This window comes from Cricetulus griseus, assembly GCF_003668045.3.
Source record: "Cricetulus griseus strain 17A/GY chromosome 1 unlocalized genomic scaffold, alternate assembly CriGri-PICRH-1.0 chr1_1, whole genome shotgun sequence".
Classification (NCBI taxonomy): Eukaryota; Metazoa; Chordata; class Mammalia; order Rodentia; family Cricetidae; genus Cricetulus; species Cricetulus griseus.
In genome coordinates this window covers 37185916-37330094 of record NW_023276807.1, presented here as the reverse complement: position 1 = coordinate 37330094, position 144179 = coordinate 37185916, and positions in this window count along the sequence as shown.

The following is a 144179-nucleotide window of genomic DNA, read 5'->3' as shown; positions in this document are numbered from 1 at the left end:
GGTAACACAAATGTATACTTTAGATCTGATGTAGTATAGACAGGTTAACATGCAGTTTAAAACTGCCATTATTTTAACAGCTATCATAACATTTAGAATAAATGAGGAAAATTGTTCTCTGATTTAAATTTTTATAAACAGAATATCAGTGATACAGACCATTTCCAATCACTGTGATCAGTTTAAAACTGGGTTTAAAATTTTATTTATCAGCAAATCAATAACTGCTAAAAGTCAAACTTTTGAGGATTGCTTAAAATTAGCTAAAGAAAAATATTTCATTTTGAGTAATGTTTCAGTGATCTTTCTGTAAAAGAGATTTGGGGCTTTAAGATGTGTATGCTGTTTCTGTTTTCCCATTTAGTAAATAATCCTTGTAGAAATACCATTGACTTTTAATTTTCATAACTCTGCATCAATATTTAACAGACACAGGCAGTCATTCCTAGCATGGCTGGCTTGGCCTTGCATGAGATCAGGCAGGATAGGAAATTACTTTCATTACTGACTCTTTTCCTTATCCTTTCAAAGAGGAAGGAATTAATTCATCTGTTAGGCTACATATAAAAAAATTAGTTCTGATCTTTATATAGTTGTGTAATTTAAATTAGTACCTGATTCTCCAAAGTCCACAATTTAGGACAGAACAGAATCCACTGCAGCAGCTAATTAAACACTTACTGTAAGGTTAAGTTTTTCATTAAATCAATAGGCCCCCAGTGTCAGTTACGAAGCCCTAATTACTATGCAGTAAATTTAGATTGAATTTGAATTAAGGACTGATTTCAATCTAACTGCAGCATGTAAATATTGTAAATTACTAGAATTACAGTTCAATAAAATTGAATGGATTTCACTTTAGATAAACCATATGCAAATGAGAAGAAAAAGACCTGATGAAATTTCCCCAAACATCTTGCCAACAAGCGTTACACGTCGGATGGAAGAGGTTGTTTTGGCAATGAGCATGTCACAGCTCAATAATTCCACCACCCTTTACTTTAGCATGTTTTAATATTTGATTATCTATAGTAAAAATGAGTAAGTTTAATCTCTCCCGAGTGATCAAGTAAAATGATGGTTAATGTGACCTCTTACTGTGTTTCTTTAGTTTGATGACTGTATTATTATGTTAAAGCACAGTATGATACCAGGTTAGCAGGATATAACTAGCTGGGATAAAACACACACACACACACACACACACACACACACACACACACACACACAGGGAGAGAGAGAGAGAGAGAGAGAGAGAGAGAGAGAGAGAGAGAGAGAGAGAGAGAGAGAGGCATCCACACCAGAGCCGGGAAACACAAACAAACCACATTCTAAGGGCATTAGATCATTTTAAAGTTAAGAGAAAAAAAAAGGATGATAGCCCAAATTTGCCCACACCAATTCTGTGATTTAAAAACATAAAATTAAAAATAGGTGGGAGTATGTCACCATTATTTTGTGTGTGTGAGTATTCTAGGACGAGAATGTAGACATAAAAAACAAACAAACCTGAAATCAAGAGGTTGGGACAAGCTTTGACTGTTCAGTGCCAAATGTCTTTTGGTCAGTTTTGATAATTAAAGGCTTGCAAAGTACAACAATCACATTCTGATAAAATGTGTAACATGGGTGAGACTTGTGTGACATGTCTTTTACCTTACCTCTGCTGGCATTTAGTGACAGGAGAAGAGGTACATCAACAACAATCAGATGCCAGATTTTTTTTAAGTAACTCTAGTGGCAATACTTAGAGGATACCCAACATATTTTGCTTTTAATACTGTATATATTTGGGTGGAACTTTCAAAAACCTTACAAAGACCTGTAGGGTATTTTGAAAGAATTCCACCTTATGAAATCGAATGATTTAATCCACAAAACAACTATGCTTATTATTTTCTTTCTTTTCAATGAGGTTTGGCTGATTAGCATCATAGGGTGAACGTACTATTTGTACTCACAAATGATAAAATTGTGCTTTTGATCACATGGAATGTCACAGCAGTCTTGAATGTTAAAGCTAACAATGAAAAATACATTGCAAAACTCCGCCAACATTAACTGGCAAGAAAGAGTTTCTGGACAATACAGTCTAAAAGTACCAGAGAGATATTTGTTCAATGTCAGCCTAATAATGAAAATTGAATCCTTTGAGGGTAAAGACAAAAATTATCTTTACACAAATAAGAAATCAAGATTTATATACAAAGATAATTTCATATTTTTTGTAAGATTTTGCCTGAGAAGGTCAATAGTACAAAGAATAGTGACCAATATTTTTGGCCATAGGGATACTCCATGTTTTTCTGGGGTACAAAGTAGATATTTTGTACATTACATATTGGATCATCAAAGCCAGAACAATCTTTGCTTTTGAATGTTCTTCCTCTAATTCATTTAGATTTCAGTCACAGGATGATAATAAAAAGATTCATTACTTGTGAGGACATAAAAGGTGAAATGCTAGTAAATCATAGAGGTGGAATATATGTACTAGATCTTCAAGCAAAAACATGGTAAAGAGAAAATAACAACAAAAGATGGGAATGTCACTGATGTGAAAGGAAGCCTACTTTTGAAGGTTAAAGGGAAAGTGATTTCCGTACAGTCATCAACAAAGCAGCTATTAAAGTGAAACATTACACATATACACAGACCCATGTCTTGCATGTAGGAACTCTTGATGTCAAGCATTCACATATTTCTACATCCAAGGCACAGCTTACAGACTGGTATCTGTTACTTTTTAGACATAATTTGCTGCTCAGTTTCTCTATTGGCTTGAAAACGACCATAAATAATAATTTATTTACTGAATATGAAAACTAAGACAAACTCCTTAACATTGATGAATGAAGTGATTATAGGATAATTAATCTCTGTAAACTTGTCTACATTTATGCAGGAAAGACTGGCATTTGTTTTTAAATGGTCTCTTTATATTTTCCCTATCATTGGAAAGAATTAAGTTGAACTTCTTAAGGATTTGTTATTAGTCAATACTTTCTAGCAGCTTTGAGGTTCATGTAAGTGGGCTTGGGAAATTTTCTTTGAAGATTGACATCAGAGTAAAATAGACAATATGAAATATTGTGGCCTGGCCATATGGTTTGTAGGAATCGATTTACTAGACATTCTTGAAAGAATTCAATAGTCACTATTTATTCATAAGTCCATTCCAAAAATCTCCAGTGGATGTCTGAAATCTTAGGTAGTTCTCTATATAAATTATATTCTTGCTAATATTAACTATGATCAAACTACAATATAATAGGCATTGTAAGAGGTCAACAACAAAAAAAAGTAAAATAGAACAGTTATACTAATATACTCTAATAAAAATTTAAATGTTCTTTCTCTTTCACACACACACACACACACACACACACACACACACATTATATAAATATGTGTGAGTTTTTTGCTTGATTGTTTGCTTGTTTGTTGTGACAGTATTTATCTGAGCAGCCATGGCTGTCTTTGAACTCAATCTGTCTGCCACTTCAAACTCAGAGAGATTCACCTGCTTCTGTCTCCCTGAGTGCTAGGATTAAAGGTGTATGCCACCACCATCTGGCATCTGTGAGTTTTTTTGTTGTTGTTTTGTCTGTGTGTGCATAGTGTATTGTTTTGTTAGTTATTCTTTGGGGGTTGTTGTTTGATTGTTTTGGATGTTATTTTGTTTGGTTTGTTGGGATTGAGAACCAAGTCCTGTCAGGTGGCTCAGAGCACTAAGATTGCTGGTGCTGAGTTTGCAGGTTTTATCACCACACACCCATTTGTCTCTTTGCCTTGAAAGTCTTGAAACTAGTATTATGAGACTGAGGTCCATTGTGAGTATCAGAGCATGGACAGCAAAAGAAAGGGGGAGATACTACACATGAAGATAAATGTCAAATTAAATTGGACAAATTGTCATACATCTGCAATCCTGGATCTTGAGAGCAAAAGCAGGAATAAGTTCAAGTGGCTCCAGAGTAAATTCCTGACTGACCAGGTATACAATAGTGAGACCTTTCCCAAAGATATGTAAGTAAAGTCAAAGTAATTATGAGGATAATGAAAGCTAAATTTCATTGATGTTTTTGTTATGTGCTGGACTGAGGTTATCGATGGCTTGTTTTGGCACACAATAAGATTGCATTTAGGGTGAAGGATAAGCTTGGTGCCCATAGAGCCACTGATGCCCTGACATTCCAGCCCCATTGCAGGAGAGAACATTTAATGACAACACAGATTCTGGAATTACATGGTCTCAATCTGCCACTTTCTGCTTATGGATTTACCAAGTTAGTAAATTAAACTATGGAAGAAGTACCTTCACTTCTTCACTGTTAAACATGGAGGAACAATATGTGAGCAGATTTTAGCACATAGCAATAGCAGTTCCATTGCTCTGGACATAACTTCAAAGTGAAGATATCTGAAAGAGGAAATACCTTCCTTCATGGGTGTCTATACAAATGGAACACAAAACTTTGTCACACTATCTATTCAAAAGCAGGGCCAGGCCAGATGCACTCACACTTGGATTATTCCTGTGTTAGTTTTGAGAAAAGTACTAGGTTTATGGTGGGAAATTTGACATTTCCCTTGGAAATTTCTGTAAATGGTTGTTTTTGATATTTAAGTAAAAATTTATCAAAGTAAGTTTTAGGAAAAGAGAAGCCACTAATAGTTCCTTTCTAGGTTATCTCATAAGCCAAATTTGTAAATTTTTAAATGTTCCTAAAGTACTTCTGGTTTTACTAAGATATTTAATTTTGACTTCTTATGGAGAATTTTTAAAGCTAGATATATTGTAGCAGTTTCATGGTAAATAACTATTACCAAATAAAAAATTTCCAATTTTGAAGATTACAGACATTTATAAATGATATATATATTTACAGTATATTTTTACTTATATACCATATATAGTAAATTATGTTCTATAAAACTATAAGGTATATTTATATATATATTTTATATGTGACTCTATAGTATGTATCCTTGTAGCTATTCTTACATAAATAAAATATATTGCCATATATTTATAATTCTAAAACAAAACAAGTCTATCTTCATCTACATCAAGTTTCTGCTCAATTTATAATCTTACACTAAAATGTTTGAGGTCTCTTCATACATATGTTAATTTTGGCAGAAAGAAATTAAAAGCTTTCCATTTAAATCATGCAGCCAACTTACTAATAGATGTCTATTCTAAAATAATTCTAAAAATTTGCAAATTAACATCCAATTTAACACAGAATTTTTTGTATAATTAACATCAAACATTGATAACAGGTACCAATAAAGGGTGAAACTATTTCTCAGTTTATTTGTTGGTTACTAACTTTGTCCAACTTAGTTGGTTAAAAAAAAAAGCACATTTTACCATTTATGCAAAAAGAAACAGAATTAGAAGCCATATCCCACTCCCCTTCTTGTGTGACCTTCTAAATAAGCAACTACCTTTTGGTGGAACTCTGAGTAGATAATACATATATGCATGTCTAGTGGTGCATACCTTAAATCCTAGCAACATTTAGGAGGCTGAAGTTAGAAAAGTGTCAGAGGCCAGTGTAGGCTATGCAAGTCTGTGCTAACACAAAATAAAATACCAAGTCAACAGAAAGCATCAAAGCCAATCACCAAAAAAGCAACCCCCACAAAAGCATATCTTTATTATAAACAGCAAACAGAAACAAAGTAAACACACATATGTGACAGGTGCCTCTACAAGTTAACAGCAACTGATTTCTCTTTCCTTTAAAATAATTCTCACAAAGTCATAGCTGGGCTTGCAGGATTCTCAAAATTAGCTCTAAATTGATTTTATTTGTATAAACAAAAGTGATGTTTATAAAATTAAAATGTTATTAGTTATTGCAATTACTGAGTAGAGTTTCAAACCCACAGCGACACTGAGCTCAGATTTTACAAAGCACATCCCTAATTCATTCAGTCTCATACTCACCCTGTGAGACATTCTAATTATTCCCGTACCATAGCTGAAGGAACCAAACTTGCATCCTTAAATGTAATTTGTTGTTTATAGAATACCCAGTCATATGAATAAAAACTATACATAGAAAATACGCCAAATGATACTTCTCAACATTTACAAAGTAGGTGAAAGGATAATGTTACAAATCCTACTAATTATTTTTTTCATATGGAATTACACTTCTATTTGCTTTTGTGTCAGAATGTAATAAAGAATGTGAACTTTTATTTTTATATTAGGAGAAAGGAAGCTAGGGAAGATGGTCTGGTACTATAATGACTTTTTATTTTAAAGGGGTTTTTATTTCCTTCTGGCAAAGACCGCAGGGTTTCTCTCTAAAATCTTGTTCCTGGTATTTGGAGCCATGCTACGTGTAGGTAATTTGTTATTTGCTTTGTGATGCGTGGTGAATTGAAGCATGGGGTTCTAGCAGAGAATGCTTCCTAGGAATCTCAGCCTTTAGTGACACTTCTACCAAGGCAGATATTAGCTACTCCCCCAATTAGCATTTTCCAGGATATTCGCTTTGGTTACCTAACATGATATTTGAAAATGTCATGAGCTAGAATAGTGACACCAAATAAAAAGTTAATATTAGGAAAGGCTTATTGGAAAAATACATTTCCATTTGGCTTTGAAATTGGGTTTGAAATGAAGTATATTAACGGGATAGTATACAGCAGCAATTATTTATTTACTCACAATGCATTTGGCCATCAAATCCTGAATCTTTTCAAATTTCTTTTTCTCTCTACTGTGTGCAAAATCTAGAAAAGATAAACTTGCATAAGCTTGTGGAGGGCATTACTTATTTATATGTAAAACCTTTATTCTATTTTGTTATTTTAGATTAAATCCCGTTTCAATTCTATTCTCTCAGGGAAGCATTAACAGTTTGAGCTCAGCGTGAAAACCATCAAACACTTGAGCTGAAATTTAGATTGGGCAATTTTGCCTGGTGAAGTAGAAAAGGACATGTGGAATGGCAAGGAACAGGATGGTGTATGGAAAGGCAGATGTTTTAATAATGTGTCATCTAGTGAGAGCTTCGGATGTCTAAATTTAAATCTCTTGATATATTTAAAGAAAGTACGTTGAGGAGAAATAAGATTCTTTCACTGTGAAAAGCAAGGGAGAGTGGACTATTGACAATGGACAGAGTATTTTCATATACAAACATTAAGACACAAGGCACTCAGAGCCTGAAACTAACAAAAATGACAGGCTAGTGTGGCTCAGGGTTTTTGAGGTCTCTTATGTTGGACAATCTAGCCACTGTACCTTGTTACAGAAGGCATGCGAATATTTGCTGGACATCAAATGTGGCAAAGATAGTAAAATTACAAAGGAAATCCTGAGTCCACTTGAAAGATGACATTTTAATGAAGCACTGCACTAATGTGTGTCTTGAAATGATTACTTTTATAGCTTTTGCAAAAGGAAATAGCGAGGTTATTATAATACCGTATGATAATGTTACATTAAAATAAAACTCCAAGATTGTAGCACATTTGCATTTTATGAACTGGTTTTCACCACCAACACTATAATTGTTGCTTTTCCAAGAGAACGGCTACACATAAAGTACAAGTCTTCTCCCGGTTTGCTCATTTATAAACCCTGTCCCATTAAGGATAATTGAAATATTTGCTAGTAGCATTTAATTGATATGATTATAATTTTATGGAATATTTGGAGATAACTTCTAATGCATATCCAGGCCATTTTTCATGTATATGAGCAAGCAGAAAACATGTTTTTTTCCATCATTAATGGTTCAAAGATTCTAACCCATTTTCCTGCAAAGGCTGTTTTCAAATCCCTTAACCCACCTTCAAACATGTAACACAAAAATGGGAGACTCTTTTGCCCTTGTCAACATTCAAATAATTCAGGATTAGAAACACTCATGAGGCTCTGGACCTTTCATTAGTGACAGTGACTCACACACAGCTGCTCCAGCATTTTGCTTTTCCAATTAGTTGGATGCCATTTCTTTTTTTCCTTGTGATCTCAGGCAAATTGTCTAACCTTTGTGAGCCACAAATTTTTCAGATGGCAGCAATTTCATAAGAGGAGATTCCAAATTCTGATTAAAAATATTTTACCTGTATTAGACGATCCTCTCTACAACATTTACTCAGTTGAGAGGAGATGCCTGATCATAATGTGGGTGACTTAAAATATTTAGCCATGAGAAAAGTCATTAAAGATATGGAAAATGTATTTTCATGGATAGGTGTGCTTTCCAAATATTTCATCAAAGTATCAAAAGATGTTTGATGTAATTCGATTTTAGTTTCTCTGCAATCGTCTGCCGCAGAATGAAAGTAGGGAGCACTATCTCATGAGGTACAAGTCAGTGAGTGAACAGGAAGAGGGAAACAGAAAAACTGCAATAGGATACTGTATGCAGTGAACACGAGGACTAAAATGGATTTTGAAAGATAACTTACCACAGATCCTAATTGTCAAGGTTTTCTCATTTCTGCATCTTCCTGTTTAGGCACTTTAAATATTTTCAATTTTAATATTTTGGAAGTAGAGTCTCCCTGTCTATCTTAGTCTGACCTTGAACTATGATTCTCTTCTTTCAGCCTCTTGAATTCTGGGATTATAGGGATGAGTTTTGATGCCCAAGCTTTCTCTGCACTTCTTTTTTGAACTAACTGGCTTATAGCAAGGTTTCAAAATTTGCTAAGAGCCACAGAACTACCCAGCTGTAGAAGGGACAGTGTATCTGGTTCAGGGTAGAATGGATAAATTTTCTTTGTATTGGCTAAATGGATGAATGAATGAATGAACAAATTAATTAGATTTTACTGTCTTCTCTTGGGCAAATTACCTGACCTTTGCAAATCACAATTTTCTTCTTGGTAAAATAAGGCAAACAGTGTGGGAGCCCGGGTGGCTTCTTAAGTGGGAGTGAGTATGTGGGCGGGGAGGGAAGAGGTCAGCATGCTTCTAGAATGTGCTGCACCTGAGAAGTTGTAAAGACTACTACAGAGCTTTTGTTTTGTTTTGTTTTGTTTAAGACATGAGTACAAAGTCCCAGGTAGGGACTGTCTTTCTGCAAATGCTTCCAGAAACAAAAGGCTTCTATGTGAGGTTTTTCCTCAACTTCGCCATGTGAACAGAAGAGGTAATTTTGAAGCATCAGAAACTTTTAGTGGAGCCATCACCAGCTCACTCAAACCGTATTTATGGGCACATTTTCAAAGAAAGGGTAACAAATAGTTCTCCAGAATGGCCTGCACATTCTTTTAAGCTTAGCACATAATTCTCTTCCTCCTCTTGAATAGGATTATAATTTAAGATCATTGCATGCTCTGTAGGGAAAAAGTAACGCTGCTTCCACCCCCATTGCCCTGCAGCACACTAACCAGAGAGTTTCCAAAGATGGCTACTACATTTCCGCCAGATGTTAATGTCAGGATCAGAGCTCCTCACTGAATAGATTTATCACAAACTAAAAATATGAAATCATAATTTGATAGCATTGCTTGTCCATAACTCAGTGGAGGGAGAAGCATACAGAGATGCCCCAATCACCATCTATTAAAATCAGTCTGGGTACATGTGCTCGGGAACCTTTTGCTGCTGCAGTCTGCAACAGCTATCTCGCTTATCTAGCATTTCATTTTAATATTCCTTGTGCTATGGTTGCCTATATTATCAATCTCAAAACAACAACAACAAAAAGAACCTAAAAAGTCTTATCTTTAGCTTTCATTCCAAGGCTTCAAACAAGCTTTGAATTTGCATCTTACTCTAGGGAAGGCGCAGCTTAAGAACGGGTTTTGCCTGGCTTGCTCCATTAATTTCTGAGGAAAATGCACCTACTGCTGTGAATATGACAGTTCTCAACCTTGGTGTTTCTACAGGATGTCCCTCCCCAGGGAATTGTCCACATCATTCTGACTTCCCTTCTGTAACCGAATTGCCTGCTGGGTAATCAGTTTGTGCACTGCAAGGGAAGACCTCTGCAAAATGAACTGAGCCCAGCAAGGGTGCCAGGGCAAAGGAACAGCACAACACTGCTGGGCTTGGCCACATGTTTTAAGTGATCACCTGTGTTCAGCTTGAATTATAATCCACTGGTGTCTAATAGTAGCTTAGCTGTTACAAGCATTTGTACTTTTTGTGTGCTAGACAGGTTTAACTTAGGGAATGTTCATCATAGCTATGAGATATTTTCTCCCAATTACTTCCACAGAGTTGGGAGCCAAATTCATTTTGTAACGATTACCTGACTCAGGTAGAGCAGAATTTCTATGACTCTAGGCTGTAACCACTGACAAGGGCACAAAAAGGATTAGTTTTCAGCCCAGCTAAATCAACAGATAATGGCATTTATGACGCAGAGTGATTCTGACCTGAAGCCCCTCTCATAATGAATGTGCCTCTCATCTCAAATACACCACACAGGCAAGAAATACACTACAGACACTCCACTATGTCTAGAGAGCAAAGGGCCAGACTCAGGAACTTTTGATTTGTTTACATTCAGCCAATTACAGGACAGAAGTACTCAATAAAATTTCCAAAGAACTCTGCTCTTGTCACAGAATCTCCATGCAGAAGCACACAAGCTAATATATAGATAGATGGTGAATTTACTTGTATGACTTTGTAACGACAGGTTCTAGCAACATACAGAGTCCAAAATAGAGAAAGACAGCAAATGAAAATGAATCACTAGCAAGAAAAAGAAAATGCTACTATTCTCTGTTAGTAGAGATTATTCTAGGATGAGCCTGCACCTGTTTCTAGCTTTACCAGAAAGAGGGGGTAAAGCTTTGTGACATAGAGAGATTACACTTAAAAATAATCATTTTCTCAAATGAAGGGAGACATGAGGTAGGCATACATTTTTGTGTGTTTTCATTGTTAAATATTTTCAGATATTTGCAGGTAAACATTTGTTGATAAAGTGTTTTCCCTGAAACATTTGGAGTTCAGAGTCTCTTTAGGCTAAATATGTACATGAAGATATAGAAACAGGGTATGGAATTCCAGCCTTTGTTTAAATTAAAACAACTCAGAATTTTAAAATATTTTCTTAATGTATACATTTGTTTATGTGTTTATTAACTATTGAAAGATATTTTCACAATGGATTTTAAAATTTAGTTCATTATGTCCCTTTCCCATGGGGAGAGAAGTTTAAGTTGGGAGAGACATAGGAGCATAGGGCAAGTGACGGGTGAGGAGAAAGATAATGGATGCCTTTGAAAAGGCTGTATGGAAACCTACTGACATATATATATATATATATATATATATATATGAGTTTTATTGGAGTTACTCTACACAGGGAATAATGCTCCTCCCAGAAGCCATAGTTGTCAAATAGAAAGCCCAGTGTCAAGCATGAGACTATACTGCTTGAATTGTTCCCTAGTGTCTTGGAGACCCACCAAATTATACAAAGGATTGCTAGTGATTTTGTCTGCCCATTATAAGTTGACAGTAAATCCCTGTTACTGAAGACATAGCACACTTGACTTGAACAATGCAGGTTGTCACTGACCAGGAAGATTATTTCTTGCAGGCTTTCATAGTACCAGAAGGCACTATTTGGTTGCTAAGGGAAAGAAATCATCAATAATACTCAGCTGTTAACCTAATGAACTATAATAGTAACTGGCTTGGCAAAGTATACCCATGGGTGCAATATTGGCATCAATATTATGAGGGTAACAAACCACTTTCTGGTTGGATTTAAGGACTATTTCACAGGAGGAAATGCATGTAGATCTGGCCAGGAAGCTATGATAAGGGAACACACAGGGGTGAAACAATAACTATTATTTTGCTAAATGGAAATAGTATGAAACTGTCCTCTAAATTTGTATCTTTTAAACTGAAAATTAGCGATTCTTTCAGACCTTGTGAGAGAAATTACCTTCTCTAGTGGACATTGGTTAATGCAGAAACTCACAACTAGTAAAAGTATAGAAAAGTGTCAGTGGAATGCTCAGGAATAAATATTTATCACTTCTTATCACTCACCCTTAGCTTCAAAAACTATTGTATACGAGGATCTGGAAAGACTTTTAGGGCAGGGTTCAGGGAATGAAGCTATATGTTCTAGACATGATAAGACAAGTACACTCATGGACTCAAAACAGCTATGGTTGCTTACCCAAGGACTGTACAAGCCACTCAACATTCTAAGATAGAAAATGGGAGGCTCACAATTTCCTACCCCTAACTAAGGAACTACTGACAGTTGCTGGCTTCTGAGAAAGGGAGAATTGATTATTTGAAGGATAAGGCCCCTGATGGATCTACCACATCCATGAATATATGGTTAGTATATTATGAACTCAGTAGATTATTTTTAAGTGCATGAAGTCGGAAGATATAGGGAAGGTAAGGGTGAATATAGGAAGAGTTGGGGGAATAGGGGTGAGTATGATTAAAATACATTGTGTGAAATCCTCACATAATAGAACCATTATATTTCATATCCAATTCATTACAGTATTATATGGTAACTGTCAATTTTTTGAGTAAATGTGAATGCAAATGTATACAATCACAACTGTGGCAATTGTTAAATGTTCAGGAGGTACACAAAACTCATCAGTCAGTAGGCATGCCAGTTTATGCAAAGGATCTATCCCAAGAAGATTCAGATCTTTCTTCAAGAAGAATATCTTGTGACTAAGAGATAGCTCAAGTGGGTGAAGTCTCTTGAACCCAAACCTGAGAAGACTTGAGTCCCTGGGACCAACATTGTTAAAAAAAAAAAAAGAAATGACTCCTGAAAGTTGTCCTCTGATATTGACATATTAAACACTGGCAATTATGCTTCTGCACATAAAGCACATGTGTGTGTATATAAACACACCAAATAAAAAACAAGATAAAACACACAAAAATATTTAAAATAAAGGAGAACAACATTCTCATATTTCATATTGAAGCATGACAAAGGTAAACATTTTGTTTAATTTTTTTTATTTCCCATCCTTGTCTTCATTTATAACTTAGATTTTTTAACATCAATTTTTGCATGAATCTTGATATTTAAGTTTATGTCATTAAAATATTGTTTGTCCTGTCTCATTGTTATTCTCTCTAGCTGTTAGAAACACCTTTACCAAAGGAACCTATAGAATAAAGAGTTCATTGAGGGATTACAGTTTCAGAGGGTGAGTTCATGGGTTTATAGTCATCATGGTGGAAAGCATGGCCACAGGCAGGCAGGCATGACACTGCAGCAGTAGCTGAGAGCCTGTGTCTTGAGACATCTACCATGAGACAGAGACAGAGAGAGAAAACTAGGATGATAGTAGGTTTTTAAAAGTTCAAGTTCACCTCTAGTGACACATTTTCTTCTATAAGATCATATTGATCCAGACCACTGAACATGGATGTCAATTAGGAGGACTCTGCACTCTAGGGGGCCCCTGGTAGTGGATTAGTATTTTTCCCTGGTGTAAAAAGGGACTTTGAGATCCCATCCTATGAGAAGGGATGCACTCTTGGCCTGGACACATGGGGGAGGGCCTAGGCCCGGCCCAGAATGATGTGGTAGACTTTGGGGAGCCCCCATGGAGGACCCTACCCTGCCTGGGGAGTGGAGGGTGGATGGGGTGGGGGACAGGTGGGGGTTTGGGGGAGGGGAGGGAGAGGGAGAATGGATTGACATGTGAAGCAAGCTTGTTCCAAATTTGAACTAATAAAAATAAATAAATAAATAAGATAAAAAAGAATGCAAAGTAAACAGGCAATAATTTGACTGAAAGGGAATGGAAAATTGGCAGAGGTCAACTGCAACAACAGCATGGCACAATATATACCATCTTTTAGGACGTCTTTGCTAGCATCTTTGGTAGACAATTTGACTCAAATGACTTAAAAAAAATAAAGTTGGAAAATGACTCCTGCAATTTCAAAACTCAGAAAGTACTATGAATGTCAGCAAGCAAACAAACAAAAATCCTGTGGTCCAAAAATTCAAAAAATGTGTTTGTCCCTCTACTTGTGTATCTAGAGGATTCCTCCTTCCTCTCCTTAAGATTTAGAGGTCACCTCTTCTATGCTCAGAAAGATGCCTTATAAGCATTTGGTCTAGCCTCTCCCCAAGAGGATCTTAATATTGCAGCAGAGAGCTGTTTGGGATTCTGTGTTCATCTTCTCTATTCTGGGTTGAACAGATCTATGATGAATTAATTAGAATCCTCCTTTGTTTCATGGCAGACCATATGTTCCCCTTTGGTGCTTAATTTCTCAGCCAGTTGCCTATCTTGTTACAAGAGCCCTCTCACCTTTACAGCCTCATACTAGTTTTAAGCCCTTTTTCTTTTCTCTCTTTGCTCTCTCAAGTTCTTGTTAAAAATCCTTTAATAAACCCATGGTTAAGTAGATAAGTAAACTTACTCTCATGTCTATCAAGTTTGTGATAGGTACCTATAGAGAAAGCCATGGACCTTGTCAAAGCTCAGAGCATGATTTTCCAAACTATGGCCCATTGGAAGTGGAGAAGACAAGAGTAAGAAACCGTGTTCTGACCTCCCTCTTTCTACTGGGAATTCCCTCATAAACAAGTATAAAGTTTCTTGCTCCTTTGCCCTTTGAATGTGAAATGTCCCCCAAATGCTCATATTGTAATATGTGATCCACAATTTGCAGCATTGTTTTGGGACATTAAAGATACTTTAGGGATGGAGCCTAGCTAAGGAAGTGAGTCGTGGGGAGTCTTTGAGGTATGATAGCCCAACCTTGCCTGTACCCTTTCTGCTTCCTGACCACAGATGCAGTGGGGCCAGCTAGCTTCTTTGTGTTCTTTCTGCCATACCTTCCTTGCCATGGTGGACTCTATCCTTTCTTGAACAGTGATCCTTCCCATCCTTCCTTAAGTTGTTTTATTTGGGTATATTGTCACAGATACAAGAAAAGAAACAAGGTAAACGCCCAAGGGTGCCAGAAGGTCAGTCTCTCCTATATCCCCTTTAGTTTGCTGCTATTCTCCAATCACTCTTTTTTTAAAAAAATAATTTATTTAATTTTATTCTATGAGCATTGATGTGAAGGTATCAGATCCCCTGGAACTGGAGTTACAGACAGTTGTGAGCTGCCATGTGGGTCCTGGGATTTGAACCCAGGTCCTCTGGAAGAGCAGTCAGTGCTCTTAACCCCTGAGACATCTCTCCACCCCCTCTCCACTCTTGTACGTGGATGTCAATGAAAGAACAGCTTCCCTTGAGTCTTAGGTCCTTCATTTCTGAAAGCTCCCATGCTGAGTGAACTATAGTTCAATAGCTCTCTCATACTCTGATCTTATCAATCTGTTATCACAGAGTATCAGTCATGACTCTTTTGATGTGTGAGAAGACATGTATTATTTCTCCTCCCTAAAGTCTTATATTTCACACATATTAGGCTGATCTGGCATCTTCATCTGGAAACACCTCAACACAGGGTGATGGCAGAGGACTTGGAACAGGACTAGGATTCAAAATTTAAAAACAGGTTTCCACAAACACTATTTCAACTTTTTTCATCTTGACCTCAAATACCACAACTGTGTGGAAATACTTAGCCAACCCAGTTTCCTTTTCTATAGCTCAAGTGAAGAGAAGATGGCTCTGAAATGAATTTTAGAAGCTGCGACAAAATAACGCTTCTCATGTAGTACTGTAAAAAAGTTGTGGAAGACGTAGAAATACATTAATATCAAAAGTATTAGATGTGGGATATCAGTTTCCCATTGAATTATCCATACCACATCTACCAATTTCTTTACATGTAAGCATCCCATGTTACATGGAGTACCATGCTCAAAAGAAGAGGGTTAAAACTATGATTTTTTTTGAGGTAGTATTTTTATCAGTTATCATAAGATGTGATACTTACAGTATTCTAAAGCTGAAGTGATGAATGCTAATGAGATAATTTTTCATGTGTGTTAATGAATGGACACCAGAAAAATCAGTACAATGCCTCTGTTTAGTTTTCTGTAGTGAGGAATAGTGAAATCTTTCTAATTTCTTTTAAAAATGAATATGAATCTAAGCAAATAATGCCATATCTGAAGAAATCAATGAGGTCAAAGGTATGATAGTTGTAAAAAAATAAAATTAGTTTCACTTTAACAAAGAGAGAAAGTTGCCAGCATTTGGCAAAATCTTTTACCTTCCAATCAACTATGTGGCCACACAGTTAGACCTATGGGTGTGCTGGTGTAGAGTGGTATTTCCTAAATCAATATTTGCAGATACAGAAAAACACAAAGATAATGATTTCAGTAAATTACATCACTGCAACTTGTTAATTATGGCCTATTTTCAAATATTAAATGTTAAAAACCTTAAATCTAAGAAAGTGACAGGTTAAAGAATTGTTCTTAACCTCCAAATGGAAATAATGATGTCAACACTCTTTAATAGATTCTCATGACTATAGTCCTACTCACAGTCACACACACACAGAGACACACACACACACACACACACACACACAGACACACACACACAGACACACACACACACACACACACACACACACAGACACACACACACACACACACACGGGGGAAGAGAGAGAGAGAAAGAGAGACAGACAGAGAGAGAGAGAGAGAGGCTGTGGGAAGCACACACAAATCAAAATGCTGTAGTGCATTAGGACAAATGTGTTCCTGTCTAAAAGAACAGCCATATAATGTCCATTTCAGTGCTTTAGCTTTTCCACAGTGATCAAAAGTAATATTTTATAGATCACTAAAACAATTTATCATGTGTCAAGTACATGGGATATCCTATATACATATAAAAACACATATATCATCATAGCAAAACTATAAAGAACTCTTTGGAGGAATAAAGATGAAATGTGCTTTCTAATGAAATGAAGTTTCTCTTAGAATCCACCTCAAAGTAAGTAACATATTTTATATATTCTGTCTCTGTGTAAGATCATTTCCTGACTGTTTGAAAACTCAATGTGAACTAAGTTATCTTTAGAGTGAATAAGACATGCTTGTCTACCACTGCACAGAAGGGTGACCATAATAACAATAATATACAGTATTATGTCAACAGCTAAAGGAAAGAATTTTGAATGTTTACAATTACACATCCTGTTAGTGTGGTGCACACCTGTATCCCTAGCACTTAGACACAAGCTGAGGGATCAGGAATTCAAGGCCATTCTTGGCTACAGGACAGTTATAAGGCCAGCCTGGACTATATGAAACCTTATCTCCAATGAAAAATTAAACAACATGGGCAAGTATGTGGTAAATATGCAAGGAGGTAGATATATTTGCCCTGATTTGAATATTACACCAACCATCCACCTTGTGAAATAGTACATTGTGTTCCATAAGCATGTTTATAAGTTTTATGTGAAGCTTAAAGATAAAGTTAAATTAAAAATTAAAGAAAAAGAAAACAGATTTGATGTAAATTGTTTAAAACACCTAACAGAATTCCTTTAAAATAATGCTCCAGAGGTTTCCTAATAGAAGGTACCTGGCACTTTTCTCAGCTGGTAAATCTTTCACTATGAGTTGGCAAAGGGAAGACAGTAACATATTGGGCTAAAAATTTTCATCACCCATGTGACATCTCCAGAGATAACCATACTTAACAGATTGATCAGCGTTCTGTGTACTTAATAAGATTTAATAAAATAATATGTAGGATGTAAGATTTTTGTACTATATATGTTTGCAAAATGACTCTGAGGTTATAATTAAGTCGTATTTTAAGCATAAAAGAGTGCAGGTTTTAGGCATAACATTTAATGAAGCAGACTTTTATTAGCTAACTTGTTATGGGATGAAAATAATACAGTTGAAAGGAAAAATGAAGCATAATGTTATTTAAAGCCAACAGGAAAGGAAGCAGACAAATTAGCTTTTTACTTAATTATTCTCAACAATTTTCTGGAATTGCTATTTGGTTATATTCGCACAAAACTGCAGTCATTTAGAAATGGCTTCCATTATTTTTCTGTCAGCTTGCTCTTCTGGCCATGAACCATGGCTTCCTACCCTGAACTATAATGCTATGGAAAACTGTGCACGGGTCCAATTTCTAACATCAAAAATATGTGAGTGTATCTCAAATCAAAATTTTAAATTGACTGGTTATAAATAAGCTTTATTTCTGTCCAAATAGAAATATTATAAGATAGTTAAGCCAAAATTAAAACATTGTTTTCTAGATGCCATAATAACTTATAAAAGTCAAAATATCTCAAGTCAAATTATATATAAATATATGCCAGAAGAAGGAAAATAATGGCTCTGGTTATGAGGCTTAGTGTGGTTTGTTGCTGTTCAAATACAAATTAGATTACATTGTACTAGGATGTCAGCCAGAATATCATTGCACCCCAAGTCCAAAGTGTTGAGAAAACCAATAAAAAATGTTTGCATGATAGTGGAGAATAGGAAAGACATGTAAAGAAAAATTTTAAATCCTTTGTGTGTAACACAGGCTAACCATTACTAGGTTCTATAAAGATAATGTCTCAATGGCTCTGAGTAGCTTGAAAACCATCTTGACATCCCTGCCGATGTGTTAGTTTTATAAATTAAGTGTCACTGGGAAGCAAAAGCAATTTTTACATAGGAAAGTCAACTAGGTTCATCAGAAACAAAAGGTTGGTGAAACTTAGTGACATTTTCAGAAGCCATGTTTGCAAGGAAAGCTGAGGATCCCCTAGGCAAGCATGTTAGATCAGCGAAGGCAAAGGCAAATGCTGGCAAAAAAGAAAACCCTATAAAAATCTGAAATTTAGATTGGAATGCTAAAGAGGATAGACTTCCATATCAGAGAACTGGCAGAAGCCAGGAGTGAGAAACAGACCCTAGGTTCGTTTTTGTGCTGTAGAGCGCGGGCCCATAGAGAACTCCAGTGCTAGCGGCATCCCCCCAAAACACTGGCGGCCAAGTTCACTAGGTAACAGAAGCTGCAATAGCACAGTATAGTTAGTGGCCAAACAGATGACATCAGCAGTGCTTTGCTTCCGTTGCCTGCCATTCCTATCCAGGGATGACTGGTACCTAAATGGCAAGTACCTCAAGTTTGTCCTTTATTATTTGAAAGGAAAATATAGAAAATCTAGGCAACTTTGTAACAAACAGACCAGATACGAGGAAGATGGTGAAGGCAAATCAATCAATCAATCAATCAATCAATCAATCAATAAATAAATAGCCCAGGGATAACACACTACTTTGTTATTCAGGTGCATTTCTAATCTTGTAAACTTTTATGATGGTATAACTGCATAACAAAACAAATGATGGACCATTGTAATCTGCAAAAAAAAAAATCTAAATTATGTAATGGAGAATTAATGTGGTTTCCTGAACATAATGATAAAAGTTCTGAAAATAAAATATTGTTGCTTGAAAACAGGGACATTACCAACTTAAGTTTCTAAAAATAATTTGTACTTGTACACAAACAGTCTCAAAATATAAATAAATGCAAATGTGTCCCCAGATGCTCTTTACTACTCTGTTCCCTTGGATCACCCACTTGCCATTCTCTGGTGATGGCCACATCTGTCCTCATTTCATTATCTCTCACTCATCTCCATATAATTTTTCAGTAAGAAAATATCTCTAAATTTGTCATTTTCCTGTCTTCAAAAATTGTTTTTCATCTGTTATTAAATTTTAATTTTCTACAACAGGAGCATTAATTAGATGAATAGATAACTATTATGTGTTTGCCCTCTAAGAAGCCTCTACCTTCAATGAGCTGGCAATAGAAGACTGGAGCAGTAAGATTTCACGCCATTCTCACATACAATAAAACATGGTAGGAACTTTTATGTGAGATTGATGGCAGGAAGATTGCAGAATGTTATACACAGTAGAATTGATCAATGACATTAACTACAGAAAAAAAGACCATCTAATGCTTTCTCTAAAATTAAAATAGCACCAATGAAAAATTTTGAGAAAGTTACTAGGAATGAGTTACTCTATGAATTAAGTTACATCACAATAATATAATAAAATGGAACCATTGTACTAATGTTAGATAATTTTAAATTTCACTGATATACATATGAGACTATTTTACTCTAACTCATAAGTGTGTAAAGGGCAGTATTTCACATTTTAAGCAACTACTTTCCCAAATATCAATATGAAAATATGTAATAGCATGCTCCTTCTCAATTACGAAGTCAGAAGGCATAGCAATGTATAAATGACATAATTGTAGAGGGTTTGTTTGTCTAATATAGAACAACCCGAGTGATTTAAAATACTCTAAATAGTCATTACCATCTAACTGTGAAATGTTCTTCCCTCTAGCTCCCTAAGAATTTCTTGTATTATAATAATGAATTCTAAAGGAATAAATTACATATACACAATCAATCACTGAAAAGTGTAGGTGGCCCTCACAGCATGACATGATCACACTGTCACACAGTGCTTCTTGTTGACATTAAGTTCCATGCAACTCAGTAGTCTTATACATGAACTTGGCCCTCCCACATGTTTAAGGGGATGTCAAGGATTTCAAGTAATTGCTTGGAACAAACTCTGCATGTAGGCTGCAGCTGATACACCATCTGAGGGTAAAATGTAACATTTACTGAGGAGTTTTAAATGAGGGAACATGTAATTAATTACCCAAGCAAATACAAGAAGCACAGTGTTACTGCAGGCCTAAGTCCACCTGTTTGTGGCTTCTCCCCGCCATCTCTGTCCTGTGTATTGACAAGTTGCAATATGTACAAGAGGTCACTTCCTCCGTTGACAGTCCTTCTCTGTATGTTCCAGATTGTCTACATGCTTTCCTTCCATATATGGATCCAACTGGGCTTCGAAATATTTTTTAAAAATTGTCTACCAAAACAAACTTTTAAAAGTAGGAATTCTATCTGCTCCAGAATTTGTGTTTTGAAAAAAAGAAAAATCTGGTTCCTTTATAAATATTCCTACATTTCCATACATTTTAATAATAAATTCTTTATTTTTCATTTTTATTAGAAACAAGCTTTTTTTTTTTTTTTACATTTCAATCCCAGTTCCCTCTCCCTCTCTTCCTCCCCTACCCCCACCCCCCATCCCAACCCTTTTCTGCTCCCCAGGGAGGGCGATGCCTTCCATGGGGGATCTCCAAAGTCTGTCATACCATTTGGAACCAGGGCCTAGACCCTCCCCCGTGTGTCTAGGCTGAGAGAGTATCCCTCTATGTGGAGTGGACTCCCAAAGTCCATTCATATACTAGGGATAAATACTGACCCACTACCAGAGGCCCCATAGATTGCCCAGACCTGCAAACTGATATCCTCGCTAACGGTCTGGAACAGTCCTATGCTGGTTTCCCAGCTATCAGTCTGGGGTCCATGAGCAACCCCTTGTTCAGGTCAGCTGTCCCTGTGGGTTTTCCAGTCTTGTTCTAATCCCTTTGCTCATCACTCCTCCCTCTCTGCAAGTGCATTCCAGAGTTCAGCTCAGTGTTTAGCTGTAGGTGTCTGCCTCTGTTTCCATCAGCTACTGGATGAAGGCTCCAGTTTAGCGTATAAGGTATTCATTTATCTCATTATCTGAGAAGGGCATTTAAGGTAGCCTCTCCACTATTGTTTCGATTGTTAGTTGGTGTCATCCTTGTACAACTCTGATAACCTAGATGCCCCTCAACTGAAGAATGGATGGATAATAAATACTTTTATAAATTTTAATAATTTTAAATTTGATAATTTCTTCAGATTTACCATTATCAGACATTATGTTTATAGCATACTACATTTTTAGAGCAAATAAATGAAAGAAAACTAATGAAAAGATCATTTCTAAGTAGAATCAGTTTATTAGGTACAAAATTCTTGGATGACCACTGTCTTGGGAAAATTTTGCCTAATATACATAAATAATGAATTTATTTATATTTAAATAGAAAGTGATAGATTGTAATGATGCCAACTTTTTCTGTGTACTTTTTGTCTGATAAAATTATACTAAATATATTTAAAAAGAAGGCTGTATGAACATTTATTTTTCAGCTGGGCTCTCTTATAAAAAATTAATTCAAAATGGATCATGGTCTTGAATTTGTGAGTTAAACATATAAAACTTCTTTTTCCAAGATAGGATTTTCCTGTGTAGTCCTGGATGACCTGGGACTTGCTCTGTAGAACAGACTGGCTTCAAACTCAGAAATTCTTCTGCCTCTGAGACCTGAATAATGGGATTAAAGGTGTGTACCACCACTTTCCAGTTGTATAAAACACTCAACATAGAAAAAAATAAGTTGATTGGATTTGGATTAGAAAAAAAATCTGTATTTAATTTCTGGTACTTGAAATTCAACCTGGAACCATGTACACTCTATGCCACCAGTGCATCATGAATCACAGCCCAGCTTGACTTTGTGTTAGAAACAGTTTGTTAGACATGACACCAGAGATGTCAGCAAAAATATAAAGGGACTAAAATTTAAAAACATTTTTAAAATATGCATCCAAGGATATCACTAAGAAAATGAAAAAGATAGCTAGCCAAATGAAGAGCAGAATTCATAAATCATGTATCCAACATACAATCACACCCAGAATATATAAAGGACTTCCTCAGGTCAACAATAAAATACAAATGGCCCAATAAAAATCTTGATCAACTTTTTGAGTAGGTATCTTTCAATAGGAGATACATAGAGGGCCAGTAACGATTTGCAGACATGTTAAATAAATAAAAAGCGATATTAGATATTTGTCACTGTTTAAAGATGTTAAGTAATGATTTGCCCTGTAACCTAGAGATTATATGCTATACATAAATCTAAGAGAAATAAGAACACATCCATATAAAACCTTTTACAAAACTTAAGAATAGTTTGTTTTACTATCATTACTCACTATATCTAAAAAGTCAGAAGCAATATACATATTTGTTTAAATATATATATTTATATATATATTCATACATACATATATATGGTCATAGAGTGGACAATGAAAAGCAAAGGAGTACTGTTACTTTCAACACCATTGATGAATCAATGTCCTTGTTTTAAGTTAAAGGTGCCAGGTACAGTTGTTTTATTTGTATGACAGAAATGTCATGGTTCTACTGTACAAACTCTATGAAATAGCAAATCCATAGACACATGAAGTTGTCTAGAGGAATAGGGGGCTGAAGAGTCAAGAGTTTTTTGGGGGAAAATACAAATGTATTAAAATTAGAAAGTTATAGTAATTGCAGCCCTTCTTGAGCTCACCAAAGGGCATTATAATGTAGGCACAATTTAAAAATTTATGGTATCTTTGCTGTGGTAGTGCACGCCTTTAATCCCAGCATTTGAGAGGCAGAAGCAGAGGCAGAAGCAGATGGATCTCTGTGAGTTCAAAGGCAGCCTGGTCTACAGAGTGAGTTGCAGAATATTCAGGACTGTTACACACAGAAACCCTGTTTCTGTTTACCAAAACAAAACAAAACAAAACAAAAATTATTGTATATGAATCATAACACAATAAAGCTGCTATATTAAAAATGGTTCTGGCAATTATAATTATCAAGATGTCTGTAGATCTACAATGATGACACCAACTAACAGTCTAAGCAACAGAGGACAGGCTACCTTAAATGGCCTCCCCTGATAAGGAGATTGATGACTGACTTATATGCCATCCTATAGCCTTCACCAGCAGCTGGTGGAAGTAGGAGCAGACACCCACAGCTAAACACTGAACTGAACTGGAATCCAGTTGCAGAGAAGGAGGAGTGATGAGCAAAGGGGTCCATACCAGGCTGTTGAAACCAACAGAAACAGCTGACCTAAACAAGGGGGAACTCTTGGTTCCCAGATTGATAGCTGGGGAACCAGCCTGAGACTGTTCTAGACCCCATGAACATGGGTGTCAGTGAGGAGACCTTGCAAATCTATGGGGACTTTTGTAGATTAGTATAGGAGTAGACTTTGGGAGCCCATTCCACATAGAAGGATACTCCCTGAGCCTAGACATAAGGGGGAGGGCCTAGGCTCTATCCCAAAGGACATGACAGACTCTGAAGACCCCTTATGGAAGGCCTCACCCTCCCTGGGGAGCAAAAAGGGTAGGTGTTAGTTGGGGGGGGGCAGAGGGAACTGGGATTGACATGTAAAATAATCTTGTTTCTAATTTAAATAAAAATGGAGAGAGAAAAAAATAATTTTCTTCTGTTGTTTTCCTAGTTTACTCATCCAAATACTTATTGGACGTTTATTCTTATAGAAAGGTCTAAAAGAAGAACAGCATACATATTTTTTCTTTTTACTCAAAGAGAGATAAAGCAGCTAATTAGGAGGAGGCAGCTGGCAACGTTGTTGATCAGCCTAGCAGACAAGGAATGATACAGCAGAAAATGAAATACTTGTAGAATAGGATACACAGAGGTTTTGATAAAATAAGTGGAAATGTACTGAATGAAAAGCAAAGTCTCGGTGATTAATCCAAAGAAGCCATAGAAGGGATGTATGTGACACAGGTTGATGGGCTATAGTACTTTTAAACATAGGGTCATGAAAATTGAGATTTTAGGTAGAAACGCACGTAAAGTAATATTCCGAAGCAGAGAACAGTGAGCTCTTCAAACTTGTGCATCCCCTCAGCTATGCTGGCCCTATGGCTCTTACAGAGAAGAGTTTACAGCAGAGAAGGCAGGTCATGCTGCTGCAATCTAGGAAATTAGCAAGAGATATATAGGCCTAATATGTAAACAAGGCAGAATAATTCCAGCTGTTCGCTGCAGAGCCGGGCTTGATAGTGTCAGTAAAATATAGGTGATGTGCTAGTATGCAGGCCATAGAGATGAATAAATATCAGTTCCTACCCTCATGGGTAGCGTTATATGGTGAGGGAGAAAAGTAAATCAACACATGGCATGTGATGTAAAATAAATGTCATAACTGACAGAATCAGTGTGAATAGAGATACACGCAAGGGGAACATGTCTCAGCAGAGAAAAGGAGGGGAGCAATAGTTGTTTCTAAGCAGAAATGGCATATAAATTATGTCTCAAAAGCACAGACAAAAACAACAAAGAAACAAAATATCTACTTCTGGGAATAATTTTCTAACATGGAACAAAAATGCTACCATGACTTTAAAACAGACAAATAAAAGAAAAGAAAAGAAACAGTAAACTGGGAGTAATATTGAAAACAAATTATCAGGTTTTGGATGAGAAACAAGAATAAGGAAGTGAGCCCTAAGATTGACCAGGTTTTCCTAACTCCAAGCGTTAGTTATCACAATACAGAGAGAAACAGAAAGGCCAGCTACCTTCACAACAACTGTGGTCAAAGTGTCCCAGGTAGTTGTCACACACACTACAGATAGAGAAGACTCCAGGTGCCTGCCCATGGGCCTGAACTTTGGTCTTTAATTTGTATGTCCAAGGAAAGAAATTACCCAAATCTGGTGAAAGAGTGGATGTAAATCCTCAGTATTAACACTGACAAGTCCCAAAAATGTCTCAAGTCTGTAAAGAGTACATGGTACTAACAGCTAGATTAGAAGGACCCTATAATACAAGAAGGAACTTTTGGATTTCTTAAGTGAAGTTGAATAACAAAATGTTACCTTTAGTGACCCAAAGTGATTTAAAGATGAATATAACAACCCATAAGAATGCAATTAAAAACAGGAAGATTTACATACTAATAAATGAAAGCTACTATGAGATAATATATGATATTAACAAAATTATAAAGCCAATAGTTTCACACATTATTCAATGAATATAGTATATACAATTTTCCATGTCCTAAGCAACAACTGGATACACCTAAGGAAATTAGGAATGAATGTTCTTAGCAGAGCAGTGGTAGCACAAGCCTTTAATCCCAGCACTCTGGAGGCAGAGGCAGGCCGATATCTGTGAGTTCAAGGCCAGCCTGGTCTACAGAGGAAGTTCCAGGGCAGCCAGGGCTACACAGAGAAACCTTTTCGAAAATCAAAAAATGAAACAAAACAAAAATCATCCCAGATAATGAAGTTTAAAAAAATTAAAAAACTATTTAATCAGGTTTTAAAACTTTCTCACTTAAGATTGAGGATAGAGCTCAGTGGTCCAGTACTTGACTGACATGTGTGAGCTTTAGGTTGAGGTTGAGTTTTCTTAGTACAGGAAAGTAAAAAAATAAATTTTTCATCCTATTTACACAAAGTTTGAGGGAAACCTAGGGTACCTGAGACCCTGTATGAAAACAAAAATCAAAGCAAAACAGTTCTACTTTAAAAGAAACTATTCAGGTAGCTGCTCCACTACCTAGTTGGGGCCATCTTTGTGGATCTCTGTACAATTTCTTAGTGCCAGATTTCTCCTTAAATCTATAATGACTCCCTCTATTGATGTGTCTCTTTTCTTGCTCTCCTCTATTCATCTCCTGACTTGATCTTCCTGATCCCTCATGCTCTCCTCCCTACTCCTCCTCTCCCCTCCTCTTTTTCCTATGTCCCTCTCACTTCCCCCATGTTCCCAATTTGTTCAGGAGCTCTTGTCCCTTTCCCATTCTCCAGGTTACCATTTATGTCTTTCCTTCTTCCCTAATTTCTCTGGAGGTGTGGATTGTAGGCTGGTAATCCTCTGCTCCATGTCTAATATCCTATCCGTATATGAGTGAGTACATACCCTATTTGTCTTTCTGTGACTGGGTTACCTCACTTAGTATGATTTCTTCTAGTTCCATCCATTTACCTTCGAATTTCAAGATTTCATTGTTTTTTTTCCCTCTGAGTAGTACTCCATTGTATAAATGTACCACATTTTCTTTATCCATTCTTCAGTTGAGGGGCATCTAGGTTGCTTCCAGGTTCTGGCTATTCCAAACAATGCTGCTTTGAACATAGATGAACAGATGTCCTTGTTGAATGAATGTGCATCTTTTGGGTATATGATTAAGAGCAGAATTGCTGGATCTTGAGGTAGACTGATTATGATTTTCTTCAGAGACCTCCATACTGATTTCCAAAGTGGCTGTACAAGTTTGCACTCCCACCAACAATGGAAGAACATTTCCCATCCTCCACATCCTCTCCAGTATAAGCTATCATTGGTGATTTTGATTTTAGCCATTCTGACAGGAGTAAGATGGTATCTCAGAGTTGCATTTGCATTTCCCTGATGACTAAGGATGTCAAGCAATTTCTTAAGTGTCTTTCAGCCATTTTAGATTCCTCTATTGAGAATTCTCTCTTTAGTTCTATACCCCACTTCTTGAGTTCTTTGTATATTTTGGAAATCAGCTCTCTGTTAGATGTGGGGTGAAGACTTTTCCCATTCTGTGGACTGCCGTTTTGTCTTGCTGACTGTGTCCTTTACCTTAGAGAAGCTTCTCAGTTTCAGGAGGTCACATTTATTAATTGTTCATCTCAGTGCCTATGCTACTGGTATTATGTTCAGGAAGAGGTTTCATGTGCCAATTCATTCAAGATACCTCCCACTTTCTCTTCTAAGAGGTTCATTGTGACTGGATTTATGTTGAGGTCTTTGACTCATTTGGTCTTAAGTTTTGTTCATGGTGACAGATATGGATCTATCTGCAATTTTCTACATGTCTGCATCCAGTTATGTCAGCATCATTTGTTGAAGATGCTTTCTTTTTCCCATTGTATAGTTTTAGCTTCTTAAATGCCCTTCCCCTATAATGAGAATGAAGATTACCTTAAATCCTATCCTATACCCTTCATCTAGAAGCTGATGGAAGCCGAAGCAGAGATCCACAGTTAAGCACTGAGCCAAACTCCTGGAATCCAGTTGTCAAGAGGGAGGACTGACAAAGGGTTCAAGATCATGCTGGGAAAAACCACAGAAACAGCTGACCTGAGCAAGTGGGAACTGTGGACCTCAGTCTGATGGCTGGAGAACCAACATAGGAGCAAGCCAGGCCCCCTGAATGTGGGTGTCAGCTAGGAGGACTGGGCAGTCTATGGGGTCTCTGGTAGGGAACCAGGAAGTATCCCTAGTGCAAGAATGAACTTCTTAGTCTAGATACACAGGGGAGGGTCTAAGCCCTGCCCCAAATGACTTGACAGATTTTCATGATCCTGTATGTTAGGGCCTACCCTCCCTGGGGAGTGGATGGGGGATAGGATAGGGGTGGGGGGCATGGTAGGATGGGAGGGAGAGGAACTGAGATTGATATGTAAAATAAGATTTTTTTCTTATTTAAATAAAATTTATTAAATAAAGAAAAGAATAAATACAAAATAAATGTTAAACAAAGAAAATTCAGAAATTAAAAAGGAACATTATTCAGTAGGAAAAATAATTTGCAGGATTAACATCTGACAAAAGAATGGAGAAGAAATCCAGTTAGAAGCACATTCTTACAACAAAGACATCTGTTCAACAACATTCATAGTAGCATTATCTGTAATGGCCAGAAACTGGAAGCAGCCTAGATGCCCCTCAACAAATAATGGATGGAGAAAATGTGGTTCATTTACACAATGGAGTACTACTCAGCAGAAAAAAGCAATGGAATCTTGAAATTTGCAGGAAAATGGATGCAACTCAAAGAAACCATTGTGAGTGAGGTAACCCAATCACAAAAAGACAAACATGATATGTACTCACTCATATGTGGATTTTAGACATAGAGTAAGGGATTACCATCCTACAATCCACACTGCCAGAGAAACTAGTGAACAAGTAAGACCCCAAAAGAAACAAACTTTGCCCTCTGGAGAAGGGGAAAGGGTCACCATCCACTGAGCAAATTGAGAACATGGGAAGAGGGGGCAGGAAGCTACAAGAGTGAGAAGGGAAGAAAAGGATGATGCATAGGTCATGAGGAAGCAGAAAGGCTGAGTCAGGTGTAGATTAGAAGAACGGACATATGATAGGTAGGATTTTATTTGGGGAGGGGTGGTAGAGGAGGGAGGGAGAAGGGAACTGGGATTGTCATGTAATTCATACTTGTTTGTAATTCAATTATATAAAAAATAAAAAACTAAAAAAAAAGAAACTACAGAAGTATATTTTACAAAATGGAAAATATTGTAATGGAATTTTGTGAACAACAACAACAAAACATATCCCAATAGCCAAAACATGTAAGCCATTATCTAAATTGACTATCTGATTCTGTAAGCCCTGAGGTAGCTAAAACTAGAAATACTGGCAATCACAAGGCATTGAGAAAAGGGGACACAAGTGAGTTCCATATAAGAGCATGCAAATAAAAACATCTGGGAATTTTTGGAAGTAATTTGGTAATTTCATAGAAGTAAACATACACTTAGTATGTGAATTTCAGGAGAAAATGTAAGACAGAGAAACTCTACTTTTCAGGTATTTGCCCAAGATGAACGAAATCTATGTATACATAATACCTGTACAGCATGTGTACTCAAAAACAAACAAAGAAACAAACACTGAATCACAACTAAGAAGTCTGGTCTTTGATTAATACATCACATTATAGCATATTGTCATTTAATGAAATATTTTTCAAGGATACAAAAGCCATAAAAGCACACATGCACAAAAAAGAAAGAAAACTCCCCTGAAGCTACAATTGTATCTCAGCAACCCATTAGCTGAATTGCAATGATGGGGACGTAGTTACAGTATGGGTACCACAGGTGATTGTAAGGTGTCCAAGTATTGCTAGGCCAGAGAAAGAATATTGGCAGTCTGTAGGTCAATGCCGAGTGTCACCATGTGTTTTTTCTTTTGATTGCAAAGAACTTTTTTATGTGTGTATTTAATTATTTTAGTATATTTGTCTGTGTTTTGGGGTACCTGGTTCCAACTGTGCAGGTAGAGGCCAGAAGAGAACATCTGTGTCCTTTTGTATCACTCTCTGAATTTCCTTTTGAAGCATGGTCTCTCCCTCAACCTGGTTGTTTGTATTTCTTCTAGGCTGGAAGCCTGAAAGCCTCAATGATCCTTCTTTCTCCCCTCCCCTGTGAGGACACCTGGCTTGTTATATGGATACTGTCACCCATACTCTGGACTTCATGCATGTCAAGAGTAATCACTTCTGACACCAAGTCAGCTCTCTAAACCCTATGCATGTGTTAGTTTGTTTGTTGTTTTCACAAAGAGTATTTCTTTCTTACTTCAATTAGCTTTTTTTTTTTTTTACATTGACTTACATAGCATGTGTCTTGGGTTGTGGAAAAGGGCACGCATGTTGCAGTGTGCATATGGAGATCTAAGGAAAACTTGCTGGAGTCAGTTCTCTCCTTCACCCTGGTGGATACTAGGGACAGAACCCAAGTTGTCAGCCTTGAGCCATCTCACTAACCCACAGATTAAAATTCTTCCAGGCAACACAGGTGGTTTTCCCACATAGTTATAGTAATAAATTGTGTCTTTCATGATAACATTATAATAATGTGCTATTTGGGTAGATATTGGGTAAAATGTACAAATTATGACCTAAAGGGCTAGATGTCAGAAAACAAAATTGATTATTGAAATGAAAAATCTCATTTTCAGAACATTTTATCTTTGTACCTCTGATTGAGCAGTAATGTTTTATCTTGTAAAACAATTTAAGATATGTTATTTCAGATTCTTTGTGGAATAGTGAATAGAATATGTTGCTTTGACTTCAACCTAGCATTATATACAAAGATAAAGATGTTCAAGATTAGAAAGCTATTATTCTTTTTATACACCAATGGTTTGCTTTTCAGTAAGATTTATTTTAAGTTACTTTACAACATGAACTTCACCATTTCTTTCATGTTTTCTTTAATACATAGATATGTAGAGCTCAAGATACAATGACTAGGTATATTTATTCTCAAATGTTATGCAGTCATTACAGGAGCACTAAATGAAATTATTTCTAAGCTTCCATTGCACACAAGTTAATACTGAAATTCACACTTGAATCTTTCATTTATTATGTGAATCAATAGTGGCATTTATACCTTTGCAGGAACCAATAGCACTCTAATTGAACCTAATATCTACACAAGAGAAATTATGCCTAGTACTAGAAATCTAGCCTACTGCCCAGGGCTAGTGAAATCACAGACATTTGAGAAGCTATGAATGCTACTTTACTAAATGGACATAATCCCTCATTATATCATATATATTTGTCCTTATACCTACAGATATTTACAGTCCTCACTCTCCTCAAGGAAACCTCTCTTTTTAACAGATTCCTTGGACAGAGACAATTATAGAATACCACAACCAACCAAAATGCAAAGTTGTGGAGCTCATTACCAATAGATACATCTAAGATGCAACCCTTGCATCTAAGACTCAAAAAAACATTTCAGAAGAGGGGACAGAACAATTGGAAGAGCCAGAAGATCAGGGAGTTTTCTGTGAGACTGTATGTCCTAGGAATGTCCGAGCTACCGTCATGATGTCACTATGCCAGGAGTGCTTAAACATGAGTTGAACAGGAACAACCCAATAGACATACTAACTTAGGTATGGAAAACTTTTGCATCTTCAATTGTAGACAAAGAACTATAGTCAACTAAAGAATGCTGACAGCATGTTCTAGTCTTCTCTAGGAAGAACACACCAGTTGGCTATCCAATATCAAATGGACAGCTCTGATAACACATATACAAGGAACATAATACAGACTGAGAAGAATGTACTTAGTATTTAGGAGTATATGTGTAAATACATATAACAAAGTTGTATGTAACAACAATTAATGAAAAAAGAGACATGATTTTGAAAGACCACAAGGGAGGAATGAAATATAAGATGAAAATGATGTAATTATATTCACAAAAAAGAAATAATTTTAAAAGAGGGTATTGGCTTGTCTTGTTATGATATCTGTGAAGGGTATTAAGAGGGTAACATCTTAAATCTAAGGTATGTTTCCTTCCTTCAAAACCTTGCATTGGATTGTTTTGTTTATAACTGAACATTTTTGAACAACTGACTTCTTTATTTTCAATATAACTCTGTGTCACATATAGAATATCTGCCATACCATCCAGTAGAAAGAAATGCAATGAAAATAGTGTGAGGAGCCCTGGTAAGCCATTTTTTGATGAATTTTGTCCTTAAAGATTACCCTGTTTATGGTTCAAAATGTATTGATTAGTAATAACTGATTCTGTAATGCCCATTCACTTGAACTTCCTCTGAAGTGACAGGGTTTTATCAAGAGCCTCAAACAAGAATTGACTACAAAGAAGGACATAGTATAAAGGAGTTGGCCAAAACTTCTAAAGTAAATAATAATTTTAAACTCATAGGAAACATATTGATGTCTGTGTTTGCACATGTTCCTTTGATTGTATCATTCATAAGATGCTTAACAAAGGGATTATTATGTGACTGACTTAAAAGTCCTGTCAAGCCCTTTGCCATTTACCTTTCTGTGTACTGTTGAATATTGAGAAATTAAATATGAGCAGAAAGCATTTTGAAACACTACTTGCCCTATTTGAAAGCCTGAGCTCCTTTTCTTTTGTAAAATATGAACTCTAAATAAACTATCTCTATGGTGTTAAAATCGCTCTCTCTGGTTTTGGTTTGTTCCATCACCATTCAAGCTGTTAGCAATTCCAATACCTTTAGGATTCCTGTATGGATGTCATCTCTTAGATATGAATTTGTTACTCTACTAAATATACAAACCAAAAGATAAAGTGTCCCCACAAAGAACTGACCTATGGGTAGTCATATGCTTCTCAAATTGCCTGCCACTGTTTGGAGAATTCATAAAGAAATTTCTAACTGATTCCAAGAATATACTGTCATGATGTTGCAATATGATACTGCAATCCTAAAATCCATGATGTTATTCAAATATTCAAAATATTTTAGACAGAAAAATAAACAATATGCTTTAAAAATTTTAAATTCTATTCCAAGACCTTAGAAGCAGATACCCACAGCTAAAAACTGAACTGAACTGGAATCCAGTTGTAGAGAAGGAGGAGTGATGAGCAAAGGGGTCAAGACCATGCTGGTGAAAACCACAGAAACAGCTGGCCTGAACAAGGGGGAGCTTTTGGCCCCCAGACAGATCACTTGGAAACCAGCATGGAACTGATACAGACCCCATGAATGTGGGTGTCAGTGAGGAGACCTCAGAAATATATGGGGCCACTTGTAGTAGATCAGAACTTATCCCTAGTGTAGGAATGGACTTTGGGAGCCCATTTCACATAGAGGGATACTCCCTCAGCCTAGACACAAGGGGGAGGGCCTATGCCCTATACCAAAAGATAGGACAGACACTGAAGACCCCCCCCCCATGGAAGGCCTCACCCTCCCTGGGGAGCAGAAATGGTATTGGATAGGTAGAGTGTTAGTTGCGGGCAGGGGAGGAAGTAAGGGAGAGGGAATGGGTATCGACATGTAAAACAATCTTATTTCTAATTTAAATTAAAAAATAAAAACTGTATTAATTACCTACAATCACAAATAAAATTGAATATTTAATCTCAATACAAGCATGACTTGCCTATCCCACTTCTCAGTTCATATTGAATCCAAGTTTTCCATGGATAGAAACATGCTGTGGAATCTTAGACTCCTGCCTCCTGGTATGTCAGTCTAAGATCCCTCCAACATGACGAAGTTTGCATTAGCAGCCTGAATTTCCCCAGAATTCATAAATCACTTGTTCATTCTTTGCTTTTAAACTCTTAACTACTTCATCTCCATTATGTCAACATCAGAACAAATGGTTTAAGAACTCCCGGGGAACAGGTTAATGGTTCAGGCCTCTCTAGACGATCCAAAAATGGATTGAAATTTCATATGTCAGCGATCAAACTCTGTGCTTTGCCATTTCACAGAATCCAGCCTCAGTTCTGTTATTTGATACTTAGCTGCAGATCTGAAAATTCAAAATCTACTTCATTCAATATTTTTCCCCATAATATAAAATCTCAGAACAATAGTAAACGAGTCACTATCATAGGAGATATGCCTTGTGTAGCATCCAGATGCCTTTTCCATATAGAGCTAGCTTCAGAAAAAAAATCACTGGCTTTCCCCTTTGCCTAAAGTTAACACTGTTATTATTGCTGGATATGCCCACATTCTAAAATATCTTTTATTATTTAGTTTTATTTTAAGAAAACTATGTATGTATGTATGTATGTATGTATGTATGTATGTATGTATGCATGTTGTTTGTATCTATAAATTAAGCTCATTAGTTTCAGACTTTTGAGATTTTTGTGAAGTTTTAAAAACTTTAATGAATACATTTTTCAAGAATTCCACTGTCTTTTATCTCTTATTGCTTCCTCAAATTAGATTAGCACTGATGATATCCACATGATATACAAGTAACTAGATATTACTTAATTTAAGTATAATTTTAAATGCTGAAATTTTGCTCACAAAGATCCCATTAGCAATAGCAACTTAAAAGTGATTCATTTATGTAATAAACCAATTATTAAACTTCAAAATGCTAGGCCTTTTACATTGATGTAAAATTTTCCAGATATGTCTTTCTATATGGTCTCCTCCTTTTCATGACAACCCATCTATCACAGACTGTATTACTAATGGAACCCTGGCTACATCATTTACTATCTAAGGCCGCACTGTACTTAGATGGGAAGTCAGATTTCTTACATTGGGTCATCAGGACCTCTTGTGCCTTTCTCTTCCCTCTTGCACTGGTAAATCCTGATCATTCTCTTCTCTACTCATTCTGTATGCTTCAGTCACCACACTGTGTGGCTTTTACTTCCCCAATCATGCCAGCTAGTTCTCTATTCAGGAAATTGCCCATAAACTTTCGCTTTCTAAATTCAAATGATGCTTTCACTGAATCTTAAACTTTATATTATCATTTCCTCTTCACCTATATGATATTGAGAACTTTTTCTGTTACATGTAAGCTTTGGGGAAATTTGTAATTTACTTCTTCTAACACTCAGAGGAACTTGCAATGATAGCACAGTGTCGGTGAAAACTTCAGGACTCCTAACACCTACCAACAAGATTTCTGGCACATAAATATTTGTTAAGGAGAAGAGTGTTGCTTACATTAAACTTCTTTAAATAAAGGCTAAAATTACGTTTCTTATACATTCCCTTTTTGTCATTATTCACATTAATTACAGCTTGCAACTAAAAGTTATTACATTGATGGATTCAAAGTGGTATTTTTCTTCCTTCCCAGCGATACCATATATTATAGCAATGTTTGCCATAGAACTGTGCTTCTAAACTTCAAAATGACTATATAAGTAAGAAGTAAACATTGATGTTTTCTCCACTTTCTAATAAGGGATGTCAAAACATGAAATGAAGTTTAAATGATAATAGAAGAATACGAGAAGCTGTGTCCTCTGAACAAGCTCCATCTCATTCTGAACTGGATATTCAAAATCTGAGATCAACAAAGTAATGTACTTCACCTGCCCTTTTTCACATAGTAAAATACTCATATCTAGTAGAAAATAAAAATCATTAGTGAAAGAATACATTCTATAAATTTTCTATATGTTATGTGTTTTGTGTTTTAACATCTTTCTATCTCTAGAAGGAAAATTGTTGTGTGCCTCCAAGTGTTATTAAGTCTCTGAAAAATTAACATGACTGCAATGCATGTTTCTCAGGTAACTAATGAAAGGATGCTGTCATAAATACTAAGACCCCTTGTATTGATTCACGAGGACCTTAATATAAAGCAAGCACACATCTGATTAGAAATGATCACACACCTGAGCATAAACAGGCAGATGGCAAAGGGTTCTGTGGAAGTTTATGACATGAAAGGGTTAAGCTTTGTCTGTATTAAGAAGTCTTATATGTGATTAACTTATTGATGTGTTCTCTAAGCAAACCTTATAATTTAAAGGCATCATTTCCCTTATTTCTAATTTGATGACTCATTTTAAAATGAAGAATGAAGCATTCCATTTTTTTTAATCTAATACACTGACTGTAAATGCACACATTGCTTGACTCACAAAACAATTCCCACCTCATTTTCCTTAAACACTGTAAAACTTGATTTCAGCAGTGGAAAAATTGTGAAGGCTTTATTTTCCTGATCAAAGGCCTAAAAAGATGGCCTAACAGGTAGGAGTATATATTTCCCTTTTAGAGACTTGGGTTTGACTCTCAGAACCAGGTTGAGTAGCTAACAATTGGGTAATTATCAATTGACTTCGATTCCAATCCCACATGTCCAGAGGATCTTACATCCTCCTTTGGCTTCTGTGAGCACCCACACTCATGTGTACATTTCCCTCCATACAAACACATACACATAATTAAAATCAATAAAATAAATCTTTATGAAAGGACATGTGAAATGAACCTCTATATGGTTTTCGTAACTTCGAACATTTCCTTTCTGACACCTGCTTTTCCTCTAACAATTTTATTACACATTTCTTTGCCCTTCCTTTTTGAAATGATTATTCTTCCTGCAGTAATTGTTTCTAAAACTCAAATCAGTTCTACATTTATTAATTTGGCTCAACCCACCAGCAATATTGAATGTGACATATACCATATTTCTTAAAGACAGTAGTGAACCTGAACTCCACGCTTCTGCCAAAGCACTCCTGTTCATGATTTCATGATGGTATTTTTAGTTTCTAGTAATTTGGAAAAAGGTGATAGGTGACGAGTCTGAAATAAAGTGGAACAATATGGTATCTACCTTCATCTATATATAACACCTAGAAAATGTATAGAAAAGTGCATTTCCATTCCAATAACACCTGTGACATTTAGACATTCTATAGAATTTCTACTTTCAGCCATTGCCTCTATCATATGCAGGAACTAGCTTTCTCTAAATATAGTCAGAGACCTGAAATTAGTCAGAAACAGAGAGAGTATATGGTGCAGTAAATCATAAGTTTGTGTGCATTTATATCCTTTATAATTCTTGGTTATAAATGGGTTAATGAAATCAGTGTCATATATGGAAAAACTTAGAAACATCAAATTAAGAAACTCAATGGCAACTTGAACTGTAAGAAACTTTACAATATAGTCATGATTTTTGCGTTCAACAATATTCCACCAATAAAAGTTATATTTGCAAAATTTACATATCATATGTTCTGGGATACACTTCCTTTTATGTAGTTGGAGACAAAGTGCTCATTAGCACAGCATATATCCTTGATTTACATTTAACTCTCTTGCTAGCAAACGGCAGATTTTCATTCACACAGTTCTCCACACACATCTTCTAGATTTTGCTCCTGGCAACATTTTGCCTTTCCTTTTTAGGAAGCAAAGATATTTTACATTTTATACCTTTTTTAATATAAATTACTAGTAAATAAGTTCAGGGTCTCAAAGCCCTTGAAAACTGGAACCTTGATAATAGCTACATTTAAATAATTTAAAAATAAACATAATTTTCTTAAAATGTACAGAATGATCCTTCTTTCTCCTTCTCTCTCTCTTTCATTCTGTATTTTTAGTTGTAACATTATACACATGCTCAAAACAAGATAAAGTGAGGTATCAATTTATTTCTGTGAGGAGAGTGGTTGCAGGCAAAGTATAGAACAACTGAAAAGAGAAGAGGTAATATGTTGACAGTTGCTGTTGAAACAAATGACATGATTGACTGGAAAATCCAATAAAGAGTTCACCCAGAAGACAAGGCTATCAAAGCACCTGCCCACACACAGACACTCACCTCTTCTCTGGAGATCACTGCAGAGCTCCAGGGTGGACTGGCTGCCAGCAAACTCAGTGAGCTATGCCTCAGTCTGCTGGCCTGCCACAGGTGGAGTTTCGTGGCCACGTGTTTGCTTAGCCTAGGGTGTTCTTTTTAGGCAGCTGATTTTCACCTGGAGAGAGAAAAGCATGTTTTACATAGGAGCCAGTACTTCAATGTCTTGCTCAAGAATAATGTACAAATAAAAATTAAAGGGTTATGGTAATTCTTATGTTTCTGCATCATAATTTTCAGAGTGTTAAAGTTTTTTTCCTGAAATATAACCGTGCATTTGTAGTTTTATACATTTTTCACTGTATATGAAGATAACACATTGAAAACATATGCTTGGTGGTAGTTAAGTAGCAAAACCATTAAGGCTCTGTTTCTCATCTTGTTGGCAGTGGAATAAATCTTGTTAGGATATCCAAGTTGTAGTGTTGAAGTCTAATGGAAAGATGTATTGGTAAGCATCTAGCCTGCTCACTTTATAATAGTACATTAACAGTTCAGGAAAAAATGAAGAGAAATGAAGCATAGCACAAAGGATTTGCCTCTTAAAATGATTATCACTCTATAAGAGTAAGTGATGGTCACACTCCACCTCACCAAAGAAGTCTCTTCTTCTCTTGTATTCCATTCATGGATACCCCCATTGGTATAATAGTTGAGGCTACCGCTGCCCTCTTACTTCCTCCAACACAAGGGAGACAATTGAGGTTTCTGATTGTCTGATGAGTGTCCTTAAAACATGAGTCATTCTAGGACTATTCCTTTTTTTCTGAGCGCTGGCCTCAGAAACTATTCATTCCTTGTTGTTTACCTTATTGCAGAGGTATATTCAGAGACAAGTATTATTTTTAATATGTGATAAAGGTGGATAAGGGTAGAACACAGTTGTTGGTGTGCATTCAGATCAGGGGAGAATTGGAGATGGTCAATGTCTGATTTCACAGTCATTGAAATCTCCCATCTCTTATCTTCCATCTGTGTATGTGCAGGTGTATGCATACTCACACATATACACATATGTGTATAGGTGCTCTTGTCCATGAGGGAATGTGGATTGATCAGATATTAACCTTAAGAACACCTTTGCAATTGCTTCTCTGCTTTATTATTATTATTTTTTGATATTGGGGCTGTCATTGAACCTTGAGCTTGCCCTTTTGGTTAAAATGGTGGCCAGCATGATGCCAGGATCTGTCTTTCTTCACAGCTTTACTTGCACTGGTTCAGAGATGCATGCCACAAACTATGCAGAATTTTATATGGGTTCTGGGTATCCTAACTCAAGTCCTCAAGCTTGACCAATAAGCACTTTTCTCATTGAAAACCTTGTATTTTGCATATCCCCTTTAGATATTAGTGGAGGGTTTATATACATATGGATATATATTGTTAGCCAGCTCCTAATAATGTATTGTGTGTTTTGATGCATGCACACAACAAAGGGTCATCAATTTTAGTTACTTATTGTATACATCACTTTAAATACACACAATTGCCTTGCTATTAAAACATTCAAAGTCTTTTCTTCTAGGTATTTTGAATATACAATATATCTCTGGCTACAATCACTCTACTTTGACACAGAATTCAGAATTTACCACTGTTATCTGTAACTTCTTATCTGTTTTCCAACTTCTTTCTATCTTCTTTCTTTGCCTTTCATCCTTTTATGACTCTGGTTTCCAGTCAATCATGAAAAAGAAAACCCAAATTTTCCTGAAACTTATGAGAGACAATGCACCTCCTCAGTGTGGCCTTCCTTTCCCTTTAAATAATGGAAGTTAATACTCTTTAATAAGCAAACACAAAAGTGTAACTAGATCTAGGCCAAATGAGAGGTCTCAGTGAGCACAGTGATTTCCATGCAAGTGAGAGAAACAAAGTTCAATGACCAGAACCCATGTAAAAGGCCAGACATGGTGGCAAATTCTTTTAATCCTAGTTGAGGGTAAATTGAGATAGGTAATCCTTGTGGCTTAGTGACTAGCCAGTTGATCCAAATTGGCAAGCCTTGGACCCAGAGATAGAGACCCTATCTGAGAAAAATACAAAAACAAAAAAAAACTTGTTGGAAGGTATCTTAAGAAATATGATACCCAGTGTCCTTTGTCTTTTACAATCACATACAAGTATACAAGTTTGCACATACCCATATATACTTGTAACTGCTCACATGCACAAAAATGTTCCGACACATACACAACTCAACAAATATTCTAATTACATCAATAAAACAATAACTTAGTTGCTTCAAATTCATACAGGGTTTTAACATATACAATATATATATGTGTGTGTGAGAGAGAGAGAGAGACAGAGAGAGAGAGACAGAGACAGAGACAGAGACAGAGAGACAGAGACAGACACACACACACACACACACACAGAGAGAGAGAGAGAGAGAGAGAGAGAGAGAGAGAGAGAGAAAGAGAGAGAAGAGAGAGAGAGACTTTAACTAGTTTAGAGAAGGAATTCCACTTTGCTGTATATTTTTCTAATATATGAACATGTACATAGACAAAAAACATCTCGCTGTTCTTTACTTCCAAAGTGTAAATTGTTAGGCAGATCATTGCTCTCAGACTCAGTGTGGCAATGAAATATTTGGGCTTTCATGTCATTTTCTTTTTCAGAGTTTGGGTACATTGCCAGCCTGTAATGAAGATTATAGCTAAATAAATGACTCAATAGTCAACCTCCTAGTAATGGTTGTATTTAGCTTTTAGGGTAATCGTAACATCACTGTGGTATTAGTAATCTCATCAACTTTTTGGTTAGGGATGGATAAATAACTAGCTTTTAGTATGTAAATTACCAACAAAAACGTTTTGCAGAAAATGGGTCAGGTTAGAGATGTAAATGAGGCCTAAAATGTCTCATTAGGTTTTGAATTGCCTTTTTTTTTCCCCAAGCATTATAAATCTTGTGAGCTTTTGGGGTAATTTTCTTGCTTGAATAAGTTAGTAAGGTCTTTTCCAATAATAAATGAACAAAAATACCTCTAAAACTAATTCTGCTTGAAAAGACAGAACAAATTGAATGTTGAAGTATCATTTATTAGAAAGTTACCCAATATTTCTGTTTCCTTGTATTTTTAGATAATAAGGTGCCCAAGGCATGTACAAAGATGCACAGATTTCACCTCCATCCCAGTGCTCAAATAGGAAGAGAAATCTCTATCAAGGAGTCCTGTCTAAAGTCAGTTGTTCATTTGAAGTGTGCTTATCAGACATGGGTACGGCTCATCAAGGATAGAGTAGGAATCTTATCTTTAGTGAAGAGATGGATCATCTTTGATTGTGGAGAATGTCTCTATGGTTGTTTTCTACGAGGGCCCATCTACACTGCTCATTACTAAAATGCAAGTCCAGAGCAAACACCAAGTACAATTGTGGATTCCCTAACAGGACAGGTCAGTGTTCACTGTGAAGTGATAACCATGGATGTAGAAACCAGGCTAGTCTGCTTTAGGTCTATGAGACACTGATGAAACAGTGCCACATCACAGAGTGAGACAGTCAGGAGGTCGTTTAACACATCTTCCCTTAACCACATTAGTTTCTACTCTACAGACTACTAATTTACAGCAGCCTAAATTAGCCTTTTGTGACAAAACATGAGGTGTTAGTTGGGTATGTGCTCATCCATCACAGCATTGCCAATGTTTAGAAGAGTTTACCAAATCAAACTCATGACAGGGGGCTGAATTTATTACCTGAAAAGCTGCAAATGTGAAATAGTAAATATTTGATTACAGCAACTACCTGTATTTGATGAGCTTAAAAATATCCAAAATGGAAATCAATAGACCTGCTATCATCATTTGGTTTGTTTCTGTGTAGGGGCCAATTGAGGATAAAAAGTCCATGATCATGAAATTGCACTAGGAGAATTTTCATTTGTATTATCAAATAAGGTCAGTACTGCTTACCTGGACTCTCAAGAAAACTAGCTCTGATATGCTCATAGCAGTGATTGTCTACTTCTCCATACATCTACTTTTGTATTTCCCCAAAGTAAGCCATACAATGTATCATTGCAAAAGAGGTGTGGTGGTTTGAATAAGAATGACCCCCACAGACTCATATATTTGAATGTTTAGTCATTAGGGAGTAGTACAATTTGAGAGGGATTAAGAGGTATGATCTTATTGGAGTAGGTATGGCCTGGTCAAAGGAAGTATGTCAGTGGGGGTTGGCTTTGAGGTTTCCAAAAGCCAGAACCAGTCCCAATCTTTTTCCTGATGCCTGCAGATCTGGAAACAGAACTCTCAGACACTTCTCTAGCACCATGTCTGCCTACATGCCACCATGCTCCCCATCACAAAAACTAACCCTCTGAAGCTGGAAGGAAGCCACCATCTAAATGCTTTCCGTTATAATAGTTGCCATGATCATGGTGTCCTTTCACCGCAATAAAACATCAACTGAGAAAAGTTCTTTGTTTTTTTTTAAGCAATCCAAATTTATATGTCTTTATATATCACATGGTTTTTTATAGATGAGATTTTACTATTTTATTATTTCATACAGGAAGAAAATATAGGAGACAACACTATTCACAAAGTCATTTGTATTGCCTACTAAGGTTTTATAGATAATAAGAGGGATTCCCATGTGTTTTAAGAAAGGATAAGACAGGATATGACAGAAGACCCCAGGGATGTCCAGAGTCATCTTAGGTTAAAACGAGAGAGCTAATCAGGTGGTCTTAGCTGTGTCAGGGCACCCACTTTGATGGAAGACATTTACTTCCATAGATAGAACAAATAATTTGAGAGTGAAGTATGCATCCTGACATGTATTTATATGATCTATATGCCATCATAGAACTTTTTATTCTCCTCTCTACTAAAATCATATTGTTGGCCTCCTTAAATCTCAGCAAATTTACTTCTCACTCCTGAGACCTCAGAGTACTTTTTACAACTTTTATACTAGTTCCATGTTTCAGATGATCTGGAAAACTCTCTCACTATCTTTATCAGCATCTTCATTCAAAGTCCAAATGTCTAGGCATCAAGGGAGCAAGCAGTATAGCCCCTGGTTATCTTCCTCATATTCACTGACTTCCCTCTCTTTCATAAATGCAAAAGAGACCAGTAATTATTTGTGCAAGAGACCAGTAATTATTTGTGCAATTCACTACAATTCCAGGCATCCATTTTATCCTTCAAACATTTACTCAGTGTCATTGATTATTAACCCCATTCTGTAAATAAAAATAATAAGACAGAGAATATAGATTCATTAATCAAGATTATGTCCTATATGGTGGTATTAGAATGAATTTTGGTGAAACGATTCCAAAATCAGTGCTTTTGTTATACAGGATATGCCCAGAGACTCTGCAAAAACACATGTTCTTTTAACTCCGTCTGGCTTCTAACATATGTTTTCCACACACACTGGGAATCCATACTTGCCATTGGTTATTAGTCACTGAGCTTCGCACTGAGACCCTGAATTATATCTGACTTTCTCCTCAATATATATAGCATCAAAAGGTAGATCAAAAGATCCATGCTAAAATCTCAATGCATACTCAAAAGCAGCCTGTTATCAATGGGGGATAGATACATAGGAATGACTTTACCTGTCTTCTTCACTTTCGGTCTTCAAATTGAACCCCAGTCCATTCCTAACGTTCATGTTATAGCTTGGATGTGAAATGGCCCCTATATGGTACTGTGTCTGAACACTTGGTTTCAGCTGTTAGTGATACTTTGTGAAGCATAGACTGGGATAGGCTGGCCTTGAGTGTGAGCCTGCTTCTGGTCCTATCTCTGCCTCCTGGTGAACCAAAAATGAACCTGTTGTCTCCCTTGCCTACCACCACCACACTTTTTTACTATAATGGGCTGAAATCATGTGCCAACAGAAGTGTCCTCTAACTTGCTTCCTTTCATTGTATAGTCACAGTGACATGAAAGTGACCAGTATAATTAGGAAATAAGATTTATCTTTTCTGTCATTCATTTATCTTTTAGGCACATAGGTGGCACAGTCATATAGTCACTCAGATCCTATCTGCTCATGGATTGGAAGAACTATATCCATCATGCTGCCTGAGCAGCCATGTGGTCAGATTTTATGATCTGACTCATTTTCTGCTCTGTAATTACAACTACTGTCATTCATAAAACTAAATATCTACATTTAAGAGAAGACAGTAAAATGCCCACCTCCTGGCATGTCTTCATTGCCAGGATTGTATCTGAAATTTTATTTTTAAAACATGTACTCATTTACATGAGTGCATGTGTATGCTGCTCAGCATATATATGTGCTCATGGGCATTCAGGAGCCTGCAGAGGTCAGAACAAGATTCCTTGGAGCTGGAGTTACAGGCAGCTATTAGGTATTGTGCGGGTACAGGGAATTGAACACAGGCTCTCTGTTTGAAAATTAAGTATTCTTAACTGCACCATTTCTCTAGTCCAGCAACCCCAGAATTATTTTGGTAGTATTCCTGTGCACATTTCTCATCATTTATCATTGTGGCTCATGGCAGGGTGATGGAGGACATCAGCAATAGACCTGACATAATGTCCATGGTTGTTCCATTTTCAGAACGACCCAGTTTTATTTCTCAGTAGAAACATCTATGAGAATGTATTTCTAAGTTATTTTCAAGGGACCTTTTAATTTTCCTTAAAAATACTAATGCTTTAGCTATATTATTAGTTTAATTGCACCCAGACTTTCCCTTTCCAAGGATTTAAAATCCAATCTCATGCCAAGTGGCACCTTACTGTGATAGGTTTGCCTTATGGTTCTCATCTCTTAGATTCCAGAACTGGGGAATAAATGGTCAGGATAATTCCTAGGAGCTAAATCAATCAGTTAAAGCAGTACTAGAATGTCTTAGACAGGACAACAGGCACTTTGAATTTGCTCCATTTAAGTTTATGACATGGGTTAAATGATTTAATTTCTCCCAATGTCAGGTCCTTTAGCTAAAAAAAATAGGCTGTTAGACTTGTTATCCCTAAGGTGTCTGCTAATTTGAATGTCCCACTGTAGGGGATTACTATTACCACAAGGGACTGGAGATTGTTAATTGCTGCAGACATGTCCACAGACAAATTTGGTTGCTTGGGACTGAGAATGTTTGTGGCTGTCATTTTTGTTGTTGTTTGGTTGGTTTTCTATAGTGGTATTTAAAAGGTTATTTCACTGAATGTATGCCTTCCACATCAGGATAACTACATTTGCTACCCAAATAAAGAGAAAAAAAAAAAAAACAGAGCAAAAATAAAGCCATGTACGAAATAAATACAGTGTAGGTCTGACAGTGTGGTAATAGGCCTTAGGCAAAGAAATATCCCCAATTTGCATGGCAGCACAATTTGGGTGAGAGAACAAACTGAATCATATACATGTCCTGGTACCACAAAATAGTTTCCTTTGCCTTGATCTTTTTAGTGGAAGAAGTTAAAGGTAATCATTTGCCAGGCAGTAGTAGCACACATCTTTAATTACTGCACTTGAGAGGAAGAGACAGGCAGATCTCTATGAGTTTAAGGCCAACATGGTCTACAAAGTGAGTTCCAGAACAGGCTCCAAAGCAATAGTGAAACCCTGTCTCACAAAACCAAAAACGTAATCATTTTATAAGCTATTTAGTGTGATATACATATGTGTTTGCAAATGCTACAATGAGTTATTAAGTTTACCTTTTATATTTTGGGGTTATAAATTAATTTTAAAATTTAGTTTTAGTGCAAAAAAATCCTCGAGTCCTAAAATAGTTTAAATTTCATGTAAAAAAAGTAATTGCTAAGCTTTTTGGTTATTACCTTTCATATGACATTATACGTATTTATGTTCAATTGCTTTACAATTTAAAACATATTTTGATATTTATGACTCTATTTTTCAAACAATTTTGAATGCCATAGATTGGGCTACAATGTATCATAAATTATCCATATAAATTTTTATTATTATATTTTTATTTATACAATATATTCTTTTCCTAACAGTATGTTACCTGGTATAAGTTAAATTTGGAAAATCATAGAGTCAGCAGAGATGTATTCACAATGATCTTCTGGTCCTGATGATGGTTTTCTGATGATTCTGATTTTTTTAAAATAGATATATTCTTTTTTACAGGTTGCTAAGAACACCCAGATTATAGATACACTTTTATACTATCCAAGATTATAGATATACTTGTACACTATCTCAACATGGATCAGATTATGAAGCTCTGTTGGGTGGGAATGAGTGAGTGAACACACACACACACACACACACACACACACACACACACAGAGAGAGAGAGAGAGAGAGAGAGAGAGAGAGAGAGAGAGATTGAAATCGAGTCCTTGGAAGCATTGTGAAGTTATAATGAATAAAAGAAAAGAAATGAGTATGCCTTTAACAAGCAAAGAACTGAGGATTCACCACGTGGATTAGGCTGGAAAAGCCCAAACAGACTAAACTCCAAACTACCTTTTCACTAGTAGCAAAGTTTTCGCTAAAGAGCTTACCAAAAATTTAGTCCCTTTACCTAAATCTCTGATCATAGAATGTAATAGGAAGTTCCACCCTCCCTGGGGAGAAGAAAGGGTATGGGGTAGGTAGGGTATTAGTTGGGTGGGAGGGGCAGGGGAGGAGTGGAGGGAGACAGAACTGGGATTGACATGTAAAACAATCTTGTTTCTAATTTAAATAAAAAATGGAGAAAAAAGAATGTAATAGGAATCTGAGGGCAGGACAAGAGGGAGGGAGGGGGGAGGAAGGGAGAGGAGGGAGGGAGGAGGGAGAGGGAGGAGGGAGGGAGGGAGGGAGGTAGGGAGGGAGGGAGGTGCCTTCTTTCTGGACATGAATTTACCAAAACAGATAGAATTCATGTCCTGGCAACAGGATTGGCTTTTGCCACAATGAATTACATGTGAATATATACCAAGTCTATCAAATCTAACACACATATTACTAGATTTTAAATATTGCCTATGACTGATGCAATCCATAACTGTAGTCTTCATTCATTTGGTCAAGAATATTTTCCAAAACTTTTTGGGGAATGTTTATCCCATTATCTGGTCAAGTTTCAAAGAGGCATCAGGTTTCACCAAATACCTTTTCATAAAATGTGTATTGATTCTTCTGCTAAACAAATACATAGACAAGCAACATTTTCTCTTCTAATTTATCTATTGCCGAGATGTAATCCATGTCTTCAAAATGCCTCTATTTACTCCTTCACCAAATATTTTTATTGCATTGTTTTCAGTTATCAAAACTAATGTCTAAGCTACAAAGAGGAAAAATACTACAAATAATATTTCAAATTATTTCTCATTGAGGATGTGTTGTGAAGTGAGAGAAGTGATTATATATACATCAAATCTTCTAAAAATTAAAAATAAAACGTGCAAATGCCTCCAGGCACTAGATAGTGGTTGTTAGCCCATAGTATATTTTCTACTTCAATATACTATATTAAAATAATAAACTCTTCCTTGAAAAAGCTCATCCTATTTTATACTTATTTTTATTATTTGTAACTTAGTTTCTGACCTTTTCTCTGCCTGATTTTATAAGTTGCAAATACTTTAGATTGAGTTTATTTCCTCTACCGCGGACAGCCAGCAAGTCCCATCTGAGTTTGCATCATCTCGAGGCTGTGAAGGCACTCACTCATAACACCTGTGCTCCGTGGAATTCCGTGCTGGGTAAGGCACTTTGTGAAAGAGCCAACACCAAAGAGGGCCTCATGTTGCTCAGACCATCACTGGATTTGTGCCTTGTGGAAGCTGAAAGCACTGGTATAACAGGAAGGAGAGACCTGCTTGGGACACTAATTCCCATCCAATATGGTAACTGGCAGCACTGAACTTGTCACTAGCTTAGGTGGCAGTTTGCTTAGTTGACACAATGCTAGCAAGGAGGGGGAAGGCTTGCTGGGAGAAAGGGAGCTGATGGCTACTCTCTAAGGGCAGAGGAGAAAGAGAAAGTAAGGGAACGGAAAATAAATAATACAACACAGTTCTGATGTAAATTTGCCAAAGATGTCAGCAGGGAATGCAAACAGAGCACAGAAGACCTTTGTTTCCAACCCTTATGTTTTGACATTTCAGATTCCTCTACAACTTCAAACCATCAGAGGCAACAGAGTGCGACAAAACTTTCTGAAAAGGCGCTTTTGATTTTCCCTTTAATGCATTGCAAGGAAGGCGATTTTAAAACATTAATTGTTATAATACAAAGAAACAGCATAATAATAAAGTTCTTTGTTCTACTATTATAAAAATATTAAGGATAATGTTTACTTTTTTCAAATTGGACAACTGTCCTTATAATTAAAACTTAACTTGTTTGTACTATTACTGCATCAACAATAAGAGGGCTGTAAAATTGAAAACACCTATAGCTGTGAGTTTGACACTGTTTGAAGGGGTCCAGCATCCTGCACTGGGGTGAAGTAGTTCATATTACACACTTGGATAAGTGTAACTTCTTAGAATTCCAAGGAGCGCATTCTTAAGACATGAAAACAAGTTTAAAGGATAATGCTAAGTGGCATGAGATATATACTGCACAATCAAGGATCTAGGAATAAAGAAACAAAATTCAGGAAACAACATGCTAAAAGCCTGTTTCCTCTTTGGTTGTAACAGAATTATGGAGGAGGGGGAATAGGAGGAAAGAAAGAATGAAAGAAAAAAACGGAAGGAAATTAAATTTCTATTTGCACAGGCTATACCGTGCCGTACAATTTGCAATTAAAAATAAATTAGGCACAAAATCTGCAACAGATTGTTTTTAAACTTTCATTAAACCTCTTGAGTTATGCTGCTAGATGCAATGTGCTAACAGAAATGCTAGGGTTGAAATGAGTTTCTGGCATATGAAATAAAACTATGTCTTCAATCTAAAAAATTTAATTTACAGCTTAGCTGATTGGATGTAGCATTTGAACACCACTTTGGAGGTTGAAGAACAGCAAGCACCATAATCCGCTGAGTATCTTGATCACCACCACACAAGCATGTAACGTACTTTGTGTTCAAGGGGAACCTTTATCCAGGATGCAAAGCTGGTGCCGAATTATAATCACATTCAAAAAGATTGCAAGCCTGTGGGTATTAAGCTTTTCACTACCAAGCTTAGCCCGGATTTAAGCAACCTACTCTGGGACCATACAGCTGATCTGATAAGAGTACTCTGAGACCTTGAAGTTTATTTTTATTACAAGTTTTGCATTCGAGGTCTCAAACATTAGACCTTTTTAGTGCTAATCAAAAGTGGTTTGTGCAAGCTCCAGCAACGACACTTATAAGCAGATGGAATTCATGAGAGTGAGTGTGAAAGAGAGAGGGGAGAGGGGGGAGGGAGGGAGGGGAGGGAGGGAGGGAGGAGGGAGAGAGAGAGGAGAGAGAGAGAGAGAGAGAGAGAGAGAGAGAGAGAGAGAGAGAGAGAGAGAGAGAGAGAGAGGAGAGGAGACTGCACAGACACAACGGTTTGCTGCCTGAATGAAAGGAAATCTTAACGGTCCAAAAACAACTTCTGATGTCTTAGATGTTGTTCCAGATTTCTTTGGTGTTTTTGTCTGAAAAAAATTTGTCAGATATTTCCCCTACTTGATTTAAATAACTTATTTAAATGACAGGTGCCATCTGTATCAGAAAGCACTCAACTCTTCTGCTGAACTTTTTCTGTTCTGATGACGGAGTTATTTCTGAGCAGATGCTGCTCACATGCAGTCTCTAATATGTGATAAAAGAGTAGGATATAAAGAGAGAGCTCAGGATTCAGTTTCATATAAGCTTTCATAGAATGATTATTAAACATTTCTGGAAGAAATCTGGTTGAAGAATAACATTAAATAATTATACCTAGGAGGTTCATGCAAAACTCTTGAGTCTAACATCTTGTGTTCTTTTTTAAATCTTTAATATCTACTGGGTATTTGGGAAGTTATTTATCTTATACTTGGGTCATTATGAAAGGAAAGTTAAGGGTTTATGATAATTTCATAAAAAATCTATATTTTTACTCATATTTGCCACTTTTTTATTTTTCTCTATTTCCCCTCATCAGTAAAATTCAAATTACAACTTTTTCATAATGGCCCAATAAAAAAAACAGTTCTTTTCTTTCAGCTAAAATAAAGTAATATAGATGTTTTCCAGTCAAAGTTTTTATGAATAAAGACTAAGAAATAAATATAATATCCTATTCTGAATCATTAGTATTAAGTGTGCTATGTTTAAGTGTTTTTTAAACCATTTGTTTCTATCAATGTACACATGTGCCATCCTCATTGTTTCTGTGTTTTGTATCTTCATTTGCTTAGAGAGAAGACTGGATATAATATAGTTAGAATCTGGAAGAGGGGTGGTTATGCCTTCACTGGATCACTGGTAAAATGTATCTGAATGGCAAGCAAGTTGAATGGAGTATGCAAGAGACTTGGGATTATTGTGGCAGTTCTTCAGGCTTGAGCTGGACAACCATATTGTATAGCCAACCCAGTGAAGGTACAGCTGGGGAAATAGTCTGTTAGCTGTATATGTAACACAAGTTGGGAAGGGTCAGGGTTTAAATGAATGATTTAGAATCACAGAGTGACTAGAAGACTTTCAGAATATTGGATAAATATCCCTTGACAGATTCAAAATCTGCATAAATAGAGGTAGATGCACGTCTGTGATTCTTGTGGCAATGTCTTCAATATCCAAGTTATAGCATCATATAGGTCCCCAGAAAGGAAAGTTGAAAGGATAAAGACAATGCAAGGAGGTACACATATACAACGGTGTTTAATTTAGCATTAAATATGTAACAAACCAGTTTCTGATGGATTTAAGTCCTGCTTCACAAGGTGAAACCCATACCAGGTACTGTTATATGGCCAAAAACCTATTCCTAGACAGGATATGGGTGCTATAAGAGAACCTACCACTATTATTTTGCTAAATGGGCATAGTATTAAATGGATTTTTAGTGGCTTATCATTATGCCCATAGAACAGTGTCTCTCTCAACTCTCAACTGAGAACCTTCTATTTGCATTCTGCAACCCATAACTGGCCATGGTCCAGGAAATAAGAGATTTCAGAGGGCTGATGGAACACACACACACACACACACATCCTCAGGGGTCAATACAGAGGATGGAGTGGAATGATTGAAGGGATAGAGGATGGGGGATGACTACAAGCAAACAGTGTCTTCTGGTCATGGTAGAGCACCATATACAAACTCACCGTGGTTGTGAGACTGTACACAATCCTGTTTAAGACCACATAAGACCAAAACCCAGCATGAAGAGGGGAGTTGAGCACACAATCTCATCCCTAACCAGTGAGATATTAGGTACTGCTGGATTTTGTGCCAGATAATCAGTTTTCTCTATGAGTGAAGCCCTGGTAAGTTGACCCTACTTCAGTGGAAGGCCACATATCCAAGAATATTTGGGTATCACAAATTAATCGTCAAAGATTTAAAAAATGACACAGAGTTGGCTGTGTTCAGGTCAGCTGTTAGATATGGGAAGAGTTGTGGGTAGCTATAACCAAAGGACATCACAGAAAACTCAAAAAATTAATTGTAACATATTATATTTGTAGATAAAATTATGCTATAATTATATGTAGTAGATATAAAATATGTAGTATGTATTGCATGATTTAAAAAGAAAAATGAAATTCTATTTTTTGTAAGAAACTAGGTAGAACTCTAAATTACCATAGTAAACTGAGCTAGATTCACAAAGAGAAACATGACATGTCTTTCTTTCATATGTAATCTAGATTAAGAACAAACAACCTGCTTGAACTAGGCCCCTGAACGTGGGTGGCAGTTGGGGGACTTGGGCAGTCTATGGGGCAATTCGTAGTGGAACCAGCATTTATCCCTCCCTACTTCATGAACTGGCTTTTGGCGCCCATTCCTTAGGGAGGAATACTTTCTCAGCCTAGATACATGGGGGACGGCCTAGGTCCTGCCCCAAATGATGTGACAGACTTTGATGATTCCCCATGGGATGCCTCACTATCCCTGGGGAGTGGATGAGGATAGTATGGGGGGTTGGTGGCAGGGGGAGAACCAGAGGGAGAGGGACCTGGGATTGGTGTATAAAATAAGATTGTTTATAAAATGAATAAATAAATAAATAAATAAATAATATTAATAATAAAGAAAAAACAAAACAGTATGAAAGCAAAATTGGGGATACCTGGGAAAAAGGAGGGCATAATCAGGATGGGGAACAAAAAGAGATAGAAAGAGATAGCAAATTGTGCTAAGCCTGATGAATGCAAGGTACACATGTGTGATGCTGCAGTGAAGCCTATTATTTTGTACAACATAAACTAATTCAAATAAGCCCACACAGTGGAAAACACACACACACACACACACACACACACACACACACACACACACACACACACACACACACCAGAGCCAAAATAAAACAACTACAAGTCTGTCTATAAGCAGCATACTTCTAGTCCTAATATCCAGCCGTCTTTGAGGCATTATCAAGTCAAGGCTCACAGGGATCTCATTGCAAAGAGGAAGAGATAATCTTCAAGGGCCTGTGATTGCACAAAAGCTTATTCCTCGGGGATGTGTGCAGCTTTAAAAAGGATGAGCCTGGTGGCTTAAAGCATTCTGTAATAAATTCAAGAAAGATTAAAGACATGTGGAAGCTGATGGAGAGTATACAAGATGTCCAGCAGCTTGGCTATGGTATGGCTGAATAAAGCAATGTGGCACAGTTGTCATCAGCTTGCTTTGAGTTCTCAATGTTTGATCTCTCTAAAATAAATGACACCATTTATTATGCCATGATCTTTAATCTCTGATCTCTCATTCTCTGGAACGGGGCCCTCTTCTAGTCTTCTTCTATCTTTCAGACTATTGTTTTTTAATGTCCTTTTCTGTCCTGTCAACATTGTCTTTATTTCAGGATTTTGTTTAAGTTCTTTCCCTTTCTTAACCAAAGCCCTTTCTGGCATCTTTTGATTTTCCCAGTGGTTTCCACTTCATGTGTTGCTGGTAATTTTTATCTGTGGCACTAGTGATGTTCAAAGACCCGGAGCTGCATTTGCATTGCCTACTAGGCAGAGCAAACCTGGATCTTTTATGGAAACTATAGCTAAGTTTTCATAAACTGGGTTTGTTTTCTTTCTTTGTGTTCCCTCAACACTCATCCTTTCCTACCCTCTCTCCTTCTCCTACAGATCTCATTTGACCCACAAGACAATTCTTTCTAAAATGTGGAGGCCTTGCCATTTTTAATGCTTTGATCTTTACTATGAACTGGCAATGTCATAAGAGCCTACAAATTCAACATAAAAAGAACAAAATGGTTCTGAGGTCTGCCATCATCTTTCTTGTGCCCTCATTGCTCTTATAGTTTTACTCATCTCTTTCTATCAGTCATCCTCAATAACTGTTATCTGAATCCAAAAGAACAGTGCCAATCCAAATGTTGTCTCCAAGATGTCAACACCCGTAGGGCACTTGTTAGAAAGAGAAACTCTCAAGCCACACCAGACCTATGGGATAACAAACTCTGAGTATAGGGCCTGCTGCTTCATGGTTTTTAAACAAATACTTTCATTGCTTTTGATAAGTATTAAAAATAAGAATCTTAATGGTCTGGTTGATCTGTACTCTATTGGCTAACCCTCTTTGTAAGAAACTCAGTTATTTCATTTCCCATATGCATAGATCACTGCTAACTCTCACTAGGTGTTGCCTTTAGCAGAGCTTTTGGGGTAGTCAATAGTACAGCTTACAATTTTCTATATTTCTTCAGGGCAGTGCTAAGTTTTCTCTTCTCTGACTCATCTGAATGGGGTAGTTGGCATGCCCATGTATTCTGAATTTGGTATACAGAAAGTGAAACTTAAAAGAGGTGTTAGACAAATATCTTTAAATAATCAGGACACAGCTTTTGATATTTTTTCTACATACCATAGTATGTACTAGCATTGGCATTCTGACACTGAGACTCATTGTCTTGGACTTCCCAGAGGCAAAAATGAGGAACGGAGCTCGGAACTGACTGGGATAGTCATGTCATGGTAGTTTCAAGTCATTGAAGACTAAGGACTAATTGTTACTGCAGCACAGTTTTGTCAAACCTATCTGAACATTTGACTTTACTTTGTCACTTTGGGCTCTTCTGCAATAATTATTCTTTTCTTCCTCATATGACATATGCCATTTATAATACTCTGCCCAATAAATCTGCCTAGCATTTTCAAGAACCGTGGCTTTGCAGATGTTTGTCTCTTCATGGAAGGCTTAATCCAAAACCCCTTTCCCAGAAAGTTCCAACCATTTGTTTAATTCAACTCAAATGCTCAGTTTTCTATTTTATCTACTCTTGATTTCTCAGGACAAAGTCAATGGCCACATCTTATCTTCTCCCACAGTGACCTCCACATGCCTCTGGGAGCTCTCAAGCACAGCTTACTATTATTTCCTTACCTGGTCATTCCCTCTGCTCACCAAACAGCAACTTTCTCAGGACTGGGACCACAGTCTGCATTGGTACTTCTTGAGGGGAACTATTTTTGCTGGTTTTCTTAACCATTTTCCAAGAAGCAAAGTAATCAAATCATTGCTCACTATAGTCTCATGTACTACTTTATATTAAAACCTTTTCTCATTATTTTCAATGTTTGTTTGGTTGTTTCACCCAAAGTCATGTGAGGTTAAGGTCTCCAGGAAACCATCTGCAACAATCCTTATATCTTTAGTTTAGCTGGCAACAATGCCTTGGTGTAATTAACCCCTTGAATATTAAAACTACAAATTTAGGTAGCAGTTGTGACAGCTTTATGAGAGAACTCAACATGCACAAATTACTGTTTTTATCTCTTTCACCTGAAGGCATTATCTATGTGAGCACTGCCTCATTTATCTGTCAACTTTCTGCCCAGTCCACAGCTCGTGAGGACTTCCTTCCGTTTGTCCACTCCAGCTTTTCTTATGTCAGTGTCTTAGGCATTCAGTTCCATTAGCAGATGTTTCATCATGAATTTGCTCTTTCTGGATCAAAGGTTCTCATATTTATATGCCTGATACCTCCTGCAAATTGATTGATTCATTGTTGTTGATAATAATATTTTTCTGAGGCATTCAGTGTCAAGGGAATGTTTGTCTTTTTGACTTCTCATAGCCAATCCACAACAAAAAAAAGAAAAAAATCCCAAACCCCAAGACAAATTCGTGTAGCATAAAGTAGACCTAAGTAAGTTGTAGTTCCCTCCCCCAACCCCGTGCCCCCAGAGGAAAGGTTCTATGGTCAAGCACAGTCTAAAACTTTTCAAAGGAAGTCCACAGGTGAACAACTTACATTATTTAAATAGACTGCTGTCCAGAGTAACACTAGATTGCATCTCAATCCATTCAGCGCTACCCTAAACTTGAATGACTCCTTCTCAAACATACATGTGCTATGTTTGTGACTGACTTTTGGTTCCTTAGTGTCTTCATTTTGTCATCAAATGTTGTGTTATCAGAATATTGGTGTTTAGATCGCCCTATCGTATTTAACAATGGCACCAGAATACAAAAACAATGATATTGATAATGCAGGTATGCAGAGAGGAACTCGAAAGGACACCTCTAAGTGACAGTTCATGCCTGAATGAGAAAAAGATACTCATGCCATCCGCTGAGGTTTCTAAGAACTATGGGGAAAAAAATGAAGATTTGTGAAATTGCGGAGAAAAAATGAAATGTCTGTGCTTCTTTTCCTCTCATATCTCAAACTGCAAAGTCAATGACCATCATGCATGACAAGTGTTTAGTTCTGATGGAAAGACATTAAAAGTGGATCTGTGTATTTGTATGCAGAACCAATAGTGTGAGAAGTGTCTATCTGTGGTTTTAAGCAATCCCTGAGGTTTCTGGAACTGTATTTATTCTTTATGGACACATCACATGTATACTTATGTTGCATACCTACATATGCATAAAAAAGAAAGTAGGTGCAGGAAGATTTTAGCAGCAACAACCCATAGAAAATAAAACAATTACAAAATGACTCCAAAAATTTTTCTGTGAATGTGTTCCTTCTTGTTCTCAAAATACATACAGTACTTTCATCATTTTTACTTGAAAAACATGATATTTTTTTTGGCATACTCCTTGGCCAGAATCACTCCTCCTTTGCTTGGAGACAACTATTAGAGACAGGAGACTTTCTTGGACCAAAGCACCATTATCATCAGTCTGATTAAGTTGGCCCTAAGTATTTCTAACAGGCAGATAGTATGTACAAAATGGATATAGTCAACAAGGGCTGAGTCACATCCTGGGAAAGGCATGTGATAGTGTGACATTTATCACAGTGTGGAGTTCACAATTGGTGAATTGTTGATATAGAGATGGTTTTCATTGAATTGGATGCTGCATTTCACTGCAGAAAACTGAAAACATAAAAAGCCAAAAAACATACATCCAGGGGTATTCATATCCAACAATGAAAAATTGCTTTCCCATTGCAGCAATGTCTTAAACACCCTTGTTCTTAGGATTAGTGTATAATTATATCACACACACACACACACACACACACACACACACACACACACACACACACACACACAATAGGATATAAAGGAGAGGTCATTGTGCCCACAGCAATCCAGGTCCACTCAAGCCTAGGTCCAAGTACACCAGGAAAGGTCAGCTTGTATCTGTATTTGCAGTCTGTCTTAGCCTCTCCCATACATTCTACTTGTTGGTGCATGGTCCAAGGATGGAGTCCTGTGAGGAGAATTCTGAGTGCTTGTGAGAAAACTCCAAGTAAACAAGACAAGAGTATTGTGACCTCAGTGTCTATGAAATTGTTCTTGAAATGTGTTTTCCAGTGCCCCCCACCCCCCGCAGATAGGAATGAGTTTCCTTCAGATTCTGTTGTTTTTCAATTGAATGCTTAAACTGTCCTTTATATGCCTCTGTCAGAAACAAACAAACAAACATGCTTTTGTCACTTGAAGCTTGTCCTTGTGATTGTATGCAGCTTCAACTCATGAGAACTTTACCTGGGCGACTTTTCTTTACCCTCTGAATAAAGTTGCTAATTGCATGAGACTTTAGGCCACCTCATTTATTGGCGCCATTCTCCCAGGTCCAACTGCGTCTAGAGTGTAGACATCAGCCTAGAAACCTAGCAAGTGCTTTTAATTTAAATGTTTTAGATTAGTGTACAAAGTGAGAGATTTTGGTGTGGCGTTTTCATTCGTGTGTGTCATTTTGCTTCAGGGTATTTGTTTTTTTTTGGTCTCCCTCATTGTCTCCATAAAGAGAATGTTTATATCCAGAATTGGTTGTCTGTTTATGAAAAGAGAAAGAAGGGGCATAGAGATGAGCTCTTGGGAGGGATCTGGGTGGAAAAGGGGGAGGAGCAAAGCATAATCAGAATATATAGTAGAAAAACATTTTTTCAATTAAAAGCTTAATAATCCTGTTGCAGTATCCAGTGAGGGGCAAGGCTAGCAATTCCAGGGCCAGAGAAGGGTGGGGTTGGCTCAGCACAGCATGGTTCCATTGTGATGACTCCAGGCCACCAACATGACATTATCACAGACCCCAGATGCAGCAAGACCTAGGACCCAGACACGGAAAGAGGCAGATGACTGGGCCTAGAAGAAGTCTCCATGGCCCTGGTGACAGCCCAGGCTATCCAGATCAGTATGCCCCCTGTAAGCAGCATGGCCCTCAGGTGGCTTACCAGACTCTGGGATTCTGCATAGCCCTAGGTGGTAACAGTAGCAAAAGATATAAACTCAGACCTTGGAGGCTATAGGGCTGCAGCAGGAGAGCTGACTCTGGCCAGTTGGGGAGAGCTGCCCCTCCATGCCCAACCTCACCACAGGCATGCACCTCAACTGAGTCACACTCTAGAGCTGACCTGATGGTCAGGGACTGACTCAGGTGAGCTGACCCTAAGGGCATGTGAGTAGGAGAGCTGACTCCATCCCCTCTTGTCAGGCATGTGTTAGTGTGGCTTGAGAGAAAGATGCCCTCTCCTCTCACCACCTGTGGCAAGCTAGAGAGCTGGCACCAGAGTCTTGAGACTGAGAAAACTAGGCTTGCCCCACACCAGCTACAGCACAAAGGAAAGGGAACCCTGGACCCTGCCTGGGCAGCACATAAGAGTTGACCCTGATGTCCAGGGTGCAGGTAAGCCAGTCCTGAGAGGTTGAGAGTAGGAGAGCTGGCCTCCTCTCCTTCATATATCCCCTACAGCAATAGGGAGACAGGGTCCTGTATCTTGCCTGGGCAAAACAGTAGAGCTGGCCCTGGTGATGTGAGTATGGGTGACCCTGATCTGAGAACCTAAGAACAGAACTGGCCCGCTCCTTTCTGCAACCTGATTTGGGCAAGCTAGCCAAGGAAAAGTTTAGAGACCTGAGGAAAAGCTTACAATGAGGGAAAGCTGGCAGACTGACTAATCCAACTACAACCCAGGCCCAAAACCAGGACTATGAGCTGGCCCACCCCAACAACCACATCATTTATGAACTGTTGGAACATGTGAAGGGGGTGAACCTACAGATGAGAAATAGCAGGATCTATATGACACAGGGTGCAACAGGATAGCCAAGAGAAGCCCCAGTGAGAATCTATTATCAATGGGGAAGCAGAAGTCAGAGGCCTTGAGTCAAATCAATGACTTGTGGCAATAAACACTTGTAAGTAAAGATGGATACACTAAAGGGTAAATTATATGATACAACAGGCCACACTACAGCTTTCATCACAACATGAGTCTCTCTCTCTCTCTCTCTCTCTCTCTCTCTCTCTCTCTCTCTCTCTATCTATCTATCTATCTCTTGCACTCTTTTTCTCTCCCTCCTTCCGTTCTTCCCTCCCTCCTTCCCTCTCTCCCTCTCTCCTTCCCTCCCTCCCTCCTTCCCTCTGTTTCTCTTTGGTTTAATTTTTGGTTTTTCTCCCAAATTTTGTTTTGTTTTGTTGGGTGGTTGCATGGGCCGAGAGTGGATTCGAGGTAAAGGGGAGATAAGTGGGATCTGAAAGCATGATATGAAATCCACAAAGAAGCAATAAAAGTGAAAAAAATAATAATCCCACTTCACCAGTGAGTATTAAAGTTGGAAAAAACAAAAAGCAAACAAACTTAAAAGTTCCACACAAGTCAGATTCCAATGAGCAGCAAGTTTTTGCTTTCTAAAGAGACAAGCAAGTTTCAAAGGAGAAACACAGAAGAAAGAAGTTTTATGGGACAAGGCTAGCTACTGCTCCTTGAGCAGCTTAGCTTAGAGAGAATGTGGAAGGACAGCATGAGTGGGGTTCTCATCTGTGTGAGCCATGGATCTTGCTGATTGTTTGCCTAATTTAATTCAAAAATTTTGTCAACTTTTTCATTTGGGTTTCTGTTTTATATTTCATGTGTTGCTTTCGATTTTCTGTGGTATAACTATCAAATAAAACTTACACATATTAAAGTATTCTGATCTCACACAAATGTGTATTTTGTTAAAAGATTATTACCATCAAGTCAGTTGAGACTTCTCAGTCCCACTTACCTTGTGTATGTGTGCGTCTCTGTGTGTATGTGTGGTATGTGTGTATTGTGTGTGTGTGTGTGTGTGTGTGTGTGTGTGGTGTGTGTGTGTGTGTGTGTGTGTGTCCTTTCATCACTGACTTACTTCTTATCCAGCTACCAAAACAGAGAAATTGTGACTATTAAGGCTAGGGTTTAGAAACAGTCATGGTGAAGATGGAGACATCAGGGCCCTGGACAGTATATATAACAACCAGAAGCCAACACTGAAGGTCAAGATCATTCCCACATACTCCGCAAAGAGCGGTTCTGGGAAGAATTAGCCAGAATCAAGTGAGAAGAGCCAATGCAGAGCTGGAATTGATGAAGAAATGTCAGAAAAAGAAGTGACAACAATGGTTCAGGAACTCAGAACAAATTCTGGGCAAGAGACAGGGACCAGCTGCATCAGACAGATTTCCATGGCAGTCACAAGACTTTTATAGATTCATTATGGGAAATCACAAACAAAGTGGTATCTTCCCAAGGATGCGGAGAGGATAATCAGTCATTGCTGCATGACAGAATCATTTGGGAATGTTTGTAAAATATGAAATCTCCCTTCTACATCAGAAAATCTAAGCCATGACCTTGATGTGTAAGCAAGGAGATTGTTGTCCTTTGTATGAATATCTTAAAAATATTTCTACTTAGTTCTATTTTTCTTTAATTTGGGAAAGATCTTCAATGGAGAAATAGCTTATTGGAGGTTCCTCGCCACAGAAATACTGTAGGAAGTAAGGGAGCTTCAACAGATGCTGGTCGATAATACCCTTTATTATCTTGGATGTCAGAAACATACATTGCAGAATCTCTGCAGGAATTGCAGCACTATCTGCATGGTGGACATTTATCACTATGTGGCTGGAAATCATGCCCTTTCCCTATCCACATTATATATGAAAAACCAACACATTGCCTGGCTCATAACTGCAGTAACTCAGGAAATAATTTGCAAATAAAGGAAAAAGAATAGATTTCTGACAGGGACTGACATTTGTACCCAAATTGATTTTTAGCTGAAATCTTCTGTGAATTGGTATGGCACAGGTCTAACCTCGTTCAATTTTCTGAAATAATTTAAGTCAGTCAGGGAAGATCTGAAAGAGCATAAAATCACAGAGTTTTAAGCTCAACTGATATTGCTTGCTAGTTTCTAATCAGGCAACACTTGATGACACATTCAACATTCTGACCACTATTTCTGGTTTGCAAATTTAAATCACAACATCAGCTTGTCATAATGTTTAGGAGGAATAGAGATAAATAAAGTCTTTAGAGTCTTTAGAGCAGTAATTGATGACCTCAAACTATCATGATTACTGATAATAATAACAACTATTAAATAGCTATATAATAATAGTTACTACCAATCATGGTGTTTCACCCATCTGTTTTATGCATGTTCCAAATTTATCAGGCAAAATGTTGGAAGAGATCAATGCTAACAGTAAATTTAAGACATTAATAATTGAAAGAATAGGTGTTCATCACTAGGAATAGTACACCCCCCCTTTCATCCTCTTTATAATGTACTTAAAAATACACATACACAAAGTGAAGGCAGTTTTCAAGTTGGGATGCAAACATCTTCCCCTCTGCACACAGTCTGGAGGCAAATATTTGAAATAAGGTACAGTCAGCTATATGTATTATGCAAAGACCTTAGGAAGGGACTATAGAATAGCCATTTCTTGGGTATTCTTAGAAAACATGACACAGTTCTGTTTGAAAAATTACAGTTAGGCAGTTTATAAACGTGTGGGTGTGCTTAAAATTTTGAATCACTGCAAGTGTCATAAGACCAAGAATAAGAAGTTAAACAAAAGCCTTAAAAAATATTATGAAGGGAGCTTATCCTCTCATAAACATTAACTACCAAAGCAATGTTTATGCTTAAAGTTTGCAAAGAGAAATTTAAGAATACAATCGCTGAGCAAAGACTGGATGTTACAGACACTAAAGTATTTACAGGTATCTCAGATGTTACTTAAATTCGTCCATCAATGGAAAATAATCTCTGACCTAATTTGTGATTCAAATCTTCACACATGAAGAATCTGCTTTTCAGTGTAGCATTCCACAAAACAGCAGGATAGTAACTTCAGAAGCCAAGCTAGCCACTGGCTTACCAGGTCTTACCCCACACATCAGTAAAGGAATGTGTGATTAGTGATACTACTCACATATAGGAAAAGCTCAGGTCTCCTGAACAGTAACTGCCCAGCTGATATGAGGATGAAAATAGGAAATTAGGATCTCTGCCATCATCCTAAAAAACTCCAAAACTTCGTTGTGAAGTTTGTCTTTTGCTTGGTATATATTTATGAAGATCAACCAGTATTAGAGAAATATCAACACAGAGATGTCTGTGCAGATGAAGTAAAATATATCAGACCAATTGAAACACAGACTGTTTGGTGAAATTAATATGAAAATTCCTGTCCATTTCAGCTAATGCAATTGTTTCAAGGCTGGTACAATAATAAAAATGGTAAAAAGAAGTGCTCTCAGAAGCCAGGCTAGACTATTTCCTTGGATAATCACCAGTTAACTGCCCACAATACCATTTTTTTCATGATAGGAAGTTAGACAAAAACAAATACTAGTTAGTATATTGTAAAATACAGTATTTTTGCACATTAGATATTACAAGGCATCAAAATTACTTTATTTTCACAGATAAAAATATGTTAAAAGTTCATAAGAATTATAGATGAAAAGTACACAGGGTTCTATGAAATACTAATATATTAACATAAAAACATATGTATATATACAAGAAAGCAATATAGTACTTTAATAATTAGAGAAATACCTATGAATACACAATGCATTTCAGCAAAAGTATTTATGGACACTCTTCCCTTTTTTCCTCTGATACATACCTACAAGAATAATTATGAATAAAGACGATTTAAGATAAAATCTAAACTCCAGATTCTAGAACTTTCTGGTAGTGTGAGCTTGGGAATGATATCAAACCTGGCTGAATCTCATGTCCTCAACCTCAACTGTAACATGACAATCAAGTTCTGCAGACATGAGGATGCCGTTCAAGTGATTTAATACACTGTTTGTGAAATGCTTTGCATAGATCATGGCCTAGAAGGAATGTACTTTCCATACTAACTGGTATTATTCACCCTATAAAATAGCTGGTGGAAGTAGAAGCAGGCACCTACAGCTAAGCACTGAGCCATACTCCTGGAATCCAGTTGTTGAGAGGGAGGGAGGATAAGCAAAGCTGTCAAGACCATGCTGGAGAAATCTACAGAAACAGATGACCTGATCTAGTGAGAGCACACAGACCCCAGGCATAAAGATGGGGAACCAGCATTGGACCAACCAAGCCCTCTGAATATGGTGCCAGTTAGGAGGCCAAGACAGTCAATGGAACCTCTAACAGTGGAACCAGTATTTATCCCTAGTGAACAAATGGACTTTGGGAGTCCACTCCCTATGGAGAGATACTATTACAGTCCAGATACAGCAAGGAGGGCCTAGGCCCTACCCCAAATGATGTGACAGGCTTTGATGATTCCCCTGTGGAAGGCCCCACTATCCTTGGGGAGTGGGAGGGAGGTGAGTTGGGTGGGTTGGTGGGGGGCAGGGGAGGATGAGAGGGAGAGGGAGCAGGGAGATTGATATGATTGGTTCTAAATAAAAAAATCTGACTACAATTAGAAATTGCTAAATCTGTTAGAAATAAAATAAAAGAACATCAACAGTGAAGGAATAATACTTTGTGGGCATGGTGCTGAAAGGGGGCATGATGGGTTACCTGAGAGTTAAATCCAAGGAAGTCAGGGAACAAGAAATCATGGTCAATAGGGATAACACCCAGAATGCATCTGGAGCCTGTTACTTTAAGCATCTAATTAGACAGACAGAGCAGACATCAAGTATCACAGAACAAGAAACAGCCAAACAAAACTGGGAGACAAAGAAGTTGAGCTGTAAGAGTAAATTCTGAGTTCCTGTTGGGCAGGGCACATTCCTTCCTGTTAAAGAACCTCAAAACTCTTTAATAATCTCAATTCTGCTGTGTAGCAACTGTTTAAACAATTCATCTCAGGGTTAGTGCATTATCCAAAATTCCCAAACCAAGCATTCTTTGCAAGTACAGAGTGGAGATTGCATACTCCATATCCCCACTCTATTACCACTGACTCCATTCTTTTCCAGCAGGATGCTAGTTTTCATCCAGATATTCATTTTGATTTCTTCATCTCTGCTTAGTGAGTTGGGATGCCTCCCAGAACTGTTCCACAAAGTGAAATGCTTCAGTTACAAGAAGACCTAAAAGTGATGAGCTAGAATAAATCAAATGAACAATCTTAAAACCTAGACTACGAATGCTCTGACACCTCCGTAACCAAAAGCAGCTCCCTGTGAAGTTTTAACATCAAAGATTGAGTTTAGAGTGGTCAGATATTTATGAAATGGTTTCCCCTAGGGAGTTTGCTTTCATAGATGTTGAGCAGACAGAGACTGCACAGCTAGGGCACATACAAAAAAACAGAGCACATGATTTCAAGGTTGTGAAGTTAATGTGCTCCTTAACCTCCAAGCAATGATATGTAGAGTGGCTGAGTGTTTTCATGGAACTTTAGTTAAAACCAATAAAATATTTGTATTGATGTGGAGTAGTCAACTCTCAAATATATAGAGTCATTTTACAAGCATTCTTTCATGTGTTTCTGTTTAGACAGGGGGGAAAAAACATAAAACAAAACTTAGCAAAATATTACAAACTTCAGATTTTACAACTTCATAAAACAATGAACAAAGTGCCCAAGCCTGAAGTTTACTATATTGGCATAAATAGGCAAGACACAAATGAATTCTGTAACTGTTCATTCAAATTGGTTTTATCAGGCTATAGTGAAACCAACCACAAGTAAGAGAGCAAGTTGCATTTTCTCAGCTAATGACTTTCTCACTTAATGCCACACTAGGGCTGAGTACTATCTTTTTTTTAATTAGTTGTCTTTGGTTGATTATAATGTCATGCATTCCTTAATGCATTTGATACACATAGCAGAAGCCTACTGTGGATTAAAGATGAGTCAAGAAAAATGACACCAAGGTGAGAAACATATTTCAATCATTAGATTTTGTACTGAATGGAGATGAAGAGAGATGTGCAAAGCAGTAGTTAAAATTGACTCAGAGGGCATTAGATGAGACTTGTGAATGAATGCCATCTTCTGCAATATGGAGGAGGATGATGGGACCAAAAAAATGCAATGGCAGAAATGATGTCTCAAAGAAAAGATTGAGAGTTGAGTCTAGCTGGTTATGTGTAAGCAATCCTGGCTTTAAACTAAGAACTAAGGACCAGAATTTACATCTGAAGATGATGTATTCTTTGTCTTTTTTATAAGTAAATCCACACAGAAGGGATAATTGGTAACCAAATTAGGAGACCTAGGAAGAGTGACTACTGCATCATCACTATTGAGCAAGGTTAGAAGTGGCCAAACTTATATCAAAAAGTCACATAAATCACTCCCAGATATTGATTATTCCAGGTGCTCTTGAATTGGTAACAGTAGGTAAGGAGTAGTTAAGACTGTTTAGATCTTCCTACAACTGGAAAACAACCTCTCATGTCTCCCTAATTCAGAACCTTGGGTTTAATCTCGAGAGATTATAAAACAGAAGGCTCTAGATGGAGAAACTAGGATGATTAAGGGGAAAAATCACATAAAATTTGATACATAAAATTTGCTGAATTGAAATTCTTGTCTTTTAAATTCACCTAACAAAATGGTAGCAGCATTTATCTGACCTCCATTTGTATTCATGGAAGCTAAATTTTCTTTAATTTTAGTAACTGAAGAGCTAATATCTGAAATCAAACATGCAGAGAAGAGCAATATGGTTAAAAATGTTTGGGACTGGACTAGAGAAAAGAATGGAGAAGCGTGTTATTAAGGAATGGACTCTGTGGATAAGGGTGTTTGCTGCCAAACCTGATGACCTGAGTTAAATAGCCTGAAACAAATACAGGGTAAGAACTGCTCCTTCGAGTTGTCCTCCAACCCAAACACAAGCAAATGTGCACACACACACAGACAGACAGACAGAAAGATAGATAGATAGATAGATAGATAGATAGATAGATAGATAGATAGATAGATAGATGTACACACAGTCATTTAAAAGAAGTGGTAAGAATCATAGAATCTACTGCAAAAGTTAAAAACAGCTATCTCTGGAAAGTGGGAAAATGGAAGTGTCAAGAGGTGATACTTTTAAGGGATGACCTTTGTAAAAGTATTTTCTTATTTATATGCATATATAGAATGCACTGAAAGATGTAATCAAATGCTAAAATCCAGGGGGACATATAGTTCTTGTACAATCATAATTTTTGAGTGAATATTTTTTCAAAAAGTTATTTTTGAGGAAGAGCATGAACAGAAAAATGGAGAAAATGAGTAAGGTTGATCAAGAAGAAGCTATAAGGCAAATCTCAAGCCTGGAAAAGTTGCCAGATAATTCCAGACATGATGCCTTGATAATATCCATATGTTATGATCAAGTCACACCTACAGCAATAATCCACGAAAGAGATGGGGCAGATGGAAGGACCTGATTCAACCTCCCAAGGTATAACAACAAGTATTAGCTAGTATTAAATAACCCTGGTTAATTTTTCAAAGTTAGATAATGGGTCTTTGATGCCATCATGTAGTGATGTGTTCATGAATAAAGTGTCATGATGTGTTGGGGCCCAAAAATATCGATTATGGTATTTTGGGTTACAAACCTCAGCTCCATCCCAGGAGCTTGAATCTCCCATTGTCTTTCAGATGCGAGCAGATTACCTCCAGATATCTGGCCTTGGTGGGGAATGGTTCCTAGTTTGTTTAACAATTGTCCTAAGCCCCTGGGGGGATGCACACCCGTAGAAACTAGTAAGCAACTAGTGAGACGTGCCTGATAGAATGTCAGGGGGCTTGTTTACATGCGTTCCGAGACTACCTCTAGGATTAAAGGAAATATTTTATATCAGCTTTGTTTGTTTGTTCGTTTTTCGAGACAGGGTTTCTCTGTGTAGCTTTGGAGGCTATCCTGGCACTAGCTCTGGAGACCAGGCTGGCCTTGAACTCACAGAGCTCTGCCTGCCTCTGCCTCCTGAGTGCTGGGATTAAAGGCGTGTGCCACCAACGCCCGGCCTTATATCAGCTTTATATATCATAATAGATGTCTTTTGCTATCACCTTTACTGTTGGTAAGCTATTTATGAGAATGATTGAATAATCCGTGGTTTTGAGTCTCTTGCATGGACTGAGAGCCCTTCTGAGATGACAAGATGTCTCTGTCTCATCCTTAAAGCTTCAGGATAGCTAGGAGTTTCCTGATCCACACGCTCCCACTTAGGGATGGACCTGGAGCTATTCGGCTGGCTCCAAATGCTGCCCCAAATAGATGGCCTAGAATAGTCATCTAGAATAGATGGCCTCTGAAGCATGGGACTGATACAGGCTGAACCCCGGCAATGATGTTTCTAATTTATACTTCATGTATCAGGAAAAGAAACAATAGATATTAAACCTGAGTTATCATGTATGTGATATTCATTGTCCTCACCTCTATTTGTCTCTACAATATGGAGTTACCATGAAGATGTTTTTTGTTGTTTTAATAAAACAGAAAACTAATAGAGAACTAACAGAGATGCCTGTTCTGAAAATAAGAAATATTTCTTACATGTTTTCATTTTTGATACTAAAAAAAATCACAGAATTGTAGGGTTTGTCAACTATGATGACACATAGACCATTTCAAATGTTGAGAAGTCAAGGAACACAGAACTGATTGAGTCTGCCACCTCTAATGCCCAGTGTGTGACTGACTCTCTCTCTCTCTCTCTCTCTCTCTCTCTCTCTCTCTCTCTCTGTGTGTGTGTGTGTGTGTGTGTGAGTGTGTGTGTGTGCACATGTCTTTTCTCTGCCTTATACATTTTTCCTTGAATATGGTGTTTATGCTTCATCAATCTCTGCCATCCTTCAATTCTCAGCATACATCCATTTGATTTTAAACCATTAAAGCTTTGCTCATAGAATGATTTTATCTTCTTTCCAAATCAGTTTCCATTGAAAGAATCTGGTTTCTATCATTACAAAGAAACAATTGAGGTCAAATAATGTTTAAAAAATGCAATGTCATTGCCAAAATTCCTTTCCAGTTTGTAACTGAAAATAGAATAGTGAGCAGCAGCTCCAAAAGTAGTAAAAAAAAAAAATGTGATTCATGTTCTCATTTTCTGTTAAATTCTTGTGCATGTTGTTGCCATTTCTATCTATTCTTTAAATAAACCATTTAAGTCTAACAATATTTGGTTGCCAACTCCAACAAAGATGCTTCCTTTAAAAAGCCTGATTTTTTAGGAGGAAGGTCAACATTCTCATCAATTAATCCTCATTTTTCATAATAAAAAATGTGGGCCAGCTGCTGAATCAGATACTTGGACACACACTGCTGCCTAGTTTGTAAAATCAGCTGTAGCACATTTGTGCATGGAAAGGGAGCTGATTTTGCAAGATGTTGAGCTATGTAAGCCACATATGGCTCAGTGTGTTTCCCTCTGTATTGTTGCTTTCAACCCAGAAAACATGTTGGGCGTTTGTCCCCACCCTCCTGGAGTAACTTTTTCTTTATGCAGATCATAGACCTAAACTTACAGGGATCTTTTGTTCCCATTCAATAAAAGGGGGACGGGAATTGGTAATACTCCATATATATTATAACTCAGGAAACTTTTGTTAGGTACAGTATCTTTGTCCTGGGGTTACTACTCCAGTTTTACAGCACAGTATGTCTTTGGTGATAAGCAAGATGCTTTTCTTCTATACCTTGTCCAAAGGAACATGGAAAGACTTGCTGTTTGTATTCCTTAGATAGTGTCCTTATTTTAAATGATAGAACTACTTTTGTTTTTAACTTTCCTATATTATGCTGCATCTTAAGGAGGAAAGACTACAACACTAATCTTACTTGTTAAACATAAAATAAGTGCATGTCATTTATAAATGGAATTTCTGATTTTAAAATTTTTCCTGTTTGCTTTACTAAATTATTATTTACATTTGGATTTTTCCATCAACCTTTTCACTTATCTACACTTAAGATTGAGAAATTTTCAATATATCACTAAATAAGGGCTTAGCTGCCTAGAAAAACAGAGGTGATGAAGTTTTTGCACATTTTGGCATCACACAGTAGTACAATTTTATATTGATGCATACAACCAAATGAAAAACAGAGTATATGTTATAGAACAAAGAATGGTACATTCAAGGGATAGAGTGGTAAAATTGACATAAATACAATATGCAAGCATAAGTATTTGATAAAAGCAAAAGGCAAACTTGTAAGAAAAAGACCAGCAGTGTTCAGAACAAAAGTTTAAAGCTGGTTACAGCATGACACAGTAATACCAAGACATGTCAGTGATTTCCATGAGTATTACAACAATGAAAAAGATTTGTTTTTAAATCTACTTCTTAGCTATTATAAATAATGAATAGGGGCATTAATTGAATCAATAGTTAATTCTTTAAATTATTATTAGCTTATAGAAATAATATTTAACAATTAAGTCACAAGAAACCATGAAAACACTCAGGCTAAGCCAGGATGAATTGTATTAAACCTTTCGCAGTATTTCATATACTCTTATTTACATAGCCCTTCATGCCATGTGCCTCAAAGGACTTGAGAAAGCAACTGAAATATCAGATCTATTGTTAGTCCTGGGCTTTCATATGGACTTTTCTGAGAAAGCAGAGATGGCTATTTTTATGTGTATATGTATATGTGCAGATAAAAATGTATATTATTACATTTTTATTGTGATTTGCATTCTGTATGAGTTTAGGAAACATTCTCAAAGAGATTTTTCTATATTTGGCAACTTACACTTATGAGAGAGTCATCTAAGGAGGCTCAAATGCTCTGTTAAGAAAAGCACATTCATAATTCTAAGACAAAAAGCACAGATTCCAGTAGAGAATAGGATGTAGCCTGGGAGGAAGGTGCTCAGATGATTATTTTGAGTATAAAGCAAGGGCATATAAGTGGGTTGTATAAGATGTTTTCCAAAATTATGACTGGAGGATAAACTTACACCTAAGACTCTTTTGACAAGTACAAGGAAATTCAGATATATCATTGTTATTAGGAAATAACTGTGATGATGTTCATTCTCAGAAGTTTTCTTTCTTCTTTCCCTTTATCTTTTCCCCATCCCTTTTCTACTTTATTTCTTTTCTTCACCTCTCCTTTCTTTCCCTTCCTTTTTCTTCCTTCCTTCCTTCCTTGCTTCCTTCCTTCCTTCCTTGCTTCCTTCCTTCCTTCCTTCCTTCCTTCCTTCCTTCCTTCCTTCCTTCCTCGCTCTCCCTCCCTCTCTCTTCTTCCTTCAACCCTTCCTTCTCCTTTCTTTCTCTTTCTCTCTCTTTTCTTTTCTCTCTCTCTCTCTCTTACTTTCTCTCATTCTCTCTTGCCTATAGGCAGTTTAGCTCATTTGTCATTAAAGCACAGAATGCCATTGTAGCCTCAAAATGAATTACTGTATTCAACATACTTTCACAGAGATAAAGAGGAGATATTACATTTTCATGGTGACAACAAGTTACTGTGAGTGGAAGATGATCACTGATGACTTCTATCCTTCAGTCCGTTTCCCTAAGCACTGAAATAACTTAAAGGAGTATTGAGGAGCAGAATGGAATGACAAAGTATTTCAAGGGTTCAGCAGTGACTAAAGAATTGTTCATCCAAGAGATGATGAAGTAGACACAGTGGTTGGAGGTTTTAGCTCTTGAGTCAAACTTCTCCAGTATATAAACTATCCCTTAAATAGTAATGGCACATGCCATTCTCTCCCTCTGGTTACTGTCATTTTTAATATACTTTGATGGATAGTTTAGTTTGTAGATTTTTGATTGTCAGAAGTATCATAGAGGTTCTTAAAGCATTATGCTTCAGCAATTCCAATTAGATATTAAGGAACTTGTAAGAAATTGACATGAACTTGAATGAAATTGACATGAAGTTTAAGTAAATGAGTATATGGATAGGCATTCTTTCACAGTAATAGTAAACTTTAGTAATTAAGATGCAGTTCCACTGTGGAGCATTTCTGCATATTGTTTATCAGCTTACTACTTTGTGGTACATTTCAGCTTTTATATAAGCCTTTTCATCAGCATCTTATTGCAAGGTAAATATACCATAATATGCTAACATTATGAACTAAAGCTCTAAAATGCTCATTTTCCATTATTATAGAGTACTAATGAAGTATCTCAAATTTTTGTACAGACTCTGAACATAGGTTACTATTAGAGATGAATAGTTTATGACTTAAAGAGTGATAGGAGCTTTCCAGAATCAGGATTTGGTAATACCTTAGAAATTAACATGGAAGGTGACAAAATATTACATATCCTATAAGCAAAACAATGTCCCTATCTTGCAAAAGGGTAACTCTGCAATTCCATTGTTTTCTGGAACAATTATATCCTTTAATCACTGTCTATGAAACGGGGATTTCCCCTTTCTTTTTTTCTGCTTCAAATTCCTACAGTTTGTTGCTTATTATGCATTTCCATTTGTTCCTTTTATGATTCTTTCATGTTTCAAAATGGACTGAAAAACCCCTTTGTCTGTTTGTGTTCCTGTGTCTTGAAGTAAAACAAAGGGGATGGTCAGGCCTGAATACCATGTCTCCAGGCTCTGGTTCTTTTGTTTCAGTATATCTTGTTTAAAATTACAGCAGAAGGACAATTGAAGAGCATATTTCTGCTATTAGTCAAAGTGTAACTTATTATAACAGTAATTCCTTATGATTATATATGCTGAATTTTGACCCCTTTAGGCATTTTCACAGATGTGTGAGTTCTACCCCCCCACCCAGATGTATTTTTATTTCTAAAAAAATGTAAATGTGATCATTAGCTCACCATATAAAATAATCCAAACAAGAAATAAATTCTGAATGTAACTCACACCACAACTGCCCTGCTGTTTTCCAGACTGTTTAGAACCCACTAGGGTCTCCTTTCTTTCTTTGATTCCATGTAATGAAAAAAGACAAGAGATTAGAATTCTTATGGGATGACAGAAATTTTGTTCTTTATTGGGAGAAGGCATGCATTTTTTAAGCATCTAAAGCTGACGTGTTAGAAGGCTAAAAATGTGGGCACCAGATCACTCCAAATAAAGCTACCGCTCTAAAGCCCAGAGACTGCTTTGCAATATTGGGACTACCATAGCATTTTTAACTAGAGACCAAAGGTGAAGGACTTTTGTTCTCCCGTCTCTTAGCTAATTCTGAGGAGGCTTATTCAAAGGAGAAATGTGTGTTTTATAGTGCTTTGTGCAGATTTAAGCATATGGTCAGTGTGTGTGTGTGTGTGTGTGTGTGTGTGTGTGTGTGTGTGTGTGTGTGTGTGTGGCATTCCCACGCTTCTTTTATAGATAAATATGTAGGGCTGACTGAAGACAGGTGCAAGCAGTGTGCTAGCATCTGGCCCTGTACTCTGTCTCCAATCAGACATTTCTTTGAGTACAGAAAATAAAGGAACACAAGTCTGATGATGCTCAAAAGATCCCACTAACCCCCAGGAAAGAATAAGGATGGTTTAGAAATGCTCCTGGACATTTTGGTTAAGGATGTGAGTTCAAGGAGTTTCCCATGTTGCCCCCTCCTGCCTTAGCTATTCTCTTTATCTACTGAAGCGAAGGTCCATGGCTTTCCATTTCCTGTGATATACACAATATATTTCATTTGCCTTATTCCTGAGGCAACTTCCATCTTAACCTAAAATAGCATTAGCTGCTCTGTTCATGGGGAGCTCACAGAACCACAGGGCATTCTTTTCAGTGTCTATTTAAATGTTAGTACTAATGACACTGCAATCCTTCTGAGTTTTCAATGAAAGGTAAAGTATTTCAAGCATGCCAATGAACTGTCACATTCTAATTGAACTATTATGTTAGTTTGTACACTGCCTCTTTGGGTTTTGTACAACAAGATTTATGAGTAATGTAAAAGATTACAGGAGGTAATTTCAGTACAGAAAAAATTCAATAGTAACATGGTACCAAATAGATTTTTTAGATTAATGTTTACAGGAAGATAGGGGGAAATCGGGAGTTTTTTTTTTTTTTTTTTTTTTGGATTTGTTTTCCAAAAATCATAGGTAGTCATCAGATCTACTTCAAACTTTGATGGCACATCAAATTGATCAGTTGCTGATAAAACAATTGATTCGCAATAAAAGATGAATAAAGGAATTGAAGGCTGCTTTTCTGTTTCCTGATGTCACTTGTTAGGATAGATATCAGGCAGCTTTGTGGGTTTGAAGGAAATCCTGGGAAAGCAGATGATGACAGAAAGACACATAGACTCAGGAGAGCCAAACATGTGATTTGTGGCAGAAAAATAAGCAATGGCATTGTATCATTGATGAACTGATACCAAGCAACTCTCTTGAAGGGCATTTCCAACAGGAATGAGGAGGATCATGAAATTGACTGGTACACATCAACAGCATTCGGCCAAGTTTCAAGACTCTTAACTGGCCATGGATTCTCCTGGACCACATTGAGCACAAAATCATGGTGGTTGAGTAGACAATTCATAAGTGTCTTTTGCCTCTAAGAAAGCCAGAGTTTATGAGTTCACAAGTCAGTATTTTAGTGCTCTAGCCTAGCAAAAGAAATGTACTGAGATACAATAAAAGGGAGAGGATGCCACTTGTTTTAAAACTATTTTTTAAGAGAACTACATCATATAAAGCATTTCCAAATTTTCTAAGAAAATTTCTAAAACAATTCTTAACTATGGTTGCTTTGGTGAAGCATTGTGTGTGTGTGTGTGTGTGTGTGTGTGTGTGTGAGTGTGTGTGTGTGTGTGTGTGTGTGTGTGTGTGTGTGTGTGTGAGTGTGTATGTGTGTGTGTGTGTGTGTGTGCTTGTGTACACATGGAGGTCAGAGCTCCTCATCAAGTGTCTTTTGTCAATTTTATTTTGTCCAGATGAAAAGGTTATTCTTTTTAACACTGAGTTATTTGTTTAAATATTATCCATAATGTGGTGAGGGACACATGAATTTATGGAAATTGCAAGGTAAACTACAAGTTAAATACAACAACAAATTCAGGTTATAATTTCTAGTATACTATTTTTGTCTTAGGAAACTAGGAAAAAATAATTAAGTCCATGAAATAATTTTATAGAATATAAAGTTATCTATAATTTGGGTTCAAGCTTGAGTTGTTCATTGATAGTGTAACACCCAAAACAGATCATTAGGTCATCAAGCTTTCGTTTATAAACACAATGATGCTATGTGCCTTAATGATTTCAAAGGGATAAAGTCTTTCTAAGATAATCTTTTCAATATAGAATGATGCATGATATTTTTGAAACTCGTAAAAAGAAAAGAAAAAGAATGCCCAAGGGCAGGAACTGGAGTCAGTTTTCATATAGGCACACTATTTCATGACCATCAGGTGGGAACTGTGCAGGTTTAATGCTTTATAATTCTCCCAGCTGAAGTTTTAGAACTTCAAAGTGCTGTAGAACATTTCAAATTTCTCTCCTGCCCATGAGAAAACCCCTCTCATTGAAAGTTGCTTTCAACTGGAATCCTACATTTGGTATTACACAACAGTGACATATCTTTATGGAGATTAAAATTACACACTAAGAATGTAAAGTTGCCCAAGCAAAACCATTTCTACTATTAAAATTTCTCCACCAGGTACTATGAAGAGATACGACTTTTCTTGTCCATAAATAATGCTTATGATAATAAATTTTAAAACCATTTATAAATTGCCCATTTGCCTAAGAAATACCTGTTAGCCACCTGCAATTTACCAAGAGGATTTACTTAAGCAAAATTATGTTTCCTTTAACTTCTAAACAATAAATCTACCACTGATTGCAAAGACAGGTTATCAGTTGATGTTATAAGGAAAATGGCATGAAGATCAATATGTAATTCCTAGGAAAAGGGCACATACTATACTTTTGATTTGAAAACGACCAATAGTGAGTCAAGAATATAAAACTTGCCTCTGTCAAAATAATTTGTTTGCTGTAAAACTAGGAATCATCTTCAGTTATCTAATACTTCAAGAAACTGTGCCTTAGCCCCTCTCAATTCTGTGTGAAGCTAGCCCCCTTTGGCAACTGAAAGAGCTCTTTGAACCATAGAACAGATGTAATGAAAATTGGTTCCATTAAATGCAGCTGGCAAATTACAAACTGAGAAATTAATGCACCATACCAGGACTCTAGGGGCTAAAATGAATCAAGGTGTGGTTGCCAGCTGCTCATGTTTCCTCACCGCCTCCCCCAATAAAAACATGACTGCTTATAGATTTGTTTAATCGAATGTAAATTATTAGTAAAGGCAATACAAATTATTAGATCAGGTTTTGTTTAATAGAATGTAAATCACTGTGACAGACAATACAATTAAGAGGATTAATCCGGGAAAACAATAATTGTATTGTGTTCACGTAACAAAATTTACAGGGGAGTGAAATTGGAGTCATGATTCTTACATATGCTTTGGTGTTTGGGAAAATGCTCCTTGTCCTATAACACACTAGTCCACATTCCCACAAGAGCAGAAGTTGATTCCATAGGATGCAGGGAGAGTTTATTCCAGATCTTTGTGCTGCTAATGGCTCTAGCTGAACCTTATGAAAGTCCATTTAGCATCTGTTTGGGAAGCTCTCTTCAGTGAATCTCTGTGTCCTCTTGAATCATTAACTAAATATTACTTCAAAGAACTATACTTGCGAGTGCCCTCTCTCCGACGCCAAAGGTTTGGGTTTGTTAGTTTTCTATAGATTTGCAAATGGCTCTGAAAAACATTATAAAATCACTGTGCTTCAACTTTACTTATTAGACTGGGCTTTTATTAAATATTAAAAGGAAATGTTTTTCCAAAGGAAAAATAAGTTATTCATTTATAACACATTATTATAGTATTTAATTAAGTATAGGAAACAGACTGTCAGCAAAATAGTCAAAGGAGATTGAACTACTGGTAGTTTTATTCTTAGCCACCTTAGTAAATATGAGGCTATTTTTGCATACACAAACTGATACATAATTATGTTAAAAGCTTTAAAATATTTTAGTGGATGTTAATTGAAGATGGATAGGTGGAGAGGTTTGGGGGTGGTTAATAACCACCATTATCATTTGTTGTCTCACTAAGTAACTTTGGATTTTCTAGAATATAGAGAACAAGGCTTATGGGATCACATGGGTACAAGTTTAAATGATTTTTCACTTATCTTTGCCCCAAATGGTTGTCAATATGCATACTTCAGCAATACATACTAAGGCATCCTTTTCCTACAAGTGATATGAAGGAGGGATTGGGGAAAATAGCAGGAATCTTAAGTGGGAGGGGGCAGAGAGATCAAAGCAGAAGGAGAGGGATTGTGTGTGTGTGTGTGTGTGTGTGTGTGTGTGTGTGTGTGTGTGTGTGTGTGTGTGTACAACAAATACTAAGAATGTTTGATGTAGCCATAAGGAACCATACTATTTTTGTTTTCCTAAAATTACATATAATGCATAAAGGTCTTTGTGCATACATTTAGAACTATAACTGGACTGATAATGCTTCTCCTTAAAGCCACAGACTGCCAAGCAGACATGAAAAGCCCCTTTTTGAGTTGTTAGGGCACTACAAAATACTCCCTCCAAAATGCAGGTTATTGCCATTGCCTTTGGTTGCTGCCCAGATGTTGAAGGAAGTTCCTATTCCAGAAGACACCATGAACCTCAGACATAGGAGTCAGAGAATCCAAGATGGAGCTGAACTGAAAGCCTTGTCCATGAGAACTAGCCTTCATAGTACTGGAAGATGCTATGCAAGCTGCCAAGGGAGAGTAGCAAATAATAGTCCTAAACTAACTATGGTTCCTATGAGCCATGACAATGACCAGCATGGTATTATATCCCTAATGGAACAATAGTGACACTCATATCTTGGCAATAACTAACAGCTGTCTAATTTGCCTCAGCAAGAGGCAAATCATGCCTGGTACTGGAAACTTAATCAACTACCCATGGCTAAAGAGATGAATCTTAAAGAATCTACTACTCCCACTTTAGTAAACCAGCATAATTCCTTACTGGATTAGAAATAATTAGATGAATGTAGCTCTCACCCTTCAATGAAGAAATGTCTCTTTGAAATATACTACTAACTCTGGTTAAAATGCACAGGACAGATGAGCATAGTGTATCTAACCCTAGTAGATGCAGCTACAACACAACTCCTGTACCTAAGGCTTGGAAAACACAGAAGAAAGGAAGCAGAGCAAGTATAACTGATGTTAGACAAGTTCCCTAAAACTGACAGGGAAACTTTACCCATGGTTCCCAAAAAATATAGCCACCTAAACAAAGGCAACACCAATCACATGCTAACATGGAAGAGGAGACTCTCATGGGTATAATATCTAAAAGAAGAAGAACTACAGGTAACTAGGCACTGATGAGAGTGGAAGAATTAAATCTTTTCTAGGGATGAGCCCTCTAATTGAAGGTTGTATTTATGCATTCATGGATACACACACACACACACACACACACACACACACACACACACACACATCTATATTTCTATCTATCCATATATCTATATCTTATCACCTATCTATCTCTCTTTCATCTATCTGTGTACTCACACTCATACATTTAAGACCAGAGGCCATGAAAATTTGAGAGTAAATGAGGGGGAAAACAGAAATGCTTTGAAGGAGAAAAGGGAAGAGGGGAAATGGCTTCATTGCATTTAAATTTAAAAAATAAAATATAAGGAATTCTTTTTCTTCATTCACTCATAATAAAACCTATTTAATAAATGTCTAAATCACAAAAGTATGTGTAGTAACATTTATTAAATAAATAGATTGCAGTAATAAATGATGATCTAATTGAAGTGGAATGGATTTGCATTTCACACATACATATGTACAAATACATGAGATTTTTATTGCCAAAAGTCCCACTCCAAGTCTCTTAAACAGCTGCTAGACATAGAGCAAATGGCCACCTTCAGGTCATATATAAGAAGGAATTCAATATAGTAAAATTAAAAGGCATACACATTCTAGGCAAATGCAATACACTATGGATATTCTAACATACTGCAATGTGTAGGTTGGGGTGGCCTATTTACTTTTCTGTCCAATAAAGCTCTGTTCTAATTAGAGCACTGCATCATATAGAATTACATTATTTCCAGATAAAGGACTTTTGTGCAAAGTGCACAGATATTGCAATATGCAAGCTGCATGCTTTATCGCTACTATAAGCATGCAAAGGTGATGATTCTCTGTTGTTTTATGAAAGTATTACTCCCACATACAAGGCCATACATACTAAATACATGCAATTGCCCTCATCCTCATTGTGCTTCCCATCACCCATTTCCCACCATTAGAAATTTCTCTCTGGAATCAAGATGAAATTGTATTTGATGTAAGGAGAAATGATTTCCATAATTCAAGAAAAGGTCATGTCTGTAAATGAATGAAAACAATTTGATTATATATCGGTAGAATAAGTAAGGTGTTTGCATATCTAAGCATGGTTCCTTCCTTGGAGGTACCCATTTGAGACTACTTTAAGTAGAGATTCTGATGTGTCTGGTAATTAATTGAAATGAATGAAAAAATCTGCCTTATATCCAGACTAAATTTGCTTCAACAGCTGCTGAGGCTCAGGCTCTGAATGTCAGCCAATTAGTGGCAAAGTTTTACATGGCTGCTGCCCTAACCAGGCATCCTGTCTGACAGCTCCATTTGTGGCATCAACCAGAGAGATAAGTGTTTCTTTAATTTTAATTTTTGTATTTCACACAGAGGTAAAAGCACGAAATAGAAGATCTGGAGACTTATCATGAGATTGCTCACCTCAACACTCCCATACATACATCCCATTGTGCTGAAAATAGGAAAATGTAGTTGAGTTTCCATGGTTTACATAATCTTTGCAGAAACATACATTGGCATTATTATTACAGTGGACACAGTATAGAGGATTCCTCACCTTAATATATCAGACTAAGAAATAAGTAAGAGGTTATGACCTAATTTGGTTACCAATTATCCCTTCTGTGTGGATTACTTATAAAAAAGTAATGCACGCCTTTAATCCCAGCACTCGGGAGGCAGAGGCAGGTGGATCTCTGTGAGTTCTAGACCAGCCTGGTCTACAAGAGCTAGTTCCAGGACAGCCTCCAAAGCCACAGAGAAACCCTGTCTCGAAAAACCGAAAAAAAAAATAAGTAAGAGGTTATGAAAAAAAAGGCTTGGCACATTTTTGTGACATACTCTTCAGATCTTAAAATGTCCCTAAAACCGAAGGACTCACTCCCTTTGGATTATATACAACTCTAAATTAAACACAAAGATTTATCAAGTATAATACTTTATAGTATGTTGACTTTCATTTCTCAAAATTGGGCAGTAAAGGCCTGCCCTATTATCTCTTCTGTGCAAACTAGTTATTAATTTTTATTTTAAACTACTGCCTGAGCATGGAAAATTACACCATGGGGTTATCCCAGATTTAAAAATATCTATAAGCCAGTTTGTATCATTGGACATGGGCAGACAGAAAAATGGTGACTTACCCCATCCTGTTGGACAGGAATGTGTTAATTCCACATTCCAAAAGTACATGGCACTAAAATAATAGTCAACAGACACTAAATCCCTCCACAATGCACCATACTTATATCTAATGTGCAGAGCAGCCCATTTGTGAATAGTCACCCTGTGTGCAAAATGAGAGGTGAGATTCAGCCGAATGGAGAAAGAAAATATGATTCAGAACACAATGAAGTTAATTGGAAATAAAATACATAACATTTATTGGACTCTAAAACAGTGAATTCCAAAATAATTAAGTTAATAAAAGAGACTCACTCTTTCCTGAACTAAATTAAATGGCTCTAAAATTAATTTCATTGGTTTTTTAATTCACTGTTAACTTAATATAATGAGCTTTTAAAATTAACTTCCTTGTTTTTGAACCCACAGCAGCAGAAGTCCAAGAGCTGACTTAAAAAAAAAAAATCTGGGCTTAAACTTTTTTGCAAGTTTTAAGTAACAGCCATTTCATATGCATATAAAGAGGATACTCTTAAAATCCAAAGGATTTTACTCAGGTGAAATTCAGAGTAAAATTTTGAAGGACTCATTTACCTGCATCTGCAATGAAAAAATGAGACATGTTTTTTCTTCCTCTGAGAATGGAAAGCAGATGAAACAAACAGTATTTTTTAGTTCAAATAATTATCTGAGATAAACATATAGAAGACATCACTGAATGTCCCCCTCTCTAATAAATGACATTTGGAAGATAACTTCAAATAAAGGTGATGAAATGATCTAGACACTATATTCTTCAAATATTAATTCATTTGGTTATCTAAATTATAAAGATGCTTCTATATTTTTGATAGTGTGTTACAATTTCTCACACATTATGATGTGCACATCAAAATAAATTCAAAGGAAATTACACCTTGCTTCTATTTAATTGGTGCATTTAAATAACATAGTTATGAAAAATTTTTATCTCTTAATTAAATTTAAATGTTTTTTCTTTGTTTAAATGTGTAAATTATTATACATAAGTACTTCTCTTATGTACAGCTTTTCCCTCATTCAGTATTGCTTTTCATTTGCTTTGCCATGGTCTGTCAGCCCATCCTCATGTGTCCCTCTGAGTTATTCTCTTTGAAACTTTAGCACATGCAGGTCTTCTCAGCAACAATCATAACCTTATCACCTTATCACCCAAAGGTTTGATTTCAAAGCAAAGGACATTCTTCCTGGTAGCATTTTCTGGACTTACCTACCAGCCCTTGTTAGATGACATGCTAAAACACTTGGTGACTTTGACCATTGTTGGGCTCGGGGCTTTCATCATGGTGGATAATGGGCATCGGTTGTTCACACTTGAACTTTCAGAGCCTCACCCAGCATTTCAGTCAACACACATTCATTATGTGGTGGATCCTTAACTAATTTTTAGTTATTTTAACGTTAATACTCGTTAATATGTTTGGGTAACCTCTCTTTGGTTGTTTCAAGATATGTTTTACTTAATTTATAATTTGTCTTATTTCTTCTGAGCCCACACATTCATTCCCTTAAAAGTTGGAGAAAGAAGCCTTCTAAGATATATAGTCTATTTCCTCTCTGACTTCTGAACATATATCTATTCAAATGTCATGCATAAGCAGCAATAATCAATTAATAACCTGAATATAAACAGATAGTTTCCCAATATTGGTATTTATTCTTGTTTTATATCAGTTACTATTAATATTATTATTTTCCCAGACATTTTTTGCTATCTAGGTTAGGCCTTCGTAATTAAATCTTAATAATAATTACTATATTAATTTTGTTTTATATCTGTATTTTAATTATGTGCAGATAGAAACTGCTTGGCCATAACTTTAGAATATAGACACATAATCCAAGAAGCAGAATTATAAAATCTTAGTAGGTCTGAGTAAAGAAATGGCCTAGCTAAGTTTGATACATTTAAAACAAACATACAAACGAATTCTTATGGTTATGGAAAGTGAGTAAATTAAACATCAAGTGACAGCCCTCCTGAGTTTTGAGTTACAGATAATTTCTGACTCACAGTGAAGTCTATAAGACACTGATGATGAACACATGGTACTATAGCAATTAATCATTTTCACTGGAAAAATCCCATCTCTTGCCCTTTCCATATTTCTCTCTTGCTCTCTGTAATTGTAGATGAGATATTATTGCACATTATTTTAGAAATAGGTACTTTAATAAGAATCAGGACTTTAATACATTCCACTTAAAAAATTCCTGTTTGCTACTGGAAGCTATTATTAGGTGAAAGATGTGGAATGGTTAGATGCTGAGGGCTCCTAGCTAAGGCTAAGAGCTCCAAGGAAGACTATATTAGCAACCCTGAGGGTTGATAGAGTTAACTGTAATATGGAGTCCTTGAGAAGCATCATCCAGATTGCCAAGAAGTCCTACTGCCCACACTGTAGATACTGTGTCTCTGGTATCATTAGGCCATTACAAGGAACTATAGAAGTAGGGTTAATGTTCAGGTAGCTCAAGTGAATGGAATGGATGGCTTCTGGTCTAGTGGTGTGTATGTCCTTCTATGTAAACTGGAGACATGATGATGAGAATAATGTAAGCTGTTGTGGGAACTCTTTCAGCCAATAGTCTTTGAGGTGGTATCAGAAGTGGGGTACAAACCCACAACTCCATGGGAGGCCACTCAAGAGGAGAGACAGCTCACCTCCCAGTTGGCATATAATACCCAAGACTCCGCCCAGAAGGGGCCGGTACCTCAGAGATTATTGGCTGAAAGAGTTCCCACAACAATAAATCCCCAAAAGTTTCTTCCTAAACTGCCTAGGAGGTGCCTAGTAAGTTGCCAAATCATGCTTATATTTAGTACATTTTTGTTGTTTAACTTTAATTATTGTTGTGTTATCTCCTTGATATTCTTTTTCCCCCTCTAAATAAATCTAACATAACCTTTCCAGGTACATTTATGCATTGAACATATTAGTATGCTCGGTTTTTCTTTGAAATGAGTATAGTGTATGAAAATTCCCTTACTGTGATATTAGAATGTGATTCAGCAAGAAAGTTACAAAGAAAAAATACAGACATTTGGAGCATTGTTTACCCTCACTTATGTTTTCCAGCTTTCTCATTGTTTTACAGTGACTCAAGTCTCATATGGGTATATTTAATCTTCATTTTACACTTTTTAAACTTCTGGCTTGAAGTTCTCCATCTTCAAAATGATTTGGAATTCTCTTTAACATTTAAGACAAGGCCCTGTATGCCAGACTTAAATCTCTCTTTTTCACTCACATTTACCTTTCCTTAGCAAAGGTCCCAATGACCTATAGAAGAGGACATACTTTCTTTCTTTGTAAATAACAGGCAAAAAACATCCCAAATAAAGTCCTGATATGCCTTTTAAAGCAGCGGTTAGCCTGGGAAACAAATGATGTTAAGGGCACACTAGCTTATTAGCAACTTCATATCTTGTGTGTTTTTCAGGTTATTCATCATCTTGTGCATAGTGATTTTCAGATGCAGACCTCAAAACTCAGACATCTCCCATTAATATTACACTAAAATGGTATTTGCTACAGCAAAGATTAAGGCAGAGCACATTGATAGCCAACTCTAATAATATGCACCTGCAAGATATTAGATCAGCTAATTAATATTGGTTTCAAGGTCAGATACATCATTGGTCATTGGAGAGGTAATTAAAAAGCCAATCTAACCTTCGTAAATTCAATATAAATTTACAGTTGGAAATATAAGACTTAACTCTGGAGAAGGAAGCGCATTTCTCCCATTTTTTTCATGAGTCATTTTAAATCTTTAATGCCTGAAAAATTAATTACATTCATTATAATAATAGGCCCTTCATTTCTTTAGTAAAAGTTTGCATTGGCTGTCAACAAGGAAACAATCATTAGAGGCATAATTCAGATTTTGTAGCCCCTAGACTCTCACAATAAGACACTACATTTACTATGTTAAATTACCGGGTTTGGGCAAAATAAGATTCGCACATAAAGCAATAGAAAAATTTAGTGTGGTAAAATTAATTATGCTAATTTCTTCCTTGGGGTTTTCTAAATTATTGTAACAATTTTTATGTAAAGTTTTGAAGCACCTCATCACTGTACTCTGCATGCTACCAAAAGAGAAAGGTAAACACCAACACAGTCACAAAACTTTTATATCTACAGTGGTGTCCTGACTGCAAGATAGGATAGGGCAATGTTGGTACAAAGCTTGTAGAAGTAACCAACCAATATCAGATTGGCTTAAAGCCCACTGCATGAGATAGAATCCTATGTGGCATTTCCTGGGTGACCAAGAACCTGAGAGTAAATATCCCAGGGACCAAATATTGTTCTAAAAAAGGAGTGGAAGGAGGAGGAGGCAATAAAATGACTCCTAATGACATTCTGCTATAATTTTAGAGCAGTGCCTTGTTCAATCAGCATCAGAGAAGCTTCCTCTAGCAGCTAATGAGAACAACCATAGAGACCGGCAGGCAGCTACCATGCAGAGAGTGGGAGACCTAGGAACAGTCAGCCCTAAATGGAATTTCTCCATCATATCCTTTGTATCCGAACTCAGGGCACCCTTTAGAAGAGGAGAAAAGAGTTAAGAGCCAGATGGCATGGTGAACACCAAGAAAACAGTCCCCTCTAAATCAACATGAACAAATTTCATATATAAACTCACAGAAACTGAGCAGGATGCTTTAGTAGGAATCCTGAGTGTACAAATGAGTAATTGGGTCGGTGATTTTTGTGCCTCCTCTTGGGTGATTTTTCCATCTGTTTGTTTATTTTATCCAATTCCAATGTGTTAGTTCATGCTTTATCTCATTATATTATACTTTATTTCATCATTTTCCCTTAGAAGCCTGCTTGTTTTCTAATGAGAGGCAGAAGTGAGGTGGATCCAGGTTGGGAACAGAAATTGGGGGATTAGAATGGGTGGAAAACATAAATGAGGAAAACATCAAATTTTCAGTCAAAGAAAAAAAATAAAGTTAAATCCCAAGATTTGCAATTTACCATTTACAGAGCAAATTTCTGGATTTGGTTCCTGGAAGTGACACATGCATTCTAAAAGACACAAAGCTGGCACCATATGTAGATTTCTCTCTACCTAAAGTTTTAATTTCACTCACTAGAATTTTTCGGTTAGTTTTCATACTTAATTTTTGTTTTTGTTTTATATTTCTGTAGACATTTAATGAAGGGATTTTCTAATATATCAGTAGAAGGAATTTATATAAAGAAATGTCAAATGCTGGATGTCCCTCATCTCCTCCGTGCATTATCAGCAAGATGATAATGCCCAGAGAGGGCAATAAGAAGTTTACAAGAGGAGGTTAAAAATTCATATGTTATGATTGCTTCCATTCCAACAAATACCATATTTCTTTGAAACTACAAGAAATGGCAAAAAGGTCCAGGTGTCCTGATCATAGTAAATAAGTAAAGGGAGATGAAGATAGGGTGGTGACCACATGAGGGCACAAAATGTAGTCATGAATTACATAGGACTTATAGGGAGTTTGTGAGTACAATAGAGGAAAATCAGTGTATATATTTATTTAATGTCCTAAGAATAAGTCTAAAATGGTTTTCCATTATTGTAGATCAAAGAGAAAAGATTGATATTAATAGGTAGACATGTTTTGAATTTCCTTCCCATAGATCCACGTTCAGTAGAAGACTTACATGGGTCATTCAAGAACAATTGATTGAGTTAAGGTATAGACTCAGGACGTACTTACCATAGTGTAGAGCTTCATTAAAATTAAATAATAGGTAACAGTGTTAAAAATTTAATACCAGCAATAAATACCTAGAACTTAAATTTTCATTATCTTTAATAATAATTTGTTTAAATCTACTGAGGAGAAAAGCAAGTAAAATTTTGCTCTCTCAGACATGAAATGATCTCTAATTTGAATCCAAGTATATTATCTGATGTACTAGATTGTCATTTATTATCATACCTAAAAGGTAGCTTAATACATACAGTGAAACTTACAGGGCTATCAAACCTATGGTAAGCAGGCAAAGGCATCCGAAGATAGCTCTGAATGTATCCACAGCATTTCTAGATGACAAAGTCATATAACAATATCAAGATGCTGGAGACTCCTATACCTATTGCATTTGTTAACATAATAGTGTCACATGATTTAAAAGTAGTAGTCCCAAAATGTCATATATTATTGTGGCTTTTCTTTTTTCAAAAAATATTAAGTAGATATATTACACATCTTTACAGTTAATAATCTAATGTTAACTCTATAAAATGGGTTCCTTTTCAAAGCTTTCATGAAAAAACTTGAGAAGTTCTGCCAAGACTAGCCGAGGTTCAGTTTTTATATAAACAAGTCTTTTCTGAAACTATATATTCAAAGGTGTACTATCATTGAATCAGAGTATAGTTGGAAAGAAAATCTTGACAAAAATGACAGAAAGTAACTTTAGCCTACTGCCACTGTCATCCATGTACCCAGAAGACTAAAGCTGTTTACTAGCTTAGTCTAATGGATGGAATCACTAACTATCCTCATGTGCCCAATGTGAAAGGGAAATCAGTCACTCAGAACTTTCTGGTCTTCAGGGACTGTGGGTCACATCAAATAGTGACAACCACAGAAATTTATTATGTTGGTCAGTTTGCTGTGTAGTAAGATTTTGCTAGAATTCCCTCACACATTTGGAGCTAAACACAGGGCTAGCAATGACTAAAAGTCATGGAATTCAAACATATCCTTACAGTTACCATTCAGTCAATAGCCACAGAATAAGGTAGAGAAAGGTACAATGTCAGGCTTTTCCTTTTTAGCAAATCATAGACAAGTTTTGAAAATACTAATATTTCTCTACTAGGTTTTTTAAATTCTATTCTGGGACCATTCATGTATTTAATGTAAAACAGGGTTATTTATTTTTCCCTAATGAAATATTCTTTTGAGTCTCCTAGTAGCTCTTCCTCTACCTTTTTATCAAAATAGAATGTTTCTTGGAGTATTTGTTCCATGACTTCTTTCTCACCACCCTTGCTGATTTTCTTCCTTGCCTTAGTCAAACTTAAATGCTCTTTCACCCTTCTCTGAGGAGCAGTTTCAAAGCTCTGTCTTTCTGATCTGAAGTCTTTCTTGAGATTCATATGAAACAGAGGTATCCCTTTAGGTCCACAATAAAATAACATTGTATCCTCTTTCTGATTTCTTTACTACATCTATAATTGCAATGGACAGACCATAATTTAGGGTCATTCTATTGTGGCATTGAATTTTCTCACAAAGGAACTTGAGTGGAGAAAGAATCCTCACACTGAAGGAATTCACTACCAAAAAAGGAAAGCAAGTCATGGTTTTATGATCCCATTCAAGAGAAAGAAGGCTGGGTTGTGTGTCTCTTTAAAGGCAGTGAAGTACACCCCTGGGGCAACTTATTTATTAATGTGATAGAAGAGAAGGTTTTGTTGAAGATGCAAGGAGTTGGATGTTGAGCAGAAGCGGTGTTCCCTGAAGTTAACAGGAGGGACAACACTACCCTCAGACTGCTTTTCAACAGCTCCACATTATTTACCCTAATTCTTTCCCCCCTCTATAAAGCATCCTGTTTCTCCTTGAATGTTCATTCTCTCCAAAAACAATTACAAGTTTAATGAAAGGTTAAGTGCATATACAACTTTATTTTTCTTAAACTATAAGATTCAAAAGTAATATGGACCCTGATAGAATCAACATCTATTATCTACTGGCACAACTACTCCAATTTCTAGTTTAGAAAGAGGAGGAGGAGGAAGAGGAGGAGGAGGAGCTGCGGAGGAGATGGTGGTGATGGAAGAGAATGAAAAGGAAAGCAAGAAGAAAGGAGAAAGGGGGAGGGAGGGAGGACCGTGGCACCTGTGTCAGCAAAATGGCAAGTCCATGTCCACTTGAAAGGTGCATTTAAAAAGTTGACTTGGCCAATGTTTAAATGGAATGCCTAAAAGCTCATGGTTTGCTGTTATGCCTGATCTGTTCTAGTCGGGCTTCCTTGCAGGTGTCAAAGTATAGTGAGTTGTGGATGAAAACCAGACAATACTTCTCAATGGAAGGCAGAAAACATCCTGCTTCTTGCTCTCACTATTCCTGTCTGCTTTGCATGGCTCTAAGGAGATGCAAACTATCCCATGGCAAAAATCAGAGGTGGAGGTCGGGGATAGAGGAGCAATATACATGAGAATCAATATTTGTAAAGGAAACAGGCCATCCTTTTCATACTCTGAGTAATAAAATCTCCCAGTTCACCTCGAGCCTCTAGGCAAATACAGTATCACTCAAGTGTGGTTTTTAGATCTCTCTAAACTCTTTGCTTGACTTGCATATATGTATGAGATCAAGTTCCTCAGCATCATCTATTTTTACAGGGATCTGATTTCATATCTGAGATCTAGGGAGCAGGGAAATATGAGAGTGAAGGGGAACAGGAGCCATTGTGTTTCACCAAAGAAAAGGAGATGCTACCATTTAGAAATGGGAAAGTGTCCAGGGGGTGGGTGTGAAGGAGTAAAGTGCACACAAATTAGGCAGAGCCTACATTGAGTCTAATAAGACTGTATCGCTGTAGAATGAAATTCATTTATAGGCTTCTCGTTCTCAGCATTCCGACATTTACAAGTAAACTATATAATAGATTACAAGTTCGCTGAATCAGAAGAATCCCAGCTTTTGGTATGATTAAGTTTTAATTGCATTTCTCCTTCGGGATCGCTAGGAGCTAATAAGCTCATGAAAATAGGTCTTTAAATAGTGGCAGCAGTAAAAAGTCTCTCTGTGCACTGTATTTTGATACGCTTGGTTGCCTAAGGCGTTCTACTCTCTGTAGTCTCAAGTGTTCTGTTTTCATATCAATGAAATATCTAAATAATACTCAAAAAATCCTGAATCCTGAAGTGAGATGATATTAGACACATGACTTCTGAGAAGCTTTGCTTTGGCTAATCAGCCTAATGTTTATAGTAACTTGATTGGATTTTTACATGTGACAAAAACAGTTTTATGAGATTAAATAGCCCAAGGGCACAGGTTTGATTGTTTTAGTAAGTATTCCAGACTTAATATCTGTATACCTTGCTTCTTTAAATGTAATAAAATATAAAACATAAATTGCACCTTGGTCTATGACAAACCTTTCTTTTCTGGAAGTACATTAAGTGGATATTTTCAGTCCATAAGTGTATAATCTATACAAGTGGCAAACTTAACTATTTGTAAATCAGGTAGGTAGATAATAAACCTGGTGTATGTTATTTCCTGATAGCAATTTCCATTCAATGCACATGTACAAGATGTATTCACATAATTTGTGAAATTGCTAATAATTTAAGAAGTACATTTTAAAAAAATCACTGCAAGGAAGGTTATTGTTAGTACATCAGTTCCCTAAAAAGTGTGCTGCTTCTGGGAAATATCCCAATTATTTTTTTCAGACAGACTGATACAGACTGAGCTTCACAACCTTCTGGCAGCTGCTTCTGTGACAAAGGACACTGGAGCAGCTCTCCTATTGTCACACCCACATCAGCCTTTGCAGAAACAATCTTAGTGAGGATACTTCTTCGCCTGTAGAGAAAACTAGGTTCCTTAGCTTGGTGCAAAAGAATGTCTGGTTTTTGCCTGGTTTCTTCCTTCTTCTCTTTTCCAGCTGCCTTTTTGTATCTGTGATTACTGAGTACCATATCACAAAAGCGTGTTGCATTTTCTTTTCTTCAGGCTTTTGCATAGGTATTTGTCTGGGAAAGAAATGGAAAAGAAATTCTCTCCAAATTTTCTTACTAAGTGCAGGTGATATATCTTCCAGAGGCTATGTCTGTAAAATTGATCTTTGTCTACTTATAATGCATATAACATAATATAATGTGGATGGATAAAGCATTTAGGTATATTAAAGATAAATGTTACAGGGACAATCGTCTACTTATAATTTTATTTACTGTTACATTTTTGAGATTATAATATAATTATATTATTTTCCTCTTCCATTTTCAAACTTCAAACCATTTTATGTACTCCTCTTTGTTCTCCTCTATCTACATGGTCTTTTATATTGATTAATTATTGTTATGTGCATATGTATATCCACATATTCACCTAAATATAACCTGTATAGTCTCCCTGTTACTTTTATGCATGTGTTTTAGGGCTGACCATTTGGTACTGGGTAACCAATTAGTATACCCTTCCCTGGGAAAGACTTTTTCCTGCTCTCAGCATTCCTTAATTTCTTATTGTTCCTATTTAGGTGTTATGAGAGTATCTCTGATACTGCTAGGAGTTACAGTCTCTTAGTAAACTCCATGATTCCCTGGATCTTAAACTCTTTCTGCTCCTCTTCTGTAATGTTCCCTGAGCCTTAAGTGTGGGAGTGTTTTATAGACGTATTCTTAGGGACTGGGCTGAATGCACAACTCTGTCTTTTGATTGGGTATCATATTTTGTAATGGACTCCCTCTGTTTAAAAGAGAAGTTTCCTTGATGAGGAATGAGGACTTTTCTTATTTGTGGGCATAAAGACATATATCTGTCCTTATGTTATGGGATATTTGTATACTGTGTAAATATGTTTTGCTGTGATTAGTATAATAAAAAGCTTAATGGTCATAGGTAGGCAGGGGAGATAGGTGGGACTTCCTGGCAGAGAGAGGAAGAGAATTCCATCAAGATGCAGAAGAAGTTAGATACACAGAATGAGATAGAGGTAAAATGTAGATTAAAAATATGGGTTAAGTTATAATAGCTAGAAGGATATCCCTAAGCTATAGGCTGAGGTTTCATAATAATACATCTCCATGTCATTATTTGTGAGCTGGTGGCCAATGAAAAAGCTTGCTGCAGATATCTACAGTGTAGTTAGTGATTTTGCTTGTTTAGTAAAGTGGTGTTTGTCGGTTCTCCAAGATCATACTTAAGGTGTGCTTGTATTGTTTTGTTCTGTCATGACATTATTATGGTAGGAAAGTGATATATCTTAAGTAGAAAACATACTAAAAATTTTGCAATTTATTCTTTTCCTTAGCTCACTAGATATAATATAATGCAATAGTCTTTCAAGATATGGTAGACAATTGTCACCAGCCACAGCTCCCAGTCAGCCACAGCATTGATAACTAAAACAATGAATATACCACAGTAGACTGTGTTGCTGACTTGTGAGTATGACAGTTTCTCTGTGTTAAATGCATTGGCATTTTAATCTTAGTACAAGGTCATCAAGTTAAAATCCCCATACAAATTGAGGAGGATTTGTATACAAAATATCATTTAATTCTATGTATCTGCCTTGTTATCCTGTAAATAGTAGCATATCAGTATCTACTAGACGAATTCAATGATGAAACTTGAAGAATTCTAGAGATTTTGAAAGCCTTATTAAATATCAGTGCTAATAAAACATAAGTCAGTCAATATGTACATAGGAGAGGAAATTTAGTTTGGGGATGACTATATTTATGGCTGAAAATTACTAGGGATGACACTTTGATTCTTCACAGAACCTGGAGTTTAGAATTCTGTCACTTCTTTCCATTATATAACAAATGTAACTTTGCTTTATCTTCCTTTCATGGTGCCCTTTAACAGTTTATTGGCCCATGGCTAAAACACAGTGGAAGAGATGTCCTTATGATATGTTTGACCTGACATAAAGTATGTGTCAATAGAATCCTTGCTAAAAGTAGTTCTCTCAGGATTCCCTCCCAATTTCAAGAAGCCAAGAGGTCCAGATGAGTACCTCTACCCTGAGCCTTTAGAGGTTAGTTAGCTCATCATTACTGTGTTTCCAGCCCTACTCATTTTTAGGTTCCAACTGTCACTTCATTGATCATATCCCTTTGGCCACAAAATCAATACCACTGAGTGCCAAGAGAAAACATTGGGTATAAAAATATAATACCGACACCCTGACAACAACTCAACAAAGTATTTCAGAGCACCATAATCAAGAATTTCCTTGAGGTTATTTTGGTTAACATGGGTAATTTAAAGTGAAAAGATGGCTTGAGAGAGATTACTTATGGTTTTACAGGCTTACCAACCCCTCTCTGCTTAGGATCTCTAATTTCCCACATGCTCTCTGCTTCCCCTGGTGACTGACTATGGTTTAATAACATACGTTGCCTGGAGGGCTATGAAAGAGGGGGGAACATGTCAACTCCAAAATTCAATTGAAGGAACTGGAAAGGGGAACACTTCATTTCACAATACTGAAGATAATTTCAGATAAAATACTAATATTTTTGAGAATGAAAAACAACTCTGGAGATCACTAAAGGGTTGAGTGTTTGAAGAATGTGCTAGTAAGAAACTTTTCTATATGTTATAACAAAAACATGTATACATCAACCTACCTTACTAAGTAACTCACAAATATTCATGCTAATGAGTTACCTTTATATTAACAACAACGATGATGACAACCAGATATACAAAGCTTGTTGAATCACCAAGCACATTGTAATAGATTCCCTCTTGCTAATCAAAGTCCAGCTTATAACTCTATTCCAAAGCACTGGTGTTACCAGACAGTAATAAAATCAAATGAGCTGTCAGCTATGTCTGTAAAGAGAAGGGAGTCCAGCTGATTTTTCAGCTTTCTATTAAGAAATTAGATTTTCTTTGAATAAAACTCAAAATGATTGCTTTGAAATTCCTTATAGATTGGTTCCCAAATAGTTGGCACTGGATGCCAAGACATAGAGGGAACTGATCCTAAGAAATGTGAAAAGAGGATGACAGATTTTCATAAAAAAGAATAATGGAAATGTGCACCCTTGGCAGTAACCCTAAAGAGAATTCACATTCCAATGTAATTACAAACTGAAGATTCATGATTTTTGAGTAACTCATCAATTTTAACAAATCCACCCCATAATCATAGAAACGCTTGCACACTTACAAGTACACAATAAGCACATAGACAAATCTCAAATCTTAAATTGTAGCGGTGGGGGAAGTGCACATTGGTCTTAATAAACTATCTGAGTGAAATACCAGCAACCTGCAATGTTAGCTACCCAGAATGCACTGTAGGTGATGTCAATGATGCGCATCTGGGGAGATACATTTTCCCAGCTATGAAGAGCCAATTCAGACCTTTTGCTTTGCTCAGATCTCCTTTAGTCATAGCAGGGGGTGCCAATTGTGCCAAACGGTGCTGAATTAATTGGGGTTGTTTGGCTCTGTCTCCAGTTACTTGCCAACACACATATAATGGGGAAAAATAAGAACAAGAACAACTGAACAATAAAATCACACTGATACATTTTTATTTTATACTATATATGTATCTACTTTCAATTCTTCCTGGGCTTTCATCAACTGGTCACTCTGAAACTCAGAAGTTTTGAAATAGCACAGAAAATTTCTTGTTTATTATGATTAATCATTACTTTCTCGACTAATATCATTTTGGATATATTTTATTGAATGGCTGCTTCTGCTTCATTGCATTTAATAAAACATTCATTTTCATGTGCAAAGAAATGAATTGTAATATGACATTAATGTCGCTATTGGGGATTCTTTAAAAATAATTCATATGTATTATAAAAATTAGCCATATTTGTCCACAGAAATATTCTAAACAATCTTGCTATTGAAAAATACAGATGTTATACTTTTTGATAAATTTCCTAAAAATAGATTTGCTAGGCTCAAAGAAACTCCATTTAGCTTGATTACTATTATTGTTTAAGTTCTCCTGTTGGGACCTGGTATTGTAGGCCTCTGTTCTGATTCATTTAGGAGGTCAAGGCAGGGGAGGTTCACCATTTGAAAGCCTGCCTGGACTACTGAGTGAGTTCAAGGACAGTCTAGACAATTTATTAAGATATCTAATAAGATAAGGGCTAATAGTGTCGCTATGGAGAACCTGTTTATAACTCACAAGGCTTTATGTGTTTTCTATAGAAGCACACATTCAAGTGTGTGTGCTTGTGCACACACGTGTCCCCCCCACACACACACTCACAGTTCAGGAATGATGGTACATGTCAATATAAAAATACTTACTCAGGGATTTGACAGAAGTCAGATTGTTATTATGCAACTTGATTATAATTTCTTGCCAACATAAAATTCTGTTTCTAGCCAATATTCTTGCTATTTCCTACCATATTTATCTTACTAAGTTATGCCTTTATGACATTTCTTTAAGTGTGAACAGCCTTCCTCAAGCCCATCTTTTTTATGAGGCTTCCTTCCTGTGTGGCTCAGACTGTATTCCTCTCTTTCAAAGTCTCACTATGCCTAGTGAGTCAGCTGTAGCTGCGGCATCTGGCTACATCTGTGTTCTGATCTTTCTTACGCATTCCATGTCTGCTCCTTTTGTCTGCTCAAACATATGGTAAGGAATGTGAAAACATAAGTGAGATTTACAATTATTTTGTATCATTTTGAGAATGCTATGAAATAAATGGTAGATGCTATGTCACAATGAAATAGGCATACCCCAAGAGAGTAAATCATCTTTCCATCAAATAATACTAGTTTTAAATAATATGAATCTGTCAATATGACATTGAGAGGGTTCTCACATCAGGTTCACAACTACAAATATAGATTATAATTTTGTATAGTTTTTACAATTTCTCAAGATGATAGGAGAATCATACTTGCTCATGGTAATTATTATAGAAAGCATCTTTTTTCATTAAGTATAATGAATCTAATATAATTTTAAACCTGAACTGCAAACTAGATAATTTTCTGAATTGTCCCAGAAAATATGGAAAATATGTGAAATGGCATATTTACTGCACACTTTTGGTCATTGTTCAGGAATGAAGGACCGGAGAGATGGCTCAGTGCTTAAGAGCAGTGTCTGCTCTTCCTGAGTACCTGGTGTCAGTACTCAGAACCCACATTGTGGCTTGCAACTGTCTGTTCCTATGATTCCAGATCTGTCACCCTGCTCTGGCTACCAATTGTGCTAGGCAGGAACATGTTGTGGAGATATACACGTAGGGAAAATATGCATGTAAAACAACGGAATAACTTTAAAAAATCTATTCTTACTGTCTAGTATTTTTCTTCTATCTAAGCAAATATGCCATTAGTTTACTTTTCTAATTCTGTGTTCATTATCCATTTCTAATTTAAGGGTGATGAATGTGGCTATAGTCTTGCATGCATCTTTGTTTCTGTATATTAATTATCATTATAGCTTGCTCAGGTTCAAACATGAAATTAAGACCTCTCCAAGAAATATAAGCAAAGACATGGGCACCTTAGCAATAAATCAATCAGACAAGTTATACAATTGTTTGTGGCATAATCCTTAGATCCAGGAAAGATATACAACAGCAAATTTCAAATACCAGAAATGTGAACTAGGGAGGAAGATGTGTTGGGATTCCAGGAGAGATTAGAGTGTCATTGCTGATCAGGATACTTGGTATTCATGTACAAATCTTCAGAGAATAAAAAATATTTTTAAATCTGATGAATTGACTTAAATAAAACAAAATGAAAGATTACTAGTGGAAAGATGGCCTCATCTCAATCCCTCATATTTTTCCTTAAAAAATCAGCAATAGTCAAGACATCCTTCTATAACTTCAGGACTTATCTTGGTTTTTGTCTGTTTTGTTTGTGCTGTTTTCATCATCTTCTTCTTCATTCTTATTTTCTCCCTTCTTTTCCCCTCCTTTCTCCCTTCTCCTCCCATCTTACATCTTTCTTTCCTTCTTCCTCTTCCTCCTCTTTTCTTCTACCTCTATTACTAATCCTTTGATATTTTCATGCAACCTGTTTTAATTATATTTACCCCCATCCTCCAACTCTTTGTGAACTTATACCCCATATCCCACCCTCCCAACTTTGGGTCATTTTGTTTTAATCCTTCAAGATCAGTTTGTACTTCACAGGTATTTCTGGATAGTGTTTTTCCACTGGATAGCAGTCCACCTGCCAGGACTGTTAGCTTAGAGAAAACTGTCTTTTTCTCTTAGGCAGCTGGAATGAAGGTGTATACTATGAGAGCTGATTGTTCTAAATTCTAGGACACTAAATTTGGCACTTAAAATAACTGACCAAAAAGCAAGTTGGGAATTGCTCAACAAACATTGTCTTTTTAGCTAACAAGTTGTCATTGGGGATGAGAGATTTTCCATTGGTGTGAAGTGTTACATATCTCTCTCTCCCTTAATGGCCCCTTAGTTAGGTAGGGTTAATAAATTAACATAATTTAGAATGGTGTGTGATGTCTGTTCTTTATGTTACACTCTAAACAAGTTTGATTGCTCACAAGCAACATTCATATGTGAGAAGTTTGGGATAGTATATTTTTACTTTGTTGAATGTGAACCAACTTTTAATTCTATAACTACATCTCTTCTAGATTGTTCTTTATGATGACTCTTTCTGAATGAGTTTATGAGGTGGTCAAGTTCACATGCAACAAAGTAAGTAGAAGTTCAGGGAGCTTAAATTGAAGCCAAAGACTTGAAGATGCTTTAGATTTATAGCAGAATGCATAAATCAACTCACAATATCTGGCATTTATTTTAAAATTGAGCATTTTATTTAAAATATTTCTATTATTGTAGAAAAGGAAAATAAATGTCTGCATAAACTCATTGTATAGACTACCATATTTCACTTAGATTCCAATAATTATATTTCTCTCTCTAATATCTATTGTATGTGTATAAACATTATTTCTGTTCAGCCATGCCATTGTAATATTAAAGAAAGCATTTGAGACAGATAAGCTATACAGAAAATTTCAATAATATTGTAGTGACTATCTCGAATTCATTGTAATTATGCTACCTGAATTGTGTCTGCAGCTGTCTATATAAACTAATGTTTGGGGCATAATGAATACTAATGCTTTCTGGGGGTAATTGTTCTATTTTAATCTGAGTTCAGTAGTTAGGTTTATTAGTATTATGTGGTACAGTGCTTTTGGTGAGGCAATCAAGTTTTCTTCAAAGTGAGCTACTTTAGATTACAGTGTTTATTGACTATCCGAATTGTAATTATAAAAATATCATTGAATTTTCAGGTTCCTGTGGTTAAAATATTCACTTACTGCAGGGTTGAGCCTCTCCTACAAAAAAGCTTAGAGCTAGTGACCCTCATTTAGCAAAGTTGGACTCAGAGACTATGCATTCTTCCCCGCAGCTTCTGCAATTATCAAGGCAAAACATTCTATTAGGCTCTTTAATCAATGTTTGTTTTCTACTTCCAGAAGCAGCCTCTCAGGATAGCATATTTAGCACCTGTAAGACTAATTTTAGGCTGCATTTGACCCTTATGGTTTCCAAGCATTTTTATGGGAAGGACAATATGAATTTTCTGGCTCTGCCTGGGTGTACTTGACCCCAAGAGCTTAGCTCAGAGAGCCCTGGAAAGAAGAGAGAGATGAAGCGACTTAAAGAATATCCCAGTGCCCCTCCCAACAATGCTGAGCTGATCCCTGCGCTACAGGGATTGCTTGAGTAAGTGGAAAGCCTTGAGGCTCTTGGACATGACTCTGGCTGCTGTCACTCTCATCTTTCTCTCTCTGTATTTGGTATCTTTCTTTGAACTTTTACAGTCATGAGAATTGCAATTAATGATGGTGAAAAAAATAGCAATTCCAAGTCAAGCTTCAGTAGTTTCAAATCCATTTATTTAGTTGTAAAATTTTTCAACTAGTTTCAAATCACTGACTCAATTAAAGTTAAATGGTTATTCTTTTTGGTTGTTGTTTTGTTTCTTGATTTTCTTTCTTGGCTGGGGGTTGATTCACTGGATTGAATTTATTTGTGTTAATAAGAAAGTCTAATCATTGGTTCCCCCTTTTCACACTCGACAAAAGAGGAGATAGAAAACAATTGGGTAGTGTAAGTTGGTCCTTTAAAGCAAATGTTCAGGGATGGAGAGGTGGCTTGTCAGTTAACAGCACATGTTGCTCTTGCAGAGGACCCAATTTTGATTCCCAGTATCCAGATGATTGGTTCACAGTGATCAGTAATTCCATTACTGGAGGATCTGATGCCCTCTTCTGACCTCCATAAGCACCAGGCACATGCATGTTCACACACACATACATGCAGACAAAACACTCACACACAAAATAAAGGAAATTAATGTTTAAAGGAACAAAGTAAACACTATCTGACCCATTAAAGAGTTCAGTGTGCAGACTTGTAAAGTGCCCAGAGCTTAACTGAATCTATACGTAGAGGAAAAACAGGAAACTAAAATCACTTCAGATATTTCAGAATACCCCTGACCCATGGTCCTTATAATATATTCTAGAAAGTCCTTATTATTGTTTATTTTTATGTGTATTTGTGTGTCAAGTGTGTGTGTGCATGTGAGTGTATATTTCAAAGTGAGTGTATGTGTATATGTGGTATATGTGTGTGTGGTGTGTGTGATGTATGTATATGGTGTGTGTGGTGTATATCGTGTGATGTGTATTGTGTGGTGGTGGTGGTTGTGTGTGTGTGTGTGTGTGTGTGTGTGTGTGTGTGTGTGTGTGTGTTTGTGTATGGTGTGTGTGTGTGATTTGTGTGTGATGTGTGGAATGAATGTGTATGTGTGTGTGGTGTATGTGTGTGTGTGAGATCTTTGTGTGTGTATGACATGTATGTGTGGTATGTATGTTGTGTGTGGGGTGTGTGTTTCTGTGTATGTGGTGTGTGTGTATGTGTGTGGTGTGTATGTATATGGGGGAGTGTGGGGGTGTGTGATTTGTGTTCATGTACATGCTTGTGAGTTGGTAGATCTTAAATTGAAATTAGGTGTCTTCCTCAATCATTCTTCAGTTTCCTTTTGAGGCTATTTCTGTCCCTGAGCCTAGAACACACTGGTTATGACTAGTCTAGTGAGCCACCTTGGCTTAAAGTTCTCCTTTCTCCACTTCTGAGACCTCTCACATATGCCCAGCTTTGATGTAGTTTCTGGGGATTCAGGCCCCAGTGCTTTCATGTTCATAGTGAGTATTTTATCTACTGAGCTACCTCCTCATATGATTTTATTATAGAACTTTTAACAAACAAAACACCAAAAATAATATGCACTTACTAGTGACATATAGTAGGAGAAAACAAGAGAATAAAATAGTAACACAGCTGAAGTTATCAGTAAACCCCCTTATAAAGGTATCTTAAAAATCAGGAGACCCGGGCTGGAGAGATGGCTCAGCCGTTAAAGGCTAGGCTCACAACCAAAAATCAGGAGACCCTTAAGGTAGATTACCTTAATGAAAATAATTATTTTTACTTTGTGTGTTGAAGTTTGTGCTGCATGTGTTCAGATGCCCAGAGAAGGTATTGGATTCCACAGAACTGGAGTTCAAGGTATTTATGAGCAATTCCAATAACTGGTAGGAACTGAACTCAGGTCTTCTAGAAGACTGGCAAGTGCCCTTAACAGGTGAGCCATTTCTCACCTGTTAATAATTAGTAGGATTAGTAGACTCAGTTTGGTCAGCTTGCCAGATTTCCCTCATTGTCACTACCCAGGTAAGCTCTGTAGCACTTTCTTGGCTAGCTCACATAGTGTAGCTTGCAGCAAGGATCAGGGCCAGTTCTCCTGCACTCAGGTCCTCAGATCAAGGTCACTGACACTCAAAACACCAGGTCCAGCTCAGCTGTTTTGTCCTGTGGAGGGGCAGGGCACTCTTTCCCAATTGCTGTAGGGGACATACTTCATATCCTATACTTAACTCTACATTGAATTTCAAAGTTCTATGTTATCAACAGAACATTATCTTCAAACAACGTGAGAAAGCCAACCACACAAAAGAGTGGAGGACAGTTCAGATGTAAGTGATGGGCGATCCCTGAATATTCAACTTGCCTCAGTCCCTCTGCTCCTCTCCTCTTTTGGGTTGTCTCTAGGAGTTCTCACAAAGTAACTTGAAAACTTACCTTAATTATGGATTCAATGTAGGTGTTCAGAATCTGAGAATGTTTGAGTAAAATGTGGTACATATACACATTGTAAATTCCTCAGTCATAAATGAGAAAGAAGGTATGTTGTTTGCAGGAAAACGAACTCAACCAGACATAATCATATTAAAATAATTAAGCCAACTGCAGAAAGAAAAACAGATACCATAAATTTTCTCTCATTTGTGGTTCCTGTATTTTAAAATGCATGCATAAAATTCCACTCAGGCATATACACAAAAGAAGCACATTCATACAACAAGGACATCTGTTCAATGATGTTAATAGCAGCACTATTTGTAATAGCCAGAAACTGGAAACAGCCTAGATGCACCTCAAATGAAGAATGAAGAATGGATAGAGAAAATGTGGTACATTTACACAATGGAGTACTACTCAGCAGGAAAAAAATGGAATCTTGAAATTTGCAGGAAAATGGATGGAACTAGAAGAAACCATTCTGAGAGAGGTAACCCAATCACAAAAAGACAAACATGGTATGTACTCACTCATACGTGGATTTTAGACATAGAGTAAAGGATTACCACACTGCCAGAGAAGCTAGTAAACAAGGAGGACCCTAAGAAAGACATACATGGTCTACTGGAGAAGGGGAAAGGGTCAAGATGTCCTGAGCAAATTGGGAGCTCAGCAAGAGGGGGGAGGGAGCTAGGAGAATGAGAAGGGGAGAAGAGGAGGGATGCAGAGGACATGAGGGAGAAGAAAGTTTGAGTCAGGGGAAGAATAGAAGATAACAAGAATGGAGATACCATAATGGAGGGAGACATTCTAGGTTTACAGAGAAATCAGGCACTAGGGAAACATCTGGAGATCTACAAGGATGACACCAGCTAACAATGTAAGCAACAGAGGAGAGGCTACCTTAAATGCCCTCCCCTGATAATGAGTAGATGACTGACTTATATGCCACCCAATAACCCTCATTATTGTAGAAGTAGAAGCAGACACCCACAACTAATCACTGAACTGATCTGGAATCCAGTTGCAGAGAAGGATGAGTGAAGAGCAAAGGGGTCCAGACCAAGCTGGTGAAACCCACAGAAACAGCTGACCTGAACAATGGGGAACTCTTGGTCCCCAGACTGATAGCTGGGATACCAGCATGGGACAGATCCAGAGCCCAGGAACTTTGGTTTCAGTGAGGAAACCTCAGGAATCTACGGGACCTCCTGTAGCAGTAGTTCAGTACTTATCCCTAGCATAGGTGTGGACTTTGGGAACACATTCCAAATTAGGGATACTCCCTGAGCCAAGACACATAGGGGATGGGATGCAGAGGTGGTGAGGAGAATGGGAGGATGGGAGGGAAAGGGAACTGGAATTGGTATGTAAAATAAGATTGATTTTAATTTTAATAAAAATTAATAAAAGATGGCTTATTGTTAAACTAATGTTGAGAATATTCTAAGTTACTGGTTTAATTTATCACTAGGAACCAACATGTGATGTTCCCCCATTGCCATTACATGCAATCTCATCTAAAATAGTGACTTGAGATGGTGTATCCATGAACTCAGACCCAGTGGTGCTGTTAGAGTCTTCTGAGTGTACTTCTAGCAAAGGCCTCAGAGTGTGTGATAGAAATTCAATGAAGGTGATGCTGAGCATGCAATGAGCCTCTGCCATTTGTCCCTGTTCTTGGCCCCAATTAATAGGCTAAGGCCAGAGATGAGCATAGCACAAATTGAAAATAATGGCACCTTTTGTACCCAAGGAGTAGAGGTATAGTAATTGTAATGTGCAGGATGGTAATGGTGACTGGGAAGGAAGAAGCATGAGTCAGATTGAGACTATTACAGCTTTAGGACAATTACAGCTCAACACCTAAGAAGACTCTAATGAAGATGAGGCCCAAGTGACATTTGTGGAGTTTACAATAAATAATTCCACAGCAGTGTTTTCAGGTTAGTCTGAAACTCCTATACATCTAGTAAGGTAACACTCATTAACACTTCAGGAGCAAGGGTGTAAACATTCAATCAAACAAGAGAAATTGCAATTATCATCTAAATTGTAAACTCACTGTAAATAAAAGATAAGTCATTTTTTATATTACAGTTGGGTTCGACAGATGAAGTAGTTACCTCTTAGATACACTCACTGACAAATCAGAATGGAAACACATGACTGTCAGTCATTTGGCACCATGTTCAGGAAACATGTATCCAAAGTCTATGGGGTAGGCATTAATATTAGTCAGATAATTCTAGCTTTGTAAAAAACAAGTATAGAAAAGATGAGCAGAAATAAATGACAAATAGAAAGCTACACTATTCAGTGGTAATATACCTCTTAGGTAAATGTTTGGTCATAATTAAAATAGAAGAGGTGGAGATAGAAATGTCTCTAAAGATGATGAATCTGTCAGTGTGCCAGTATTTTCACCAAAATGGTGTGACTGGCTACCATAAGGACATTAGACCATCAGAGCTATAGACTGACCTCACCTGAATTATAAATTCCCCAAAAATGTGGAACAAGTTTGTAGCACACACACCTGCCTTGCATGGTTTTCTTTGTCATTGCTATGATAAAAACCCCAGCAAAGCAACTTAAGGGAGAAAGGATTTATTGTGGCTCCCAGTTCAAGGGTACATACAGCCCATCACAATGTTTAAATCAAGGCTTTCCAAAATCTCAGCTCTCTTCCAGTGTACACAGAAGATCCTAGCCAGGTAGTGGCACCACCCACATGGGTGGGGTTCTTACCTACATTCAGGCAATCAGTATAATGTCTCACAACTGTGCCTACTAACTCATCTCCCAGGTGATTCTGGATCCTGTAAAGCTGACAATTGATTCTAATCCTATGCCTCTCTAGTGATTTGGATTCTTTATCTGAAAAGCATCACTGGAAACATTTCCTACTTGGATTTTATCTTGTTTTTATGTTATAATATGTCCATAAACCTTACCACATACTGAATAAAATTTGGATTTTGAAAGATTTCAGTTTTTGGAAATTTGTATTAGATCTGCTCAAAGTATATTACATTTTTATATCGAGTAATAGAAGCGTTATGTTGAGTGTGGGAGTGTATGCCTAAAATGCTAGCAATAGGCAGGCTGGGGCATCAGAAGACAAGTTTGAGACGATCCTAGACAACATGGCAAGGCCTCATCTCAGGAAAGAGAGGGTGAGGGCCAGGAGGGAGTGATAGACAAATAATTACTAAATGGAAAGAATGGACTAATTCTATGAAAATATGAAATGGTACATACTTTAGAAGAAAGAGAAAAGACATAGATCACTGGAGCTGAGGCCATCTAGTGTAAATTTTAAAGTAAATTTTAAGTCTCGACTGATAGGGGAGTGGTTATTCACAACTAATGAGAAAAGACCTGGACATTTTCTCGGGCTGCCTCTACTCTGTAAATTCATTGTTCAGTATCCCTGTAAACATTAGGAAGTAAATTTAAAAAAAAAAAAAAAGCCCAGCTGCTCTTCATTTCTGAATGGTCAATTTTAGCAGTTGAGTTACATTGTGCACATCTGTGAACTGGTGTGGGCAAGAAAAACACTTTGTATGAAAGCATGAATGCTTTCTATTAGGTTCAAAGAAATCATTGAGTTTGGGGAAGGGGTGAATCATTTGACCAGACATCAAACTGTGCAGAAAAATCCTTCCTGTCAATAATTAAAGCAAAAGATTTCAAAATTCAGAAAAGCAACTGAAAAATTTAACATTACATGAGTTGCACATTATCTTGTGCACACACACACACACACACACACACACACATATATATATATATATATTATATATATTATATATGTATATATACACACACATATATATATAGTATAATTTTAATAGCTTTAATAAATATCTGGTCTTAGAGATCTATTATACAGAACCATTTCTTTTGTTAATTTTGTGCAAATTCAGCGTTAACACCATTAAAACTCTAAATGAGCACTTCTGGTGTGCAAATGCCTGCTAAGATTAATACAGAAAACCCTGATATCTCTCAACTGTCTCATTAACATGATAACAGGCCCAAAGGAGTTCCAAGTCCCTTAACACAGAAAAGACATATATTCCCCCATTTTTTTGTTCATTCCACCATAAAAATGGAAATTAAACCACATAAAAAATCCTCCAAAAATATCAAGGGTCCAATCCAGATGCATAAAATACTTTTTTTAAATATTAAACTACACAAGCCTTGTTGTAATGCTACTCAGAAACTGATGTTTTACACAGAAAAACCAAGAGGCCTCTACAATTAGTTTCTATTTTATCCCAAAGCCTACACATATTTCTGCCTACTGAAGAAATCAAGAAGTACAGAATCGTCTGCTATATTAAGCTATCTGTTTTCTGAGAGACTAAGTAAGCACCACGTGCAGGTGAGAGATGGACTTTCAAGAAACTAACTGCGCATTTGCTTCCAAAGGTTTTCCTTAAAGCCAAGCATTATATTATTGCATAGAATCCTCTTGTAGTCTAATAAGGAAGAAAATAAAGACAAATTATCCTTTTGGTTATGGGAGCCATGCTTTACGATGTCACTGCATGGTGACAACTTCTTGTCCTCCTGTCACTGCCTGTCCTTTAGACCATACTGCAGAAAAGCAATTTTCTGCCTCAAATGCACTCTATTTTTTTAAAGTTTGTCTCTGGGCAATTTTCAGGTCTACTGGAGCTATGCGACTGTATACAGATGAGAAGGACCCAAAATAGGGCAATTTATTTGATTCCTTCTCTTCAAAACATTTAGCTGAAATTGCATATCCAACAGAGAGAACCCCCCCAAAATATTCAGCAGTGACCCCCCAATGACATACATCTTGTGGTAATTTTGCATTAAACATAGTTTCTAAATAAAGTGGATAACCTAGAGTTGCTTTGTGTTTAATTTAAACCTTTGACTTTTACATTCCTCTTAGGATATTAAAAAGCTGGTTTGTTGTTGTTGTTTTGTTTTGTTTTGCTTTGCTTTTTACTCCTGAAAAAGGACACAAACCCTTAGAACTAGGTAGTCAAATACAGCATGTGGAATTTTCAGATGAAGATATCACTTAATTTTAATAGCTCTCCTCATTTGAATTTAGTTGTCTTGGTAGATGGGAAAAAGGGCAGCTGGATTCACTCACTCCTTCACCCATGGTTCAGCTGCTGATAGTTTCAGACTTATCAAAGCCTGGTGTGAGCAGAGTCAAAGGCATGCTTACGTTACCTCTGCCCTAACACCATACAGAACACTCCTCAATAATCTTCTACTCCAATCAGAAAACAAGTTTATTTACAATTGTGTCCCAATAGAGGAATAATTTAAAAGTTGTCAGATTTTTGACAAACCTGTTGACATACTTTTAAAAAGCATATGCCCTTGCTTAAAGTCATTAACCCTATTCATATTGAATTATCTTCCTTGGTTCTTGATGAGCTGTGATTATCCCTAGCCGTTCTTGCTGTTATGAAACATAAAGTTGCTGTATAGCACACTTTATGAAGCAGGCAATATTAAAAATGTTCTTGCTGATAAGCTAACAAACTCTGTCCAGAATTTAAGACTTACAGTTAGATCAATGTCATGATTATAAACATAAATTGTAGACAAGTAACTTCCTTGGATTTTCATTCACTTTCTGTATAACGATATTCTTTTGTATCTCTCTGTATAGGTCAGTTACAGTTCTCTCTTTCTTGCTTTCTAATTTCTCTGTCATTCTGTCACTCTGTCATGGAAATATTGAGGATCCTAGAGTTATTTATGTTCTCTGACTCTAGTGGTAAGTAGAAAAATAAAAATATATATGTATTCAACAATTATATGCTTGGAAAGAAGTTAACAAACAAAAACAACCTTATAATTTAGATGTTGTTTGGGGATCTGTGATTTTTTAAAAATATATATATTGTAACTAAAAGCTTTGTTAAATTTTCAAAAACATCCTGACTTTAGCTGATGGGCAGATTCTTGATTCTCTTTTCTTATCACATGTGGGATCCTAGCCTACATTTTGTGTGCTGTCCCCAATCCTCATAAGCTTTTCAACTTTGTCTGGTCCAGCCTGAGCCTTTGTCACTGGGGAGAAAGTGACCTTCTGTGAGGTTTCTGATGACCTCATTACAGCTAAGCCCAAGGGCCAGTCTGTTTTTGAAGCCCAGTCTTGCCGCATTTGTCAAAATCAACCCTATCCTTCTTCTCTTTGCTCTCTGATCTCAGTCCTTCACTGCCTCTGAACTGAGTCCTGTTTCCTTCCTGGTGTTGCAAATTTTACTCAGTCACTCAAAGCATCTCAAGGAAAGTGCCTACAAAATACTCTCCTTCTCACCCTCTCTCCACCCAGCTATCTTTCTCTCCATCCTTCCCTTCCCACCCCATCTTCTTACTTACACCAAGGAGCTTAATTAAACACTTAAATTGTAACCAGAATATCTTCATGTTCTCCAGTATATAACACCCTGGGGTAACAGTGGTCACATCTTCACTCTGACAGGATTGACAGATTGACCTATTCCTATCATCCTTTCTAACTTTTTTTTTTTTTTTTTTTTTTTTTTTTACATTAGGCACCCTAGTGAAACATCTGTACCCATACTTCCCATAACCACACTATGTGGTTCCTGGGGATTGAACTCAGGTCATTAGACTTGGTATCAAGTATCTTTTCTCACTGAGCCTATTCATGGCCCCACACCTTCCTTTCAATGGATACTTTTCTCTGTGTAAGCCTTTGCTTCCACCTCTACCAACAGCTAAATGTGATGTTTTCCTTCAATCAGTGCTTGATGAAGAACAATCTGGGTGATTCACCCTATGGCAGCAGAGTGTTTCTATCAGTGGCATGAAAAACTACTTCTCTACAAAATCAAATTTTATGTGTGTGAGTGCGTGTGTGTGTGTGTGTGTGTGTGTGTGTGTGTGTGTGTATCCTGCAATTTACATTCAATTTCTCTGTTTTCTATTGTCTTTACATAATTTTGTAGTTTTTACATCAATTTATGTCACTGGTTTCTTAAAACCCAATTAAATGGACCACAACATAAAATTCAAAGAAACTTTATATACAATTGCCTTTAGACCTGAAGACTCACAAATGAAAGGATCATGAGAATCCACTTGGCTAATGGTTTAGACTTCATCTATGGCTTTGCACAGAAGTAGTGGATTACATAAAAACAAGTCAACTTTACAAAAATGCTTCAACTGAGCCTCACCCATCCTTCACTTTATTTCTGACTATCCATCAAAAATCAGTGAACCTGGGATAAATCAGTAGAACCATCAAGAAGAACTGCAGCTCACACATAGATCACAACTTCAGTAATTAAGAGTTGTTTGACTAATCAATAGAGATTCACAATGTTTGGCCTCAAGCAATGTAGAAAAAGAGGGCAGGGTGACCCATTTCATTCTCAGTGGGTTAAAAAAAAAATCAAGAGACAATGCAAGAAGTTACAGGGGCGATACTCTTGACTTCTGACTTTGCTTCACACTATCTAATTATGCAAGTTGCCCCACCCCATTGTGGATCTTCTAAATGATGGAAAACATTTCACACAGTGGCTGGAGCCATCAGTCAGGCCTCAGTGGTCATTGCGCACTGACAGGGGAAGGCCCCACTGCATGAGGCTGTGGGATTCGTTTGAGTTTCTCTAAAGTAATGCTGTGGTAGTGTCAATCAGACATTATCAGGAGGAAAGGGAAAGAAGCCACTGATGCATAAATTTGCCTAGCCTGAAATCCTTTCTTTTCAGGAAAAAATAGTTGAGTTCTGTGGCTCATTTGCATTGGCAGTTTACTTTTGCACAATACATTTCATTTTAGCATATGTATGCACAGGGAAATATTGAGAAGGAGGTGAGTGAAACCAAAACTGCTCCTAACTGTGCAAGGCATGGAATGTAATCACCTTTACCTTCACAGAAAGCTAAGAATTGACAATTTTTCTGTCAGCGTGCATGTCTGAGGTATACGCGTACTTCAAATGATTTTTCTGTAAGCACCGTTAAACAGATATTCAAACAGTTTGGTGCTGCCTAAGAAAGCAGAAACCGCCCATCAGGTACTTTCTGGTTCACTTTCAAAATGCTGAGATGTTTTGCTACTCAAAGTATTTGTCTAATACAGTTTGTTCAAGAAGTGTTTGTAAAGTGTCAAAGCAAACAGATGGTTTTGGTCAAATGCTTCTAGAAGCCATCTGATTACTGTCCTGAATGGACTAACTAACCTTCTCCACTTACAATTGAACAGAATGTCGAGATTCTGTTCCCCGTGCCGCTATGGCTTTCTTACTTATTTTCAAGGGTTTTCTTCTCCCAGTAGCATAGGTTGTGTCTTCCTCAGGCTCATCTATTGCCTCCAACCCTTCCTTTTCCCTTTCCTGTTATTAAAATCAAAGCCAGTTTTAATTCTGCTATGGGTATTTCTATTTCTGAGTCATTATTCATATTCTTTTCAAACTCCAGGACATAGAATCATGTTTTCTATCATAGTCATCCTAGGGTTCAGGGTTCTCTAGTCATCTGGGGTGGCAATTTTAATTAAAGGAATATGGACATAGAACTACGCTGGCCTTAGGACTCAACTCCTTCATTTTCCATGTTATCTTCTCTGCCATCCTCTCCAGGCTCTTTATCAAAAAGGGTACACATGGAATGTGGCTTAGACTCACAGCCATATGCTTTGACAATGGTCTAACTTGCTCTGTTGCACCCTGCTCATTAGCAACTTTGGTCACTACTCCCTGAACTACAGAGTTGGGATAACATGGCAGAAAAACATTTGGTTAGTGGGGCCCTTTCTTCCTGTAATGCCCTCCTCTCTTCCATCCTAATATCCAACCTCTCCACATTACTCAGAGTTAAGCTGGAACCATAAATTCGAGGTGAAATAATTTCCTGTGGCACACAGCCTTTGGCCGTGTTTCTTCAGGAGGCACCAATACGTGCCCTAGTTATTATTCCACCAGCACTCCATAGGTTACACATTGTACTATGCTATTAGGACCAGCTGTTTAATTTGGAAACTCAGTCAAGATGAAAATAAAGGAACTCTGATTCAAAGTTTGTTAGCATATCAGGATGGTAACAGCTGAGCATTAAACCAACCATGGGCCTTTCTTCACGCACATGCCGCTGAGACTGCTCCAGGAGCAAACATACCTGTCTAGTGCCAACTCATTTGCTTTACTAAGTCATTATTAGATATCTCAAATACATAACTTATAGTAGTTGTAGGTTCTCACTCTGAGGAAAACATCAGACATTTATTTTACCACTGTAATACCAACTACTACATGACAACTATGTAATAACCTAGTTATTAAATAATTGTATCATGCTTTGGACATTAGTAATTATGACAAATCAAATTTGGGAATGTTTCCTGTCTGGCAGAAAAATTTTATAACAGGAAGTTCTACCATCTCCTTAAGAAAATGACAATTTAGCAAGCTATATACCTAGCACATGGTCAGGAAGCAGCAGTTACATTATTTTAATTTAAAAGGCATGCATGTCATCACTTTATAGAACTTGCTTTACTTTGATTGTTCTATTTTTGTGAGTCTCCATCATAACACAATGTGCCTTTCAAGGGGAATCATGTTGTATTTCTCACTGCACTACTACTGCTCAAACTACACACACTCACTGAACCAGGGCATCAGCTTCTGGAGAGACAAAGAAAATACAAAGAGAAGAGAGGGAAGGGATACCAAGAGAAACAGTTTCCGTGAACTATTGTTGGTTTTACTCTTTACTACTCTTTTTTTTTTTTTGCGCTGGGGGGTGCTACCAAGATCCAAAATAAGCACACAGAGTGGGGGGCATAGTCTTATTTATGAAAGCATGACATTAGCTTGGTTTATTTCTAGCCAGCTTATTCTTTGCTGTTTTTTTTTGTAAATTTTATTTAAATTAGAAACAATCTTATTTTACGAATCAATCCCAGTTCCCTCTCCCTCCCTTCCTCCCATACCCCCCACTGACCCCCCCATCCATCCCCCAACTATTCCCCAGGGAGGGTGGGGACTTCCATGAGGGATCATCAAAGTCTGTCAAATCATTTGGGGCAGGGCCTAGGTCTGCCACTATGTATCTAGACCGAGAGAATATCTCTCCATGGGGAATGGGCTCCCGAAGCATACACTAGGGATACATGCTGGTTCCACTGCCAGAGGGCCCTATAGACTGTTCAGGCCTCATAAATGATACCCAAGTTCAGGGGTCCTTGTTTGGTCCTATGCTAGACCCCCAGACTGGGGTCCTTGAGCTCCCATTTACTCAGGTCAGCTGTTTCTGTGGGTTTTCTTAAATAATCCCTTCTACCTTTTGAGTCTGGAGTTTTTCCCTTTTCATATATTTGTAATGTTACTTTCACTCTTACCCCGTGGCTGACTAAGTGCCTGGCTCCTGGCATCCTCCTCTCCTTCTTCACATGCATTTTTCCTCATCTCCTTGTCTTCTTGCTCCTCCTTCTATTTAGTCTCTGTGCCATCCAGTCCCAATCTCCTCTCTCCTGCCTTGCTATTGGTCATTCGGCTCTTTATTAGATCATCATGTGTTTTAGACAAGCCAAGTAACACAGCTTCACAAACAAATGCAGCACAAAAGAATGCAACACATCTTTGCATCATTAAACAAATGTTCTACAGCAGAAACAAGTGTAACACACCTTACAATAATTTCCCATAATGGACAAGCATCTTCAGAAGCTTCCAAAGCTACAGGGGACCCAGAGTTTCATCCTTCCCTTGCCATGTATCCTAACTTGAATTCTTGAACAGGAGAGGTTGGATGCAGACAGAGGCTGCTTTCCAAAGCATAGCAGATATTCTTACTAGATGCTGTTCAATGCATGACACAATATGCCATCACTCTTAGAACTAATAAAAAATAATAAATGGCAAGACTTTTCTCCAGAGAGATGGACTGTTCATCTTCATTCAGCCTTTCAAAGTGCTTCACTCTCAGGGTGACAATGCTAAGTATGGCCTATAAATCCATCTCTGGCTTGCCTCGCGACAGTTATAGTATACTGTAGATTTCGTTGCCCTGAGCAGTATTCTAGACTAACCCTTACTAAAACTGTTACTGTAGATATTTTAGCTCCTCCAACGAAAATGTCAACTTTGAAGTTATTTTCCTGCCAAATTCAAATGGCATTAATCTTCCTTCCATAGGTATTTGAGGCTTGGGCTTCCCCTAGTTGAAATCATTTCTCATGATACTAAAATAAAAAAATCAAACTATATAACTTCGATGTATCAGTAGCAGTTGGAAACAGACTAAAAATAGCCTTAAACATCACTTTTAAGTGAGAAAATGGCAGCTGAGGAAGGAAAACCTAGGGAGAGAGATGTTTTCTTTCACAACTGCAATGGTACAGGAATGTCTAAGGATTCATGTGATTCCTGAAAAAGTTTAATTGTCTCACACTTTCTTCAGATGTTGCTAAATTATCAGCTGATTTTATTTTGCAAGTGCTTTGTGAAAAGTTCTTTTTAGTATAATGACTTTAAAAATGTTTCATTGTAAGGAAATTTGCATAAAACTCATTTTAGGTTTCCTTCCACAATCAGACATAGGGACCCATCTGGGCATTGTCTGGATGACAGAAGCACAAAATCCTTCTGATTTGAAAGGCGGAAGTTGAGTTGATTTTTCCCCTCTATTTTAGTTCCAAGATGACCACATACTTATCAAGCTTTATAATGACATTTTCTTTTTACACTTTCAGGTATTCTAAAAGTTACCTTTTTCCTTGAAAAAGCGCTTGTGTAATTATTTATCAAAAATGAGATAGAGTAAAATTTCTGTTCAGAATGCCATGAGAAATTGGAGGTAATCATGAACATTAAAATGCAAGCTGCCCTTCTCAGGACACCAGACAATGAAATGCTAGATAAAGAGAGCATTCTGAAAGCACCAGCAGATTGCTTTTATTTTCACAATAGGTGTAGAAACAAAACAACCATTTTCATGTGCACTCGGGGGAAACTGACTAGAAAGTCTATGCAGCACTCCAAAAGTCAGAACAGTAGAGTTCAGTATACAGTAATTCACTCCACACTTGCCTAAGCTCAAATAATTTAAAACATGAGAGGAGAAGTGAAATTCAAATGAAATACCTAAAATGAAACATAACAAGATATAAATTACTAGGCAATTCATCCAAATAGCTGTTCACAACATAATAGAAAATGTCCAAGTAAATTAATGAATTGGTTAATTAAGAAGAGACAATGACACATTAGAGTTTTGTGTTTGTAAACAGGATGGACAAGATATTGTAATCCCAATTCTTCAATAACTATATTTAACAGAGTCCATTCTGGTAAACATTTCTTTTTTGCCTTAACACTCCTCTTTATCTCCTGGAAATACTGACATAGACAAATCCATATATCCAGTTCCAGAAGTAAATTCTGGCTAGGTTTGTCTTTCTCTGTACTGAGGAAAATAGCTATAGTTATCTCTAGATATACAGGCAACATGTAAGTTACTTTAGTTTCTACCAATATCCTGGGTGAGTGCATGAAGTTTCTTGCTAATGAATACACAAGTATGTGTTTGATAAATACATTGACTGTCAAGACGATGCATAGTTATCATAACCCTTAATGGAGATCAGTGTTGGTTTGAGGCTTCAGCTGAAGCTTAAAGACTCTGCAACACAGGCCTTTATGGAAGGATATTAACAGCCATAATAAGCTCTGGTACCCAGGCATGGGACTGGAGGAATCCCTTTGCAAGGCTATGTTTTAATCGTTATCTCACTTTTTCACAAGAGGGATTTGAAGCTAAATATCCTGGAAAGGACAAATTCACTAGGCACACCATAGTTTGCTGACTTCAAAGAGGAATGACATTGTTATAAATAAAGTTTAGGGCTGGGTGTTGGTGGCACATGCTGTCAGGAGCCAGCCCTGATCAGATATAAAAGTCTCCTTTACAAGAGGCCTGGCGACCTCCAAGCTAAACCACCAATTTAGTCAAGCACCCCACCCCTTAGGTTAGTGTTCAAGTTAACCACAGGAAAGTTCAGACACCTGCTCATGCCTGAGGGCATTTAACACCCATTCCTCCCCCCTCCCTTACTTCCTCTTACTTTATTTCCTCCTTTCTCTTTAAAAACCCCTTGTTTATAATCAATAAAATTAGACCTTGACAAGGACACTGCTTTGTCTTTCTCGCCCATTTATTTTCAGGCTTAGTCCCCCTCGGACCCAGGAATTACCAGAAACCCTCAAGCTGGGGAAACATGTCTTTATTCCCAGCATTCGGGAGGCAGAGGTAGGCGGATCTCTGTGAGTTCGAGGCCAGTCTGGTCTCCAGAGCTAGTGCCAAGATAGTCTCCAAAGCTACATAGAGAAACCCTATCTCGAAAAACCAATAAATAAATAAATAAATAAATAAATAAATAAATAAAGTTTAGTATCTGTTTCCACAGTGTTTGGTGGAAATTTTTACAGAATATTTTATCTACTTGAAGTCCGATTTTTAATAATGGACCCAAGAAAACTTGAAGACCCTCAAACAAGATTAAATTTATCCTCACATTCATTTTCAGATCTTAAAAGTAGTCAAATTGATGAGGTGTTCAATATATTAAAAGTTATACTTATAGGTTAATTGTGGAATATAGTTTGCAGTTAAATGTAAAGTTCTCTTCTTGTCCATGTATACATACATATTCATTTTTTATCATATTTTCCTTGCTGTATTTTTTGACCAAGAAAAATGAAGCTTCCATCTTCTGAGTGTTCTGCTATAAATCAATATTTCCTTTTATGGTGGTGAATTTTGCAAACCCACATATTTCCATATTGGTCAGATCCATGGTTCATTCAATCTATTTGAAGAATTATCTCCCTGTTATGTGAAGCCCTACTCTTGACATGGCATTACCTAACATTCTTTTCCTCTTGGACCTACGCCACATTTCTCTTCTGTTTGTTTTAGGTACAAAGAGAGTAGAAAGGGTGGGAAAGAAAAATCATAGCACTAGAAAGGAACAACAGAGAAAAGGAAAGGAAGAAATCAAGTTTTTGAGGGAAGAATAGGAACAATGAGAAAATAGTATGAAATACAAAATAATTGAGGATTGATGTTAACATGGGGAAAATTTGCTGTAATCAATTACACTCTGTTATTATTATAACAATGTCTCTTGCTACCACTTTCTAAATGGACTTTTAAAGGTACAAAAACAAAGGCAAATAACTTCTTGTCTAAAGAACATTATGTAATGAAGAGCATTAAAATTGTGTTTGCAAGATTTCTGTAAAACGTTTTGTGTCTAGCGCTAATGAATATATGTTTATGTGTACATGAGATATGTATAGATGTATATATTTATTTGTGAATGTGTGTATGTGCATGTATGCATATATGTATATATATACATATGTATATATGTTGAAAATATCACTAAGGTGACAGTAAAAGGCTGGGTCTTAGGCCAATGGCTACATCTGGACAGCACAGCTCCCTGGCCTTGTGAGAGAGATCAAAGGGGCAGTATCCTAGGCTGTTCTTCTCTGTACATATATCTATCTACTATCTCAGGACACAGCCTTCATTACTGCTAAAGGACACAGAACTCACCTTCAGCTAAAGCTGTGTATGCCTTGATCTTAAACATGTTGTCTCACAACTTTGATAAATAGTTCCATATATATATATATATATATATATATTATATATATATCACTGTGAATCTACCCATTTAGAAAACTTTGTACAGTAGAAAAACTGCAGTCCATGACTATATATATATAATATATATATATATATATATGTGTGTGTGTGTGTGTGTGTGTGTGTGTGTGTGTGTGTGCGCGCGCGCTTTTGTTTTCATCCTAGTTTACTGTCAATTATTAGTATTTATCTTAGAAGCATACAGTCTTTGCAATCTCACTGTATTTCAGGGCTTCCTAAATTTTTCCACTTCCTACACCCCTCTGCCCAATAAATCCTTACATGACTTGGAGTATGTAGAATTAGAAAACTGGTAATCAAATTAAGACCTTTCTAATGTTTGCTAGGCATACAATTTTATCATTTAGTGGTGATGAGAGAAAATTTTCACACTAATGGAAAAGATGTAACAATTTTTACATAAAATATTAAATATGAGCAGATTATTTAATAGTGAAGATAGATAGTGAAGAACACAGAGCACCTTCAATGGTCCAGGATATATATAGGCAGCCTACCTCTGCCTCCTGAGTGCTGGGATTAAAGTTTTCAATTTTGATTATATATATGCATATAATCAAAATTGAAAACATTGCTTCATAATACATGTACTACAAAACGACAGAAATATTTTGGAGCCACTTCAAAATTGCTGGACACTCTGTCACAATCCTAAGTAAAAATTTAATGATTCTTTTAAAAAATGAAACTCAAGTCAGCAACTCAAACAGCAATTTTTAATTTTTTCAAGACAGGGTTTCTCTGTGTATATTTGGCTGTCCTGGAACTTTCTCTGTAGACTAGGCTGGCATTCAGCTCTCAGAGATCAGCCTACCTCTGCCTCCTGAGTGCTGGGATTAAAGTCTTGTGCCACCACTACCTGGCCTCAAACACCAAATTTTTAAGATCAAATACTCTAACATAATATTACCCAAATAGGTGACAATTTAATCCACACTGGGGAAGGAGGTTAGGAATATATTAAATCTAAATAAAGCACTGTTGGTCTCTGAGTTGCTTGTCAGCCAATAATCACAGGTGCATTCTGTTTTCTAGTCCTGCCTTCAATCCTGGCCTAGCCCCACTGGCATCAACATCTAGTTGTGAAAACACGAAAAACTCCTACTCCTGGGGTTTCCCACTGTACTGTAGGTCTGTATATAAGGCTGCTCCCTCCTTGCAATAAACACACACACATTCTCTTAGCACAAATGACCAGATGTCTTGTCTTTCATTTAAATCTCCAGGCTTTTGCCTGATACATTACACTTTCTCATGGCACAGGCAACACAAACCACTGTGAATCTACCCATTTAGAAAAATTTGTACAGTAGAAAAACTGCAGTCCATGACATACAATGGTCTTGAATTAGAGCGAGGTGTGGCAGCCTGCATTGCGAGTGCATGATGTGATGGCCAGGGCACTGTAGAGTGTGAATGTGCCTGTTCAGAAGGAAGGCTGCAGCAAGGTCTGCGGTGTGACACACTTAAGTGCTGCCACACACTTCTCAGGTCCATTACATATTTGGCTTTGAATTGATTTGGGTCTGTTCATTTTCCAGAACATTTTACATTTGTCAATTTCTTTCTACTTCCATTTTCAGTTATGTCACCACTATGTGGTGACAAAATACATAGATTAAAAAACTGCGTTATATTATAAGCACTGTGTTTCTTCATCTCTGAGGTTTGGTGTATCCTCATTAGAAATTAAAGGTGATATTTTTTTGGTGAGGTTATGTTCCAAAGGAAATGGTAAACCTGATTAAGATACTACATCTCTCTCTCTTCTTCCCTCCCTCTCTGTCTCTCCCTGCCAATCTCTCCCTCCCTCCCCTCTCCCCTCTCTCCTTTCTCTTTTGAAGCAGGCCTCTTGTTGCCCAGGCTTGTGTGGGACTCTCTATGTAGCCACTTCTTGAGTGCTCTGTTGCAGTACTGGGGATTGAACTCATGGCTTCACTCATGTCAGAAAAGCACTTGGCCAACTGAACTACATGCCAAATTCCAAGTTCTTTAGCTTTCTATTCAACTTAGCCTTCACTGTCTCTTTAAAATACTTAATGGTATCTTTTCTGGAAACTGTTTTCTGCTCCAATCACTAGATGATATATATATATATATATATATTATATATATATAATATATATATATATATTATGTTGGCATTCTGAACAGTGCTGTGATTCAATGCAAGGAAAGTCTCATTTTAATACTAGTATCCACCAGAGCTTTGTCCTGTTACAGATTGATTGATTGGTTGGTTGGTTTTTTTTGTTTGTTTGTTTTGTTTTGTTTTGTTTTTGGCTTTGTTGGTTTCTTCCTAGCTTTTCCAGAGACATCCTTGGTTATCCCCTTTTCTGTTGTCAATTGGATAAAAATCAATGTGTATTTTTACTTCTAATTTTACATTTTTATTCTCCACTTACTGCTAAACTTTTTAAGTGAAAACATATTAGGTTCCTCATTATCTGGAGAGATGTAACAGCCTCTGAAGTCCAAGAAGAGATAATCATGATTTTTGGCTTCTGCTAACTTTTCTAATAGCCCATCCGAGATTTCATTATACCACCAACTCCCCCAAAGAACAGTAGTTTTGGTCCTCAGATTCACAGTTATTAAACATGATTGATTAAGCATAATTAAAGTATAAGATATGGCCAATAATACATTTCATCCATTTGGTCCATTTGCTAATAAATTCAGAGCAGTATTAAAATGAAGTTTGATGGGCTGGAGAGATGGCTCAGAGGTTAAGAGCACTGGCTGCTCTTCCAGAGGTCCTGAGTTCAATTCCCAGCAACCACATGGTGGCTCCCAACCGTCTGTATAGTACCTGATGCCCTTTTCTGTCGTTGAGGCAGGCTTCAGACAGAAGAGTGTATACATAATAAATACAATTTAAAAAATGAATTTGGAGAACTCCATTTTTAGCGAAAGTGTGTTGAGGATACACAAGCCACAGTGACGCTTTTTCAGGGCTTTGTTTCTCTGTCCCTCCTTGGCCACTGTAGTATTTCCACAATTCCTTAAGAAACCAAAGCTAACACCTTATCATCCATTTGTTCCCTCGCTGTCACCTGTAAGCTCCCCTCATGATGTACTTCCTGAAATGAGGGAGAAGAAACTGCAGAGATAAATACATAATCCTCTTCAGCAAATGCAGGCAGAGAACCTAGGAAATCCTGCCCTGGCATGTGGGTCCCATCATCATACAAGTCATTGTTAACTGTAGTTTAAGATAGTCAATAACGCAGAAAGAAATAATACTAGGCAAATGGACAATGGACAAGAGTGGTGTTTCACATCATTGTAATGGGTTTTCAAATATCCTTCCAAAAATTTTCTTCAAAATGTTAATTTTCAAAAACCTAAGTAAATGTAACTTTTTCCCCCTTTGATATAATAGGTATGGATACTACACAAATCTTCACAATGTTAGCATTCTTCAATCTTCTTCATTATTTTATTTTATTGCCATACAGTCTATATTTTCTTAAACTTTTCACTGGATCTAATATATCTTAACATCACACATTAATCTTATTCATATATTTATTCAGGAAGCTTACTATATATCCAATTATCACAAAAGTGTGTACAAATGTGATAATGTGTCAAATTAATTTAAGTGAAAATCTGTCTTTTCATTTAAAAAAAAAGCCATGCTGATTTTAGTTTTCAAGTATTTACTTTATCTCATTACTAAGAAAATAAGGTTATCCTTCCAATGTAGTCACATGAGTTTTCTTCCTTCGCTAATAAGAAAAGAAAATCTTGGTATATACATTATCTAACAAAATATAATTGTTACCAAAAAATGTAGTGAAGGGGCTGGAGAGATTGTTCAGTGTTTGAGTATATTGCTTTTATAGAATACCTGAGTTTGGTTCCTAGAGCCCACGTTGGGTATCTTACAACTGGCTATAACTTCAGTGTCACAGAAACCAACACTGTGTTCTAGACTCTGTGAGCACTTATGCTGAGGAGCATATACACTTAAAGAGCCATGGACATAGTTAAATCTAGAGATATACACATAGTTATACACAGAGAGAGATAACAAGGCCAGGACTTTATTATAACTTTTAAAATTATTTGTTTCATATATGAGTTCAGTCTATTCACTTATCAGTCATGTTAAAAACTTACTTGCCATCTTGTTACTGGACAAAATTCAAAATAGAAATGAGCAAATCAGATTCACTGACATCTAAATGACCATATAAATATCTAAGTCTACATTTTGAAAGGGAAACAAAGATCATTACACAAAGGCAAAAATTTACTCTTCCTATCTCATTTTGAATCTCCCAGTGAACATAGCAGACCATAGTAATGCAAGGAATTATAATGAATTAAGTACCGACGGGCTTTCAATATACCCATTGATATCACCCATAATTCCACAATATATTTGGGTATCTTCTTAATCACCTAACATTTTCACTGAGTTTTCAAGAGATTTGTTAAACATGCAAACATTGTTCACATCAGAGTTCTTTGGTTATCACACCGAATGATAGGTAGCAAGTAAAAAATGAAGGCAGAATAAATCAGGGGTGATATGTGACTTTAAGTTCCTTTTTACATAGAACTTAGTCATTTTAGAAGTAACCATAAATTACATTGATTTTACATTTTGGAGAAGCATTTTAATAACTCTCCTACTACAAAAGTAGTTTGAAAGAGGAAAAAGAAACTGATATCAGTCAAAGGATAAGGACCTATATGGTGTCCCCATGGTTCTGCAGGTAACGATGGTATGCTTGGTCAAGACAACATGACTGAACTGAAGGAAGGCCCCTACATCTTGGTCAGGTCTAAATACTATCCTTGATGTATTCCAAATATTTTCAGAAAAAAAAATGCATTCTTTCCAGAAATTTGAAGATAAATAATGCATCTTACTATGTGCAGTTTGGGACTATATGGTGTTATATTATCCTTGATTTCTCCCATCTCCATATGTGAAAAATGATCATGAACCAAGTATCAAGTTTGAAATCCTGGGCACAACGCTGCATTTGCAAGGTGGCTATAGCTAGTTTTGCAGTCTGTGGAAATCCAATTAATATTAATGAATGAATATTTGCTGATGCTCTTCTATGGATATTTTGTTAGTGAAGTGGTTACTTGGCATGGGATATTTTTTCTCCAACTTTTGATATTTAAATAAAGTCTACAACCTGGTTTATGTTTGCCATGTGAAATGTGCTAAGAATGTCCTAATGTGATGAGGTACTGAATTTTTCTAAGATTCCTTTGCATATATAGTTTTCTTTCACTGATTCCATTATACAAAATACTAATACAACAACTTGAAATTGTATGCAGTGCACAGTCCTGGCTTTCCCATATCTTAACAAAATGTATGTATGAAGTAAACTTTCTCTTTTATGGCAACTGCTTAGCATGAGATGATTCACCAATATTTGCAAGGCAAGGTTGCTTTTAATGCCATGGAAGAGTGAAGGGAACAATGAAGGGGAACATGTATCTTCACTGATTCTGCCATACAGAGAGCAACACTGATGATACAAGAGGGATAAGTTGTCACAGCCCCTTATTCCCAGTTCTGACCTATAAGCAGTGAAAGAGCAGAAACATTTTTCTCCTGTGATACATACAAAACACAATACAAAATATTAAAATATGTATATCCTTCAAGAGAGCAGCATGATTGTTAACATTTGCTTTGAAAACAGCTTTCTGAAGCAGACGTACAATAGGCAGATTCAAAAGGAGCTTTAGATCCTGTACATAACTTCTGTAAAATTAATTAATCACTTTGAGGATTTAACAGGAGGAAATAGCCATAAACATCTTATATTCTCAGCTGGTGGTAGAAAGTCCAAGGAAATGACAATTTTGTTCCAAAATTGAAAGAGAAGGAAAGAAACAGACTGAGAATAAAGATATATATGTTTGAGCCAAGCAGAAAGAACCTTTTATAGCTACATGCGGCCTACAGAGAAGGAGAAGGGGGGAAAGGTGAAAGATTAATGAGGAGAATATTTTTTTTGCATTTTCTATCATCTATGTGAATTATTACCTAGATGCTTGATATGTCCTAAAAGAAAAACTGTGATGAATAAATAAACAGCCCTTGAAATCTTCAATAGGGTGTTTTACCTTGCAGGGAATATTATCATTGGCTTTTGATACAATTTCTGCTGCAGGGAAAGACTTTCAAAGCTCAGAATGCTGAAGCATCGCCAGCCTCTCAAAGACCCCCTGCCAAGCGCGTCAAACTAAGAAATCTCTCTGAACTTGTCGAATTAAAAGTCATCTCCCTTTCTCGGCAACCCCTGCATGAGCTGGGAAGCTCTGTCCTCATTTTTTAGGCCCCTCCATGATAAACAAATGGAGCCTAGAGCGTCTTTACTCTTTACAGCCATTCAATTAAAATTCTTTTTAAAAACGTAATTGAAGGCAATGAATTTCAAAAGGAACTTCTAGTTAATACTGAGAGGAAACAGTTGGAGTGGGCCACATCCAATTGTGTCGTAGAGGTGAAAACAAACCAGCTTGTTAAGAGCCAGAGAAGTGTCCCCTTTTTTGTTTTTGTTTTTATTATTTTGATTGTACATCAAGAGGTTGTTCTAAACTTAAACATCTCAGCAGGGCTCATGGTTTCTGGGATGTCATAAGACTTAATTACCCACACTGCAAAGAGAAGTACACTATTAAAATATGAACAAAGCCATGCGAGATCCCTGCTTGGTGCAAATCATTATTTATCTACCCCGCACGCAAATTAAAGAAGTCTAATTTGTGTTTGCATTTTTACGCAGCATACTTCACATTTTATATCCGCCCCCACCACTGTTGTACGTTCAGGGTACCGATGACTTCCTACCAGGTCCTCACATTTTGATGATCCCCTTGGTACCAAACTGTTGAGGCTATAAACAAATAAGGAATTAAGAGATTCAAAGTCTCTTTGTTAATTAGGATAACAAAAATAAAAGTAAAGAAGAAGTCGATTTAAATGCTTTTTGAAAAAAAAACCTAGCAAACAAATGAAATGGGGTTGAATTATCAGTTCCATGCATCAAAGATGAAAAGATGGGTTTTAAATATGTTGATCTTATTACAGTTAGTCTTTGAGAACAACATTATAGATGCCCTGCTCAATATCTTCATAGAGATGTATATTAACATTATTAATTGCTCTCTAGTGTCTAAAATGCTATATTTGGTGATAGATATGAAAAAAAGATGTTGGCTTCTTATTTGTCATTACACACTGAATCATTGGTAAAAGTGTGTATATCCATGAGTGGTTTTTGAAGGGTGCTTTGTTCATGGCATGCTTTCTGCTTTCCACACAGGTTACTGGTGATTATCAGCCATCCACTAATAATCCAACCCTGGATCTTCTGTAATCAGGAACAGAAATATGACATTGATGTGACTGAACATATGGGATGAACAATTTTACTCAGTTATTTTGAGTGCAAAATTATGATTTTAGTAGAATGTATTCAAACACAGAAATTGAGACAGGTTTGGGGTGTTAAAAGGGAAGCAAAAGGAAAGAAAAAAGAACAAGTCTCCAGAAACCACTTGAAACTTTCAGGAAGCATATAAGGATGACCATAAGAGCATTTCTGCTGTGTTTTGTTTTTCCTTTAGTTTCTATTTGCTTAAGAAGGAAACATGATAGCAAGAGCTTAAGGAAAAACTATTTAAGAAATACAAACAATGCATTTGGAGAGATAGCAATGCAGGTAAGAGAACTTTCTGTGCGAGCTTGAGAATTTGTGTTCAAATCTCCAGACTTCCCTTAGAAGATGGCCCAGAATCACCAGAGGACAAACATAGGAGGCTCTTTGTTGCTTACTGCCTTCCAGTTTAGTATCAGGCTTAGTGAGATGCTTAGTCTTGAGGAAATAAGGCACCAGTGATAGTGTAGGATATCCTATGTCCTCCTCTGGTTTCTGTGTATGAGCAGGGGAGCTCTCTCTCTCTCTCTCTCTGTCCCAATGTGTACACACACACACACACACACACACACACACACACACACACACACACCGGAGGGGGGGGAAAGAATGAGAAATTTGCATTCATTTGGAGTGCTATTTAGCAAAGAGAAGATAAAGGATGGAGATGAGAAGGTCTAACAGGATTCTCTTTAAGCTTTTGGTTGTACTACAAATGAACCCAGATCTTCATGTACACCACTGCCGATACTGGCTATTGTTTTCTAAAAGGAATTTAAAATAGGAAGAAGAGAGCTTCAAGGATGATGGGGATATGGATTAAGGAACACAAAACTTCGAAAACAGAAAAGCATCTTTTGGTTGATAACTTAAACTTAATATGAAAATGACAGTCCATTGAGCCAAGGAACAAACAAACAAAACAAAACACGTTGTTAGCACCTCAGTAATGACTCATGTATAATAAAAATAAATTTAACCATACTGAAAAATACTTGTATCTTGAAATTTAAAGTCAATTTCTGGATTATGCCACAGAAACTATTAGACATGTACAAGGAAATTTCTTAACATACAGATAAAGATGATAGATAGATATAAAGATAGACAGAAAGATATAGATGCCATTCAAGGTCACTGCCATTAGTGATTTGAATATGCTATTAGTGCTACATAAATTATTTAAAAATTCTCTAAATAAACTTTCTATTACTGCATCTCAGTTTACTCGTATTTTTAAATTTATGCCTGCAGAGCATTTTGTTTATCTGTAAGTATGTGCACCGCTTGTTTGCCTGATGCTCACAAAGGTCAGAAGAGGGAGTGAGATACCCTGGAATTGGAGCCACATATTGTTATGAACTGCCATAAGGACACTGGGAACTGCAGCCAGGGCTTCGGCAAGAGCAGGAAATGCTCTTAATGGCGAAATAGCTCCCTCCAGTTCTCCATCGTAGGTTTTTTTTTTTTTTTTTTTTTTTTTTTTTTTTTTTTTTTTTTTGGTTCTATGTTATGGAAGTACACATTGAGAGCATTCTATTTTTATTCCATTTGAAGAATCAAAACATATCCCAAAACAAAATGAATCTGCTTTTCTCCTTGAGAAAATTAAGCAGAAACTATGCGTGTAGATATCTGTTTCTAAGAGGACCACATCTTTCCAGAAATCCTTGCCCGATACATCAGACATTTAACCTGCCTCAGAAGGCTCGCTAGCAGCTCTTCCACAGACATGTGCGGTCTTCAATCAGAACAAAGCAGAATCTAATTTTCTGATATTACAGAAAATGTAAGTTCAGCCCTCTAGGTTAAATTGTGTGAAAATCCTTTCTTTGAAAAGCGGATTTGGGGAGAAGTAAGCGGAATTGAGACCGACCTGCCCTTCTGATCTATGGCTGCAGAACCCAGTGGACCTTACATAGTGGTTTCACTTTATATTTTACCTTATGTGGTGCTTTCTCCAGTCCTCCACCCCCAAAAAGTACACTACTTTACTTATGTCTTCATCTAAAAGTGTTAAAAATATGCTGCTCTGAAATTCAGATGCCCTTCTTTTTTTCAGGGTTGAGAACTGAACACAGGGGTGAACAGAATTTTCAGTCCGGGCAAGTGGAGAGAGAGGGTTAGCAACCCCACACCCATACAGAAAAGGGAAACCCCAGTCAGGAAGTAGGACAAATGCATCCCAAACCCTATGATGAGTGCCCTCCTCTCACCAAAGGCCAGCTTAAGTCCCCACCACTGTCCTCAGCCCCTAAGTCTTCTCTGCAATGAAAGACAACTTTAACAGTCCATGAAGCCTATCTAGGAGCAATACGGTGTGGAGCACCTGCAGCAAGCATCTCTGTAAGCATGAGCTAGCTGGGACCCTATGACTTTTGACAGGAACTATGCTGTACCACTTAGTGCCTCTCCCTTCACTCTCCTCTTTGTAGCTCTCTCTTCTACAGTTTGATGCAACCAGTGATAACAAAGGACCAGAATGTGACCTCCGACGGAAGGTTACAGGTGGTTGTCATCAAACCTGAGCATGGGCTGGCCAGGCCATCTCCTGTTGTCATGATATGGGTCACAAATCCCCCATTCCAGTTGTTCTGGCCCCCTCAGTAAAGCAGAGATCATGAACAGTGCTAGCATGGGCCCAGTATGAACCTCTTCCTTTAACCTTGAATATGAAGCATCAGGTGTGCCAAAGAGCTCACTAGTGGAGATTCCATAGTGACCATAGCCAGGACCCCTCAGGCCCCAGATGTCCTGGCCCATGCTCTATTCTCTTGAATCAAGAACTCTAATCCTGAAATCATCTCCACATCCTGTCCCCCTCTCAATGTCTGCGCAAGGAACGAGTTTATGGAGAGCAAGTGGCTATATAGCACCCTCACTACCTATAGGGAGGAAGAATTAGTGATGGCAGTCATTACTACAACCTTTATAGCCAATTTTTCACTAAAGTTTCATAATTATGTACTTATTCATGTAGAGGAGACTTGGTATAAATATGTATTTTGGGGGATTGGTAATTGTTTAAACAAGGCAGATATGTGGCTATGTGGGAAGCAATCTTCTAAAGGTTGGATTGAGATGTACAATGATTGTTGGCCTTTCATTTAAGAAGTAAACAAACACACAAACAACAACTATATGAGACACCCCTATCATTCAAGAGATCTGCTAAGCATCAGAGGATATGAAGGCACTTTCTTTTCTTCCAAATCTCAAACATATAGCTTTCATCTAATTGGACCTCCTAGTTCCCTATTTGGATTTTGTTTGTGAAGGTGCATGGTGGACATTTATCATTAATTTGGGGTACCTGGACTTTCTGCTATTTTTAAAGATAATTTCAGATTTATAGCTTGCAGCAAAAGAGACCCATAAAGAACTAAAAACCTGGTACAACCAGCTTAAGCAGGGAGCTGCATCCCAGTCGCCTGTGCTTGCAGGGGCTCTAGCTGCAAGGAGTATCTCTAACATCATCCACCTGCTACAGTCTCAGTGTTTACTATCTTGCTACACTGGGTGACTTGCAGCCAGTGCCTGACCACACTGGATCACAAACTGCTGCTGGGTGTTTCCAGGGGCACTGCCTGCTGCTGAGGAGGCATCTCAGAGCATTCTGTCACAAGTGCTTTTCTTACCCAGTTCTGTCCATTCTTCCTTTCCTTCCAGAGTTGTCTGACTGACACGTGGCCTCCTCCTTCTTTCTTTCTCCTTTGCTTACCCTTTACAGGTGTTTTCTTCAATAGATTGTTTAAAGTCTTTAATTCCACTTTTTCCTCTGTCTCTTGGAAGATCCCAACTGGCAATGGCACTCCTCAATTTTATGATAGATGACCTGGGAATCATGCCCTATACCCCACCAAAGAGGCTCAGTGCATTTCATTAAGGAGGGCTTCTTAAAGATGCTTCCCACTCAGGCAGAAGTAATGTCTAGCACCACACACCTTCTGTGATAAGGTACTATGGACTGCCAAAATCAATAAATCTTTTCAAATGCAAATAGTTGGTTACTTTCTTAGCAAAACACACAGAGCCAACATTAAATGCCAAGTAGGCTGTGGAAAGTTTTCCTGACTAAAATAGACATCATTTATTAATTTTTTTTCAGAATTCACTGAGGATAAGTGAAAATGATACCTTTGTAGTAAATCAGGGAATAGCATGTCACAACTTATCAAAATTGGGTCTGTCCTTCATGTTGAATGCTGAATGTGTCTGTTACCATGATAACTTTTTTAGAACCTATTGAATTCCTTATTTGAAGTAAATAAAAGCCACAGTTATAAATTCACAGTTTTGACCACATTGATTTATTCATTTACTTCTTTTTTTTCTTTAAAGATTTAATTATATGGGGATATGTATGTCTATTTGGAGTCTAAGCATAGGAGGATGGTGGGTTTCCTGAAGCTGGGATTAGAGACTATTATGAGCTACCAGATAGAGGTGTCAGGAACCCAAATCAGCCCCTCTGTAGATGCATGAAGTGGTCATGTCTGCTGAACCATGTCTCTCCAGGCCCAGCATTGGTCTTTAAAAAGAAAGAATTAAGGGGCATAATCATAATACATACAGATACATAGTAACCCATAAGAGTGCACTAGATCATTGGACCATATCTGTTCAGGAGCCTAAAAAGATACTAGATTTTGAAATGATGAAAGAACATTAATATTTGTGAAATTTACTATGGGATGTGTGTGCGTGCGTGTGTGTGTGTGTGTGTGTGTGTGTGTGTGTGTGTGTGTGTGTGTGTGCGCGCGCGCGTGTGTGTGCTCGTGTGCTCACGTGCACGCACACATGCACATTTGTGTAAGAAGCCTGAAGTCTATATTTGGTGTCCTCCTCCATTACTCAAGACCAAAACTTTTGAAACATGATATCTAACTGACCTGGTGAATACACATTGACCTGCTGTTTAGTGAACTCCAGGGATCAGTCTCTCTGTCTCTCAAGCACTGCGATTAGAGATCCTCACTGTCATGCCTGCTTTGAATGTGGGTGCTAGGAACCTGAATTCACATCCTTGTAGTTGTGTAGCAGGTTTTTAAGATATATTTCACTGTCTATCCATTTATGACAGTGTGAGAACCTTGAAAGCAATCTGCAGGAACTATAGTTACAAATAACAGTTTTCAAAGTGACCATTTAAATGGGATGTGAGACAGGGCTCTATGTCACATGGTCGTTAGTATTCTATAGGAAGCATGTGTTTGTTCAGTGTTGATCACTTTCCAATATTATATAATTTAGATTTCAGTGTCTATATTTGCCCTTCTGCCTCCCTTTTCCTCTCGATGACATTAGCTTATACATCCCTTAATGTAGATTTGTATGTTTCCATTTGAAGTCTGAATATGATGAAGTTCAAATAATGATTTTCACATCATATCTGACATCTTTAGAAATTATTAGTGGTTAATCCAAATTTTTCTTCTGGCACTGACCCAAATTTCATCCAATTGACTTGGTGTGTATACTACAAATGCACAGAATGTAGATATAAAACCATGCTTTGCATTTAATTTCAAAATTCTGATTGTCATCACACATAAGGCAGGAGAAGTGTACAAATGCACTTATTAAAACCATACTGCAGAGATAATACACATGGACTTGGATATATGAAAAGAATTGAATTCTATGGCCACTCTCTGAATGAACTTAGAGGCATTTACATAACTTGCTTGGATTCTCTTTATATGTGACACAGAGTAATCATATCTTCTTCATGGCTCATTGAAAGATTAATTGAAATAAGTTATGTAAATATGTAAATTACATATCACAGACTGGTGTAGTGACATTTCTCCTTAATCCAGGTTCTAAGTTAGTGTTCAAAATCAATGACTACAACCTCCAATTTAAAAAAAATAATGTTCACTTTAAAATCTTGTTCTTACTGAAGTGAAAAGATTGATCTGCTCTAGAAAAAAGTCATAGAGACTGGTGCTAATGTTCTTCTACTAGAGGGCGAATAGCCCAACTATAATTTTTGATTCAAATTCAGCTTACATCTTTTTTAAAATAAAGATTTATTAAAACACCTCCACATTCATTTGTTAACATGTCTATGGCTGTTTCTACAATGCCACACAGTAGATAAGTGATTACATTATAGAAGAGTAATTATTGTAGTTAAAATATTTGCTGTCAAAATGTTTTCTGACATCTCTAAGAATGTTAGTCCTACATGCAACAGAAAAGACAAGCTGGGATGGGCACTGAGCCTTTCTCTGCTCTATAGCCAACAGAATTTTGGTATATATTTTCTACTAGCAACTGAGATTCAAAGTGGCATCGATATCAGACAAAATGAGGTAAGATAAACAGTGATGCGATATGAACTAAGACACTTACATACAATGACAGAAAGGTGCTATGTCCAAAAAAGGCATATCCACAGGAAATCCAAGGTAAACAGGTCCAATGAGAAGAAACTCTTAGCAAGTTACTAGTTGGAGAACTCTGAAGATGTTACCACATCTTGGTGTTCATGGCTACCTTTGTTATGACAGGTTGTGTTCTAGTTTGGGGCTCTGGAGTAGCCTTGAGGATGCTATAGTATACTTTCATATTTGCTTACTCAGTTCTGTCTCCTAAACCACATTCCCATGTTAGGTTCATAGATACTGCCAAGTCTCATGTTAACACTGAAACTATGAATGAAACTTATTTAGAAATAAGGTTATGCTGGTTTGAGTTTGTTGGTAAGAGATAGTTCTGATTAAGGGTAGGTTTATTATTTTTTTCAAGACAGGGTTTCTTTGTGTAGTCCTGGTCATCCTGAAACTAGCTCTGTAGACCAGGCTAGCTGAAAACTCACAGAGATCCACCTGCCTCTGCCTCCTAAATGCTGAGATTAAAAGCAGACACCACCAATGCCCAGAAAGGGTAGGTTCTAAAGTCAGTAACTGCTGTAAGTAATGAAAAGAGACTTGGACTCAGACCTCAAGGAGAACATCATGTAGTAGTAGTGGTGTGAAAGATGCATCTTCAGGCAGGAGATGCTGACAAGCTCTTAAAGTTAGAAATGATAAGGAGCTGCCCATAGGAGTCAGAGGAAACATGGTTTCAACTTCATCATCATAATCTACAGAATTACAAAACAATTCATTTCCTTGCTTAATGCCATGGAGTTTATGCATTTGTGTTTAAGCATCCTTCTTGGTCTTTGTGTGAAATACTTAGGAAGGATAGGCGTGGTGGTACACACCTGTAACCCCAGACATTTGTGAGGTAAAGGCAGGGAATCACAAATTCCAGGCCATCCTGGGCTACAGAGTAATATCCTGATGCCAACACACTAAAAAGTAATAAAGAGGAAATGGAAGAATGAAGGGGAAGGGCAATGGAAGGAAATAAATATCTAAAATATTATCCTTTCTTTTCTTTTCATTTTTTTGAGACAGGGTTTCTCTGTAGCTTTGGAGCCTGTCCTGGAACTCACTCTGTAGAGCAGGCTGGCCTTGAACTCACAGAGACCCACCTGCCTCTACCTCTTGAGTGGTGGGATTAAACACATGTGTCACCAACAGCCAGCTATGTTTTCAAGTTACATACTAAACAATGCAAGCTTAGTTTTTAATTAAATTATTATTTATTTTATATACCAACCATAGTTTCCTCTCCCTCTCCTCCTGTTCCCTCCACCTACCTCTGTCCACTCCTCAAAACAGCTAAGGCCTCCCATAGGAGTCAACAATTATAGCATATCAAGTTGAGGCAGGATCAAATTCTCCCCATTGCATCAAGGTTGAGTGAAGCATCCCAACATAGGGAATAGGTTCCAAAAATCCAGCTCATGCACCAGGTACAGGTCCTGGTCCCACTGTTAGGTGTCCTACAAACAGACTAAGCTACACAACTGTTACCCACAAGCAGAAGTCCCGTGCTCTCTCCGTAGCTGTCTGACTGTCCTTGCACTTCCAGGTGCTCTGCTGAGCTGTCTCTTGGTTTTCCAGTTTCTTTGTTTTTTTTTTTTTTAAAGAGTCTAGGATACCAAAAAAACAATTTATAGCAATATGAATAGCACCCATGCTAACTATGTTGAATCTCATGGGTACTATTCTCCTGCTATCTATATGTGTAGAGGTAAAGGGTTTGACCTCAAAGTCCTCACCTTGCTAACTACTTCAAGAATCTAACTTATGCCATAGGGAAATAATAGAGCCCATCTAAAGCACTTATTGGAGTAGATTAATAAGAGGAAATCATTAGATGCCATTGCTTCTTGTCATTGCATACTATTTTGTGTAAGTGTGATCAATAGTATTGAATGATTTTACTCGTGTTGTGATACATGCTATGCCAATTTCATGCAATTAGCAATGCAATAAGCATCTTCATGTATTTCTAAGGTCTGCATCTACCAAAGAAGGGTCAGCAACAACAGAATCCTTACATGACATGCTCTAAATAAGATCACTTAAAAAAATCAAAAATCAATGAAAGCATTGAAACTCAACAAAACACAGCAGCCCTGCTTTCACTTTCCCTCTATTACTTGTTCAGTCAAGGCTAATACACTTTTAATACAATATGAATACTTTATAAACATGCTTTATTTTATCAATTCTAATCACATTTGAAAGAGTCTGACCTGATTAAAAATTGCTGCTCTGTTATTATAAACGCAAATATATATTATCTTCCGGGTTGCAATCATCTTCCAGAAAGTTTGCCACTACAATTAAATCAAATCACTATTTGACATAACAGCTCTATTAACCATTTCACTTCAGTTGAATCATTTTTGACAACCTTTTTTGCCCTTGTATTCATGTTAAGCTCTTGAAGTGTTGAGCTAAATAAAAATAAAAATAATGAATAGAGAAGCCCCAAGCCTGTGAGCTCTACTCTCCAAAGGTAGAGATAAGAGAGGCAGAATGAATGGATGACCAAAACCTCAGGTCTCCATGGAAGTCTGAGCAAGCTAGTAGTTCAGTGATCATTTTAACAGAACTGAATAAACTTCCTGGAATCCTTTGTCATCCATCACTGAGAAAGGCAAGCTTTCTCTCTTATTTTTTTTTTTGCCTCTCTGTATTCATACTGTACTTTCAAAGGCTAGAGAGCACCTCAACCAGCCAGCCAGTAAATGCCTATGTTTTCAAAAAGATCAGAAAATTGTTCTACATCAAGTTTTCTGTTTTGATGTGTTGATCAGGAGCATATATGAAAACAGAAATGACTTCCTTGCTGAGCCCAGTAGTACACCCCCCTTCAGCCTTTAGAAAACATTTCATGCTCACCTACTATTAGCATTGCATCTGGGCCAGGGCAGATGTAAGTGGCCACCAAGGAGGATCTTGCTTAGAACAGTTAAGGGCAGCTCTCAGTGCAGTTGAGGCTAGGGAAGTACAGTGAGCTATGCGCCTCTTGTCCTGACCTATTGAGCTGTTCAGACTTGTTAAAACCATTTGAATCCCGATACCCACAATTATGGACATGTAAGTCTACTGCTTCTAATCCAGTGAGAGGACATAATTCAATCACCACATATCTTGTTCTTTTGTGATTAGATACTTTCTCTTTATTAAGTCATAATCTGCACTTGCCACTGATTCAAGACCCATATAAATTAATACTTTAATGAATAGGAATGTGTTTAGGATGCCTAGAGAGTTCGGAAAAACTTAAACTTGAATTGGCACTACTTGGTTGCATACTACTAGGTATAGACCCCTATAAATCATTTAATTCCTCCTGTATCTTAGATTGTCTAAACATGAGAGGTCTAGGTCACACAGTTTCAAATGATTACCATGCAAATATACTGTTTTGTGAATCTATGATCATATTTTGTGTAGAATACATCAAATCATTTATTGAAGACTTTTCTGAATTTCTACTGATCCGATATCATATGTAGGTTATCCTTAAGGGGCAAAGATTACTAAAGCAAAAATTAACAGGATGGGCTAATATAGCGAACAACCTAGGACTGTATTTGAATAAGTTATAGCCCCTGTGTAAATCAAGTGAAATGCTGAAGACTAGTTAAACGGATCTCCACAGAGTTAGAAAAAAAATGAGATAGACTCAAATGAGCAAAAATAAAAAAATTAAGAAAATACATTTCATTAATTAGAGAAAAAGATAAATTAAGAAGAGAGATGAAAGAATAATAGGAAGACATATTTAAGCAAAAAAGGAACATATTTTGGTTAAACCAGTGAATAATGGAAGTTACTCCAAATAATAAATACACGTTCATTCCTTAAAAATAAATTCAAGTGCAATGTTCATGTACTAGAAGTAAATAGATGATCTACTTTATTTTTAAGGTAAATTGAAGTAGATGAAAATCAAATAAGGGGAAATGTTATTTTTGTGTTGTAATCACTAAACTACCCCTAGAAAGATCTTAGTCTACATTTTTTCCCCAATAGCTTAAAAATTAAGTCAAAAGGCTTTGAGCAGTATGAATGGAAAGGGAATAGACAAACGATATAGTGCCCCTATCTGGCAGGGGCATAAGGGGATTCCTCAATTAACAGGAGGAGGGGGTGAAGATTGCTACCAGGGTCCCCTAGCAGGGTCTGGAAGATCCCTCCTGGTGAGGCAAGTATTTGCAGAAGTCTTAGAGAGGCACGGGGTATCAGCCAGCAATGGTATACAGCCTTTGGTTCACCCCCTGGAGGAGAAGGATGGGGAAGTGGAGGCACCTGGTCCTAGACCAGGGGGTGGACAGGGATTTGGACAGCTCTATAAAATGTCCTAAAGTATGAAGCAGACATTTTATTCCTGTGTCTCCAGGCCACAAGGAGCAGCAGGGAGGGTTTTGCAGGGAAGATATACTGATCGGTGGGAGAGGTATTGGAGGGAGGAAGGCATGGGTATAAGAAAGATATATTTTATACATGTATGAAAATTTCAAAAAGTTCTTTTAAGAAACAGAACTGTCTTCCCTCTGTGTGGCAGGGCAGATGTCACTGCTCTCTATTCCAAAAGAGACCCTCCCTTCTCTTCTGGTTCCTAGCTGCTTCAGGCACCGCCTCTTGGCTTGTAACTCAAACTCCAGTTCTTTTTTCATTAAGCCTACTTCTCTCCCTTAATCATAATTCATGGGGTGAACAAAATCACACATCACACATGACCCTATTCTTCAGCCCATTTAATGCAAAGGCCTGGTAACACTGAACAAACCACAGACTTGGACTCCCAGGATCACAGTAAATTCATGTTTTTTTTTTTAACTTTCCAGAACATGAATATAAATTATGTTAAAATCAGAAGAAAAATAACCCAATTGTTTAATAATGAGTTGTGATTATTACTGGAAACAAGGTGTGAAGAGTGGGTGGTTTTTCTGTTGTTCCATTATTTGTTTAGACATTATTGCTTTCCTTCAGGGAATCCTAAAATCTTTGAGTACAATCTGTAGTTCTACACTGAAGTGTGTTCCAAGAATTGACCTCAGGTCATCCAACTTGACATCATGAGCCTTTACCCTCTGAGACCTCTTGAAGACCACTAAGGACTGTTTTTAAACATGTTTGAAAACCATTTAGGAGTCTTGAGGTGGGAGAGGAGCACAAAAGACACAAGGTAGGGGAACTGAGAGTCATGCTTCCTGTCAAAACAGGAAAGAATGGAAGTCACGGGACAAAATGGTGCCACCCTTATTCCCCTGGAAAAAGTATAGGGCAGATAGATCTACCAAACATGTGCCTGGGGAATCAGGGAACATTTCACTTCCCTCAGAAGACAGGAAACCTTCTCTGCACCCTCTCATTCTCTCTCTCTCTCTCTCTCTCTCTCTCTCTCTCTCTCTCTCTCTCTCTCTCTCTCTCTCTCTCTGTGTCTGTGTGTGTGTGTAGGAGGGAAGACACTATAAGGCTGTAGAAATACCAGAGGACCAGAGGACCTGGGAAAGAAGTTACAATGAGCATGGAATTCAACCTAATACCAACAGGATGCTTATTACAGGACAGATGGTTGCATTGGAGCACCAGTGCAATCATCTGGCCATTTTCTTAAAACCAATATTGATCGGTCATTTGAAACTTAAATCTCAATTTCAGACCACATATCTGTTACAGGAGATTTGTTTATACTGTTTGAAGATGCCATGTGTGATTGGTTTAAGAAAAAGCTAAACAGACAAGTGCAAGGCAAGAGACAATAGGTAGGATTTCCAGGGAGAGACAAGGGAACTGGGGATTAATCAAGGTATGAGATTTAAGTTTCAAATGAGCAATCAATATTGGAAATTTAACCATTAGTAAATCTGATGTATAAAATTCTAAGCCTGGAATGTGCTATCAAATTGGGGGCTACAGAGAAGAAGGAGAAAGGCTGTACCTGCAGGTCTGAAATCCAAGTTGAGTTACTGTGGATGGATGAGGGAAAACGATATTTTCGAGTTCAGAACACTGTGAAATAATTCAAAAGGATAAAATCCATAAGTGATAGAAAGTGGTGTATTTAAACACCTTCAAGAGCTATAGCCCTTATTAAGAGAATTCACAAACCTATGCCAGCAATTTCAGGCATCCAAGCAAGTCCTTTGTACTCTTTCTTTCTGAAAAGCAATAACTATTCCTGAATAGACACCTAAAGACTTCCTTTTTAAAAAGACGCTTACAAATGGAGGAAGAGTTTCCTTGGTTATATTCAAGGCTAAGTTTCATTTCTTTGAGAAACCCAGAAAGGTGCTACTTGCTTCTAATCTGGCCTCACCTGCAATGATCGCATAAGGTAGAATTGTCACGACTAAGCTTGTCTCACTTTGCAAACACAAAGAACCAAGGCTGGTGAGGTGTAGCAAGGAGACACACAGAATGTGGGAAGAAAAGAGTATGTAGTTTTTCACAGCCTGTTAGTACAATTCATTGTGAAATAATCCTGCATATTTCATAATAAAAGTGCCCCTAGTAGTGACAGGAAAACTAAATAATAAATATGTCAAACATTTAAAACTCTCTGACAACAGACATAGATCATGGTAATAGCTTAGAAACAGTCTGAACCATTGTCTTGCCATGATGAACACAATGCCTTTTTTCCCCTGTCATACAAATGTTCTATCTCCACAGTAGTCTTTGAATGGTGCATACTTCTAAAAAAGTTCTATCATCGATATTACATATAAACTTTTGGACTTTTATCCTAACACACAAATTAGGACTTAACAAGGAGAGAATACATTACTCAGTATAGGAACCACACTTCCTGTAAACATGTTTATTCCTTGAAAATTCTCAGAGCATGAATATTGACTGTGAATAGAATTTATGACAAGTGTGTGAAATCAGCCCCAGTGGTCTGTGTGGATGTAAATAAATTACTAAATCATCTTAGAAAATTGCCTTCTGCCTCAGTGAAAAAAGAGAAGTTTGTAGACCTGGCAGATGTCTTTAATAAAGACATTTAAAAATTCACTGATATTTTTAAAGCAAAGTTGAAATTTTTGTTTCTGAAAATTCAGTGGTTTGAATGCTAACATTCTGGTTGCTGCACCAACAGCAACTTTTGTGGAAGAAAGAAAGGATTACCCTTCTCCCTGTTCTTCTTACATCACTATCTAGAGAAACCCAGCAGTGAGGAAGAACCTTGCAACATGGAGGGACATTTGGTCCCAGGGAATTCCCTCTCTATTCACTGAAGTTATTGAAATACAAAGTGAGGTTGAGGACAGGACGATGCACAATACCAATAACGATGCACAAGAGGGGCACGTTTTTCTCCAAACCCTGATACAGATTTAAACTTGCATAAGGAAATCACCTTCAATGTGGACCTTGATAGTTACTAACAGACTTCTTGAAGTTCCTCTTTAAATTAATACATCCTTTTTGATTGTTCTTGAAATTGTAATTTAATTATGTTTAATTAAGTGAAATTTATTTATTCCTTTCCTTGTCTCCTTCTAAACTCTCCCCTTTACACCCCCACTCTGCTTCACATGCATGCCTCTTTTTATTAATTGCCATCTCACACATACATGTATTTTGATATGCATATTTTTATCTAAATGTGTCCTGTTGAGTCTGTATAGTGTTAGTTTTATGTATATTTTCAAGGCTGGCTGTTTGATCAAGGATTAGCAGTGGGTGTGATACTCCTGGGGAGGGTCACCTCTCTCAATCCCAGCTTCACTCTGTTGCCTGAAGGTTTGAGTATAAATCCTCTTTCACCAACGATGTTTTGAGCATTCTTTGCAATATTTGAATCCGAGTTTCAACTGTTATAGTACCTAAATGACTCTTCAATACACTAGCAAATCTGTAATGCATTTAAGGAGATACCTCTGATGTGACTAGGAACATACTTAAATACCAAAAATGGTGCTATTCCTAAAAAGGAAATACCTACCCATTAATTACCATTAATTACCTAAAACATTTTAAGATTCTTCTAAATATCTCATACATAATTTTTTATGTGTACACAGATAGTCTAGATCAGCTGTTCTCAACCAGTGGATTGAACAACCCTAGGGTTGAACAACTCTCCACAGGGGTCATCTAAGACCATCAGAAAACACAAATATTCATATTATGATTCTTAACAGTAGCAAAATTACAGTCATGAAGAAGCAACAATTAATTTTTATGGTTGAGCATCTCCCCAACATGAAAAACTATTAAAGGGGCACAACATTAGGAAGGTTGAGAACTACTATTCTAGATATATGAGTGACAAACAGAGATAGCAGACTACCAGAAAGACATAAGATGTGCTGAGGACAGGAAGGAAAAAGGACACATGTGACACTGAGGTGGAAAAGATGCTGCTTGGGATGGAGGGTACAAAAAGAAAAAAGGAATCCAGGAGAACGAAGCAGCGTAGGAAAGAAACAACAAAACCAAACTGTGTTACAAAATGCCCTATATGAAATCCCATACTAAAGGTGTTTGTATCTAGTGTTAGAAGCCCTCTAAACTTGTTGTATTTGGAGTTCTTTATCTGCATATTGAGAAACAATAAGAATCAGTTAGGATTACAAACACAATACACCAGCAGAACCTAATACATGCTGCCCAGATTCCTCCAGTTCCTCCCCTCCAACGTGAGCACTGTTGTTGTCACAAATAGAATTTAAATAGTTACCCAATGGCAGCTCAATTAGTGGTTTTTAATTTGTTTCTAATGTTTCAAATAAGGCTGAACATCAGGTTGTACTTTTTCCCTCCAGGAATACTCATCAACTAGTTTTTTTGTTTTCTTTTTTTTTTTTCCTTTTTGAAATCGAGTCATATACCTCTTATTTTGGCAGCTGTAAGCAGGTAGCACAATAATTGATGAGAAATAAGACAAACTGGCAGTCTTCTTACTAGAGGGATTTTATGACTGTTTTCCAAAATATTTTGGGGTGAGTTAATACCTGTTCCCCTGAAATTGGCAAAGTGTGCTGGATTCTGAATTTAGGGAACATTTAACTGAAGGAAATTTCTTGAGACTTAAAACACTCATTTTTCTCTGCATTTAGTTCCCAAATGGAGACAAATAGCTTAAAAGCAATATTAACCTCAGTGTGCTTAGGCTATTTATCTTCATAAGGAACGGTCTGAAAACAAGAAAACAAAGCCCATAAAAATGATTTTATTTAATCACACAAGTATATCTCACCAAAAATCTTTAGTTATTTCCTTAAGGCTTAATTCTAACCTCAGTAACTCATGCACAAAGTCTGTGGATGTCAATGGAAGCTGTGTATGTTCGACCCTGTACTAAATTGGTTGTCATGGATAAATTAGTCAAAAAGTACATTAGACTCTTTTTTTTTAAACATGAACTAGTCTCATTCTGTAGTACTTTTCCATATCTTCAAATTTATGATCCTAATTCAGTAGTAATTATTCGATCTCCATAATGTACATTAAACCACAGTTGTATGTATGCGTCACAGTGACTGGCTTTAAACATTTACCTTTGTATATAAATGTTAATGATATCACACCATAACTCACCATAATAAGAATATGGCAGCATCCTTTGTGACAAGGTCAATTCCACTGAAGGGAAAGAATGCTAACATTTTAACGGTAGCCTTTCAATCAGTGTCATTATTTCATTCTTGTGACTTCTGATAGAACAATAATCTGATTTCACTAGTGTCATAGTTACTTAGAAAGCTCCACAATGTTCATTTAAATTCAAGATATATAAATAAAAAGAAAAAAAAGATGTGTGACTCTCTAGGTTCTAAGGATAATATGTTTAAGAAAAATATCTTTCTAAAAATATTTATCTAGATAAATTTAGCATGTCAATTGTCGATGGGGGAGGGACTTCAATGGCATGTAATTTGTTGGAATAAATATAAAGACCTTGGGGGCCTGACCTTATTGATCACAATAGTGAATAAAATTCATGCTGAACTTCTTATATAACTTGAGTTACACATTGGTCTTCTAACATAATTCCATGGAACCTGATTCTGTGGCATCTGAATGGAGACCCTGGGTGTCTTTTTTACTTTGCCTGAAGCCACTGACTTTTTTGTTTGTTTGTTTGTTTTTTGAGACAGGGTTTCTCTATATAACAGCTTTGGCTATCTAAGAACTCATTCTGCAGACCTGGCTGGCCTGGAACTCACAGAGATCCACCTTTGTTGGTGGTACACACCTTTAATTCCAGCACTTGGGAGACAGAGCCACTGACTATTCTTATTTTTAAGACCTATGTGATAGGCATCTGTAAATACTGTGGTAGATTTGATGATCTTCTGATGAGGGCAATGCATGGGGATCTTTGGGGAGCTTTTTAAAATAAAATGCCCAGGCCCTGACCCTCTCACTTTTACATATGTGGTAAGATGTGGATTCTGCATTTTCAACAAACTTTCAAGATAGATCAAGGACTATTTCTAAGCAGACCATACTGATGAGTATGGGTCTAAATAAATAATTGAGTTCAGACAGCAAAGGTCCAGCTGTGTGAATTACAAGGTCAGGAATGGGAATTAAGCTTGCCATTTAAGTACAGAGGGCTAAGGGAGACAGGCGACAACACCTGATTTATCTAAACGCAGTCCTTGAGAATTAAACCAAATGTTACTTTTGATTGTGTGAGGTGCCTGGTAACAATATTGCCACTGAGATGGTATGATATAGACTGTTCTCTATGTCCAATATGGACTGAGTTATCAGTTTCAATCTTGTATGTTGACTTTCTAGACTGCAGTACCTCAAAATGCCATCAGGTATGGTTACTATGTCTCTGAAGGGATAAAATAAAAATTAATTCAATTAATGTGGGCCTTAATCTGATATGTCCCCTGTACCTATCAAACTTATAAACTTAGCAAACTACAAAGTTTAGATGGACATTTCTGAGACTATAAAGGGAATGAATTGGTAACGCTGTTGGGATTTAAGAGTGGAACAGATATGAATGGAGGCTCTGGAAGACTGAGGGACAAAGTCATCCTGACTCTAAGGCACAAGCAGTTGAACGCAGACAGATAACCAGGTCTCACTTCCTGACCTTTGGCCCCATGAAACAGAGCCATTTGAAGTTAAAGTAAAATAGCTTTTCATACTTCCTCTCTTCAAAAAGATCACGATTCACAATTACTATACGTTCAGTGGATTGTACTTTTTTATTAATAGAAAACTACATTTGGGGAACCTCCAGAAATGGCATCAGAAGGAAGTAGTTATGCAAACATTCACATAAAAAAACATAAGATTTGGATAGATTTTTAAACTACTATTTAAAGGCACTGGGAAGTAGAAAGATTCTTGACAATTTGCCACTGAGTGAGCTAAGAATTGGAAGTTTATGTGATTCTGCTCAAGAAGGCTTACCAATCCCCTGGATAATTGAGTCAAAAAAGCATGCAAGGTCTACTGTCTTGGCTTGAGTGGGTAACAGGGCCCCAAGTCTGAAAAATAGCCAAACAGTGCTTAAACCAGACAGAAAGAAATTGATGTGGAGTGTATATTTGAAAAGAAGCCATAAAAAGAGAAAAGGAGCATTGAGCCTTTCTCTCTCTCTCTCTCTCTCTCTCTCTCTCTCTCTCTCTCTCTCTCTCTCTCTCTCTCTCTGTCTCCCTCTGTTGCTTGTTCATTTATTGATTGGTTGTTTTTATGTTTGTTGTTTGAGCAGATACACTGTCCTAAACATATAGCTACAACAGTAGAAACATGTAGACTCCCAATTTTTGCTGAGGTAAATTAAAGAGACGGCCTGAATGGATAAGGAGAAAGTTCTAGACAGACCTTGAACTATGTCTACTGGGAGGGTTTGTAGGCGACAGACAGAACAAAGTATGGTCACAAACATAGGTGAGCTTTACCCCTTAAATACTGTTTCAAAGAAAACATCTGTGTTGTTCCCGAGGCATCCTCTAATCCATGAATAGCCTAGTTACCCTAAATTTGAAGGTCCCTGAATAGAAATGTCAGAACAGAAGAGGGTGTCTGGAAAGATGGCAGGGATTTAAAGAGCCTGGTTCAGATGCAGGAAGCACAGTTTGAATTCAAACTTGACCTAAGCATTTGAACTATCATCAAAACCCCATAGCCCAGATGCAGAGGACTAGGGTGGAAAAGCAGTCAAGGCTTGGAGTGTCGGTTCATTTAGATACTCATTTAGAACCTAACATGAGGCAAGAATCCTTCCTTGATGGACAAATACACATCCAGGATAGATGTGAACACAAGAAAATTGTCCAGGAGGACACTGATGACAGGATCTCACATCCTTCACCTGACAGGATAGCTCTTCATTGTCATAGTGAACTAAGCTTTGGCTTAGAGTCCAGCTGTCTGTGTTGGCGTTAGTGAGCTGCTTGAACATTAGGAAGCCATGTTATATACTCTGAACTTTCTTTGTCTATCTTGAAGATGTAAGTAACAGTGTTTTTTCCTGTTTCAGCTATTTGTAATGTTTAAGTAAGCTACGATAGTCAGATATTCAAGGCATGTTTAAAAGGAGAACAGTCTTGTAGCTAATGATAGTAATATCCTTGAGGATATAATTCAATTCTCTGTCCATTATTTTAGGGAGAAAACTTGAGTTTGCTTTAAAAAGTTCTGATTGGTTCAAATTCTTTCAATTGAAAGATAATAGAATAAGGGTGGAGAATTATTTAAAGAAGAAATAGCTGTACTGGTTGGTTTTATGTGTCAACTTGACACAAGCTAGAGTCATCATAAGAAGGTGCCTCAGTTGCAGGAATGTCTTCACGAGATTCAGCTATAAGGCATTTTTTCATTTAGTGATCAGTAGGGAGGGCCCAGTCCATTTTAGGTGGGGCCATCCCTGGGCTGTTGATCCTGTGTTCTATAAGAAGATAGGCTGAGCAAGCCTATAGACAGTTTCCTTCCATGGCCTCTGCATCAGCTCCTGCCTCCAGGTTCTTGCCCCATTTGAGTTCCTGTCCCAAATTCCTTCAGTGTTGAACACCAGTGCTGAAGTGTAAGCCAAATACACCCTTTCCTCCTGAACTTGCATTTTGGTCATGGTGTTTCCTTGCAGCAATAAAAACTGTAACAAAGGCAATGACAGAAGTTTATATTTGTTTCCCTTGTGCAAATGAATTTGATTAGCACTTCCTGCTTTGCTGCATGCATCCTTGCATATGCTATTGGTTCACAAAGGGGTCAATCCATAACTTGCTTTTCTTTTTTACTCTATTTTATAAATAGTCTTGAATTCTTTTTAAATGCAAAATTCAGAAAGCTATATTAAAATTTCCATGTTTTTAAAAGTTTTTCTTTTAAATAATCTAATCTTATTTCATTCTGTCCAGAAAATGTTATGTAAGACTTGCAGATTAGTTCTGTTACTTATATTTTTTTTGTATTCCTAAAATCAGCTAATCTACTTAAAATATTTTGCTTCCTTGATCATTCACGTGCTCAAATCCATTACCTTTCTCCAAATGCCTTGTCTTGGAAGAGTGGGGAAACAATGATTCATTTGCTCTTAAAAGTCTTAGCAGGCAATAGAGAGATGCAGACAGGCAACGTTTTTAAGTAGAAATCATAGGAACATTAGATGCAGGAAGGAGAATGTGGTAACAGCATTTAATGCAGAGCCATCAATCTAAGTGAGAATGGAAAGGGCTGCTGTCTTAGTAGGATTGTAAAGAATGGGGAAATCACTCCAGTTGGAAGACCATGCATCTAAGAATATATGGGCTGAACAAATTATACTTGAAGTACAAAATTTTTTTTAAAGAGAACATAAAGTTGGGCCGGTAGGGAGAGCTGGATGATCTGGAAGTAGTTGGGGAGAGAGTGAATAAAAACAAAATACATTGTACAAAATTCTCAAAGAACTAATAAAGCATAAATAAATAAGTAAATAAATAAATAAATAAATAAATAAATTGGTGATGGCATGAAGAAGTGAATTCTAGGAGCAATACAGATTATATGTAAAATCACAGTTCTCTAAAAGAATGAACATAATCTGGAGATTGTGAGTAATTTGAAGTATTTAACTGGGACATGTGAACAGAGGAGATGAGATCTGATGAGAAGACAAGATACATATTAAATTTTTATTTAATTTATGTGTGATGAAAATCTGAAATAAGAGCCTAGAGTGAATGTTGGGAGAGCACAATAGATTTTTGTATGTGTGCAATGGGATTGGGTGACCGATTTTCTACACCAGGGGAGAGAGTATGGTGTGTGTATGAACCAGGGAAAGGTAGGTATTCAGATAAATCAATGATTTCTTAGTTTCCTAACATAGGTCGTAGTGATTATCCTACCAAAGAGACTATTCTATGATCAGGGATAGGATGAGAAAGGGATGGTAAACCTCAATTTCATATATAGACCTCAGTTTCCCAGTGGATATCTACATAGTGCTCTCAGTTGGCAGGTTAAGGAATGTTAGTTTTAAATTCAAAATAAAATTATGGTCTGGACATTTGTATTTGGAAAGGCTTGGTATCAGGCAATGTCCTTATTTTCAATGAGCTATCAAGGGGTCAATGACAGAGACCTAGGAAGCATAACTAATTGAAAAGCAAATCATTTATTGTTGAGGTAGGGGCATGCATACAAGTCTTGGTGTGTACATGCCTGTGTACTTTGGAATTGTAGTTTTCAAGGGAAAGGTTTAAAGTCTGCAGGGAAGGCCAACACACTTAGAGAGAAGAGTTGCTAATAGCAGAATGTTCTCAGGAGAGATCAGGCTATTTTCAGTTAAGGCATTCAACTGATGGGATAATACCCACCATCAATGTGGAGATTAATCAGTCAGAGTTTACTTTTTAAAATATTATCAGATTAACAAAAAAATTAAAAAATAAAAAAAGCACGCGCGCACGCGTGCACACACACACACAGAAGACAGGCATGGCAGTGCATTCCTGTAATCCCAGTTCTGGTGAGTTGGAGACAGGCAGATACTTGGAGTTCAGAGATACTACCTACTTGATGATACCCAGCTCAGTAAGAGATCCCAAGACACACACACACACACACACACACACACACACACACACACACACACACAACCCAAACAGACAAAATTAAAAGCAAGAAAGCAGTAGGTCATGTCCTGGTATTTACCTGCACATATATACATGCACAGTTACAGGGACATACACATATATTTGCAGACCCATAAACTCACTCTCAAAAGAGCTTGCAGAAAGCCACATGCACATACACAACATTTACAGAAACTAAGGGGTATTCAAGAGTGAAGGGAGAGAAATAGAGTTAGAGCAATCATGAAACCAAAACAGGAAAGAATTTCAAATCAAAGACCACTGGGTCAGGCAATTTGAAGTCAGATGTGAACTGAAAATATGCTAAGGCCTGAAGCAAAAGGAGGTCACTGTGGTAGAACCCCTGCCACTTGGCTGTAGCTAAAATGCAAAAGTAGGTGGTTAATTGGAAGGGAGAGAAGTTGGAGGTATTATATGTTAAATATTCCTGCTAGAAATGTATCTTGTGAAGAGAAGAAGAGCCAGATTCATACCCAGCAGGAGCCAGAGTGAAGGAAATCTGCACTTTGCCATGAGTAATGGAAAAAACTCAAATAAACCTAAAACTTGCAACTCAGACAACCATAGTAAAATTCAACATGTTAATTCCTAAGTACAATGGAATGTAATAGAGATTCATATAAACAATAATCACATGACCTAAAGGGTTTCAGTGGAAATGAGAGAAGAGACAAGAGTTTTGAAGGTATATTTATCTCTTGTCAATCAACTAATCCATAAAAGGGTGAAAAGAACAACGTGGATTGCATGGGATACTTTCTATCACATTCCCTAAGTTATTTTCATCATTAGTTAACACTGCTTCCTGTAATGGAAGGTGTTCTAATATTCATATGCAAATTATTTTGCTGTAAAAATCAATTTCCAGGGGCTAGATTAAGAAACAACTGGTAAGATCTTTTGCTGGCAGCTCATAATTGCCTATAACTCCAGATCCATGGCATCCAAAAATATCTCCTGGCCTCTTCTGTGGACACCAGGCACATACATACTTGCAAAAATCTCACACATAAAGTGAAACAAAATAAATCTCTAAAACAAACAATTTCTCATTTTTTATATCCTATATAACTCAAAATTTTAATGGCCCAAAAGATAGTAGAAGAGGAGAAGACAAGAGAGGGAGTGTATAAACTCTTTGGCCCTGGTAAAATAATGCCCGATTTTGACATCCAGGCCACTGTTGTTCAGTTTTCTAAATCCATTTCTGTCTAAGAAAAAAAATATGGCTCTACAATACATACATAGGGTTATCTTTTTATTTGTTGTGGGCAATTATTTGGATTTATCATAAAATAAATCATATAGACTAAGTATTATTTTCCTTTCTTCACTAATCTAGCAAATCTCAAAGTAAGAAACTATCTTGTGGCTCCTATTTGTCATGCCATAAATCCATGCACATTGTAACACACATCTGCCCTCGAGTTTTATAAAGAATGTAATATATTTTTTTTAGTATTCTTTTTTTGGTAATTGCCACAAATAAACTTTGACAGACTGACCAAAAACATAAAGTAGGGAAATCACCTCACTAGAATAAAATCAGTCACCACCTGATAGGTTTGGTATTAGAGATTTCCTAGTCTCTCCCATGTTCTTTAAAAGCAGCTGTTTCACTTGTGTTTGGCTTCTCAGGTCAATGGCTAAGGGTTCCCTTGTCTTTTTTTAAGAGACAAAGTAGCTATAATGTGAAGGGCATGATCAGTCCTACAAAAATGACTTGAACATATGATTTCCTTTTATGTTTACAAGTCTCATAAGTTATGTAAATGTATTGTTTGTGTTTCAAATGTTTGAATATTGGCAAATTACACATGCTCTAAATAAAGTATCCTATCTTCATGTTACCAAAAATCACAACAGAAT